We start from the raw sequence: 141,520 nt of genomic DNA, 5'->3' as shown, positions 1-141,520 counted from the left end.
ACACAGATGCCAACTCAGGCTTCCTCACTAGGGTAAACAAGAACTAGTTATTGGATGCTCCTGAATGTCAGGATGTCTCTAGGCACTAATCACGCAATCTGCACCCAGCCCTGAGGTGCAGGTCATTTGTCACCCCTGCATGAGAGGAGGGAACTAGGACAAAGAGTTACAAAAGCTTGGCCCAAGACCTAGGTTTATAATGTGCTGGAGCTGGGATTTGAACTCAGTCCCTCCATCTCCAAATCCCAAAATTAAGTACTGGAAGAAGGGTCAGGCCTGCCTACCATGTCACCCTCTGCTGTTCATTAAGGCAGCCCCAAATGACTTCAAAGACCCTCTGGGGAAATAATCAGCCAGTCCAATCCCTTCTTCCAAGCACCAAGTTCTCCAGCCCTGCCTGAGTCATCTGTCTGTGACCTCTGCTTGCACTACCTCCTGACTTCTGCACAACAGTGACTTATTCTAGGAAGTACCTCTCCATGGACACGGCCTCCCTGTTGCATGCACCCACTTCTCAAATGGCCTTGCCGGAGCCCCACAGGTTCAGTGCTTCCTGAACTACACGCATGTCCCCTGACTAGCTTGTAGCTCCAGCCCTTCAGCCTCTTTAATGACTTTAATAACTCTGTGGCCAAACGGAGCTTTCCAAAGTTCCAGTCTGGTCAGGTCACTATGCTATGCGACATCCAGGGACTCCACACTACACTCAGGATTCAGACCAGCCCTCCAGCCACACTCTGCAAAGTCCCTACACCTGGAGACCTCTGACATCGCTCACCCCACCTTGCCCGAGCTCTCACACCTCCTTATTCTTGGCTCCCTCAGATGCTGAAATCAACCACTTTCCTTCACTCCTATTAAAATGCCATGACTAGGATCTTAAATGTTTTCCAAAAGACATTTAAGAGTTTAGTCACCAGCTAGCCCATGATGCTATCAGGAAAGAACAGTTAGGAGGTAGGGCCCCATGGGGGAAATGAAAGTCACCAGACAAGCATCCTTGAAGGGGATACTGGGACTCCAGCACTTTCTTGTTTTCGGGTGAACATGCCTACTCTGCTATATACTCCTACTATGAGAGGCCAGCCACCAGAGGCCCAAAGTGACAGGGCCAAGTAACCATGGGATGAAACCTCAGAAATTCTAAGTCAAAACTACATCTTTCCTTTGTGTAAATAGATTATCTTGGGTGTTTGGGCCCAGGGATGGAAAGCTGAGTAACACTGAAAATTGCTGACCAAGCAAGCTGCCAACCAAGAAAATTGATGACCAAGAGAGGGATCACTCACCAGGGAGTCTGATGCAGTTCAGAGCCCCAGAAAGTGCCTAGACGGCTGTAAGCAAAACTAAATGGGCAACTGTAGTGAGGATTCAGAAGAGCTCAATTCTGACTGGTGTGTGGGCAATGAGGCCAGGCTCATTACATTTTGGGTAGACATGAAGATCCTACTGGAAATTGGGCCACTTGTATTATGCTCTATCAAGAACCCGTCTGTTTTGTCCATGCCCTGACACATGTGTGAGGCGGAGCAAATGTCAAGGTCACACGGCCTCTGCTGACTGCCCTCAGTCAGACTTACTCTAAGTACAGGAGCAAAGGCAGGGCAGACAGACTAAAAAATACTGGAGCTTGGCTAGAAAAGAAGCATCGAGTGTATGCCAAGGAGGACCCTTCAAAAGAAGCAATTTGGGGTGGAGAGATGGCTCTGTGGTTAAAAGCGTGTACTGAGAACCCACATCGAGTGGTTCATAGTCACCTACCGCCCCAGTTTGAGGGGGACCTGACACCTGACTTCCATAGGTGCCAGCACTCACACATACACACACCTACAATTAAAAATAATAAACCTTGGGGGCTGGAGAGATGGCTCAGAGGTTAAGAGCACTGATTGCTCTTCCAGAGGTCCTGAGTTCAATTCCCAGCAACCACATGGTGGCTCACAACCATCTATAATGAGATCCGGTTCCCTCTTCTGGCATACAAACATACATGGAAGGAATGTTGTATACATAATAAATAAATAAATCTTTAAAAAAAAATAATAAACCTTAACAAAAAAAAGCAGCAAAGGACTTTGCCAAGAAATAGTAAGAAAGATGTGTTGAGGGTATCTCCATAATACGAAGACCCCAAGTGAAGTATGGTGACTTCCATCCATAATCCCAGCACTTGGGAAGCAAAGGCAGAAGGATCACTGCAGATCTGAGTTCAACTGGTTTATTACAGAGTCCCAGGCCAGAGGATCTAGACATGTAAAGCCTCTGATTTGAGATGAGAGCACCATGTGTCTTCAGGGAAGCTTCCTAGAGAACTACTTCCAGAGGATTTCTCTGCCATGTTCAGCTCCAACATACTCACAGGCCCTTGACCACTGCAACTGTGACTCAAGCAGGCTCTGGCACAGTTCTAGTTCACAGTTATGTTGGCATTTGTCCACATGATGGTATTTGAGCAGGTATGCATGATGCCAAGTGTTATGGGGTCATGGCTTCCACCCAGATTTCAAAGGAAGGCCTGGGGTGGGGTCAGGCAGTGTGTGGCAGGATCCACGTTCCGGTGGACAACCCAGACAGGGGAGCAGGTAAACTGTGATGACAGCTAAGCTGTACTTGAGACCCCAGGAATTTAAAGATGCCAGGAGTGTAGAATGTGGATCAGTGGGGAGCCATGGCAGCAAGCACAGCCAGCCACAGTGACAGCCCAGAGCTAGGAGCTCTTGTCTGCTTTTCTGGGTTTTAGTATAACTTTAATTTGCTCTTGTCTATGACACCCTCTCCCGTCTGAAACAGGGTCAGTCACTCTGATTTGCTCAACACTGTCTACTGTACTGGAAGCATGAAACTTTCTCTTTGGATTTTTGTTTTGAGATAGTCATAGCCCGAGTTAGCTTCAAACTTGCTACGAAGTCAAGCATGACCTTCAACTCCTGCTCCTTTAGCCTCCACCTCCCAAGTGCTGGGAACAGTGTGTGTGTGCCACCATGCCTGTCTCTTTTTGTTTCTGTTAACTTCTCTGAGATAAGTCTGCATTGAGCCTTAGAGACTGGGCTTTTAAGCAATGCCGTAAGAGTCAAGATCATGGGGACTCTGGGAGATCACCTGCATGCATTGTGAGATGGACGTAAGCCTCAGAGCTAGAGACAGTTGGCCCCAAATGCCTCCGTCACCAGCCTTTGGGAGTGGTAGACCTTTAGGAAGTGGGGGGGGGGGGGAAGTTGGGTCATTACAAGCATGCCCCTGCACAATACAGGTTTCCTAGCTCCTCCCACCCCCTCTCTGCCATCAGGAGATGAGGAGACCTCTGCTGTGTTCTCCTGCCATGATGCATTAGACAGTCATTGGTTCAAACTGATAGGGCCGAGTACCCAATGACTCAAATCTGTGAAACCTTGAGCCAAAACCCCAGTCTTTCCTTCTCAGAAGTTGATTGTCTCAGCCATATTGTCTAGCTAGGATGTCACCATCTCCACAAAACTTCCCTGACCCTGCTCCAGGTCAGGCCCTTTGACCTCTCTCACAAAACTTGCTCTCTGGGCACTCGAGTGGCACCCATCTGACTATGTGAGTACTAAAATCCACTTCTGCCCCCTCACTAGGATAGGAACATGCCTGCTCCTAGCACAGTACTAGAAAGTGAATGTATGTTCCTACCAATCATTTCTAGTTCCAGTCAGCATCTTTCCTCTCTCAACACTACTTCAGGAAGCTGAGCCTCCATGTCACCAAGCTCACAAAACAACAGCATCTGTAAACTGGGTCAATGTTGGTTGGTGAAAGTCCTTTCCATCAGGGCACCCACACTCACCTGGTTCTGCAGCCCTGTCTGGGGGCGGGTCCATCACTTGGGAGGTCGGATTCTGAATCCCTGCACAGGGTGGACGCCAGGTGTACTCTGACTGCAACAAAATGGGTGCTTAAGAATTCACAACTGAGTCAGGGGTAGTGCACTCACCTTTAACCCCAGCACTGCAGAGGCAGGTGGAATTCTGAGTTCAAGGCTAGCCTGATCTACAAAGCGAGTTCCAGGACAGTGAAGGCTATAGAGAAAAACCCTGTCTCTCAGAAAACCAAAACCAAACTAAACCAAACCAAAAGACCAACACCCTCCCCTCAAACCCAGAAAGAATCCACAACCACATTCCAGAGCCAGAGCAGCAGTTACAGTCAGAACAGTCCTAAATGCACAGGAGCAAAGTACCAAATCCTAAGGGTCACATCACTCAGCTGAGAAAATGGCCAAGTGTAGCTTTTAGTTCATGCCTCTTTCCTTCTCTTGTTTTTTGAGGTAGAGTCTTACTCTGTAGCCCAGGGTGACCTATATCTCTCTATGTTGCCCAGGCTGGCCTCAAACTTGTGGGCAAGTTTCTTCCCTTAGGTGTGCTGGGATTACATGAGCCAATCTAGCTTGATCAGCCTTTTTTCTTTTTCCCCTTTTTTTTTTCGTCTTTTGGTTTTTTTGAGACAGAGTTTCTCTGTGTATTCCTGACTGTCCTGGAACTCACTATAGACCAGGCTGGCCTCGAACTCAGAGAGATCTCCCTGCCTCTGCCTCTGAGTGCTGGGATTAAAGGCGTGCGCCACCACCACCTGGCTTTGACCAACCTCTTAAGCACAGCATTGTCAGCAGTGTTTTAAATGTGCGTAAGGGGAGAAGCTACAAAAGAGGGCAGACAGGAGTCCACTGTACCTACTGAGGGGAGCTGGGCACACCTGAAGTAGGCTGCTATAGAGACTGCAGAAGGAGGGGCAGGTGACAACAACTCTAGGGGGCAAGAGAAAGATGAGGAGCCAAAATACGAGGAGGAAAGGGAAGGAGGGAAAGGAGAGAGTAGAGAGAGGGAAAGAGGCAGAGGAAGGGGGAGAAGCATGGTCAAGGTCAGACCTGACTCAACTGAAGGGGTCTGATGGTGGTCCCTCCTACTCTGCATTCCTACTGGGCCTCCTCCCTTTGACACCACTGGTGCTGAGCAGCTAGGGCTGCAGAGTCTTAATTCCAAGGAGAGAAGCCCGGGGCCAGGCCTGGACACCTGCCTATAGCCATGCTGTCTCTGAGAAACCGCCTGGACAGCAGGTTCCCACCCCCTCACTTGACCTTCCTTTCTAGATGGAATCTGCAGGAAGGAGGGACACAGACTCACCAGATGGTAGAGGCGAGAGTTGGGGAGTGGGGGTGGGTGCTCCATGGGCATGGGGGGTGGAGGGTAGCGGATCTGGGACCAGTCCTTGTAGTTATGGTGAGGCACCATGGCTGGCATGGGTGGGTAGGCATAGGGATAGGCCCCGCAGAGGTGCTCTGGGTGGGGTTCCACGTGGTAGCGCTCTCCCGAGGCCTGCAAGAAAGGCTCATATCTGCTTCTGACCCGCCACCAGCCAGCGGCACCAACCTTGTTACCCTGTAGCAGGAATCTTAGCTCTCGGGAGGTCAGGGAGGCTGGGACATAGGCAGAACTGGGGACCTGGTCACTGGTCACAGATGACTGATAATGACAGTTACTGAGGACTGTTCTGTTGGCACTGAACTGGCAGATCGCCAGCCATCTTTCCCTTGAGACCCCACTCCCTGAAGGTGGGCAGACACTGCACGCTGTCCATTCCCTCCAGCTGCTCACCTTCGCTTTCCTCTTCTGCTGTTTGAGGGCTTCTCTGGCCTTCTCCTCATCTTTGAGTGCTTTGAGCTGGAGGAGGGAGAGAGGCCAGATAGTACAGATGGCTCATAGGCAGGTGTAGGCCCAAGGCCTCACACCGAGGGCAGATGGCTGAGGTCCAGGATGCTACTCAAGCTTGGGACGTTCCAGGAAGGGCACTAATGGGCACAGCAGAAGCTGGGCTGTTGGCTGTGGGGCCCCTGCTCTTCCTGGTGGCTGACACAGGTCAGGAGGGCACTCAGTGCTTTCCTGCTAGCGTCTTTCATTCTGTCCTGTTCATTCTGCTCTCCTAGGCATCAACACTGACTTAGAGTCAGAGCCAGAGGACAAGGGACTGGCAGGTCATAGGGAGGAGTGGGAGTAGAGATGGAGTCTAGTAAGTCCCCAGGGCCCTCTAACCCCTTAAGGCCAGGGTGGTGCTCTTACCTGGACATTTGTCAGGGTGACCTGGGCCTGCAGCTTCTCCACCTGCTTCTTCAGCTCTTCCTTCTCTTCATTCATCCGTTCACGGTCACTCCGTTCCCTCTGGAAATCCTCCTCGAAGATCTTTACCTGGAGAGGACCGGTATGTGAGGGGTCAGGGCACCCTTCTGGAAGCCGCACTGCTTGGGCTCAGGGCCCATGCTTCTCACTGGGGGCACTGGAGATTGGAGTAGAGCACCGTGAGCCCCAGATCCAACTTCGCCGGAGTAATTCTGTGTTCTTCTGTCTTATACTGTGGACCTGAGACAGGACTTTATTTGAACAAAGGGATCGTTGGCTTAATATTAAGGAGTAGAAACATGATGGCCAGGCCCATAGAGACGGACAGCAGAGCTAGCATGGGGGAGGGTCGGCTGGCTCCCAGGGATGCACCAGCTCTCTGAGCCTCACCTGCTGTTTCAGTAGCTCATTCTGTGTCACTAGCTCCTGCTTCCTCAGGTGGCCCCCAGACCCTTCTGGGCTCCCATAACCTGGTGGTGGAGATGAAGAGGCCTGGATGCTGAGAGCCTCCTCCAGAGCCTGGGGTCAGGAGAGAAGAGACAGGATCAGCAGCAGGCCTCCCTGAAGTCAGATCACTCCTGGAGAGCCTCTTTCTGACAGGACAGTGACTATAACTGTCACCCCCACAACAGTGGTCCTTAACCAGCTCTGCCCATCAATGCTGTACCTGGGCCACTGTACTGAAGCCTCATTATCATCCCATTTTCCACATATGAAAGTTGAGACCCAGAGACCCACTGTGACTCGGTTGAGTGTCCTGTGTTGGTTTTTTGTCAATTTGAAACAAGCCAGAATCATCTGAGGACAGGAAACCTCAACTGTGAAAATGCCCCCATCAAACCGACCTATAGGCAAGCCTTTGAGGCATTGTCTTGATTAGTGATTGATACAGGAAGGTCCATCTCACTGTGGGTGGTGCCACCCCTGGGCTGGTTAGTCCTGGAGCATATACTAAAGCAGGCTAAGCAAGCCAGGAGGAGCAAGTCTGTAAGCGGTGTTCCTCTGTGGTCTCTGCCTCAGCTCCTGCATCCAAATTCCTGCCCTGCCCTAGCTCAATAATGGATTGGGACCTAAAATTTATAGATAAAACAAGCCCTTCCCTCCCAAGCTGCTCTGGGTCATGGTGGTTTATCAGAGCGACAGAAACCCTAAGGGAGACAGTTAAGGAGTGAGCACAAGGCTGTCCACCCAACCTGTGTGCATTTAACCCGCAGGCTAACCTGAGGACTTCAATACAAAGACCTCTGAACAGGCCTGGCTCAACTTTTCATACCCAACACCTAGAAAGAAGCCTAGCTTTTCAAGAGAAGCTGCGTTGTCTGATGGCATTTTCAGGATTCTTACTTAGCCCCAGCAACCTACCTTGTCTCAGTTATATGAGCCTGGACTGCAATTTCTACTTGAGTTTCTATTTTACCAACCAACCGTGAAGACCAGACAAAGTTGGTGTAGGGAGTGGGTGGTGGGGGAAACTGGGTATGAGGGTGCACACCTTCACTCCCAGCACCTGGAAGTCAGAGGCAGGAGATCTCTGAGTTCAAAGCCAGCCTGGTCTACAGAATGAGTTCCAGGACAGTCAGGGATGCATACAGTAGCCTTGACTAGAAAAATGAAACCAACAAAGAAGGCAAAGTGCCCTTAGTCACCCACACCCTCTCACTACTTTCTTTCTTGTCCACAGAATGCTCCTTGAACTTTAGCCTCTAGGCAGCAGGAACTCTCAGTGACAGGTCTCTTACCCTGGCTTCAAGAAGTATGTGTGTATGTATGTATTAACAGGACAATCATCAGTCGGGTGAGGAAACAGCTGTTGCTACCCTAGGACCATAAGATGGGGCCACCAAAAAGAAACCAGGGACAGTTTTGCTGAACAAGTGATGCTTATGCTTGGGTAGGCCAGCCACCGTCAGGAGATAGTGGGCTCCTGAGAGGAAGCCACCATGTACAAAGGCCATATGGGAGAGAGGAGTGGGTCACCCAGGGTGTGTGGGGGCAGGGATGACAGGAATTGTGCCTTTAACCCAATGAAAAGGGTTCGCCTCTCCTGATTTATGGGTGCCAGCAGAAGAGTGGGTGGGCCTTGCAGCTGAGCTCACAGAAGCCTTCCCCCAAGGGGACGTGTCTTAGTGCCCACCTTATTGAGCCGCTGGATCTCCTTTTCCTGGTATTCGCGATGCCGGGTGAGTGGGCTCAGCTGATCCTGCAGGTACTTGACCTTCTGGCGCAACTCCTTGGCCTCTGCTGTCAGCTGTTCCTTGTCGGTCTGCAGGAAAGAAGGGTTGGTAAACAGGGACTCTCCAGGAGGCCTGGACTGCCTGACCCATGCCCTGGCTCTCCCTCCTTCAGGAACCATCTCAGTGCTTTCTGTAGTAACCTTGGGAGAGGGTGGTGTCTTTGAGAGCCCATTTGTCCTGCTTTCAAGGAAGAGAAGCCTGGCAGAGTGAAAAAGGCCCCCAAGTCTGATGCTAGCTCCTTCACCATCTGGCAGAGACCCTGCCCCACACAGGCCCTCTTAAGTAAGCTAAGTCCTAGGGCTAATAGATCTTTAGCCAAAGCCACAGAGGGACCTCATGAGAGCTGTGAGTTCCAAAATGGAGTGTAAAATGTTGTTTGTGAAACTCTCTCAAGAGTAAAGCCCCTGTCTCCACCAGATTCACAAAGAATGAAGACAACCACAGCCCCTTAAGGACCTCGGGTTTCTAAGAATAGAAGATACTCAAAGACATAAATGGGACAGAAGGAGGCCCTCCAGAGAAGTGTACAGAATAAAAGGTCACCACAGCTGAGGGGTGGAAGCTTCCAGGCTTCTGCATCACACAGCCACAGCTGAAATGGTGTGTGTGTAGACACAGCTGGAATGGTGGCAGGGAATCAGGCCCTTTGCTCAACGAGAAACTCTGTGTGTGTGTGTGTGTGTGTGTGTGTGTGTATGTGTGTGTGTGTGTGTGTGTGTGTGTGTGTGTGTGTGTGTGTGTGTGTGTGTGTGTGTGTGTGTGTGTGTGTAGACACAGCTAGAATGGTGGCAGGGAATCAGGCCCCTTTGCTCAACGAGAAACTGTGTATGTGTGTGTGTGTAGACACAGCTGGAATGGTGGCTGGGTATAAGGCCCCTTTGCTCAATGAGACACTCTGTGTGTGTTGACTTTCTGCAGACCACACAGGGAGTTGGGGCAGAATTCAAGGCCCTCATTTCTAGTCCACTCACATCAAAGGAAGAGTTTCTTTACTTTTTACATTTTTTTATTGTCTGTATGTGTGGGTATGCCCGTGTGGAGGTCAGATGACAACTTGTGAGAGTCGGCAAGTACCTCACTCACTCACCCATCTCCCTGACCTAGATATACTGCCCTGACTGGGAATCAAACCGGCCGTAGTGGTGAAAGCACCGAATGCTATTCACCAGGCCAAGAAACGGATTATTTACTTTTCTAGGGGCTGAGTTTCATGCTTGCTAAGCAACTGTGAGCTATGGTTCCAACTCCTCAGCTCCTGACTTTTGTGATTTTTATATTCAAGACATGGCCTTACCAATTTGCTTAGGCAAGGTTTAACTCAGCCCAGGGAGGCTCTGAGCTTTGGTGATCCTCCTGCCTCAGCCTTCCGAGAAACTGGCATTGCAGGCCTGCACCAGAGTTTAAAACAGTGGTTGGGCTCAAAGTTGTGGCGGACACCTTTAATCCACACAATCTGGAGGCTGGGGCAGATGGATCTCTAAGTACAAGTACAGTCTGAGGTACATAGCGAGTTTCAGACCAGCCTAGGCTACATAGCAAGAAGCCTGTTTCAAAAATAGATAAAAATTAAAACAGTGGATGGCAGTGCAGCATAAAGAGCAGGCACGGCTAAAACAAACTGTATTGTCAGCAGACACATATTTGAAAAAAGGTCTGGGAGCTGGAGAGATGGCTTAGTGATTACAAGCACTCGCTCTTGCAGAGGACCTCAGTTCAATTCTTAGCACTCACATGGTGACTTCCAAACATCCGAAACTAATCCTTCTTCTACCCACATGAGATCAGGCACATAGGGGGTGCACATACATACAGAAAGGCAAAATAACCTTATACATAAAATAAATAAATCTAAAAAAAATGTAACTATGGTTACCTCTCAGAGGACCAGGGTCTGGGGAGGGGGAGGGGGAAGTCTTCCAGGAAAGTGTTTAGCTCGTCTGTATTGTGTCATGTGGATCAAGAGACAGACTGAGGTGGGTCAGTGCTCATTCCTTTCTGTGTGACTTTTAGTCAATATTTCACATATCGGTGGGTGAGTGGTTTCTAGTCAGAGGTGGCTCAGGGCAGCCTGGCCCGAGACACATGGGTGATGGCCTGGCTCCTGCTGAAGGCTCTAGGACAAAGTGTGTCCTCAACCAGAGTTCTCGTCTTCAAGGCCAGGCTTACCCTGGAAAGGCCCTGCCCTCCTTCAGAAGACAGGACAGAAGGTCAGATTCCGGGATCTGTTTCCCTTGTAGACATGAGTGAGGAAAAGAGACCACAGAGCCAGGACATCTGGCTGGGGTGCCATGCTGGTGCACGCAGAAGAAAGGCACAGTGTCTCTATCACCAATCCTCAAGGGAAAGAAGTCACAGACACAGGCTGCGCTCAGATAAGGCCCGGGTGCCACGTGCTGCTGGAGGGCCTCTGAAATGCAATCTGTGTTGAAAGTATCCCTTTAAAGCTAGGCAAAGCGGCCCACGTGCAGCTCCCATGAAGAGAAAGAAGTGGCACTGTCACTAACCCCCCCAAGGGTCCGGGAGTCAGGTGGCTGGCACCAGTCACACGTGGCAGAGCAGAGGCCATTTCTTCAGAATGCTGCTTCACAGCACAGCCCGAATCAGGCCCCTTCTGTCCAGCCACTGATCTCTGCCCTTTCTTTGTTGTGGAACTCAACACACTTTCAGTTATTAGCCTTTATCTGGTGGCTCAGCATCTCTTCTCCCGCCAGGGCAGAGCTGACTACTTCCTCTGAGTCCATCTGGGACAGTGCCTGGGCAGGCTGACAAGATGACCGGATAAACAAATTCCTTCTTTCTTAGGCCCTGCTCTACTCTCAACAGCACCTCATTCCACCAAGGCCTGCTTTTATCTGTTTCAGGAGACAGTATTTAATTTGATTTTGACAATCTCATGTAGCCCAGGCTGGCCTCACACTCACTATGCAGCCAAGGATGGCCCTGAACTTCTGTACTTCCTTCTGCATACTCCCATGCCTGGTTTATGTAGAAGTAAGGATTGAATTCAGGGCATCATGCCTACTAGGCAAGTGCTTTACCAACTGAGAGCCAGCTCCATCCCATGACAGGCCACTGGTATACAGCTTAGGCGGGCCTGTAACTCTTTACTCTCTTGCCTCAGCCTCCTGAGTGCTGGGATCACAGGTGTGAGCCTATCTCAGTCCCATTTTCATGTTTTCATATTATGTACTTCTTTGTATAGTTCCTTGGGATTTTAAGATTTATGGAGAGATGGCTTAGTGGTTAAGGGGACTGGCTATTATTTCAGAGGACCTGGGTTTGATTCCTAGCACCCGTACGGTGAGCTCATAATTGTCTGTAATTCCAGTTCCAAGAGATTTGATGCCCTCTTCCGGCCTCTGCAGGCACAGGGCACACATATGGTACATGGACATAAATGTAGGCAAAACACCTATACACATAAAATAAAAGTAAATAATCGTAAAAAAAATTTCAATAGATCAAAAAACCTTTGCAAAGTGCAAGCAGGAAAAACTGAAAAGCAATAGTTATCCCGACTTCTCAATTTTAGAAAGAAGACAGGCCCACCAGAGGTCTCAGAGCACCTGACTCTATCCCTGACTCACTGATCCCAGGGACTCTGGGAGGGGCCTGGAACCTCAGAGCCTGCAGGCCTGGTCACACTTGCCTCTTCTACCTCGATCTTTGACTTGGCCAGGAGGAGTTTCCGGTCAAAGTCCCGCTGCTTCTGCTCACGCTCAGTCTCCAGCTCAGTCACCTGTTTCTGCAGATCTACCAGCTTCTGGCGGAGCTCTGTGATCTGGAGGAGTGGCAGAGAGGGAGTGTGAGGGCGGGTGGGGGGAGCATGCACCAGCTGTCCCTCCACACCCCCGTTTCAGTCTGGATAAAAGCCTCTCATCCCTCCTCCTTGAGCCATCCTCGGCTCAGCTCCCAGGAACTCCATCACCTTCTGCTCATACTGCTGCTTCATGGACCGGAAGTGCTGGTCCCACTGCTTGTTCACTTCCAGCAGCTGTGGGCAAGCAGGTGCTGGGTTAAAAACACACAGGAGTGCCAGAAACCCACCCCAGGCGCCCAGAGCATAGAGGGGAGGAGGGCCTCCTCCATCCCCCACTAAGCAAAAGCTCCCTGCTGCTCCACCTTTATCCTCTTCCTCCTCCTCCTCCTCCTCCACCACCACCACCACCACCACCACCACCACCACCACCACCACCACCACCACCACCCCCCGGCTCCATTTCAGCCTTGCTAGGAAAGCCACAGGGAACACTGAGACCAGGAAACAGTTACTGTGAGGCACAAACGGGACTCTTCAGAGGGCAATTTGAAAAGGATGTGACAATCTCAGGTTTTCACTGTCTTTAACACCAATTATTCCACTCTAACAAATTTAACTAATGGAAATACTAAAACCAAGGGCTGACGTGAGACTCTAGGAGAGTGCTTGCTAAGCAAGCACAAGGCCCCGAGTTCAATCCCTGGTACAGGAAGGAAAAAAGAAGGAAAGTAAAACACTTCAGCCATGTGTGCAAACATACTGAAAGACTAATTAGCCGGACACGGTAGCCACACCTTTGACCCCAGCACTCAAGCAGAGGTAAGAGGTCTCTGTGAGTTTGAGGCTAGCCTGATCTACATAGCCAAGGCTGCATAGAAAGATGTTATCTTAAAACAAAACCAAAACTAAAATGACACTCTCCTCTGTGTGTGTGTATGTGCACACGCACCCACCCAGAGGTCACTTAGTGTAGGACACTGGTTAAATCACACATAAGCAGGTACTGCACGGCCATTGAGAAAATAAAGACATTTAATACATTCTCTCGGCTTTAAGATAATGCTAATGGTAATATAGACTCTTGATACTGGCCTGACTTACCGTGACCTGCCGGACCACTCAGTTTACTTTAGCCATCCTTCGCGCCCCCCTTTAACTTATATGTTTTTTTTTTGTTTTTTTTTTTTTTGGTTTTTCGAGACAGGGTTTCTCTGTAGCTTTGGTGCCTGTCCCGGAACTAGTTCTTGTAGACCAGGCTGGCCTCGAACTCCCAGAGATCCGCCTGCCTCTGCCTCCCGAGTGCTGGGATTAAAGGCGTGCGCCACCACCGCCCGGCTCCTTTAACTTATATGTATACATGCACGCGCTTGTATGTGGGTTTGTACACTTGAGTGTGGGTGAGACCAGAACAGGGGGTCAGACTCTCTGGAGGCAGAGTTACAGGCAGTTGTGAGCTGCCCTGTGAGGGTGCTGGGAACTGAACCGCAGGTTCTCTGCAAGAGCAGTATGCACTCCTACTGAAGAGCCATCTCTCCAGCCCCCTAAGCTCCCCAAACAAGTTCAGGCTGCACCACAAGTACAGTATCCTCAGTGATCGCTGTGGTGGATCAAGAGAGACCTTTCCCATGGACAGACAGTCCAATGGTTTCCATTATAACTCTCTAAGATGACCTGGGACCAGTGGGAATCAGAGAGCCAAGCGGAGCCTTCATCCCTCTGGTCCCAAGAGGGCAGAAGGGTGCTCACTGACCACCCTGTCCAGCCACCTACCTCCATGCGTTGCTGTTCCAGTATCTTCACCTTCTTCTCGGCTGTACCCAAGACCCCCACCTCAGGGACTTTACCTGCCATCACACCGGCCTGAGGAAACAGAGAAAACCTTCTAATAGACCACAATCTAATTCTATTCTGCAAAACAACTGGCAAGCAGAACTCAAAAGTGTCAAGGTAATGAAAACAAGGAACAGCTGAGCAATGTCACAGGCATGAAGAGACTATGGAGCTGTGACAACTGAAGGCCATGTGTGATCTGGATTCTGTTCTAGAACAAAGGAAGGACAAGGGTGAAGGATGTGTGGCATCTGAAGTGTTGGAAGGACAATGTAATTCCTGCTTTGGTAACTGAGCCATAGTTATGTAAGACTGTTGGTAAAGTGGTTCTCTGGTAACATAAGCTGGTCAGGGAAGCCAGAGGGAGTATGGGACCAGAACTCATTTCTGTATAAGTTTAAATTAGCTCAAAATAAAATATTTTGAAGTTAAACAACTAGTAAGTTTTGAGGTGACAAGCACAGACCAGGTGGAGTGCAGATGCAGCGACTGTGACCATGGCCCTCAGTGTGAGAGCAGACTACGGGGTCTGCACGAGCCCCATTGACTGGAGCCCGCCCAGTGAGGCCGATCTGCCCTGCAGTCATGCTGTCCCTACTCTCACATTCTGTTCCCTATCTATCACAGGCTGGGCAGAGTGGAAGCAGAGTTTATGGGCCTCTAGTGCCCCCTACAGGCTATGCCCTGTAAGCATACCACAACACCTGGAAAGGAAAAGGTGTATTTGGTATGGCAGTCCCTGAGAAAGGGCAGAGATGCCTGCCCCCAGGAAGCCCACTGTCTCCTGGAGGGTGCTGGGCTCCCTTACCTTTGCAGACAGAGGCACTCCTGTTTCCAAATCTACTGTTAAAAGCAACAGCTAAAGGCTAGGTGATGTGGCATATATCTTTAATCCCAGCAGAGGCAAGAGGAGCTCTGTGAGCTGGTGGCCAGGCTAGTCTACACGGTGAGTTCCAGACCAACCATGGCTACATAGTGTGATCATACTTTAAAAAATGAAAATGGGGGCAGAGTGCTAGTAAGAGATGGGGGTGGAGAGGCTTTGCTGTTTAGCTGGCCAAACCCATGTTTGCTTGAGAGATGATGGAAGAATCTTTATTACATGATGGCACATGACCTTTCCAAGACTCCTGCCAGAGATGAGGCATCCTTTCAGGCAGAAGCGCCTGAATGAGCTTATGGCTTTGCAAGTCCTGGGGAAAGTACATCTCTATCCAGTGACGAGCAGTGAGTGACCGAGATAATTACTACCTTACACAGTATAAAGTTAGCATTAGGGCATATGCTGCAAGAGGGGGAGATGTTCTGTTAGAGAATGGGTGAGAGGAGATTGGGGGACTGGTGAAAGTGGAGCAAGGGACACTTGGGACTTTGCTGTGTGGCAAGACTGGGTCTGGAGGTGGGAGGTCAGTGCTGTGGCATCCTCAGACCATAACGATACTACCAGCATCTTCCTTTCCATGCACAGGCTCAAAGGTACAATCTCACAAGCTTAACAAGAACCCCATAGGACCCTGCTCAGTCTGACATCTCAGTTCTCCTTGGAATGTCTGATATGCTACATTGACTTTTGGGAGGAGAGAGACAGGGAGACAGACAGAAAGAGAGAGACAGACAGACAGACACACACAAACCTTGACAAAATGCATTAAGGTGCTAGTACCCAGAATGAGCAAAATACTGAACCCCAACTCCCATGAGCAGCAGTTGGATAATCCGAGCTAGCAAGCAAGAGAAGCAGCCAGTGGAAGGGTCACAGAGCCACATGACGGCCAATAATTCTGAGCATGTGTCTTAGGGAATGGGACATTCCACAGGGAATGAAAGCAGAACAAAAGGCCAAAAAGTGGTCATACCACAGAAGCGGATGTTGAGCTAGGAAACATGGTTTATCAACTAGAACCTTCTGCCGCTGGAACTGTGTGTAGGAAGAGGAGAGCTCACTCTGACTGAGGAGGTAAGCAGATCCTGGGTCTGAGAAGCCTGGGATACAAGAACTTCCTGACACGTACCTGCTGCTGTCCGGCTATGCCCTTCTTGCCAGCACCTTCTGTCTTTGGGGAGCTGGGCTGCATACAGAGGCCCTCTTTGCAGCTGCTGTCCATCAACAGCTTCTTAAGCTCCATGTTTTCCTCCCTGGATAAGAGAGAAGTGGAGACGTCACAATGTCAGCTCTGGGTTAGGGGGCCTTCACAGCCAAGGACCTACTGTCACAGGCACTGCAGTGTTCTGGGAAGTGTGCTGAGACAAAAAGGGCACCCGTGAGCCCCCTGAGAGCGTGCAGTTTCCCTGCATGGACACACTCCCTCATCTTCTACTTAACTACAGGGATACCATGGCGTCAAATGGCTTTTCCCCAGGTTATTCAACAAGGACTTGAATTCCTGCCTTCTTACCCATAAGCCCTTGGGAGAAGGCTTTTGCCTTCTCACTCACTCATCTGTCCTTCACCCTGGGCATCCTAGTCCTTGACATTATCCACGTCCTCCATGAGTAATGGAGTATGGCTCTAAAGCCCCAACCACCAGGCCATCCAAATGTAAACCAAGGCTCAATGATGCAAAATGGCCCTGTGGCCACAGTGGCCAAGAGGAAACACAGAGTAGCAAGTACTGGTTCTAATACAGAGTCACTCGTCCAGCAGATAACCCAGCACCGTTACCCAGAACCACAGAGAGCAGGAACTGCTGCTAGTGAACGGTTAAGTCCTTGTAGTGAGACCCTTAGGAAGCCCGCCTCTCTCCAGGCCTGCTTCGCCTCACACAATGTGGGCTAGTCTGTACGATCTAAGGGCAAAGGCCCTTTGAGATCCAGCATTCACAAATTCCTGTTTCCCCAGGCCTCCTACATTGTGGTCACAGCAATCCTTGGTGATGGGCAGACCCTATGGTTCACCTAAGACATACCAACTCAGTCTTGTCAAAGCCAGAGAGGCTGGACACCCATGCTTTCCCACAGGCCTGAGTGCAGTGAGGGACTTCCAAAGATTCCAGAAAAATGGGAGCAGGGAATAATGACCACCAGGGGGCAGGACAGTCCTGAGCCAGATCCTACACTAATCTAAGCAGTTTTCCCCAGGGGAGGACAGCTCTCAAAGCTGTTTACATCCCCTCCCAAGGTAAACAAAACACAAGGGAAAAATCCCAGACCGCCAAGGAGAAGGGCCAAGAGATCTGCTGTCAGAACAGAGCTCTAAGAAGTGGCCTCGTTCCAGGAACCAGTGAGTCACATTATCTATTCCTCCTGCTCTATTCCTCCTGTTCCAGTCTCAAGGTGGCCTGCACTTACCGCAGTCTCTCAGCAGCCTGATCCCGCTGTTCCAAGCCCTTGTCCAGCTTGGCCTTTAGGGCCTCATTCTCCTGGCGCAGCTGCTCACACAAGGTCTGTAGGACAGATTGGTAGACAGGTGGGGGTTAAGAGGGTGCATATCCTGAGGCAGGCTGACACAAGGATCTGGAGCTGCAGCCAGCCCAGGCAGGACCAGATACTATATCCCTTTGATTGGCAGGATAGCTGGGAGCCAGGCCACTAGGCTTCTCTTCCATTGGAGCCAGCAGTGAGGATGCACTGGGGTCCTGGTCCTCACAGTGAAATTCCCTCTCTTCCCTGCATAGATCTCCCTGTCTAGACTGCTCGTCCTTGGCAACACTCCCTGGCTCACTTCTCTGGTCTTTTTCGAACTAGGGTGGACATCTTATATCCACTAGAGCAATGGTATGGAAAGAATGAATTCCTACTACAGAATACAAGAGAAGTTGTGCCATGTCACCCGTGTCACCAGGGAGACTTCAGAACTGCTGGCCCCCTTTCTGACCAGCATAAGACAGTCCTGGATGGATGGAAGGGCAGCCTTGCACTGCAGGTGTTGGACACTGTGGGCTGAAGGTTGAGAAAACAGAAAGCTTGTTATTGGTTTCTTCAGTGCCTAACGGAGGGCCCTGTGCCATATTTGATCTCAAAAAATATGTATGACTTTTTCTTTTTTAGGCAAGGCCTCATCCTGTAATACGGCCGGGCCTGAAACTCACTACATCTTGGCACTGAACTCCCAGCAATCTTCTTGCCTCGGCCTCCTAAGTGCTGAGATTACAGGTGCAAGCCTGCAATGTTCGTTGAGTGAGCCAAGAAACAAATCAGAGAGAGAATGAGGAGGAACTGGATTCAGCTTCCTCCACCCAGAGGCCGAGAAACAGGGAGTTGCTATGTCCCTGGGTGGGGACTCCAGGGAACAGAATGTACTGCTCCTGTCTCTGAGGGAAGGCCACAATGACACCTCATTTGTTACATTGCCATTCCAGGACAGAGGGCTGTTTTTGGGGCCTCTAGGTAAATGCCCTGGGTACAAAGTCACCACCCTCCATCAGAGAGTCTACGAGCACACCTGTGAGCTTGTCCATTATTTGTTTTAAAGATTGATTTGCTTTTTAAAAAAATTATGTATATAGGTATTTTGCCTGCATGTATGCTGTGCACCATATGTGCACAGTGCCCACAGAGGCCAGAAGAGGGCGTCAGATCCCCTGGAACTAGAGCTAGAGATGTGAGATGGATGCAGCGTGGGTGCTGGTTACCAAACCAGGTCCTCTGCAAGAGCAGCCATTGCTCTAAACTGCTAAGTATCTCTCCAACTTTGTTTTTTGGTTTTTGTTTTTGAGACAGGATCTAGCTAAGTAGCCCAGAATGACCTTGAACTTGAGATTCTCCTGCCTCGGCCCCTAGAGCTGGCATTACGGGTGTGAGCTTCCACACCTGGCTTGCTCATTCTTTCACCAACTGTGGATGAAGTGCCAGGCACCAGGGTACCATGGTGAGTATGCTGCCTTTGTGAAGACAACACTCAGCTGTGAGTACAGACTAAGCAAATCAACTATCTAAAAAGATAGAACTGTTGGTACTGTTAGAGCCAAGAAGGGAATAAGCAGGAGACCAATGTAAGAGGCTGGTGGGTATCAGGGGCCAGCACACATCCCCCATCTGAGTGCCAAAAGTTGATGCTCAGAATGATCTCAGCCCCGTACTGTGTTAGGTTTTCTTTCACAGAGCTCAGCTTGGAAACCCCAAAGCCTCGGTGGCCTCTCAAAGAGGTTTCCTCGCCCAGCCTAGACCCCAGGCCCTCCACCACACATTTCCATTGCTTCTCCAGTCTCCAATAAGAGGATATCCCTTGTCATATAGCCAGCCGAGACCTCAGCTGCTCAAATACAGAGGGTAGATCCCCTCCTTTCATCGATGCCAACTGGCACAGAAGGTGGTGGGTCTACCCAGGAGAGGGGAGCCTTCAGGTGAGGGCTCTGCCCACAGGAAGGGGTGCTCAATCCCTGAGCAGGGCCTCCAGCAGCCTTATTTTTACCATCTTTGCAATGGTCACCAATTAATTGTTAAGTGGACCACAGTTACCTGAAAAGCCCTCCAAGTTAAGATGGCCTGTCCAGTGTGGGTGAGCGGACAGTGACCTCTCCTAGTACTGGGTTCTAGACTGCACAAGGGCCTCCTCTGATGTAATTGTCCCAGGAGGGGACACTGCTTAGCTCTTTCCTGGTAGGACAGAGATTAGGGACTTGTCCAAGACCATTCAGTAATGAAGAACCAAGGGCAACATAACTCCAGAGCCTGACCTGGCCGAGCAAAGCAATCTGACCACCCCTCACACACAACACACACAGGAAGCCTTTTGAGAGCGATTTGAGAAAGAAGGTGAGGAGGGAGGGTGGGCTAAGGGTATGAGTTTTAAAATATGACAGATTAAAGCTGGGTGGGGTGGCTGACATCTGGAATTCCCACACTTAAGTGGCTGAGGTAGGAGGATGCTGTGAGTCTGAGACCAGCATGAGTTAGAGTGAGTTCCAGGCCAGCCTGGGCTAAGAGTGAGACTGCCAAAAAAAAAAAAAAAAAAAAAAACAACCAAAAGGCAAGAAAACAAAATAGAATATAAGAATTGAGGTTTTGAGGTTCTAAGATCACTCCATCATTTACCAGCTGGGTGACCTTGGGGTTTAAAAAAAAAACAAACATTTTTTGAGTGCTGTTTGCCTATCTGGGAAGGGGTTCTATGAACGGCTCTCACTGCAGGGGACAGAACATACAGAGAGTTTCAGTGACAGTAAAGCAAGCCACAGTGTGAGTTCAGGTGGCAGAGGCAAGCAGATCTCTCAATTTAAGGCCAGACTGGTCTATACAGTAAATTCTAGGCCAGCTGGGGATATACAGTAAGACCCTGTCTCAAAACAACAACAAAAAAACCCAAGAAACAAGAACAAACCAGGCCATACCCAGCTGGCCAGGCCACACCCCTCAGGGCTCCCATTGTGAATCTGCAAGGCCCACCTCCTATTTCCTCATTTCCTTCTTTTTTCACACACTTTCCCACAACTTCCTTACTGCAGTCACCAGTGTGAATAAGGGGCCCAAGGAGGCCTAGAATCCAGCCCTCCAATGTCCCCATAGTTAATCTCCTACCCCCAAAGGGTGGGGGAGGGGCGCTGGCCTGCCTCACCTGCAGGATGGCCGTGCGCTGCTCATTCTTATGCACCTTGGAGGCCAATCTGTTGAACTCAAGGGCCATGCGGCCCAGGTGGGTGAAGAGCTGGCTGTGGTCAGGTTCCTCAGCACACACGCTCAGGGTGGTCTCCAGGCGCTGCAGGTGGAGCATGAGGTTGCTGTCTTCTGGGGGTGGGGGCCCCAGCTCCTGTGGGAGCAAGGGGATGATCTTTACCAGGCCAATTCTCCCACTGCTTCCCCATTCCTCATGACTCAGTTTCCCCTGTGGCCTCTGCTTAGCCCAGGGAAATTTTCCAGTTGCACAGGTTCCTTATCTGGAGCTGACTCACAGGGCAGGACCTAGAACTTCCAGGCCACTTACTGGCCTAACAGCACCAGAGCCATCTTCCTCCTACGCTTTGAGTCTTACTGAGTGAGTGCCTGAGGGTAGTCGGTTTACCCTCCCCCAGGCTGGGCATTGTCTCAGCAGTGTGTGGATATCACTTCCCTCCTTCATTGCACAGAGGGAGTCCCTCGCTGTACACACCCCATTTCCATGTGGTGGTGGTGGGGGGTGAGGGTCTCCCTGGGAGTGGATGAAATACCATCTGACCCTAAGAATCACAGCTACAATATGCCAAAGAACCCCAACATAGTGCAGTATTTTAGGAGAGAGCAGCCCAGGCAGAACAGTTGAGTACGGCTCTCTCCACTCTCTCGAGAACATTCCTACTGAAGTCACTACTCTGATTATGCCCAATCAGGCATAACCATTTCCTTCCCGCTGTATCAGTCCTGGCCTCCCAACCTTCTCCTGCCCAAGCCCCTGTGCCAGACCCCAGGGTTTTATAGGCCTCATTTCTATATATCCTGATCATCTACCCCAAATGCTCTCACACTTCTGCTCCTCCAGACCCCCTCCCCACAAATACTTCAGAGACTCACACAACAGACCTCCTGCAACACTTCAGGGAATCAGAGAGCAGAGCCACAGGGACCTCGGGGTTCAGGCTGGGACAGTGAAAAACAGTGACAGAGAACTTGTTCACAACTACCCAGTCAGTCTGTGGCAGGGCCAGCCCTACAAACGGGGTTTTCCGACTGTAATGCAGGGCTCTGTGACTTGCTACTGAGCTCTGTGGCAACTGGATTGGATGCTCAGCCCACTCCTTGTCACCTTGTCTGCACCATGTTCTAAGAAAGGTGGTACCACTCTCTAATTCTTCATCCCTTCCCCACCACGTCTTCCCACAAAGGACCAAGGCTGTTCTCTGAAGGCTCAAAGTGCTCTTAAATTTCTCCAACTAGCCCACAAGCTACCAGCAGGAGCTGGTGTATTTCTGACGTGGCACAGGCAAGACAGACTGACTTACACAGGGACTTTTACCTCAAGAGATAAGTTACTGGCCCGTGGTCACATGGTGAAACCTTTCTGAACAAGGGAATCTTGCCTCCTCAGTGTGTCTGAGTCCTCAGGGACTGAACAGGACAAGAGACATAAGGTCCCAGGAGATGAAACACGGAGGTCCTGCCTCACATTCAGCACTGGCTGACAGAATGATTCTTTCAGCATTAAAGGCTAAATGCCCATCTCTGTTTGTGGGTGAGCAGAAGCACACCAGTCATTCAAGCCCTCAGGACTCGAGGTGGTAGAGACCGCAGCAGCAGTGAAGGTGAGGTCATGGAGCACTGGCAGAGCAGCGATTTAAGACTACAGTCTACAGTGGGCATGTCTGTCAGCACAAGGACTTAGGGATGAGGCAAGAGGCTGGCACTGAGTTTTGGGCTACAGAGGGAGACCTCTCTCTCACACACAAACAAAACAGAATAAAGCAAACATTATATAAGAAGGAAGGGAGGGATGAGGAGGAGGAAGGAATGTAAGGTCTCTGACAAATCTTCCAGATCCGTCACAATAGCTCTCCAAGAAGTCTGGCATTTTAATAAAGAACAGAAGGACTGCACGGTTGGGACCAAGGTGGTAAGCACTGCACGGCAGGACTGGGGATATGAGCAGCCCCTGTGAAGCTGGAGGAGTGTGTGCACCCCACACATGGACAGAAAGTTTAACCTCCAACCCACCAGCTCCTGGGAGGAGTCAAGGACCTGCACAAAAGGGTAAATTACTCCCACCACCACCACAAGCACCAGTCAGACCCTTTCCACACCCCCAGGCTTCGAGCGTACAGACCCAAATGGCTGAGTCATCATAACTGATAGAAAGGTGATTGGCCCAGAGGCCAGCAGGGCTGGCAAATGGCCCAGGCTTTCACAACAGTGGGGTATGTGTGCCCCAAGTCGGGGAAGTTACCAGCAGGGGATTTGCATATGAGAACGAGAAGCATCCCATGCTCTAGCCCCTCTGTGTCCCCCATGTAACTCCAGGGGACCCAAGGGATCTGAGTGGCCCCAGCGCCTGTCATGCAGGGGGCAGATGACAGAAAGGAAAGCGGAGGACGTGCTCAGGGGGCTTGCCTGTGCTCACCATCATGTTCCTAGGAGGGCTGCCAGTTTGGGGTGGAGAATTCTGCTCCTCAGTGGGGACCACTTCAAAGTCAGAAGAGGTGCCCTGTGCAAAAAGGGAGTTAGGGGCCTCCCAAAAGAAATAACCTACCCCCAATGAAGAACAGTGAGGGGACAGAAGGGCAAACATTTAGAGTTCCCAGAGACGACCAGTCACACACCATTCACATGAAATCACCCAGGACTCCACACAACCGTCATCACCCACCTTGTGATCTGAGGTCATATTCTATCCCTCCCCTCCATGGCCATTACTTTATCTGTGAAAGGGGTGTGGGGAGAGCTGACCTTGAACCACTATTACTTATTTATTTGCTCACTGGTGTGAGCTTGTGTAGGCAGAGGGGGAGGGTGTGTGTGTACACGAGTGTGTGTGTGTGTGTGTGTGTGTGCGCACGTGCTGATGCCACAGCACATGTGTGGAGGTCAGAGAACAAGTTTGGGGAGTTGCTTCTTTCTTCCCTGTGGGTTCTGAAGATAGAACCGAGGTTTCTGAGCTCAGACTTGATAGGCAACCACTGCACTGGCTCAAGGATTCTACATTTTAAAATGTTTCATGAGCTTATTCTTCAGAGCCACTCATGGAGCGGCCGGGAGGCTCACATTCTCTTTGGACAGATGAGAAGACCAAGTGCGTGGAGTCAGCTAACACACATGGCGTGACTCTGCACAAGATGGCAGATTCTGCCAAAGCAACCAATCCATCTCCTAGGCTAAGTGTCTCTAGCTCACTCCTGGGTGACAGCAGCCAATACAGCCAAGGTCCAACACTGCCCGTGTGAACCCAGCCCCAGAGGTCTCCAGGAGAGAACCGACCTGAGAACCCCCAGGATGGGTCGACAATGCAGAAAGCGTCTCAGGATGCACCCCAAACCGAGGTGGCGGCTAGCCAAATCTTTTATTTTTTCATACCGCTATCCTATGGTTGCGGTCATACCGCAGACTTCACTGGTTGTTCAATCACAATAGGCCGATAGTCCATCCGAACCTGCATTTGGTTCCCTTAAACCTGACCACGGGCTGCGGAGATAGCTCAGTGGGTAGAGCCTTTGCTACACCAGCAGAAGACCTATGCTTGGATTCCCCAGAACCCACGTAAAAAACATGTCTGGGCATCCGTATACTGTAACCTCAGCACTGGATTGGACAGAGACAGGAGGATCACTGGAGCTTGGTGGCCAGCCGGCTATCTGAAAATGTTCACTGAAGAGACTTACGGGGGTAAGGAAGAGAGTAGTAAAACAGGTCACCTGATGTGATGTCCTCCTCCTCTGTCCTCACTGCACACACTGGCATACACTCCCCTCCTGCATACAGTACTTACGTACACACACACACACACACACACACACACACACACACACACCAAAACCCCCACAAAACAAAATAAAAACCCCCAAACCCTCTTGACCGGCAGAGATTATCCAGCTTCTCCTGTCCTGAGATGGTGTAAGACAGATGGGAGAAGCCAGCCCAGGTGGTCACTAGTCACAGCCACCATGACCCCATGTGGTCTCAGCCCTGCTAGAGAAGACCTCCCCAGACATGACCTTGGAAAAGGCTCTTTTCTCTTCACCATCTGAAGGCTCCTCAAGGAACTGCCCTAGGACAACAAGCTAAACTTCTCCACTGAGCCTGCAGGCCATGGTTCCCGAGCCTCTTGGCAGTGTGTGTGTCCCATTGGTGAGCACATTACATAGATCAGTAAATGAGAGAACTTCCTCGTCAGATCAGGGCCTTATGGTCATATTAACTTTAACTTTCATTTCAAAATGGTAAGCTGCCCCCTCCCAGCGCTCTGGACTAACGTGAGGTGGGAAGAGCTTCAGGCAGCCAGTCACAACTCCAAACGTAACTTACATTTGATGGAGTCTTAGAGGCTGGTGCTGACTTCTCCATGGAGTTTTCGGTGGTGTTGGTGGTGGTGGCAGTAGCATGTACCTGGACCTGTGCATCCTGTCCTGGAAAATCAAGACTATGACTAAAGAAATCCAGACGAACATAATAAATAAATAAATAAATAAATAAATAAATAAAAAAGGGGCTGGAGAGATGGCTCAGTGGTTAAGAGCATTGCCTGCTCTTCCAAAGGTCCTGAGTTCAATTCCCAGCAACCACATGGTGGCTCACAACCATCTGTAATGAGGTCTGGTGTCCTCTTCTGGCCTGCAGACATACACACAGACAGAACATTGTATACATAATAAATAAATAAATATAAAAAAAAAAAAAAAAGAAATCCAGATGGGAAGAAAACTGAACCCAGCCCACAGTAATGGAAGATCTCTCACTGAGTTCTCTCTTGATCTGGAGAAAAGGGAGGCTGTCCCTTTTAGACAAGAAGTCCGGTGAAATGACGGGCCTGAGTAATGTGGACAGAGTCTGAGCAAAGGCCCTCTTCCCAGCCTTCTTAGGAAAACTCCAAGGTGCCCATGGTTTCCTGTTACCCTAGATGTACCTCAGGGATATGGACAGAATTTTCAGTTAACCAAGTGTTTTCTTTTGGGTTTTGAGAGAGACTCATATAACTTAGGCTTGACTTCAAACTTGGTTTCGTATAACTCAGGCTGGCCCCCAACACAGTATGCAGCTGAGGAGGACCACCAAACCCAGACTCCAGGATTACAGGTGTGCCAGCTGAAGATGGAGCAAATGCAGGGCTTTGCACAGGCTAGGTGAACGCTCTACCCATTGAACTACAGCCCCCCTCTGTGGTGTTCTCATGGCAGCCCTGTATTACTCCTGTTTTAAAGAAAGGAAGTCAGTGCCTCTGTTAGCAACTGTAAAACCTGGACTCAAATGCAATTCAACTTCCTTACTATTGGGGGCCCCTGCTGCAGAAGCCTTGTGAACATCTCCCCATTGCACTGGGAATGGACCTGGCACCAATCAGACACTGAGAATTAACAACTGACTGGGCCAGTGAGGACTAGAATACCCCTCTGACAACAGTGCCACAGGCTCTGGCACCTCCAGGTTAACATGCTGGGCCTCAGGCTTCCTTATTATGAAACAGAAGTCATGAGGGGGTGCAGAGAATGTCTAGCTCCTATGCCTGGGGGCTGGGCCTGCGCACAGCAGCTATGGACTCAATAATCAATGCTGATATCAATCCTGATAAAGCCCTAGGGCCGTTTCTTTGGTGCCAGGGACCACTGTGATGGATCACAAACAACAGGCATTAGGAGTGTTGAGCCACTAGGGTCATCTGAGGTCCCTTATAGGGCTGACCTTCTATGGGTGCTGTGGCCAAAAGATGTGCACGGGAAGATGGTATGTATGAGGAGGGGTAGGCCTTCTGGGGTTCAGGGCCTCGTCAGTCTAGGTTCCGAGAAGGCAGGGGTTCTGAATTTTTTTGGTACCTGTGAGCTCAGTCAGGGGATCAAAAGAGCCCAAGGAAGGCGCAGGTGGCGGTGGCGGCAGTTCACTGTCCTTGACCAGCTCCTCCGCCTTCTGTCGGAGCCTGGACGCTTCCATCTGTGACTCTTCCAGAAGTCCCCCTAGAGTAACAAGGTGGAGAAGCATACAGATTTACCCAGCCCAGTGCATGGTTCTCCCCATTCCCATGCTAGACCTGGCCATGGACTGACTTCATTACCACTATGGCTATATGAGCTATAAGTCCACACTTATGCTGCCTCCCTCCCCAAAACAGGCCATCATAAGAATAGTCTGGCTGTGGGGCCTAAAGAAACCTCCTACCTCTGGCCTCCTCTTCCTGTCTACCTCTCTCTCCACATCTGCCCACCCCCAGGCAGAAAGTGAGAGGTTCTTGAGGGACTGCCTACGTTCTAGGCCTCAGTCTCCCTTCTGCAGGTGGAGAAAGGAAAACCCTCCCTACCCCCAACCACCGCTATCCCAAGTGGTTTCTGCCAAGCAGGGAAAAAGCACTTGGAAAGCCAGGGTGCTAGGTCCTCCACACCAAGCTTGAACACAAAGAAAGTGACTTCCAGACACAGTGCGAGGAGAGTGAGAGGAAGTGAGTGATGGCCCTGCTCCAAGGAGAAGCATGCTGTGCAGTGGTCAGGAGTGGGCAAGGATGGAGGGATGGGCTGGACAGTGGGGGTAGCTTGAGCAGAAGCTGGAGGAATAGAGCCAAGGGCCCTGCTGCACTGAGCTCTGGGCCAGCTCTGCTCCTGGCCAGGCATCCAAGCCCAGGGTTCTGGGGGTGCCCTGGCACACTGGCTCTCCTCATCTCTCATACTTTACTTCTCCAACAGGTCGGGACCGTTCTGGCTCCAGGTCCACAAACTGAGCCTTGTGCTCTTCTCCTCATGCATGCTTCCCTCTTGGTCTCTCAAGGACACCCTTTGGGGTGGGAAAAGTCAGGGCTGGGAATGCTATCACCAGGCTACAGAGTGCACAAAGATGCCAGGGGCTAACACTGGGTCACAGGGACAGCAACGTGATGGGCAGAGGCACCTGCCAGCCTTTGTGAGGGGGCTAGCATTGCAGGCTGCGGGGAAGAGGGACAACAGGGGGAGGGCACGGTCTGCTTTACCTAACGTCTTTATCCCTTGTATTTGTCCCTTCAGCCGGGTATTCTCCAACACTAGGCGTTCAAAAGCTGCTGATGCCTCTCCCAGAGGTGTGCTGCCCCCTGGGTCGTAGATCCGGTAGGGTCCTCTCCCTTCCATGAGGGTAAGTCAACCCCTGCTGTGACGGCCACCTGGCTGTAGGGACAATGGCAGACATCAGAGGGCTGGCCAGGCCCTTAGGTCATCTTTTCTGGGGATGATGTTCTAGTCTGCCACAGCTCCAAAAAGGAGTCCCCATGATCCAGAACAGAACACTCAAGTCAGCAGTCCCTTCTGAGTATAACTGGAGCAGCATCCGCTCCTTTCAGCAGGTGCTCCACACTGTGGCTCATTTGCAATGGTAGTAAAATTAAGTGTTGGGTGAGATAGAGAATCTGGCAAGGAGTCAGGAGAGGCCTGAGTGTCTGTCCGCTTGGCCCCTCCCAATATCTACCACATACCAGCAAAATATACAGCACTCAAGTAAATGGCTTGGTCACAAACTCACTATGGGGATGGGAGAGCCCCTCTTCCTCTCCTAGAGGGGAAACGTAAGTCCTAAACAATGATCTCTAAGTTAAGGAAAAGACCCTGGCTAGGTTCTAACACACTGTTAACTTTCTTCTTGGTCTTCAGTCCTGACTACTCTGTCCCATTCAGTTCCAAGCAGAAGAATTACCCACTGGGTAGCACACTTCCTGCTGTAAGCTGTTGTATATCTGCTTTATTTCATTTAAAACCACTCTGTAATTACTGTAGACTCCTGTGGCTTAGCAAAGCAACCTTCATTCATTCATGCTCACATTCATTCAAACGACTTCTGGGGTTCAGGCGCCAGGTAGTAGTCTGGGTGTTGGGTACTGGGCAATAATTCCAAAAGACTTCCATGGGGAATGGGAAACTCAGGATTTAGGGGTACTGAACCACTCTTTTGACCTCCACAGTGTTCACTAAAGACAAGCATGCAGCAGGGTTAGTGACAGTGACTTCATCATCCTTTGCTAGCTGAATGTTTGTCTCTGATGTATTCTGCCAGGGGCCCAGCAATCCTCATTTTATAAAGCGACAACGGAGACCACTGAGCCTAACTCTTCAGGCAGAGAGCAAGGCCAGTGTGTGGGCATCAGATTCAGAGCTTTGCCTGGAAGGGCCATAGTTCCTACTCCGTCTAGGTACACAAGGTGGGGAGTCATAGCTCCCTTAACACAGGCCACCAAATAGTCTCTAGCTCAGTGGTTCTCAACCTTCCTAATGCTATGACCCTTTAATACAGTTCCTCATGCGTTAGTGAGCCCCAACCATAAAATTATTTGTGTTGCTACTTCGTAACTGTAATTTTGCTACTGTTATGAATCATAATGTAAATATCTGTGTCTTCAGATGGTCTTAGGCGACCCCCGTGAAAGGGTCATTCAACCCCACCCCTCCAGGGTCATGACCCACAGAGAACCCTGCTCTAGCTATTTCCTTCAGTAAAGAACCATCAGCCGTCTTATGCTGGGGATGGAGCAGGGCCTTATACACCAGACTCCACAAACACAGCCACACCTACAGCCCCATAAGCATCAGCCCCGTTTACCAGGTGTAGCTGTAGAACAACTGGGCCAGAAGGAAAAAAGGAAGCTGGACAAGCACCCCACCCCCACCCCAAGGTTGACAAACACCAGCTGAACACCCACTGCAGAGGTACCCACTCCCTGCTGGGCCCTGTGAGGCAAAGGACAGCTGCCCACATACCCGCACTGCTAGCTAGGAGGGACTTTTTTTAACCTAAAAGGTCAGCACACACTGCGGAATGGCAAACACTGATGTGCTCTTGAGCAAAAGGAGACGATGTGGGTGAAGCACTAGGTAGAAGCTGGGCACTCAGACCACCAGCCCTCATGAGGGTCCTCCTTTGCTCGCCCATGCTTGTCACCACGTGACTGTGCCCGGCTGGAGCCAGCACCTGTCCACTAGCCTAACACCTTTCTGGGCAGAAACAGGCTTAACGTATCTCTGTATTCCTGTCACAGCACAGGAAGCGGCGGTGGGGGGAGGGGGGTAGGAACAGAGTTCACAAAAAATGGGGAAATTGAGGCTGGGGCCACCCTGAATGGCAAGTAGCTCCAGGTGGCCTGGGTTCCCAGTCTCATTTCCCAGGGTTCACAGTAGACTCGGAGTCACTGTTATGGGGCAGTCTGGTCACTTTCTTCTCTGTGTGGCTTTCTCAGTACATAAAGCTCCACACAGGCAGGAGCTTTATCTGAAGAGCCCAAGGCCAGGGCTTCAGAAAGCAGCGAATGCACAGGTCCAACACATACCACCTATTCCAAGGCCTAGAGCCTGAAGTTCGGAATTTACCCCACCTCCCATGGGCCCATGTTTAAAACAGCCAGCCAACCCAGCCACCATCACTGGGCACGGTGGCGAGGTGCCAGCCCAACACTTCTAGAATCAAAACTGGAATCACTGCCACTGTCTCCCAGAGATGCCCAGACAAGGCCAGGTAGCAGGCTAGTATGTAGGAGCTGACAAGTGAGGGGTTCGTAGGAAACACGACCATAGTGGACAGGGAATGACCCCACCATGGCCTTTGGGGAAGACAGAGCTGGAGCAGGGGTCAGGCTCCCTGCAAGGTAGCAGACTGAGGAGAAACCCCAGAAAGGAGTGGCCTGAGAGATGCCAGGAGAAAAGTTGTGAGGGTTGAATGGCTTCCAGCCAAGCTCTGGCCCAGTGGCTAGGGCACAGCATGGCCACTGATGGTGTACAAGGATCAAGGGACTTCCAAGGACTCTCCACGAGGGCTCTTCCAATACAACAAAGCCAGTCTCACCCCCAGGCAGAAGACACTCATAGGGAACTAACTGTCAGAGACTAAGAAGCTGATCAAGAGAGGAGGTATGGTCCCCAGAGACCAGAGCAGGGGACAAACAGGAAGATCAGAGCCTGCCTTCATGAGATTCTGCCTCCGGGTCCATTCAGGGCCTGGTGCAAGGGGGCCAAGGCCACACAAAGGCCAATTTCCTTGTGGGTCTGGCTGCAGACTATTAACCAGGGCCCAGGATGAGGCTGTACTGACATAAAAATGCCACTATTAAGCAAGGGACCTTCCTGCAGCAGGGACACCAACATCTTGCCCAAATCAGAGACAGACACTGATAAAGAGGCAGCCAACTCAGACCTTCTTGGGTAAGCCCTGGGCTGGTGAGTGGCTCCCCATGACACCCCCTGAAATAGATCTGGGGCTTCATGACAGAACTAGAGAGGCCTGGTTTTAGGACAGAAAAGAGCATGGTAGTGAAGCGAAGCTGTAACATGGGACGCTCTGTGGCTGAGGAGCAGCTAAGGGTGTACATGGGGCAGTAGAGTGGGCTCCCATTCCTGACCCACTTCTGGAAGAGATGGTTGGGAGGAGAGAGTCCCACTAAATTCACATTCAGCTCCTGACTGGCTCAGAGTGCCTGGCCACTGCCATGTTCTCACGACTGAGGAAGTGGGAGTAGGCACCAGGAAGGATGGGGTACTGAACCACAGGGAAGGGCTCCATGACCCCCCAAAGTCATGCTAATTTGCATAGCCACTGACATTTATAACATTCCAAGTCTCAGGCATTCTTCTTTCACTTGTCTGTCCCAACAGTCCTGGGAAGAAGACAAGATCTTGAGAGACAAGATCACCAAGCTCAGCTTGGGGACTTAAGTCCCACTCATGTCTCTGGTTTCTGACTGTATTGGGGACAGCTATGCCCTACAGCCTTGGAGGCAGTGAAGGGAATGGCTCCAGCACATCAAATCATAGTGGCAAAGGTCTATGTCCTCAGCAGAGGCATAGCTGTGAGATATGCCAGCAGATGTAGCCAGAACACAGGGACAAGGGAAACTCAGAAAAACAACAACAAACCCTGCCTGTCCCCTCCTGTTGTTCTATGACCTTGGCCTCCTAACCCCTTATGCAAGGGGGGGACGTGCACGAGACAGACAGAAGCTACCTGACTAGAAAGCTGAGTGCTGTTCTAATGGCCAAAGGATGAGAGGGACCCAAGCCTGCAGAGCAATAGCAGGGCAGAGAGCAGAGGAGATGGAATACTGGATGCATAGATGTACAGCTGTAGAAGCAGGAAGAAGGTTCCACCCAGGACCAGGGAATGTGAGAGAAACAGGCCATGCACTAGCATGGTCTTATATTATCACACTGCACTCTGGGGCCTCACCTGTCCCGGGCCCTGCTCTGTCCACCCTGCAGCTGTGGAATGTTGGGTCAGTCACTTATCCACTCTGGCCCCAACTGCTCTTCCATAAAACAGGATTATGAAAATCTACCAGGCTAAGGTGAAGACATTTGATAGCGTGTCTGTACATAGTGGTAGCGGTTCTCACTTCTGACTTTATTTCCCAACCATGATTTAGTCAACAAGAAAACATGTTTCAGAATGAAATAACCAATATAACGAGTAGGTGGTTCCCAGCTCAGTATGTAGCACACTGTAGGTATTCAGCAAAGGGGATCCCACCACTATGCCCAGCTGACCTAAGAACTGTCCCGACACTCCATCCTTGGTTGCTTTTTATTTTTGTTTGTGTGTGTGCGCGCTTGTGTGTACAGGCATGTATGAGTCGTGGTGTGAGTGTGGGTACTATTGTGCGTGCATGCACCAAAGGGTCAACCTTCTGTGTCATTCCTCAGGAGCTGTCTACTTTTCATTTTTGAGGCAGGGTCTCACACGGGGACCTGTAGGTTCAATGACTAGGCTAGGCTGGGCAGCGAAGGAATCCCCGGGGATCTGCCTGTTTCCTCCTCTGCAGCACTGGAAATACAGGTAAGAGCCGCCAAGCCCATTTTTTGTTATTGTTGTTTTGTTTTGTTTGTTTTCAAGACAGGGATTCAAGTGTAGTTTTGGAGCTTGTCTAGAACTCACTCTATAGACTAGGCTGGTCTCGAACTCACAGAGATCCACCTGCCTCTGCCTCTTGTGTGCTGGGATTAAAGGCGTGGGCCACCATTGCGGGCTCTAGGAATTAAACTCAGTCCTTTTTATGTTTGTGAAGCAAGCACTTTACTTCCCCAAGCCCTGCTACTTGTTTATGTACTGTGGTGCTGAGGATGGAACCCACATGCTAAGCAAGCACTCTGTCACTCAACTACATCCTCGGTTGTTCTTACTATGAGCCTTACTATGTAGCTAGCCTCAAACTCACAGACCTCCCTGTGCCTTCTGAGTCTTGGGATACAGCCATGTGCCACCATACCTAGTGCTCTCTCTCTCTTTCTTTCATGCCAGCCTTAAACTCCCCATGTAGCCAAGGACAACACTGGATTCCTGATTCTCCTGCCTCCACTTCTCTAGTACTGGATCACAGGCATGTGCCAAAATGCTTGGCTGAACTGGATATTCCCTAAGGTTCATCCTAATTCTAACAGTTCAGGATTTACTACTTCCACAGCCCACCCCTTTCTGACCTCAACAGGACTATCATCTGTCCCCAGCTCTAGCCTCTACAGCCTGAGGGATTCTAGACTCACCAGTGAGTGAGCTCATTCAGGGACATACACTTACACACACACACACACACACACACACACACACACACACACACACACACGCGCGCGCGCAGAGGAGGAGCAAAGGCCTCGGTACAGCTACGACAAGACACGCAGGGCTCCAGCCAAACCTGGGGACTGTGCCCCTCTAGCACAGCACACATTCCTCCCTGGGCTCTCTTCCCTCTCCTGTGCTGAATCACTACAGGAGTCCCTACTGTCCTCTTGATACTTGGTTCACAGCACTTGCCTGGAATGTCAGCTGGGTTTAAAATGACACACACAAGGAGTGCTCAGAAGGGTGAGGTAAGGAAATGAAGTGGCTGGTTCAGCACCACCACGTGCCAGGTGCTGGCTGAACCATTACACACCACCTCATCCAGAGTAAACACGCTTACCCCTGCTTTCCAGCAAGGAGATCAAGCCACCTGCCTAGACAGCAAGCAGGAGCAGACTCAGAGGGGTTAAGCTATCTGCCTGAGGATACACAGCTTGTTGTGTGTCAACAAACAATCTAGCTTCCAGTGCCCAGGGAGGAAAAGGCAGAATCCCAAAAGGAAGAACCCAGGCTCTAGCTTCCATCTCTGTCTACCCTGACCTGGAGTCACCTGGGCTCAGCATCTCAGGCTGGAAGGCAGCAGAGGAGATGGGGTTCTGCAAGATTGAATTTGGCACTTGGCACAATGGTGCCTGCACAACCGCTCCCAATTCTACTTCTGATGGCTTTTACATCCTGGGTACCAATGGAAGAAGAAGTCATTTCTCTCAAGTCAGTCTAAAGGTCTGGAACCTCAGGGCATTGTCCCATCACCTGCCAATCCAGTATCCTGCAGCAGGCCCTGGAACTGGACACAACGCTTAGGTATTGCCTCACAATCAGACACACAGGGACTTTTGCTTCCACAAAAGTACAGACAGAGCCCTGGCAGTTACGTTTTTTACAGTTGAGACATATACATTAAAAAAGTATCTGCTATAGTCGGACAGTGAACGTCCCCCAAAGCCCCACATGTTATTAAGTCTGATCCTAGGGTGCCTCACTCCCTTTTCTGTTTCATGACTGAGGTGAGTGACCTTGCTGTCCATCCCTCCCCATGTACTCCCACTGTGCTATGCTGCCTTACTGCAAGCCCAAGGCAATCACAACTGTCCAGAAGCAGTGCCCAAACCACCCAAACTGTGCGGTAAAACAGGCCTGTCCTTAAAGGACAGCTGTGTCCTTTACCAATGCTGTCACCAGCCTGTGTGTCACAGGCCGAGCTGAGAATCAAGCCCTGCTGTAGAGAAGCAAGCTGGGGACCACTTCCCTTGTCCTGTGTGCTGGAACTAACCCACCCAGTGAACCTCTATCACAGCTTCTAGAGATTTCTGCATCGGACCACACAGGAGCCGGATGGAAAGTGGACTGTTGTTTGCTTCATAACAGCAAAAATATCCTGAATGGCCATCGAAAGGGCATTGGCTTAATAAACCAAGGTGTAGCTGATGTGTGGAATGCTACATAGGAAATAAATCCATGGGGTTCACTGCTTTGTGAAGATACAGAAAAATGCCCATAAAATAAAAAGTCAAGTGCCGATTATGTGTGAACAAGATTTCCAGGGCACATACCCTAAGTGTGCACTCAAAAAAGAAGGAAAAGAAAAAAAAGGTTGCAAGGATACATGCCAAGCACTGCTGACTGGCTGACAACCAAAGAAAAGGCCCCGACGGAGGGCTGCTGTCTTCTGAAGCCTTTCCTTAATTCCTTGTAGGGGAAATCTAGACTCGTATGCAATTGGTGGGGAGGGGAGAAGACAATTTTTACCATAGGCAGGGGTTGTCCATCTTTCCTTTCTCAGCTCTTTGAGACAGGGTCTATATAGCCCAGCCTAGCCTCTTTATTTGTTATAGCCAACGATGACCTTGAGCCCCGATCCTTCAGCCTCCACCTCTAAACTGCAGGTACCCACAGAGGTCAAAAGGGGGAAAAGAAAATCCTGACTGCAGGTATGTACCCAAGGCCAGGAACAAGGGCAAGAAAGGGCAGCACAATCCCTGCTCTGCTCTCAGAGAGCCAAGTCCAGAGGGCAGGGCCTAACCCAAGGCCAGATCTCAAGGATGAAAGTGGAGCCTAAATCACAGCATCGCATCACAGGCCTGGTCTGAGCTTCTGTTACCAATAAGCCAAGTCAGCAGCCCCGCTCCCAGGCCCACTGCCCTTCATACCCTCCCCTCAGCTAGGGCCCAGAATTGACAAGGGGTGCCACTGAGCCAGGAGGCCTCAACCATCAGCTGAGAGGCCAACCTTAGGACAAGAGGGATGGCATCTGGAGTAGCCTGTCTCTCGGCGCCCAAATACCACAGCTGACTTATGCAACCCTGTAACTCCCCTTTCAGAGGAAGATGCCAGTTTTTGTGAACTCTCCTTATACCAAATATGGTGGGAAGAGAATTTAGACTCCGGCCTCTCTCTGCTGCCTCCCCAGGGCCTGTTGTTCTGTTTTCCCTATGGGAAATGCTGTGTGAACCAAGTGGGAAGCACAGAGCTGTCTGCAAACCTCAATGTGAAACCCAAACAGGAGTCACTGTGGCTATGAAAGGGCCAGAGAAAGGAAAGCTAAATCAGATGCTCATCTCAAAGGGCAGCAAAGGGCCCACGAAAGGAAGAAAACGGATCAATACACTGTGGCTGTGGCGAAGCCTCGAGGAATATAGCACAGCAGTGAAAATGAATGGTGCGCTGGTAGGGTACAAACTTGGACGACTTTTTCATATGCAGATTGTGTTGGAATGGGACTGTGAGAAGGCTCAGAACACATCTGACAACATACAAAGCAAGGTTACACACTGGTCAGGGATGCATGCACACATTCATATATAAGTTGAAAGAAACACGAAAGAGAACTGGGGAGAGGGCTCAGACATTCAAGTGCATACCACACGAGCATGAGAACCTCTGGTTCATTCCAGAACACACATTTGGGGAGGAGGGCGCCAGTGACATGGCCAAGAGGTTAAAGGTGCTTACTCCCTAAACTGGAAACCTGACTTTGATCTCATCACATGACAGAGGAGAGAACCAAGCCCTTTATAAGTTGTCCTCTGGCCTTCACACAGACATAATAAATGTCATCATACATTTACACAGTCAGAAGGCAAACATGATGGGCATGATGGCTCACACTAGCAATCCCAGCATGAGTGCAAGGCCAGCCTGGGGGCATTGCCTGTAATCTCAAGTTGAGGAGCTGGACACAGATAAATCCCTAGAACAGTCTAGCCTAATGGGTAAGTCCTAGGCCAGGGGGAGAGAGCCTGTCTCAGAAAAACACAGCGCCCAGTGGTGAGCCAAGGTTAGCCAAGTGAAGATCAGGGTTGGGGAACCTAGAACAGCACAGTTAGTTATGGAAGGAGTGGAGACCAAACTGAGGGCCCTGACTTAGGGGCTCCTCCACACTACAAAGGCCAACTCTGGCTTCAGTGACTCCTCATCTCCACCCCCCAAGGCTGAGGCCTTGGTCTGTCCGCCCTTGTGCTCTGCAGGGAAAATGTTCGTTCGTGACTCCAGGCTCAGGGAACAGCCTGGGGACAAGGCCAGTGAGGAAAGGCAGCCCTGCAGGGACAACAATCAGAAAGGAGCCAGCGAGGCCTCAGCAGTTGCTCTTTCCAGTCACTGGGGTGACCGTCCAGTGCAGGTCACAGGAAGAACACAGAGAACTAATTTCCTGCAGCAGCCTGGTGGCTGCCAAGTTCTGCTGTGGCTGGAAACATGACACCTCTCCTGAGGGTCAAGGTGGACAGGGTCCAGCAGAGGGGCATGCAGTGGACATCAGCAGGAGACACAAAAAGACCTGGCCCAGCTGGAGCCAACGAGGACCGTCCAGTGAATGGACAATGAGGGTCCAATGGCTTGGTTGTCACCATTTGGACCATTCATTTCATTTGGATTTTTGAGACAGGGTCTGGCCTTGAACTTGAAACATTAGCAAAGAATGCCCTTGAACTTCTGGCTCTCTTACCACTACTTCTGAATGGTGGAATTACAGGTGTTCACTAACACACCTGGTTTATGCAGTACAGAGAACGGAGCCAAAGAATTCACTCATGGTAGGTAAGCACCCCACTAACTGAGCCACATCCTAGGCCCAACATTTGGGACAGAGCAAAGGACAAGTCATTCAGAAAGCACAGAACACAGGCCAGTAGACGGCTAGAGGTGGGTTATTCAGAAGCCTGGGAAGTGAGGTCACTTGCCACCTGTGACTGAGATTCTAACAGCCTCAACAATAACCTCAGCCAGTATGCAGAGAGATCTGCAGGGTGATACTGCCATCCCTTGGAGCTGGGTGAGGAAGCAAGGGGGTGCAGCATCCTTGACTACACCAGGAGCCATCACAGTGGGGTAACATGGACACTCCCATGCCTGAAATCTTTGGGGGTCTTGCCCAGCCCAGCAGACAACTCTCCACTAAACACAACCTCACTCCATGTCTGTCACATCCATTCAAACCTTAAAAGGTCCAGGCCCTACTCTGTATGTCACCATCTTTCCATGACCTACCCTTAACATCACCTCCCTCTGAAGGTGCCCCTGAATGACTTCAGATCCTAGGTATATTCATGATGGCTAGCCTTATTCACTGTCCACTGGTCCATGATGCTGTCAGGAAGAGCTCTGAACCAGAAAGGCGAAGCCAGGCCTTCACACACAGGTGCGGCCTAAACAGCCCCCAGTTGAAACCTCAGAGGAACATCAGAAAACAGAGCCTCCAGTAATCCACCCCAGAACTCACTCAGCAGACCAGGCTGGCCTTGAACTCAGAGATTTGCCTTCCGTGGCCTCCTGAGCATGGGAGCAAAAGCCTGCACCATCATACCACACACCACTCACAAACACGCTTATTTTAGATCATGATAAATGAATGAAAAAAAGTAGTAATATGACAGAAAGTGAAAGGGGGGCTATTTTGCATAGGAAGAACAGGGAAGGCCCCTCTGAGAAGGTGACATTTGAGCTGAGACTAAACAGATAAGGAAAAACCAGCCATGGGAAGGGCTGGGAACTGTGTTCTGGGCACTGGGATGGCAGGGGTTGAGGACTCAACATGAGAACAAGCTGAGTGCACACACAGCTTGGAAAAAGCAGGTAGCCTGGCCTACCAAATCGCAGTGGGCACAGAAGCGAGCCAGTAACCGGTGGAGGGAGGCAGACAAACAACCTCTCAAAGCACCATCATACTCAAACCAGGTCGGTCTGACCCAGCCAGGACATCCGGGCCAGAGACACAGCAGCATGGGGGTGAAGGAATGAGTCAGACCCATGGCTTCCTGGGGCCCCAAGAGAGCTGCTATGGGCATCCAGGGACAGGCACCCACCCCTAGCTATACTGTACCCACACTCACAGCATGCCCACGTGGAGGGGACAACACAATCATATATAAGCATGCAGAACACTCCCACCTGCCGCTCTCAGAGGGACAAGATTAAATGTGTCCACCAAGGGCTGGCCCTAAATATTTTCCAAGGACACAGCAATGGCAACAGTCTAAGCCACTGGAAAAAGAACAGGGCCCCTGGAGATAGGGTGTAGTTCAGCTGATAGAGTGCTTGTCTAGCAGGGATGAAACCCTGGGTTCAACTCCAGTACCACATAAACCAGGATTAGTGCACGCCTCTAATCCCAGCCCTCAAAGGGATGCAGAAGGATCAGAAGCTCAAGATTATTCTCTGCTACAAGTGAATTCAAGGCCAGCCTGGGCTAGAAAGACCCTGTTACAAAATAAAACAACAGAGTTTAGAACTGGCGAGATGGCTCAGTGAGAAAAGGTGTGTGCCGCCCAGCCCAATATCCTGAGTTAAAGTCCCAAAACCCACATGGGAGAAGGAAACAGCCAACTCCTCAAAGTTGTTCTCGGACCCCCACATGGGCATGGGCACCTTGGCATGCACTTACCCCCATCTAAGCACAAACAAATGTGAAATTAAAAACCAACAACAGAAGGCCTTGCTGAAAACTGATGGCTACTAAACCTGAAAACTACTGTCAGGTTGGTCAGAAAGAATAAACGAGAGCCAGGCATGGTGGAACACCCCTGTAATCCCAGCGGATGGAGGACCAGGTCAGCTTTAGCTACAGAGCTCAAGGTCAGCCTGGACTACAAGACTGTCTCCCAAAAAGGGTGAAAAAAGATGAAGAAGTTTTAAAAATTCATCTCACCAGCGTAAGGTTACTAGAATTATCATTATGGGTTAGTTTCACAGGCCATTTGCTAGGGACAAAGGGACACTGAGCCTGCTTGGTTAGTGTGAGCATTCCACTCTCTGAACAAAATGTTCTCCGTCAAGGACAGAAAAAACCATTCTGAGAGTCCCCTGACTGTCCACTCATGAGTCTGAATTCCCCTCTACCACACCCCTCATTGTTGGTCGCATGAGTAAGAGCTGATCAAATCCCACTTTGACTGACTGTGAAATCAAAATGATGCATCAGGAATCCACACGTTTCCCACACTGTCATTCAGCAAGGGGGTGGGGACCGCTACTGCTGAGACCTTTGCTTCATCCATGAAAGTCCCTCCCTCCCTTTTACCAAAACAGTTCCTCACAGACAGCCCCAAATTCCCACCCACTGCCGGGCACAAGATGAATACATGCACAGCAAACCACTTCCATGCACATGATCTCACACAGAGGCGCAGGAACTTCCCACGGGCCAAACACAACCCAAAGCATAAAAGCCATCTCTCCTAAATCATTCCCAGAAACTCACTGGATCTACCCAGCACCTGTGTACACAAATGCTTCCCGGGCTGTGCAAAATGAGCTCAATAAGGATGGAACAGAGGGCTTTGCAGCCAAACATTCATATCCCGACTTTGCAGCGCACTAGTTATGTGATTACAATCTGCAAGTTGCCTGTGTTCCTCGCTGATGAGGTGAAGATATAAAGTAACATTCATGGAGAAGGGGTGGCCACGGAGCCTAAGCACATGAGTTCAATCCCGGGTGGGAACCCACGAGGTTTGGAAAGAGAGAAATGAGTCAGGCAAGTTGTCTGTCCACAACCTTACATGCAAACAATAAATAAATGTATTTTTAAAAGAAGTAATAGTCACCGGGTGGTCGTGGTGCACGCCTTTAATCCCAGCACTCGGGAGGCAGAGGCAGGTGGATTTCTGTGAATTCAAGGCCTGCCTGGTCTACAAAGCAAGTTCCAGGACAGGCTCCAAAGCTACAAGAGAAACCCTGTCTTGAAAAAAAAAAAAAAACCATTGAGTTAAAATGAATGTAACAGTTGGATGAGTTTCACACTAAAAATTTAGATCAACACTTGGTTGCACGCCTTTTATCCTCGCACTCCGGAAAAAAAGCAGGAGGGTCTCTGTAAGTTCGAGGCCAGCCTGTTCTATGTAGCGAATTCCAGACCAGGCAGTACTATACAGTGAGACCTTGTCTCAAAACAAACAAGAAAAGACTATCTGGAAATCGACCAATAAGCGTAGCTATGATGCTGATTTTCGTCATTACGACGTCTACACACCGCAACCCAAACTTTGCTCGCTGGGGTCCGCGGGCCGGTCCCAGGCGCGCTCCGCAGGCGGTACGCATGCGCGCCCGGCCGGCAGTGCGGGCCGGGAGTCTCCAAAGCCTGACGAGACGCCAACACCTCACGACGCCGGGACTCCCGCCACTAGCCCTCGCTCCCGGCGCAGGCCCCGGTCTCCTCCCGCCTGCCCATCCCCCCCCCCCCAGCGGCCCCGCTCACCCTACGACGAGAACTTCGGGGCACCGAGCCAGACTCTACAGCCTTAGGCTCCGGTCGGTACCAGGAAATGCTGGGGCCACGCCACGCCCCTGGGAAAGTCCCCGGAGACCGACGCGCCGTCCATCCAATAGCGCCGCGCGCTGGGGGCGCTGGGGGTGGGGCCTGCGATGTAAACAGCCGCAGCGGTTTGGCTGGATGGAGCAATTCGCGGCTCAAACCTAGGGAGCCTCAGGACACTGTGCCGACCACCCAGGTCCAACTCGGTCCATACCTCCTGTGTCCCGGGAGGGCACTAAGCACCGGATGCCAAGTACCTGGTCTGTTCTAGTTCCCAGATGCAGGACCTGCTTTCTCGGCACTTCGGAGGCTGAGGCAGGAGGATCCTGAGTTTGAGGCCAGCCTGGGATATACGAGATCACATTTCACCCCACCACCAGCAGAAATATATATATAATTCTGGCCCAAAAGTAAGGCAATTTAGAAAGACACCCGACGTTGACCTCTGGGCTCCATAGACATGAACATAGCGGAAAGCCTTGACTTTGTAATAAAAGTTTTTAAAACAAGGAGGACAGTAGGGTTTTCAGGAGGAAGATTGAAACATTCTCTGTCACTGGAATTGTTGAAAACGTTGACACGTCTTCATCTTCTGGACTGGGGATGAGGATCTAGGGGGCTATTTCATACATGCCCTCATTTTACATAAAGAGAGATCTATCAATGGGGACTGTGAGCAGGCACCTACTTAAGCATATGTCTTCTCCAAGGACCCTCCTTTTAGGTTTTCTGTCACCTATGTCCCAGTTACCTCACAGGAGCTGGCAGGTTTGCAAAACGACATTCTAGGTCACATTTCTTATGGAAAGAAGCATGCATGTGTCTTGATTCTAAAGGGAGAGAGGTCAGATTTCCCCAAGAGAGGATGCACAATCACCCTCAAGAGAGGCTGCAGGGGCAACTGGGTCCTTTGTCCTATGTATCAATTCTCCAAAGGTCTGTGTCTCTCTGCCTCTTTTCCCTGTGCTTCTCAATTTGCCTCTTCCTGGAATGTTCACTCCCTAAATCTTGTCCCAGCTCTTCACTCCTACCTACTACCCAGTACTGAGATTTCCTTTAAAATGAAGTCTCCAATAATTTCCAGTCTGATTGCATACTGCTTCCACTGTTTTAGTAAGATATTTGACCTCAGAAAGTTGAGTGGTTTCATTCCCACAAATGTCCATGATTCCTATGTAGCCTTTAAAGATTTGAGATTTGGCATTTGAGGCCAGCCTGGTCTAAGTACTAAGTTCAAAGCCAGCCACAGCTTCACAGTAAGACCAGGTCTCAAAACAAACAAAAAACCCTACCACCAATAAAACCACCTAGGGGCCAGTGAAATGGGTCAGAGTTAGGTAAAAGTGCTTGCTGACCAGCTTGAGGACCTGAGTTCAATACCTGGAACCCACAAGGTGGAAGGAGACTGACTCCTGCAAGTGGAGGAATCTCTAGAGTGGGTGGGTGGGGGTCTCACCGTGTGGTCCCAAACTGGTCTAGACCTCTCCATCCTCCTGCCTGACCTTTAAGTGAAGAGATAGCTTTGCATGGCCACACCCAAAACTTTCTTTTCTGTTCTGCTCAACCACTGAAGGTCATCTTCTTATCCTTGTCCGTCTGAGGTTTCACTCCGGAGCTGAGCGCTGCATCACCAGAGCTGCCTTGAACCTCAGCCTTGCTCAAGGCCACACCCATTGACACAATCAAAACCAGAACCTAGGGCCTTAGTTCCACAGAGCTGTGTTGTCTCCACAGTGTCAGAATGGCTCTCTCTCTCTCTCTCTCTCTCTCTCTCTCTCTCTCTCTCTCTCTCTCTGGCCTCAAACTTGCAAGGTAGATTGATCCCTTGAACTGATCTCCCGCCCCCACCTCCCCTCTCCTGGGTTGCAGACTTGCACCATCACTGCCCAGTTTATGTAGCACAGGAGACAGAACACAGGGCTTCCATGCAGGACAAGCTCTCTACTGAGCTTCACCCCCACACCTTTTTCTCGTTCTTACAGAAGCACAGGCCCCAACCCCAACCCAGGGTGTACCTCCCACTCAGGTGTTTGTGAGAATGAGTGTGGTAGAGACAGGCTCGGCACACACTAGCGTCGGAGAAATGATGATGTCCAGATGTGGGTTACACGCATTGATAGATTTCACTGTTAAACCCACCAATATAATCTTTGGTTCCATCCCCCTAGACTTGGGATACGGAGCTGGCGAGAGGTAGATGCCCCTAGCCTGGCATCCTCTGCCACCCCCTTAGCCTGGAAGGGAGTTTCCAAGTTGGGAGGTGAGTGACTCAGGCAGGTGGCAACCTCTTACTATTCTAGAGTGTCAACAAGCACCTCAAAAAGCCCCACCTGGGAGGAGAACCACACTGCCTGTGTTTTGTTTTGCTTTGTGCTGAAGAAGACGACGTCCCGTCCTTTCTGCCACTCCCTCCTCTACCAGGGAGGCTCCAAAGTAGCCAAGTGCATACTTCTAAAAACATACCTAGAAAAGACTATGCACAATCAAGTGACAGAAGCAGGAAGTGGGGGCTGTGACATAAAAGGGTTAGAAGATAACATGAAGGGGCTGGGGAAATGGCTAGGGAGCAAGAAGCCTGGCTGCCCAAGCATACGGACCTGATATGAACATACAGCACTCAGTTCAAAAGTCAGGTATGGCTGTGTGTATGTCTAAAACCCCATTGCTGTCGGGCTAGGAGGTGGAGACAGGAGGATTGCTGCAGCTTAGCTGACTACTGGCCTTGCTCCAGGTTCAGTAAGAGACTTTGCCTCAACGGAACAAGGAACAACATGATAAAGCAGGGTACATGATGTTCTCTTTTGGTTTTTATGTATGTGTGTACCCTCCCCCTCCACACACGTATACAACACACACACACACACACACACACACACAGAGAGAGAGAGAGAGAGAGAGAGAGAGAGAGAGAGAGAGAGAGAGAGAGAAGATGGAGTACATGCTAGTTCTACACTTTTACACAATTCATCTCCCATCCAGTCTGTGACAATCAGGTGGACGGATGCTCACTGGAGTTCATACAGAGCTTCATGCCAGGCTCTTAAGCATCATGTCACAATATCTCACCAGCTAGCAGGACACAGAACTCAGAATGCCAGCCTCAAAAGGATCTGTAGAAATGACCAAACCCCCAACCCTACTCAAGTGATGATATTTGCAATGAAATACGAACAAGAGGACAGAGACATGACCACCCTTTGTGGGTGGAGCTGCATTGAGGCCAGAGCAAGGCTAGTACTTGCAGCAGGTGTGACCCTGAGTTTAGATGAATGCTGTCGCAAGCACCTGGGCTCCCCCATGGGAGCACCTGCTTTCCTCCTACATGCTCCAACTGATGGGAGACACAGCTGCTTGCCTGTGTGTTTGTGTATGTGTGTGAGCCTCAGTATGAGTGTGTATGCATATTTGTGTGTGTGCGTATGTGTACTGAGCATAGGTATGTGGATGTCAGAGGTCAGCCTGGGTGTCGTTACTCAGTAACCCTCCACTAGGTCTCTTACTGGGACCTGGGACCTAAGCTTACTGGCCAACAAGCCCTAGGGATTCACTTATCTCTCTCCTCCGGTGCTGGGACTATAAGTGGTATCACTCTATTCATCTTTTTCTACATAGGCTCTGGAGATTTAACTCAAACCCTCAACTGACCAAGCTATCTTATTACCCCTTCTTTGCTTTTTTGAGACAGGGGTATCACGTAGCCCAGGTTGGCCTCAAAATCATTGCGTAGGGGCTGGAGAGATGGCTCAGAGGTTAAGAGCATTGCCTGCTCTTCCAAAGGTCCTGAGTTCAATTCCCAGCAACCACATGGTGGCTCACAACCATCTGTGATGAGGTCTGGTGCCCTCTTCTGGCCTTCACGCGTACACACAGACAGAATATTGTATACATAATAAATCAATAAATATTAAAAAAAAATCATTGCGTAGTGAGGAAGACATTTTATTTCTGGTTCTCATGACCCCAGCCAGGTCCTGGGTGCTGGGATGCCTCACCACATCTGATGTCTACTCTCCTGAGACCTCAGCAGAGCTGGTTGTCTCGCCTCCCGAACTAAGCTTCATTCCCAAGCTGGAAACAGACTCAAACCAAGATAAACCTGATTCTATTAGAATGAGAACTGGGAGCCTCGGCTGTGAGAGGGTGGGACTGAAGGACCTGGGTAGGAGTGGGAGTGGTTAAGCAGTCCTGGATCCCTTCCTGGATCCTTAGCCCGAGGCGAGCTTGGAATACAAAACCCTTCAGTGGATTCTAGGTACTTTCTGCTCTTGGGTGTGTGCTTATCAAAAAGAGAGATTTGGGTGATAGTTAATTGAGATAAGGAATGTCAAACACATGACATTGACTAAAATGGTACTTGAGGGTGCTGGTGGTGATTGCTGAGAAGTGGTGCGGGTATGCAAGAGAGCGCTAGAGTCAGTCCCTGGTGCCTCAGAGAATCAAATGTGATGGCACACATCTGTAATCCTGAACATCTGTAATCCTGAACATCTGTAATCCTGAACATCTGTAATCCTGAACATCTGTAATCCTGAACATCTGTAATCCTGAACATCTGTAATCCTGAACATCTGTAATCCTGAACCTACAGGGTGGAGGCAAGAGGACCAGAAGCTCAAGTTCCTCCTCAGCTCCATAGGAAAGTTTGGGCTAGCTTGGGATACATGAGACTCAGCTGGAAAGAAAGGAAGGGAGGAAGAAAAGAAGGAAGGAAGGAAAAAAGGAAGAAAGGAAGAAAAATAAGAAGAAAGATGGGGGGGCTGTAGAGATGGCTCAGTGATTCAGAGCCCTCTTCTAGAGGACCCGGGTTCAATAGCACCCACATGGCATCTTGCAACTGTCTGTAACTCTAGTCCAGGGGCTCTGACGCCAGTACACATAAAAAAAAAACTTTTAAAAGTGTCTTGTATTTTAAAAAATAACAAAAAGAAAGGAAGGAAGGAAAGATGGCATGCCAGCTGGAAGTAGTACTGAATGCTCCAATCTCCAGCTCTATGGAGACAGAGGTAGGAGGACCAAAAATCCAAGGCCAGCCTGGGCTATCTGAGACTCTGACTCAAAACAGCAACAACAACAAGCTTCCCCCCCCCCCCCGCCAATCACACACAACCAAAAACTGTCCCTAAATGAACTATATCTGTAGTCCCAGCTCCCCTCAGCCTAAGGCATTTTTAAACTCTATCTGCCTTCATAGGGTATGAAGGCCGCAATATTTTTGTGTTCATTTAGCATCTTTTACATATATTTACCTATTGCAAGTGTGCGCGTGCATGCATATGTGTGTGTGTGTGTGTGTGTGTGTGTGTGTGTGTACTGTTGCATGCACACATTCCACAGCACATGTATGGAGGTCAGAGGACAGTTTGTAGTTCTTTCTCTCCTACTAGATGAGTCCCAGGGACTAAACTCAGGTTGTCAAACTCAACAGCAAGCGCTCTACCCACTGAACTATCTTTCCAGTCCTCATTCATCATCGCAAGGCGAATAAAACCATTTACATTCACAGCTTGCCCTGTTCCCAAGATACAGGCCATATAGTAATTAAGGTGCCAGCCTTGCCACTCACATCTGCACCCTCGTTTCCTAAGCAAGCCTATGCAGGCAGTGTCAGTTTGTGGCACACACAGAGAAATGGCCCTAGTGACACGAAGCATGATAGTTATAGTTTGGGACAGCAGGGAGTACGAATCTTCCTTTCCTGAAGGGGATCCCAGGCCCACAGCTGGGGATCTCTTTGCCTGGATCTCACTGAGAACTCTGAGGTGCTGGCCTCTGGCCATGACTGCTGAGTTTTTCTCCAGCCTCTTTCCCTTCTCTTTCTCCTTCCCAGCTCTTTCCCCCTCTGTCCCTAACCTGCCTGTTATTCTCTGGTTTCTAGGGCACCACTAGAAGAGAAGAAAGGACAGTGACACCCGGGAAATTCCCAGCTCGTCACACTGGCCCTGCCAGGCCCCTCCCACAGTCTCTAGGAGTCCTGGGTCTGCTTCTCTCTGCCTGGCCCTCCTAACTCCAGGTCTGAGTATCAAGCTGGCTTAAGGCTGGGATCCCAACTTGCTCCTGGTCATCTTCCTGGAAGTGGAAATAGTTCAGCCCCGAGGGGAGGCAGACCCACAGGACCAGAATATTTCCCAATCCTGGGAAGCCCTACCAGGCTCTGAGAGCGGTTCTCTCTCAACCTACCCCCACCTTCTCATGTCTTCTAGGACCTCTCCACATTCCTCCCTCATTCTGCAGCCCAGAGGTCACTGTCAAATGTCTGACACAGCCCCTGACCCTTTCCCTCCTTAGCCAGGGACTTCCCTGGGCTGGGCCTCTGACCAGTTTTGGAAAAACTGGACTGTTTGTAATCAAAGAAGTCAGTCACCACCATCTGCCAGCCCTTGGCCCACTCCCAGGGCCTCAAGTTCTCGGTGAAAGGTTCACCCTCAGAAGGAGCCAGTGGGCCTGAGAGCAAAGATGTCTGGAGACAAGAGCGGGGTCCCTCTACTCCAGTGTCAAGAAAGGGCTCAATCACTGTTGTGTCCCCCAGGGAGTATTATGCCCTCTTTGTTAGTCTTCCAAATGGCCCAGCTCACCCCACACCCCCAAAATTCACATTCACACAAAGACACCCAGACCGTCCACAAATCCTCCATGGACCAACACGGACCTGCTCCTGTGAGTCTGACACAGATGCAAACGCACCCTTTCACACACAGAAAACATACATGAGAGAAAGAGCTCCCCCTTTGCCCCCAGAGAGAAATAAAACAGAAATAAGTCTCTCTTTTCTGCCCTTTGGAAAAGTTAGAGACATTTGAAGAGAAAATTGGTTACGGTAGAACAAGCATAAGGGACCAGAGATCGAGGTCAGAGGGCAAAGGAGGCTGAGAAAAGAGAAGAGGCCAGGAATTCAAGGCCCTAGGTGGGCCCACCAAAGTAGGCTGGGGAGCAAAGGACCCCAGCTGGCAGAGAAGGGGAGGCCAGGCAGCTATTGACACACAGCTGGGAAGGTCTGATGTCCTCTGCATCACCATGTGGTGAGGCCTGTCACCTCTGCTGTCACACCTACCCCGAGCCCAGGTCACTCACCTGAGGAATCACGAGGCAATGTCACAGTGTGTGCGGCCATGCGTCCCTGTGTCCCTGTGAAGGCTGTTGGGCTTTCTGAGCTTCTGCAGGAAGGAGGGCTGGGCGGAGCTGACTCTGAGGCAGGAGGGGAATTCCCCCTTGATGGAGAAGCCAGCCACCAGGCAGTCCTACAAGGCCCAGCTGAGGCCCCATCCCGCCCTCTGGCAGAGCAGAGGGCCCTTTGCCAGTCTCCACCTGTCGCTCCCCAGGCTGCCTATCACTTGCTGTAGATTCCAGGAAGGGGAGGGGGCTCTGGAGAAGAGCTGAGAGCCTAGTGGTTCCTGAGCTAGGCCGGGAATAAGGCAAGGGCAGGTATGAGGGCAGAGGCCACCTGGCCTGCCCTCCTGGGTTCTCCTGGACGTCTATATTTCCTCCTTCGTCTAAAGGGAGATTCCAGTGCTCACGGCCTTGAGGAAATCTCCAGACATGCTGCTAACATCCTCCTGCCTTGTTCCTGCCTCATCTGTTCCCATGTAGGACTTTCTGTGAGTCTTTCCCAGAAAAGGAAAGCAGTCTCCTTCCTTCCTGAACTCTGGGTCTCCTTTGGATGTCAAGTCACACCTGATGACCCATGGGCCCATTCTGAACTTGGCCAGCTGTAGTCTGGGCAAGCCACCCCCTCCTGAACCTTGTGTGCTGGCTTTGGGCTCTATCATCAGCTTCACTGGATTTTGAAGTCCCTAGGAGAGACACCTCTGGGTGTACCTCTGAGGCCTTTTCCAGAGAGGTTTCCCTGAAGAGGGAAGACCCACCCTGAATGTGGACAGCTGTCCCGGGGGCTGGGGTTCCAGACTAAATAAAAAAACGGAAACAGGAAGAAGTTGGGCAAGCACCATTTTCCACTTTCTTTGCTTCCCGATCCACTGGACGTGAGCAAGCAGCCAAATGCCCCCTGCCACCAGCCCAGGGTCACTCCCACGATGCCAGGCCTTCCTTACCATGGTGGACTGTGTCTCCTCAAACTGGGAGCCAAAGTGACCCCTCTCAAGATGCTACTTGTCGGTATTTTGTCATAGCAATGAGTAATGTGGGTAACACTCACATATTACCTGTCCAGTCCCAGCTTATCCACCCTCACACACATTGGGGGGAGATGAGTCCTGCTCTGTCTGATTTCTGCTGCTCTACAGAAGCCAAAACATGCTTTGCGATCATCCCTTGTAAGTCACTGGCTACAGACATAGAGTCTCTACCATTCAGTGCCTGCAGCAAAGATGTTGGGAGGGAATTGGTGAGAGAGACTTTTTTCTCTTTCTTTCTTCTTTTGAGACAGGGTTTCTCTGTGTAACAGTACTGGCTGTCCTGGAATTCACTTTGTAGACCATGCTAGCTTCAACCTCACAGAGATCCTCCTGCCTCTGTCTCCCGAGTGCTGGAATTAAAGGCATACACACACCATCACCACCTAGCTAGAAAGAACTTTCGTTGTTATTGTTTAGTTTTTTGTTTTTTGAGACAGGGTTTCTCTGTGTAGCTTTGGAGCCTGCCCTGGGAACTCACTCTGTAGACCAGGCTGGCCTCAAACTTAGAGATCCACCTGCCTCTGCCTCCTGAGTGCTGGGATGAAAGGTGTGCACCACCACCACCCAGATAGAGAGGCTTTCTTGATCATTCCTAGTTCTGGTATGACAGCATCTAAGGACAAAGAAATAGACAAATCTAATCAGACCTCTCTCCCCTGAAGATCATAGATAGAGAAATCCAATCAGATCTCTGTCCCCCGAAGCTCAAGCTTGTAGATACCAGAGCTATCCTGTCCAACTGAGTGACCATTATCCACATGTGGTGGATAAATTGTTGTTAATGGAGGTTACTCGTTCTTTCTCGGGCTACCTAGGCCTAAAATAACTACATATAAAGGAGCTGCAGTACCCCTGCTTGCCACAAGCAAACAGAGCCCATCCCCCCAAAAATGCCAGCTACCAAGAAGCTGCACTAAACTCTGTTTTGTGTGTGTGTGTTGTTTTTAGAACTACTTTTTAAGCTCTCTCAGGTTTTATGTGGGTGTAGTTGCCCCACTTTGGGTGCCAATTTGTTGATAGGGGCTGCTCATTTACTCCTGGCCACCAGACCTGAGATGACTACACAGAAATTGTTTTAATTAAAACACTGCTTGGCCAATCACTTAAGCGTATTGCTAGTTAGCTCTTATATCTTAACTCATTTTTATTCTTTAATGGTTTACCATCAAAGTTCCTGGGTGTCTGACTCCTTTGCCAGCTATATGGTTTTTTATTGACTCTGCTTTTTTTCCTCCTCTATCTGTTTAAAATTGCTACCTTTCTCTATTCTGCTAAACCACTAGCTGAAACAGCTTTATTCGTTAACCAATAAAAGCAACACATATATGGAAGAACTTCCCACCAAATTGTAATTTAATTAAACTTAAATAAAAGCAGTAATTTAGGAGCTGAGGCGATAGTTCAGTTGGTAATGTGCTCACCGCCCAAGCACGATGACTTGTATTTAAGCCCCAGGACCTGAGTGGAAAAGCCTGGCGTGGTGCACATTCAATCCCAGTGCTGTAAAGGCAGAGGAGGCAGGAGGATTACTGGGACTTGCTGATTGGCAGTCTAACTAAATTAGTAAACTTAAGGCCGGCGGGAGAACCTGGCTCAAAAAGCAAGATGAATGGCTGTTGGGAACTGCTGACTACCAGACCCTGAATTTCTTGTAAACAACTTGTTTTCCTCTGTTCTGAGCAGCCTGCAGCTGCTCTGAGTACGAGACCCTGATGGCAGGGGAGTGGGTTCTGATGAGTCTGCAGCTGAAAGATCCCAAGGGCTGGGGGGGCATGCCAGAGCCCTATATAAGAGCTGCCCTGAGCACAATAAAGTGGGCATTCTTGTGTCAAGGATGACCTGTGTCCCTGTGTCTCTGTCTGTCTGTGTGTGTGTGTGTTTCTAAGTCTCCAGCTTAGCTCCCTGTTTGTGTACCGTCCTGTAGTGCAGGTGCTACAGATGACATCTGAGGAGCAATACCTGAGGTTAACTGCTGGGCTCCATATATATGTGTACACACATGCATATGGCCTACACACACACACACACACACACACACACACACACACACACACACACACGGTAACTCAGTTCCTCGGTAGCATTAGGCACGTTACAGGATAGTAGTTGCTTCTACATAGGACTTGAGGTTACAGGTGTGCACTACCGTGCCCTGCTCTACTTGTGGCTTTTGAGCCCTTGAAGAGTGGCCAATGCCATGAGGAAGGGGATGTGGTGTAGAAAAGAGTACTAGACTAGGACTCAACAAACCCCCAACTTAATTCACTCAGAAATCATTTCTCCTCTCTGGCCTTGGTAGTTCTTGGGTACCACATGAGATTGGAGGTCTGTCCATCACCCCTGTCATCCTTGAGGGTGCTGATGGATAGCCCTGCTCTAGATGGGCATATGATCAGATGGTTACAGTGAAAGGTGAGAAAGACATGTTTTGGCAAGAAAAAAAATGCAGGGAGCTGTAGGTACCAGAACAAATGTCTAGATGGGATTGGGGGCCTGGCAAGTCATCCCACAGGAAGTGACTTCTCTAAGCTGAGAGCTGAAAGTAGCCAAGCAAGAGAACAAGGAAGGGTGTTTGCCACAAAGGGAATCAAATGTGCACAGAGAAGTATCTGTGCAGAGTACTGGCAATTGCTCACCCCAAATGTGGCATGGAGTTCGAAGAAGGGTGAACTGGAGTTCACACAAAACCCATGTGGAAGGCTGGACCCAGAAAAGGAGATCTGGGACAGAGTTTGCAGAATTCACTCCTCAACTGCTCCTGTGCCCTTGAGGCTGGGGCTGCACAGGGAACGATGGAGAAACCTCTTGGATCATTGTATCACTCATCCCCTTGCATCAGGAAGTGAAGGCCAGACAGGGGAAGTGACTTCTCCCTGAGTAAGTTGGGGCCTTCCTGACTCCTAATCCAGGGCTCTACCCCACACCATGCTCTCTTCCTCATGGTACTGGCCACTTGTCAAGAGCTCTGAAGTCACTTGCCAAGAGCAGGATGGTGCACATCTTTAATCTCAGCGCCAGGGAGGCTGAGGCAGGAGAAAGTTTGAGCCTGGCTACATAGTAAGATCCTGTCTCAAAAAAATAATCACGGGGCTGGAGAGAAGGCTCAGCAGTTAAGAGTGCCCACTGCTCTTGTAGAATACCAGAATTCAGTTCTCAGTATCCATATTGGGGACAACTCTCATAATTGCCTGTAATTCCAGTCCCAGGGAGATTCAACAGACACATTCACATTTGTCCTCCCAAAGACACATTCAAACATATGTGTGTGTAAGTATGTACACACATATGCATGCACACACACACACACACACACTTAAAAATAAAGTAAAAATCTTAAAAAAAATCAAACAGCAACAAGAAATCTCATGTAAAAGCAGCTACCATATTGGGCTGTACAGATATTTTTAACATCGTGAGAAGTGCTGCTGGACCAGAGGCAAAGAGCACTGTACAAGTTCCTGAGCAAAGACCTTTCCATCAACTGGGAGTAAAAACATGTCGCTTGGTCCAGATGTTCTCGTAATTCTCTATAAACATGGCCACAATAATTGCAGAACCCCTGTAAGTTCACAGAACCCGGCTTGCACCAGCCCTTCAAGTGACCGGGGTCCTACAAAGGACAGGGAAGTTCAAGGAGCTGGGTCAGCATGGGCCTTTGGCATGGTCTATGCATGTTGACACGCTGGTCAGCTTCCCCAGCCTCTACCCACACCTCTTCCCTCTTTCCAGTCTGAAAGTCTCCATCTCTCTCGGGCTATGGCATGGCACCTTTAAATTCTTTTTAAAATGAATTATCTCATGTGCTTCTGTAAGAAATAATTCATTATAGTCCATTTCTAGTAAGAGGTGCTTTGAAAGTTCAATAACGAATCACAAATCACTAAATAGCATTAGGCCCCCGTCTTCCCTAGCTGGCCGCCGTGCCTGCGTATCTAGGCACTCTCAGTTCACTCTAGGTTTGAAAAGTTCCAGGAAGTCTGCTACGAGACTCAGCCCACATAGCAGAAAGGGAGAGACTCTGGAAATCCAGGCTCTACATGAGGTTTTGTGTCCTGAACCAATAGGATGGGCATTCAGAGAGGGAGCAATACTAGACACAGGGAAGACTGTCTTCTTGAACATCTCACTGTTTTGCACCGTATTGTCTTGCCAGTTCCTGGCTTTGGACTTTTCAAGTTAAAAAACGAAAAGCCTAAGCCGGGCGGTGGTGGCACATGCCTTTAATCCCAGCACTCGGGAGGCAGAGGCAGGCGGATCTCTGTGGGTTAGAGGCCAGCCTGGTCTACAGAGCTAGTTCCAGGACAGGAACCAAAAAGCTACGGAGAAACCCTGTCTCGAAAAATCCAAAAACAAAAACAAAAACAACAACAAAAAAAACAAACCGAAAAGCCTAAATGGTCCCACTTTCACTACTCTGAGGACTTGTACTATGAAGATCCTTGTTTCTCAAGCACCTAGTAAGTATCTTAGGAGACCAGTGTCAATGTTTTACACACGAGGAAACACAGGCTTGGAGAGGGTTAAGAGGGACAGCTGGGGTTCCGGCTCCATTGTAGTTAGTATCCGTGGGTTTTGCAGCTGTGGATTCAACCAAATGAGAATGGAAAATACGCCGGGGAAAAAATTTGCCTCTCTGCTGCGCACGGGTAGAGCTTGTGCGTCATCACTCCCACCAGGGTACCGTGTGGCAGCCGTTTATATAACATCGGCATTGTATTAGGTATAATGAGTCACCCAGGGCTGGTTTGGCATCCAAGAGGATGTGTGTACAAACACTGTGTTTTCCTGGATTTTAATAGCTGAGCAGGTAACCCCATCCTCCGTGGACACCAAGGACTGGCTATACTGTCTCCTATCCTCCCATGGAGATATGACATGCTAGAACTCAAAAGACAGATGAAGGCCTGGAGAAATGCTCCCCAGGCAAGAGCTTTTTGCTGCTCTTACAAATGCCTGACATTCAGTCCCCAGGATACGAATTGTATCTCACAATCACCTGTAACTCCAGCTCCTAGGGATTCAACAACGCCTTCTCCTGGCTCCCTGGGCACCTGCACTCACATAGACACACATGTACGCACATAATTAAAAACAAAACTATTCAGGTATGCCTTTAATCTCTTCACTCACAAGGCAGATAGGTGGATCTCCGTGAGTTTAAGGCCAACCTAATCTACATAGTGAGTTCCAGGACAGCCGGGTCTACATAGTGAGGCCCTGCCTCAAAATACATACATACATATATACATACATACACAAACAAGCAAACAGGTTATATTTAATAAATCCAGGATGTTCCAGTTTGAAAATGAAAGATACTCTCACAGGTTCATGTGTTGACTGTTTGGTACCCGGTGGCACTATTTTAGATGGTTCTGGAAGTCTGAGGAGGTAGAGCCTAGTTGGAAAAAGCAGGTCACTTTTGGGTGTGACTTTGAAGGTCAAACCTGGTCACAACCCATCCCACCCGCTTCCTCTCGTGACCGTCTTCAGGTCTGCTGGTCTGCTATGAAGTAAACAGTCTCCTCTGCACTCTCTTTCCTCCATGATGTTCTGCCTCATCACAGGCCCAGAGTCAACAGAGCCAAGGACTATGAATAAAAAAAAAAATCTCTGAAATCACCTTCAAAACTAAATTCTTCCTCCCTTAAGTTGTTCATGACAGGTCTGAGGGAGAAAAATGAGTAACACAGAAAAATTCCAAGGAAGTAGATTTGTTGCTATTAAGTTTAAGTGTGGTTCTTAAGCCTTGGAACTGATTTGCAGGAAGAATTCGGGAAAGCTGAGAATGCAAATGAGAGAAAGCTCGGTAGCTACTAGCAGAACTTAATGGGCCATCCTAGAGAAGCTCAGGGAGCCGGAATGCTGATGGGAATGCAGAGCAAAGACCAGGCTCACGAGGTGTCAGATCGAAATGAGGTCACTGTTGTGAACTAGATTAGAAGCCATGCATGGTACATCTGAAAAAGAACTTGTCTATGTTTTATCTATGCAAGTCCTGAGACTTTGAGTGAGCCTGAGCGTGATGAGGGTTAATTCATTCATGTGGTGGACTTGAGCATTTCAGGCTGGGGCACAATTACTGCTAGCTGCTTTTAGCCAAGTTTATGGTGACAGTTCAGGCAGAAAGACTTTTAAAACTTGTAGTTTAGTGAGAAAAGCCTACCTAAAGTTGGGACTAAGGAAGCTGTTGTCTCTGAAGAGATCAACACCATTTAAAAGAGTTAGATACTCTGTACTGGGAGACTAGGAAAGAAGCCATGAGGATATCGCAGCTGTGGGCCAGACTCTTCTCATCCCAGACAAGGGTTATTAATGAGTACACACATTGAAAGATTTCTTTTTCCTTCAGAAGAGAGCAAGTACCACCTTGCACCTGGCTAACACAGGGCAACGTGGGAAATGCCTGCTCTTGGTTATTGTATATTGGAAGCGTGTAATATTCTCTTTGATTTGCTAGGGACTCACAGTTAAGGGTCTGCCTTGAGTCTTGCAGATAATGCTCAGATTACTAATATTCAGGGACATTTGGAGACAGATTGAATGCAGTTTGTATTAAGAGTTGACATAGGTTTTGAGGGCCAGGTATGGAACCGATTCTGTTGAAAGTTTCTAGAAGACACAGCCACTCCTGCTGTTAGGGCTGAGCCTGGATTAGGGCAGGTTTCTGGGCCCTTGCAGAAACCCACAGCTTCAGACCCTGCAAGGTAGAATCCTAGAAGCAGAATTTTAAATATGATCCCAGGGGTCACCTGGGGCTTAGAAGAGTTTGAGAGGCCCAACTCTCAGAGATGAGTTTACAAAGCTCAAAGAGAGAATTGTCTCGGCACGGGTTGTTAACTTGACACAAACTAGAGACTTGGAAGATTTCCTAGGGGAGGAGAACTTCAGCTGAGGATTTGTCTCCTTTGGACTGGTCTGTGGGCGTGGCTGTGGGCTATTTTCTTTACTGTGGGTAGCACCACCCTTGGGCAGGTTGCTGCCCTGACTTCCCTTAAGGGCAGACTGTGATCCATCGGAGTATGCAAGACCAGACAAACCCTTTCCTTTCTGAGTTGCTTCTGGTTCGTGCTTTATCCTAACAACAAAGAACCAAACCAGGCCAAGCAGCCCTAAAGAAAGAGTGTGCTTATGCTTGGTGGAGTTGGTCAAGCACCAAATCCTCAACTCTGAAAAGGTCCTGTAGCAGCTGGCACTATTACCTCCCACCACCCCAACTTGAGACAGGGTCTCACTGTGCAGCTCTGGCTGTCTTGGAATTCACTATATACATTAGGCTGGTCTCAAACTCACAGAGATCCACCTGCCTCTGCCTCTCTTGTGCCGGCATTAAAGGTGTGCACCACCATGCCCAGCTGTCATTCTTATCTGACATGGGAGCACAGTATCTAGAAGTAATAGAATCATATACCGTCTGATATTCACCAGTCCAGGGCCCACCTGGGGTGAGTGTGTCTGCCTCTTGGTGGGGAGGGGAGTGCCATCCATCTCCAAGTCCCACCTATATTTAACGGTGATGGGGAACAAACTGCCCGACATGGGACTTGATACCTTGATGGGTTGGCTCTCATTTACATAGAGCACAGGTCTGTCTCCCAAGATAAGATCTTAAGTAGCCTAGGCTGGCCCAAAACTCACTGTGTAGTGAGAGATGATCTTGACCTTGTGATCCTCGTGCCTCTGCATCCCAAGTGCTGCTATTACAGGCATGCACCACCATGCCCAGTTTTATTTTTTTCCCACACTCAGATTTATGCAGTGCTGGGAATGGGACCCAGGGCCTCCAAGCACTCTATCAACTGAGCTACATCTCTGTCCTGAATGAAAAGCTGTTGAGGATGAGGTGACCCAATTCAATAGGTGCCTTAAAGACAGGAAGATGGTGACAGGTGTGTCTTGAGGAGGAAGACTGGCTAGGGACATAGGAACCATTTGAATGCACAGGATATTCCTCCCTAGGCTATGGGCACACACTGAGCAACTCAGTAGCACTGGAGAGCTGCAAGCAAAAATCTCCAGACTCTGAACAGATGGACAGATATCCAAAAGCAAGTAGAGTCTACCTGCACCTGTGTACCTGCTACGTGCCAGACCTACAGCTCTGTCTGACTCACCCTGTGACTGAACCAGTCTCTGTCTCTCCCCCTTCCTCCACTAGGAGAGGCGGCTTTCCTGGTCCTTTTAAAAATCTAGAGGTGGTTGTGTACAGAACACAACACAGAACACAGTGGGGGTGAGTTCATGAAGGAGTTGATTGGCCAGGGGGCTCTCAGCTTCAGCGTTCTTCCAGAATATGGAGATTTGTGGATTTGGCTAGAGTTTAAATCAGCAACTCTCTTTCATTCATTGCCTTCTCTGTGTCTCTCTGTCTCTCTACCTCTCTGTCTCTTTCTCTGAGATAGAGACTCGTGTATCCCAGACTGGCTTGGAATTCTTGTACAGCCAAAGATGACCGTCTATTCCTGATCCTCCTGTCTCCACCTCTCAAGTGCTGGGATTACAGTTGTGTATTACCTGGTTTATGTAGTGCTGGGGACCAAACCAAAGGCTTCATGAGTGCAGAGCAAGTCCCCTATTAACTGCACTGTATCCCCAGCTCTGGAAGCTGCTCTTTTAATCGTTGTTTCTGATGAAGGAGTCCTAGGACCTCAGGGTTGAAGCACCCCAATCTTCATCTTAGCCCACTTTTTGGACCAGGGAGGTGCTTTCTCAGAGCCAGGTCACAGACTGACAGCATCGGATAGTGGGATCTGAGAGAAAAGAGTTCAGTTGCTCTGGAGGAAACTTCACTCCTCCCTTCTGGGCCACACAGCATCACACACGAGGGATAGAAAAGGAAAAACTAAAACTCAAAGTCACTTCAGGGAAATGGGTATGTGTAATCCTGTCAGGACCTGGAAACTGGGATTCAGGGATGAGTTTTGCAAAATGGTGCTTTCCGAGGAAACAGATACGAAGGGTGTGTTGAAAGATGTTTTATTAAAGGAGAGGATCCAAGGACGGATGTTGCAAGGCTGCTGTCAAAGGAAGTGGCTTCTTAGCCCTCAGGTCTGGAACAAAGATTCAAAATGAGCCGGTTGGTGGTGGCACACTCCTTTCATTAGAGCACCCAGAAGGCAGAAGCAGGTGAATCTGAGTTCCAGGCCAGCCTGGTCTATAGAGTGAGTTCCAGGTCAGGCAGGACTACACAGAGAAACCCTGTCTCGAAAAACAAAAGGAAAGCTTCAAAATGATCCTTACCAATGTTCTCACTGGGCAGAAGGGGAAACTGAGGCTCATGAAGGGGAAGGTGAGGACCCAGGGTGAGGCAGGGAGCTGTTAAGTTAACCTGGGGCCCCTCCATCCTTACTGTCCCATCATTTGCTCCTCAAATGTGTAGTACCTTGATATTTTTGCTCTAGGCTCTTGGGGGCATGTTCCAAGGTCAAAGACTGAGACTCACTCTGTGTGCCTGGGACCCACACCTGCCAGATGACAAGGGCTGCAGCCTGCGGGTGGCTGGGGTACATCAGAGAGGAAGGAGCAGTGTGATGATGTGGCTTAGCCTCAGCAAGGAAGCCTGGTCACTGGGGAAATTCCCCAGTGAAGTCGCATGTCTATGTAAATAACTAGCTCCCATTAGCCTGGATTTCAGGATGGGTGAGAGAGAGAGAGAGAAGAGGAGAGGGTCTGAGAAGAACGGAGGGGGCATGGGGCCTTGCTCTACCTAGGGGTCCAGCAGCCTTGTTGGCTTCTTGATGGCTTCATTTCACTGTCCTTGTAGCATCTTCCTGAGTCAAAGACTGGGAGCCTTTGGCTTAATGAGACAGCCCTTGCCTAAGAGAAAGTGTATCCTAGCTCCAGGGAGTCCGGGTCTGGGGAAGGCGTGATGACATGCTCACAGTGATACATCTGCCGTGGCTGCTGACAAAGGTGACAGAGAAGAAGCTCGAGTCTGAGAAGTCTTAGCAGTTTCATTTTGGGTTTTCATCTCACTCACTGGGGAATTTTGTTTTGGGAATGGCCCAAAGGCACGAGGCAGGTAGTGACCTTGACTCACCTTGGGCAAATCCCAGCTTGTTGCATTTTCTAGGCCCCAGAGTGGTTGCCAAAGACTGGTATTGTGAACCCTCCTGGAACACTCCTGGCAAGGTGTCTAGAAAGGGGGCATCTCCCTGGCCTCTGTATACCCCTCTCTCATTGGGCCTTATACCTCTTTGGGAAGGGGAAACCTACCCAGGACTCTACTCCTTTCTTAGGCTTGAGACCACACACACCCTGGCTCACCAGGGACTGGCCTGGTAGGACAGAGAGCAGTCCCTGGCTGTTGGGCACTACTTGGGGCCTCTGTGTCTCTTCTGCAGAACTTGCACAAGACCAGGAAGGTGTCCAGACCAGGCTGTCTGTCCACAGTACAGATGGCAGCAAGGAGAGGGTAAATGAACGCCAGTGTGTGCATGAAAAGCACCTTTGGGAAGCTGGGCCAGGTGTTTCCCATGTGGCCATGGCTGATGTACTTCTGGTGAGCTTGTGGGTCTAATCAAGTCGGTTTTATGTGGTTAACAGTGTGCTTCTGAGCGTTCCGGCAGGTTGTGTCTTCTCGTGGCTAGCAGCGTGTGTCTGACTCTGGCCCTCTTTGGTCTGTCCCTGGGGGCATGGCTGGCAGTGATCTGGCTTTCTGTATGACCTGTGGGGAATGGGAGTGGGTATATATGTACATATATGGGGAGTGTCCCTTTCCTTCCTCTATGCTTTATTGGGCTCTCCCAGGTCAAAGTCCAGGGCTCTTTCACTGGGTGCCAGGGAGGGGTTTTTGGCTGGCAGTATTGCAGACAGATGGTGGTAGCTGAGAGGAAGGGGGTGGGACCATCCACGGGAGGAAATGCATATGCTGGAAGCTTCTGAAAACAGCTGGGCCTGGGGGAGGGGCCCACTCCCAGATGGCGGGGATTTGTCCTCACACAGGCTGTGTGGCTTCTATACAGCTCTAGCCTCACATTCTGCCTTCAAAAGCCCCTCCTAGAAGTGCCCCAACCCTCTACCTCTAGGTTCCAGGTAATGACACCTGGCTTCCTATCTGTCTCCATCTCCTCCTGAATTCATAACAGAATGGGGGGGTGTCCTCTCTTCTTGTCACCCCTCCCTCTTATTTTTCTTCTCCTTCCACCTCAACCTCCCTCTTTGAGACAGGATTAACAGCCTCAATCACTTTTCACCTTACAGGGGCTCTTGCTGAGTCTGGAACTCACTGATTCAGCTACATTATCCAGCTAGCAAGTCCCAGGGATACCCCTGTCTTCACTCCTAAACTTCACATTTCCACACCAAGCCTCCTTCCTTCTTCCTCCTTCCCTCCCTCCCTCCCTCCCTCCCTCCCTCCCTCCCTCCCTCCCTGCCTCCCTCCCTCCCTCCCTTTTTTTTCCTTTCTCCCTCTTCCCCTCTTTCTTTCTTTTTTTCTTTTTTTTTTTTTTAAGCGTGAGTACTGGGGATGGGTATGCACACAGGTCCTCACGCTAGTGTGGCAAGTGCTTCACCAACTGAAGCATCTTCCCAGTCTTGACTTTGAACCCCGTTCTGCTTCCAACTTCCTGAAGACTGAAGCCAGGACTTTTTTTGTATTCCAAGCCAACACTACCATCTGAGCTACACCCTCAGTCTCTAATAATCCTTTTTGTTCCCTTAGGCCTCCGAGGGTGGGGGCACAGTGTAGAATCTCAGTGAACATGGCGGGGGGGGGGGGGGCGTCGAGATTCTCTTTGGGCGTGTCAATTATTAACAATGAAGAACCGATGTCGTGGAGTTGGTCTTCTGGTATGGACAGTACTCTCAGATGTACACGCATTGGTTTAGCTTCACAACTCTGAGGTAGACACCCCCTTGCTGCCCCCCCTCTCAGGGAAGGAATAAGGCATAGGAAGGCCAATGGGTTCCCTACTGCTAGTTGTTGACTGGAACTCCGACCCATGCCTGTGGCCCAAGATGGAAGCTGTGGTATAGTTAGAATTTCCCTCTAGCCTCCCTCCAAGTGTGAAATGAGGAAGTTTTCTCTGCCAGTCCTGCTGTGACATTGTCTACAGGCAAGTCATCCACCAATAGGAACCTCGCCTTGGTTGCCTGCAAAGGAAACAATGGCTACTGGGCGAAGCTTCTCTGGTGGGGGTTATGGAGGCTCAGCAGCTCGGCTCTGGCTTCCTCTGAGCTGGGGAGAGACAGCGTCAGGAGTTTCACAGCAGCCAACTGCTGTCCGTGTGAGCAGGTACAGGACCCGCTCCAGTCAGGGCCAGCCCCCTCCCAAGCCCCACTTCCTTCAGGTGTGGTCCCCAAAGACCGAGGCTTCTGAGAAGGACTTTCCTGAAGAGAAAATGCACGGTCTAAGGAAAGTGACTAGGGAACCAGAGATGTGTAGGCATATAGCTTAGGTGGCAGAGGGCTTGCCTGGCGGGCACAAAGCCCTGGGTTCCAGCCCCAGCGTGACATAAACTATGTATAGTGGTACCCACCTGCACTTTCCGCACTTGGGAGGCAGAGGCAGGAAGGTTGGAAGTTCAAGGTCATTCTTAGTCACCTAGGCAGTTTGAGGCTAGCCCGTGGTACAGGAGAACCTGTTTTAAGAACAAATGGGCTGGAGAGATGGCACTTGTGACTCTGGCAGAGGACCTGGATTTGGTTCACAGCTTCTGCATGGTAACTACAGCTCCAGGGGCTCTAGTGTCCTCTTCTGGTGTCTGAGGGGACAAGCATGTATGTATGATTCACATACATACATGGAAGTACTCCCCCAACTCAACACGTAAAATAAAAACAAACAGCAAAAAAGAACAACGAGGACCCGGAGGGAAGGAGACTCCAGCCTTGAAGCTCCTCTCAGAGGGTGACTTAGATGCTAGAAGGCATGGGGTGTTTATTAGAACCCCAGACCGTGGAGGTTCAAACTCCATTCAAACTGCTGTGATGGACAAGCGCTTCCTCTCCGTAGTCACCGAGGGAGGTGAGAATTTCTGAGGCACCATCTGCACCTAGAACCTCAAAGCATCCTCCCCATCTCCTACTCTGAGACAGTGGTGGTTTGAATTGCTGTGGCTTCCCTTTTAATTTAACCCCCATCACTTTTGTGCCTTGAGCCTGGGCCAGGAGAGCAATCTCCAATGCTGTTGTAGAGAGACTCACACAGAAGAGGCACTCACTGAAGCCCTGTAAGGATTGGAACCATCACCGTTCATAGCTCTAGCTCCCAGCGTTCATAGCTCTAGCTCCCAGCACTCAGCATGGTACACAGCAGGTATTAGGAAGTTTAAGCTCATGAATGAATGAATAATTATTAATGAACAAGCTGTTTAAGATTTCAGAATGGCTGACTTCTATGTAAGTACAGCTTGTCGGAGTTGGTGATCTATGCCTGTAATCCAGCATTCTGGGGCAGAGGCAGGAGGATTGCCATCTCCATGCAAGTTTGAGGCCAGCCTGGGCTACATCAGGAGTCCCAGCTTCAAGAAAAAAAGAAAGGGGGGAGGGAGGGGAGGAGGAAGGGAGTAAGGAAGGAAGAAAGAAAAAGAAAGGAAAGAAAGAGAAAGACAGAAAGAAAGAAAGAAAGGAAGGAAGGAAGGAAGGTATGCTTTTCACGCACAAGGATACCTCACCACCCCCATGCACACAACTCTTACAGACTTTCCTGGAATCCAGGAAAACCCTGACATTTCAGGCCCTCTGGAACTGGATGCAAACTTCCATTTCTGTCACAACCACTTCATCCTATAAACACTGAAATCCTCTCTCTTATGAGCAATCCTTGAAAGGCGACACTCTCCGCTGGAGACAGAGGAGGATGAACGCAGAGGCACAGAAACATGCCTTCCTCGACGTAAGCACTGGCTGGGCTCAGCAGTTTTCATTCCTAGTTCCCACAGCATTTTTTGTGATTGCCTTGTGGGGGTCTCCTCTCTCCTAGCCCTCACGTTCCTTCGCTTTTTTCCCTAGCTCATCTCTCTTTGAAATACTTAACATATGGATGCACATATACGCAATTAAAAAATTTTAATTGGTCAGAGGAGTATTCCAGGGCCCTGTTCTCTCCCCTAGGGCAGGGTCTCTTAGGGAACCTGGGGCCCAGTCATCATTCTTTCCTCACGTTCTCTTTCCTCCCACCTGGGGTTACAGGAATTCACAGCCAGAAACTGCTTTGTAAAACATTATTTTTATTTCTTGTGTAGGAGGGTTTTGCCTGTGTGCGTTTGCGTACCACTTCATGCTTGGGGTCTGAAGACAGAAGAGGGCATTGGCTCTGCTGGAACTGAAATTCCAGCTGGTTGTGAGCAGCTGCCAGTGTTCCTAACCACTGAGCCATCTCTCCCAGCCCCCATACATAGCTTTTTTTTTTTTTACCATATGTTGGAGATTTGGATTTAGGTTTTCACAAACACACACACACACACACACACACACACACACACACACACCATTACCTGCTGAACCATCCCTCCAGCCCCATTTTTATTTTAAGATGGGGGTCTTGATATGTAACCTAGACTCACCTCCTGCCTCTGCTTCCTAAGTTCTGAGATCAGAGCTGGCCATAGTAAGCAGCTTTACACATGTCTATTAGGGTGTCATTCTTCCTCGGCTTGGGTGTCTCTATGATCCAAGGCTGCCCCACTTCTTGAGGTCCAAGTTCAGAGACATCATGGAATCAGCTCTTAGCTACCGCCACTGAGCCTGGCTCAAGGCAGAGGGTGACAACCGCTGCCTTCAAGCCATGTAGGTGCTCGGTGAAGTGCTTCGGGGACTGTCTCACTGGCTTCCCACAAAGGCTGAGAAGAGCTGGGGGCCCATGTGACAGGCAAGCAAACGGAGGTTCAAAGAGGCTACAGTTCATAACATTGATAAAAAGTCTGACTCCAAAAACCATTAGCCATTTTGCTAATTGTTAAATTTGGCAAATACCTCAAAACACTCTTAGCTGACCCTCCAGGGCACCTGGACTCCTGCCTGTTGGAAGAAGGGAAGAGATCTGACAAGTAAGTGGGTTTTTGTTGTTGTTGTTTCAGACTCCTGTATCCAACCCTTCACTATACACATGGGAAAACTGAGGCCCAGTGAGGTCAATGGATAATGGCTGCAAGGTCACCCAGTAAGGGAATGACAAAGGAGCAGACTCAGAATCTCCCAACTGTCCATGTGGACAGCTTCTACCATCAACACCCTGAGTGCAATAACCTCCATGGGCCAGCCAAATAGACAGCTTCCCATCACAGTCCCTGAAAACTCTCAGATCCAAGTGCAGAACAGAAGGTGGCTCGGGGAAGATGGACAGAGAAGCTGCTGCTGAGCCCCGTGGCTTATCTCTGCCCGCCTGCAGCTCTAGAAGATCTACTAATGGCATGTGTCCTTGAGGATGTCAGAGAGGAAGTACGGCTTGGTTGTGAGGGGAGGGCATTCGGGATGGGGACCAGAAGCCCAGGGAGGCTGGGACTTGCCAGGTTTACAGCAGGCTCCCACACTGTATCTTCCCAAGAAGCAGGAGGAGGTGAAGGTCCATGGTCCTCCAGTCTCCATCTTCCGGCACTGGGGTTATAAATACACAGTGCGCCTGGTGTTTTTTTTTTTTGTTGTTGTTTATATATACTTGTTTTCACATAGGGTCTTTCTGCAGATCCCTGGCTGGCCTGACCTTGTTGTGTAGACCAGGCTGGCCTTGAACCCACAGAGCTCCACCTGCCTCTGCCTCCTTAGTGCTGGCTTTAAAGGCGCACACCACTGTGCTTTGCGGGTACCCAGCTTTTTTATATGGGTTCTGGAGAGTGAATTCAGGTCCTCACGCTTGCACAGAACTTGCTTACGTGAATGATTTCCTTCGCCTTGTTTCTTCCCTTTGTAAAACAAAGAATAAGATTCAAGCTGCAGGCTCAGCCCAGAAGGTCGGGGTTAGAAGGGAAGCCAAGATATTTTGGTCTCTCATTTTGTAAATAACAAAACCGAGGCCAGAGAAGGGAAGGGATGGGCCCAAGGTCTGAAGCCCAGGGTGTCATAGACACAAAGTGAAACCTGGGCATGGAAGTTGACTCAGTGCTTTAGCAGTGGGGGAAGACTAATCTATCTCCTTTATCCCAGAATGCTTGCCCGGCACCAGCCACCATAGCCCCCCTCCCCCAAAGTATACACATCACTCATTTTATAGACAGAGGCTTGGTATGTTTTGAGATGTGACAAAGCTTGAATCAGGGCAGGGATTATGTCAAGGGACAGAAGCTAGGGAGGGCTGAGGAGGAGGTAGAGGGGAACAGGGGTGAGCGTGATATAGGGCTGTGATTCTCCAGCCACGAGCAGGAGGGATAACAGAAGGGACCGCCAGGGACCCTCCATGGCTAGAGAGAGCCCCAGCTGAATGGTAGTCCAGCTCCACCCCTCACCCCTCCTTCCTTAGTCTCTGCAGCTGGAACGATGGCTTGGTCAGGTCACGGTGGCTGGTGCTGCTACTTGGCAGAGGGGCCGCTAAGACAGGTAGCTCTAGTCCTCCCCACCACAGAGAGCAAGTAAAGCCTTCAGGAAGTCTCCAGAGGTGTCACCCTGGCAGGGCAGAGAAAGCAGATTTGTAAGAAAATACCCCAGCCTCCTAGTAGCCATCAGCCTAGAATCTGTCACCAACACAGTTGCTGTGCCAAGGCCAGAGAGACCTCTCCAGACACAGGCCCGGTACCCTAGGAACTGGCCATTTAGAATCTGACCCTGAAGAGCTACAGAGCATCGGCACTTCCTCTCCTTTGGAGAGCAGATTGGATCCCATCTGCCATCCCAGGTCTCCTGTCCATTCAGCCCTGCAGCTTCCCACTGAAGAGCCCGAGGCCTCCATCTTGTCACTCACAAAGTCAGGCAAATTCCTCAGCTCTTGATGCCTACTGTTATATGTCCATTATCTGAGAGCGAGCCACACTGCACCAAGGCTCAGGCCAGCAACACGCTGGTAAGCACCGCTTACTCTGATACACCACAGAGGTCTGTCTGTAGTCAGGAAGTCAGTCTCTCCCCACTGGCACCGATCCTCATTGAGAAGGGGCTCCTCTTATTTATAAAGCTTTTGTTTTTGGAGACAAGGGCTCACGTAGCACAGGTTGGTGTCAAAATCACTACAGAGTCAAGAATGATCTTGATCTATCACTACTTTGAGATTACAGGATGCTTGGCTATATTCTGAGCTGGGAAACAGCTCATTGGTAGTGTGCGTGCTTAGGATGCATGAAGCCCTAGCCTCAATTCAGAGCACGACATCAAATAAACAAATAAGAGCCTTCAAAGAGAGCCTAGGGATGTGGCTCAGTTAGACCTCTTGTTTGCCAAGCATGAAGTCCTGGATTTGATTCCTAGTCCTATAGGAACCAGGTATGGTGGCACACCCCTGTAAGCCCAGCCAATAGGGGGTGGAGGCAAGAGGAAGGCAGGTTCAACATCAGCTTGGGCTACAGAGAGACCTTAAGGCCAGCCTGGGCAACAGTGTCCCTGTCTCAAAATAAGAATTTTTTTTTCCTTTCTTGTTTTTGGCTTTCTGAGAAAGGGTTTCTCTATGTTGCTCTGGCTATCCTGGAAGTCACTCTTTTTTATTTTATTTTTTTTGATTTTTCGAGACAGGGTTTCTCCGTAGCTTTTGGTTCCTGTCCTGGAACTAGCTCTTGTAGACCAGGCTGGCCTCGAACTCACAGAGATCCGCCTGCCTCTGCCTCCCGAGTGCTGGGATTAAAGGTGTGCGCCACCACCTCCCGGCTGGAAGTCACTCTTGTAGATCAGAGTGAGTTGAGGCTAGCCTCAGACTCAGGGATCTGCCTTCCCTTGCATCCTGAGTGCTGGGATTAAGGCACGTACCACCATGCCTGGCTTAATGAGAGATTTCTTTCTTTCTTTCTTTTTTTTTTTTTTTTGGTTTTTCAAGACAGGGTTTCTCTGTGGTTTTGGAGCCTGTCCTAGAACTAGCTCTTGTAGACCAGGCTGGTCTCGAACTCACAGAGATCCGCCTGCCTCTGCCTCCCAAATGCTGGGATTAAAGGTGTGCGCCACCACCGCCCGGCAATGAGAGATTTCTTAAGCTCAGTGGTTCAGTGTTTTTTGAGACAGTGTTTCTCTGTGGCTTTGGAGCCTATCCTGGAACTCCCTCTGTACACCAGGCTGGCCTTGAACTCACAGAGATCCTCCTGCCTGTGCTTCCTAAGTGCTGGGATTAAAGGCGAAAGGCGTGCGCCACCATAGCCCGGCTGAGTTATATTCTTTAAAAAAGGTCAATTTTGTGGTATATAAGCTAAACTTTAGTATGGTTGGCAACACAGTTAGCGTTGGTAACCTGTTACCACCTGACCAGCCTGTAAACTATACTTTAATAAAACTACAAGAAGCAAAAACCCAGGGGCTGGACAGATGGTTCAGTAGTTAAAAACACTTGCTGCTCTTGCACAGGACCCACGTTTGGTTCCCAGCACCCATGGCAACTCACAACTCTCTTGCAATTCCAGTGGCAGGGAACCTGTCACCTTCTTCTGAATTTTATGGGCACCAGGCATGCCTCAGACATGTCTGTAGGCATGTAGGCAATCACGCACACATAAAATAAAAGAAATATTTTCATAGTGAAAACATGAGGCAGGTCTCCATTTAGCAGTTCCCTGGATCACACGGTAATCCAAGAACCCACTGAGCAGCCCTTCTCTTACCTCAATGGTCTGGTGTAGAGACTTGTCATATTTCTCAATGAATTCCCTCCGAATGTTTAGCAGATCTATCTCACTCCGGGAGACCATCACCCTGGTGAGGGTCTTCTCATCCGTGCCAGCACCCTGAGGGAGCCAAGAAGGAGAGATACACGGGGCATGAGGGAGAGGGAAAGCTAGGTCAACAGATGTCTGCCTGCCTGTTGCTTCTGCCCTCCCAAACTAGGGGGGGTTATTCCATCACTATCTTCCACAGACAACTTAAACTCCCTTGGCCAGACAGAGGTGCGGAGGGTCTGTGTGGGCTGAGCGGGCCCTGCTAAAGCCCACATTCTGCTGGAGCCTCAGGGCGTAACCTTGGGAACAGAGTCTTTGTGTCGTTGTGGTTCGGAGGCTGTATCCTTCCCCAAATTCATGCACTGCAGGCCTAGTCGCCAGTGCAGTGTTCAGAGCTAGAGATTTGGGGAAGTGGGTCTTAAGGTTTCCGACTTCCTCGACAGGTCAGTGCATTGATGCACACACAATCTGATGGTGTTGCTGGGAAGTGGCGAGGGTGAAGTAAGTCCTGGGGTGTCAGAGGATATTCTTTGTCCCTAGTACCTTCCTGCTCCAGGCTACCAGGAAGTGAGAAGCTCTGCTCTGCCATGTCCTCCTCCCTGACACCACATTCTACATCACCACAGGCTCAAAAGCAATGGACTAGAAAACTATGGATTGAAGCCTCGGAAACTGTGAGCCCAAATCCTTTTTTTTTCCTATCCTTTAATTTGATTTTCCTCCCAAATATTGTAGCATGGAGATGGAAAATTAATTACCATACCATTGTAATGGATTAAAATGATGTCATGTTGGATTAGGGCCCTAAACTCTCTGGGTGGCATCTAAGGGACACAGGCATACACATGAAGATGAAATCAGAGGCTGGAGTGATGCAGCCAAACCCAAGACACACAAGGGGTTTCTGGCAGCCCCCAGGAGGCAGGGGAAGAATGGGAAGGGTAAGATAGGAAAGAACTGGGCTGGAGAGATGGCTCAGAGGTTAAGAGCACTGACTGTTCTTACAGAGGTCCTGAGTTCAATTCCCAGCAACCACATGGTGGCTCACAGCCATCTATAATGAGATCTGGTGCCCTCTTCTGGCATGCAAGCATACAGGGAAGGAATGTTGTATACATAATAAATAAATAAATCTTTAAAAAAAAAAAGATAGGAAAGAACTGACCTTGCCGTTACCTTGATTTTAGAACTATCAGAGACTGCATTCATTCAGTTTGTGAAAATGTGTTACAGAAGTCTTAGAAACTGGCACAGGACCTGGAATATCCTCTCCTTCCAGCTCTGCCATTCATCAGGTATACAGATATGGGGCCAACTTTAACTGCCCTGTACTGCTCTTTGTTCTTCTAGGAAATAAGGGGGTTACCATGGGCCCATAGAACTCCTATGGTGTCAACTGTGGTTAGAGGTGGACACAAGGCTCCAGCCTTGGCATGTAGTGAGTTCTCAAGCATTTGGGATGAATCATTCTTTGATCTAGGGATCTATCTTGTATACAACAGGGTATATTAACATCCCTGGTCACTCCCACCAGATGCCAACAGCAAAACTCTTTTAAAATTTGGCAACCAGAAATTTGTCTGGATATCACAAATATCCCTGGGGGAGGGGCACAAAAATCACCCTTGACTAAGAAAGGCTATCTTTGGACCAAAGGTAGATGTTGATAAACAGCAAAGCAGGGAAACAGCAGCCTGAAGTCCTCATCTGGGGGATGGCGCACATCTGTGCCTGTAGGTTTGGGAAAGACAGTGCTCATAAACAGGTCAGATGCCATACCTTCATGGACTTGTACAGTTTGTCAGCAAAGAAGAGAGGCTTGTTCTTGACACTCTGAACTGTAGGGGAAGAGAGGAGAGAAGCAGGGAGTCTGGTCAGAGGCTGTGTGTTGCTCAGACCCTGGGCAGGGCTTGCCTCTGTCTACTGCAACCAACCTTCTGGGTCTGCAGATCATTGCTAACCTCCCACGCTCGAAGGTGTTTTACATCCCCTCCACAAGGCTTCTCCCTTTTTTTGTCCCTATGTTCATCTCTCACTCTGTCATGTGTTGCATGTTTCCTACAGTGAAGATGCTTGAAGCTGACTGAGGTTAGCAGAATATGTAAATGGAATTTAAGCTCTCAAGGATACTGAATGCAGGGCCACCAATTTTAAGTACATTAAAAACACGTGAAAAGATGGTTAAAAACTGAATTTCCGGGTCTGGAGAGAGAGCTTAGTGGATAAGGGCACTTTTTACTCTTCCAAAGGACTCAAGTTTTGTTCCTGTTATGTCCTTTGGGTCACTTACAACTGCCTATTAACTTCAGTCCCAGGAGCTATGACAACTTCTGGATTTCACAAGTTATCACACTATGTGGTACACACACACACACACACACACACACACACACACACACACACACATCACAAAAAATTACCTAAAACAAAACCAAAACCAAAACCCCCAAACACATGAGTTCTGGACTCCACTCTAGATCCTAGAGACATTCTGAGCGGGGGTGGGGTGTGTGTCTGGGGTTAACAACTTCCATGCCACTTGAGAACTGGGTAGAAAGACCAGTTTTCATATCCTGTCACAGAGCGCAGAAACTGAGGCAGGTCCTGTGTTCTGCCCGGGGACACACAACAATCAAGGGACAGTTCTTACTTAGCTCCCCAGCTTCCAGTCACTGTGCTGTCCTGCCTGTCTGGTGTCACTCTCGGTGATAAAGAGCCATTGTAAGCAACACCTCCATTTATCTAATCTAGAATACTTCTCCTCCACATTTCAGAATTCCTGAAATTCAAGATGCATTTTGTAGTTGACGGAATCTGAAAGCCTTCTATCGCCACCTGCTGGTACAATAAGGAATACATGGGAAGCAATATCATGCTTAGCTTTGTATGCACACATGGTCACACAGCAAGAAATGAGATCCGAAAGCGAAAGAGACCTTTTCCAAGTCAAGATCTTTGGGCTGTGAGCTGGCTCAGCAGGCTAATGTACTTGAAGCCAAGCCTAAGGACCTGAGTTCAATCCCCAGGACCCACATAGTAGAGAGAACCAAATCCCTAAAGTTTTCCTCTGACCTCCACATGCATGCTATGGTATGCACATACCTGTATACATGTATTTATGTGTACACACACAAAATAAATAATAACATGTACCAAAAAACTAAAAATCCCAGAGAAAGGAGGTAGCTCAGTGGCAGAATGTGGTATGAGAGAACACATTTAACATGTGCCCAGTGCATACATGCACTGTGGACCCTGAGAATGAATGCATTTACAAGCTATGCATTTATATCCTGTGAATCTCATGGACGTATATATGGTGTCTTGTGAGTGGTATCTCTCTCTCTCTCTCTCTCTCTCTCTCTCTCTCTCTCTCTCTATATATATATATATATATATATATATATATACACATTGATATAAATATATACACCACACACCACACACACACACACACACACACACACAAACACACACACTTCAATCCTGCAGAGCACTACCCTTCTCTGCTCTCCTGGTCCTTTCCATGGAAAGCCCCTTTTCTCACCCTGTCCCCAAAGCCTTGAAGATGTCCTCAGGCTGCCCCCCACAATCATACCTTGGCAGGGAGGAGATCTGAGACAGTGTTGAGTCCCAGGTAACATCAGCACAGGATGATGCTAAAGCTACATTCCTCTTGGGAACCTGCCTACCTTCCCAGGAATGCCCCAGCCCCTTCCCCTGGTGCCTGCCAATTACCGATGGCCACAAATGCGTCCTTGACATCCCCAGACATCTCCTTCTTGATGACGTGCTCTATGTCATAGTTGGTCATCTTGATGAACTCCTGGAAGACTGGCCAAGAGGAAAGAGGGGGAGGTGAACGCCAGCTGGGGGAGTCACCTGACCTATCTCATACATTGTTCATTGGGTAAGACTGGGGTGACAGGTAGGTTCTGGTCTCAGGGCTGTCCTAAAGCTTGGAGCCAACTAGGCTATATCAGCGCCTCCAGGTCTGGCCAATAGTCCCAGGTCTTGGGAGTTAGTTCTGTTATCCCAGCCTGATGTGTAAAAGGAACTATGCCCGGACCACCCCAGGTGGCCTTCCTCTCTGGGTTCCCTCTTATTCCTTGACAGGATGGGATGGCGCTTACTATATAATAATCAAAATGACAGGAGGCTCTGTGTGCCCTGCATAGGCTGACTACTTTATGTTTCTTGTAGGTTTGGTATCCTAGCAACCGTGGGAGGTACAACTAAAACCCCAATTCTTAGATAAGGGGATTAAGGCACAGAGACCCAGTCATCTGCTCAGCCACATAGCTAGTAAGTGGGGGACTGGAGTCAAGGCAACCGGTCATCAAGCCACAAGTAAATGAGTACTGAAAGATACTGAGCAGATACGTGCGAGACAGCAAAAGTCTCCGTGACAGGGGACTTCGGGATTGCCACTGCACACAGCTGTGGTTCTGTTCTGTGCCACCCTCACCCGTCTGCTTTGTCCCTGGCATCACCAATGGACCACGACAGCACACCTCAGCATCCTTAATACTGCACGTTTCTGAGGTGAAACTGGCTGGTCTTTCCTTATCCTAGGTATTCTACCTGCTTTGGTAAGGCGGGGAAGGGAGTTGGCTGAGGACAGGCTAGGGCTCTGGAGTCCCCTACCATTCTACCACTGGAGTGAGAAGAAAGAATTAGGCACTGAGCTGCTCTGCTCTTCACAGAGGGCTGGGAGGTTCAGGTCAGATTTGGGGCTCCCACTACCACACTGGAAGGGGTGGGGTTCCTGCAGGCTCACCTCTGCGGAGGTGGGGATAGCTACGGGTGCACAGGACTGTCATGAAGCGAGTCTCCAAGGATGTTTTGTCTCCGCTGGGAGTGTCTGCTATTTCCTGCAGAGCCCAGTTAGGGCAAGGATTGAGGGGGAGACATGAGAAGCCATGGTTAGTACCGACTGTCTCTGCTGAGGCTCAGAGCAGGAGGGGGCGGGGGAGGAGATTGAGGTTGGTCCCCTCTCTCCTCAACTCAAGCATAATGGTCATCCCATCCCTCTTTGAAGTCCTCAGGACCCAAAATGGGGCTGGAGGTGGGTACAGGGACTTGGTCCTCCTACCCAGTCACCAGACAATCCCTCTGTGGAGCATGGACACGTGTGTGAGCAAGCAAAACATGTCCTAGCCAGTTTCCCCCAGTTGGGGTCAAGGGCAAACAAATTTGTATTCTACCACAGAAGTTTCCACAAAGATGCCCTAGCCAGCTATGACCCTATTTGCATTCTCTTTTAAAAACTCACTTTTAAAATGAAGATGAGCCAGTTTACAGGCGGCAATCATTGCTGGTGATTATACAGCACAGAGCGGGCCTGAGAGGCATGGATGAATGGCCAAAGCTTGGGGAACACTAGCTTTGCAACAACTCCCATTTTTTTGAGACAGGGTCTCGTGTAGCCCAGGCTGGCCTCAAACTCTCTAGGAAGCTGAGGATGGCCTTGAACTCCTGATCCTCCTACTTCCACTTGCCAAGTGCTGGGATTATGATCATGCACCATCACACCTGGCCCTTTTTAAACTACCAGGGTCCTTAAAAGGCCCAGAAGGGGAGAGAGAGAAGCCATGAGGGAGGGTCCCAGACATTGCCCAGTCCTGCCCCACTCAGCCCAGCACCAGCACAGCAGGGCTGACTCAGAAGCTGGCACATCCCCGTGAAGAACAGAACACTCACCAAGATCTCAGCAGCAACCTGAGAGTGGGGAGGAGAGAGAGGAGGGAGAGAGGGGAGGCAAGAGTCAGAGGCCGGGGTGACTGGCCAGAGGACCCTGGAGCCCCAAGGCCTAGCTCAGAGTGGCAGAGGTCCCGAGAGACCCCAGGGTCACAGTGAAGGACTGGGAGGGATATCGCCTTCCTCTATCCTCTGGGCTAGAACTCAGAGCAGAAGACAGGCCTGGGAATTTGTTTGTTTGGTTTTGGTTTTTGTGTGTGTGTGTTGTGTTTGGTTTTTCTGTGTAACCCTGGCTGTCCTGGAACTCACTCAGTAGACCAGGCTGTGCTCAGACTCACAGATCTGCCTGCCCCGTCTCCCAGGTGCTGGGATTAAAGGTGTGCGCCGCCACCACCACCCATTGAGAATAGTTAAAGTGTAGCTCCCCAGAAGGAGAATGACACCCTTTATACCCAGTACCCGAGAATAGCCTGCAGGCCCCAGCTTGTCTGACATCTAGAGGAAGGAAAGCCCACGTCACTAGCCTACAGAGCCACTGGGCAGGGGACTGGACAGGCACAGATTCTGGGAAGTGAATCAGTGTCTGGCTCTGTCACCTTAGCTCCCCAGGTCACAGACAGAAAGGCAGGACAGCTGAGGTCTGGGAGTCACGGGCACGCAGCATAGGTGGGCACTACGAGCATTCTCTTTAAGAACAGCTTGTGGAGCAGACATTGTGGCCAGGACTTTTGTGAGCCAAGATGCTCTAACCCAGAATGTCTGGGAATAAATCCAGCTAGTCTCCATGCGCCTCAACTGTCACCTTAGTCCTTTCCCCAGCATCCTGCCAACCATCGTATTCTCCTGCACAGACCAAGATTCTAGTCTTTATTTAGTTTTGAGACAAGGTTTCAACTATGTAGCCCTGACTGGCCAGGAACCCACTACGTAGGCCAGGCTGGACCGGAACTCACAGAGATTTGCCTGTCTCTGCTTCTGAGTGCTGGGATTACAGGTGTGCACCACCACACCTGGCTTCTTTCCTTCTCTTTGAAGACAATGTCTCACTCTATAGCAGCCCAGGTAGGCCTTAAATGAATCCTGCTTCCGCCTTCTGAGTTATGGGATTACAGAAGATGCCACCATGTTCAAGGTCTCACGGAGCTTTAAAAAAGACTAAGGGGGTTGGAAAGAAAGTTCTGTGGATAAGAGCAGGTACTGCTCTATCAGAGGACTTGAGTTTGGTGTTCAGCACCCACGCCAGGTGGCTTACAAATGCCCATAACCTCAGCTCCAGGGGAGAAGCTGCCCTCTTCTGGCCTCTGCAGGCACTGCACTTATGTACTCAAGGAAACACATATACACATTAAAAAGAAAAAATTATGACTGAGATAGTGGAGAAGCTCTAAGACCCTGGGTTTGAACCACAGCATCGTGAAAACAAGACTTCTCTATATGATTTGCATAAGTCCATATGTATTGTATATACTGGTGCTTCTTTTATCTAGATGAAAACGATACTCATAGTCACCAGGAGGTAACTACATGGACGATGTGGCTCTCAAGTGTCTACCGCATGAGGCCAGAGTCAGGCAGCTCCTTTACCCACCCTGGAATTTTACGATCATATTCCCCATTGCAGAAATACTTAATTTCATTTTGCTTTAAATGTCAAACAATGATGACCCTCGTTTAAGGCTTATGGGCTACTCGGGGCTTTCAATACTTTCAATCACCTCGTTGAGTCATGGGGGGCATTGTGCGGAGTGAAGTAAGCCAGCTACGAGCACACAAGTCCCTAAGGTGATGTTTGCAGAGGGGTCAAATCCAGAGACAGAAGGTAGGCTGTTCTGGGGTAGAGGGAGAGGAAACGAGGAACCACTAGCTCATGGGCTCAGAGTTTCAGTTTTGTTAAAAGAAGAGCAGTTGGGGGTGGGGTAGCAGCGATGGCTGTGCAGTGTGAGTGCATTGGATGCCACGGAAGAATGACTAACTGAGCCAGGGAGGACTCAGTCAAAGCACTTGCCAGGAGCACCTGCTGAGTTTGATTCCCGGAGCTCACAGGGGTGTGTGTGTGTGTGTGTGTGTGTGTGTGTGTGTGTGTGTGCATATCTGTAGTCCCAACACTCCAGTGAGAGCTGGAGAAAGCTTGCAAGGCCAGTAGCAGTGGAACAGGAGAGACCCTGCCTTTGTAAAGTGGGAGGAGAGAACTGCCTTTGTAAAGTGGGAGGAGAGAACTGCCTTTGAACGCCGCTATAGGCCACTTCCCTCCCGCTTCTTTCTTTCAATAGTGCTTTTGATAGAGTCCTGAAACTCACTATGCAAAACAGGTTGGGCTTGAACTTGCAGGGAGCCTCTGCTGGACTTACAGGAGAGGTTTATTCTGCCCATCTTATTTTAACTGCTATAAGCAGGAAACTATTTATATATACAAAAAGAAAGCCCGATTTGAATAACTATATTAAGTGATGACTATGGGGGGGGTAGGTTTTTTCCTTTAGCTCTATTTTCTAAAGTTTTATGAAAGAGATAAAACTTTGCTAGTTGTTAGAAACTGAGCTGACGCTGTATCAGGATCTGCGCCTTATTCACGGAGAAGCTGCTGAGCCTCTGTCAATGCAGGGCTCTGGTTCAAAGGATCCCTCCACTGCCTCTACCTTGGTTCTCTCTCTCTCCTTCTCTTGCAAAGCAGTTGCTGGGCCAGGACCACCACTGCCCCACCAGGACCCAAGGCAGACCAGGTACCAGGCAGCCGCATTCCCTAGAGAACGGATGTTGGTGAAATCTAAGATCAAAAGCCCCCCCCCCCCCCCCGCTACACCATGAGGATGCTCACAAATACTAAATAAATACCTGCTGGGTGTGTGTGTGTGTGTGTGTGAAATGTGGGCTCAGTAAACGATGGTGGGGTTACCCATGGTTAGCGCCTATGAATGTACTTGTATATAATTGAAAACATCTTTTGACTGGGATCCTGGAGCTTCTGACACTGTAATTCCAGAACAGGACTGGGCAACTAGGCCATGGTTTCTTGAGCAAGGAGCTGTATGGGAGATTATGGTGCTGGGTCCTAGAGGGTATTGTATAAGCCAGATTGGAGTTGGGTGGACCTGAGTGTCAATCAAACTGAAGCCACTCAGAAATTGTGGGCCTGTTATGGCTTCTTTTCTCCGCAGGAAAAACAAGATGGTACACAGAGGAGCATTAATGCCTGCTCAACACAGGGCGCCCCTTCTAAACTCTGTAACAAGGGCTTGGGGGTTGTTGGGGTTTTGTGTTGTTCTTTTGGAGACAGGGCCTCCTGGAGCTGAGGCTAGGCTCCTGCTCTTCCAGCCTCAGTTCCTCCCACTGCTGGGGTGTGCCTAATTTTGCAATTTCAGTTTTGTCAGGCTACCCTAGGGATTGCTGAGTTGACACTGGTGTCTCAGCTCCTGTTTGCTGGTGAAGCTGGGGCTCAGCTGGGACTCTGGGTTGGTCAATGCTCTTTCTAGGGACCAACTGCAATCCCTGGATGCTAGTGTTACCATTGGTGGCATCTGTGCCCATCTCCAGCATGGGGCAGCTCTTGCAGCAGGTGGGGATGGGGCAGTCAGAACAGACAGAGACCTGACTCAGGTCCACGGGGAGAACAGTGAGGACCTCAGTGGGGGCTCAAGAAAATGACTTGGGGCTGCCCAGCCTCTAAGTGCAGCTTTAGAGAAGCCTAAGAAGCAGAGAGGCCAGGAGCTCTGGTGACCCCTCCCCTGCCACTATTTGGTGGTATCTAGGCCATCACTGGACACAGGGTACCTGGGATACATCATCAGTGAGGGACAGCGGCACCAGCCTTTAGGAGTTTGCTAAACTTTGCCAAGTCACCCCTTTGATTTTTGCCTCATTTTTCAGACAGGAAATCCAGACATTTGGTTCTCAGGCCTTTTTCCCAGCAAGATTCCAAACCCATTCTCTCTGGGTCAGCTCTCCTTGCGCCAGATTTGCTGTGTGATTTGAGAAACCAGTCATCCTCTTGGACTTCCATTTCCCACTGCAGGCTTAGAGGTTTGACCCGGGTGATCTATGATTGCCATATAGTGCTGAAGGTCCCAGAGTCCACATGGGAAAGGCCAGGGAGGCAAGCTCCACCCTCCCACCCTCCAGCAAGCAAGCTCCACCCTCCCACCCTATGCTATAAATCCTCTTTGTAGAGTAGACCTAAACATGTCAGTCAAACCAGCCATGTCCCAGCCAGGAGCTTGCCCCACCTGAGAGTCATTCCTGGCAGGGACCCGCCAGCTGTCCAGTAGAGATGGGCGGGAATCTCACCTGAGCATCTTCCCGGGCTTGGTCTCGGTTTTCTCCTCCTTCCTCGCGATTTCCCTGTCACAGGACCATCGAGAAGTCAGGCCTAAACATCCCCCACAGGCACCCTACAGTCACCCATAGGTCTTGCTCAGTCACCTCTCTGAACCCCTTTTCATCTTTTACAACATGAAACAATTCCAGGGTAGGCCACGTGGCCCCCGGGTTACAGGACAGAGCCACCCATGTGGTTCTGGTCTATATGAAAGAGACCAAAAAAGTCACAACACCAGCCATCAAAAATGGATTCTCACAGGGCGGTGGTGGAGCACGGCTTTAATCCCATCACTTGGGAGGCAGAGGCAGGTGCATCTCTGTGATTTTGAGGCCAGCCAGGGTTACACAGAGAAATCCTGTCACAAAACAAAACAAAACAAAACCAACAACAGAAAAGGGGAACAATAGAGATTTTGAGGTGGAACCCCAGGAGGAGGCAAGGGGGTGGGGGGTGGGGGCATTCTCTCTTCTAGTCCATGGATGAATGAGCCTCAGAGCCATAACTCCACTCACCGTGGCCAGAGAAATGAGGATCCTCCTGAAGTGGCCAGATGTGTCTGAGCTCAGGGCATCCTCCAGGGACTTGTGATAATCTGAGATGGGAAGAAAGGTGTGAGCAGCTGCCAGCCAGGAGGCCTGGAGAGTGAGAGTCACACCTGAGCTAGGGCTGTGTCAGCAGGAGAGGTGGGACTGAACAGAGTCAGACCTTGAGGGCATCCAGCTATCTTCCTGCTGATGGGAGGGCAGCTGGTACTGAGACCTGCCCCTCCACACACCTGCATCAGCTCCCAAACGCTCCCATTATCTTCTCTCCCATTCGCTGGCCATTCATTTGGCTGTATTGTTAGGAAGTGATCCCAGGACCTTGTGCATGCTAGGCAGGGCTCTAGAGCTATAACCCCCCCCACACACACACACCCTCGACACCTTCCAGTGGAACCTCCCCACCTTCCCTCACTCTTTACCATCCCTCTTACACAGCACTCACTGAACCCCAAATTTTATCTGGGACCTTAGCGCCTCTCCTCCCCCACTTAAAACGACTGTGGTCTCAAAGCTCTGCAAGAGGAAAGTTGTTCCTAGAACAGAAGTCATAGTGTTTCAGAATGAAAATATAGGGCCACTTGACTAAAGCTTAACACTTTCAAGACAATGTAGTGTCGTGGGAACTCCTTCAATTGCAATAGTATCACAGTGTGGCGTAGGGTATAACAAGGCAGGGGAGACCGTTCTGAGGGTGGGTCTTTGTGTAACTACTCAGGCCCCATTCCCATGAAGCTGCCCTCCCTCTCATTAGCAGGCTAAATGCTCTCTCTGCTCCCCAAATTCTATCTAAATTGTCTTCTACAACCAGGACTCTCTTGGGGCAGCTGACTTTCCCAAATGGGGAGCTAGGTACACTAAGAGGTTTGTTGAAGTCCCATAGAAGGGCTGCGGAGACAGCACAGTCAGTAAAGGGCGTGTCACATGAGCATGAGGACCCGAGCTGGAGCCTCAGACCCACGTTCCCAAAACCAAACAAAACAGGCATCCTCCAGCCAGGGATGGGAAGAATGGAAGCTGGGCTTCCTTAGCCATCAGCCTTGCCAAACTGGCCAGCCCTAGGCCAGTAAAAGACCCTGTCTCAAAAAGCAAGGTCAACAGGAAAGGGTGCTTGCTGCCAAGCCTGATGACCAATCAAGCCTGAGTTCAATTCTTGGAACCCACACAGTAGGAGAGAATGGACTTCAGAGTTGACCTTTGACCTGCGCATGCACACACAACTTATAAAAAATAAAATAAGGTGGATGGTACCTGAAGACACGCCTGAGACCGAAACCTGGTCTCCATCAATACACGTATCCCTGCATGCACACACACACAGAGTCACGGAGGTGGTAAGTCAGAGCTGTGCGCTAATACTGTCAGCTGGGGACTCCCTGTTTCCCAGCAGCACTGGGCCCCATCCTCTCACACTTACCCTCCTTGTAGGCCTCGTTGATGGCCCGGATTTCAGCATTGGTCCGAGTAGCCAGGATTTCAATAAGAGTCTTTTCATCTGTGCCAGCTCCCTGGAAATTCCACGCAAAGGACATGTCCATTGCGGTGCTGACCCTGAGTACCAGTACCCACCCCATCCCATCCTCTAGTGTGTGCACTGTACCTCCATAGCTTTCTTCAGCTGCTTAGCATCATAATGGGCTGGGGGCATCATGAGACCCAGGATCAGCCTTGCCAGGTCTCCCGAGATCTCAGACTTCAGGTCAGCCATTAAATCCTGCAAGGACAAAGCCAAGGTCACACCAGTCTCCGATCCACATAGAAATCGCCCCCATCTTTGATTGTGCCCCCACTAAGCCATCCCATACACACATCGCTCGCTGATCACAAGGAACTAGGGAAACAGAGTGACCGGAGACTAGAACATTCCGAGACCAGGTGGAGGTCTCATTACCATGAACCCCCCTGGAGTCTAATTACACAGAGCTGGCACTGACAGGCTGAATTTCACTAGGGAGGTGTAAAGATCTGAGGCCCAGACTAGGGAGGAAGGACCCTTACCCGGCCAAAGTGAGATTTGAAGGTCTGTCGGATCTGCTGCCGCTGGGCATTGCTACGGTGTGTGATGATGTCGATGATGGTGGCTTCATCAGTTCCTGGATCACCAAAGCCCACATGCCTCAGAGGAGGCTCTGTGGCTCAGCTTTCCCAACATCCCCCCAATGAGAGTTCCCACCAGTCTCTGTCAGGGTAAAGGCCTGGGTTGGTGGCCATGTGCTCCTGGCCCTTCTGGGATCCCTGCCCCAGGCTCCTTGCTTTCTCCTGTCATGCCACTGGATGAGATAAAACGACATCCAGGAAGGTGGGAGGCACTGGCTGATGAGCCTCTGGTTGGCAGGTGGGGTGACAGTGATGCGTTGGGTGTCAGAGCCTCTGAGTTCTAATCTTGGCTCTGGCAATGGCTGCCGACCTTGGGGAGGTCCTTTTCTCTTTCTGGGACTCAGTTTCCACACCTCTAACATGAACAGGACCAAGAGATCCTCCTAACCCTGTGATCTCGGCAGTTAGTGACTGTGTTTGACGGTGGATCCCAGGACCCTCTACGTACAGCAGGTTGGCTGAAGGCATTGCGGCACTACCTCCTGCCTGTCAGGTGAGTGCCACCAACCTCAGGTCTGACACAGGGATCTAATTTTCAGAGCATTTGCCCCCACAGTCTCACAGTCATAGAGACGCTACGTAGGCATTACTCTTCCTGAGAAGAATTCACTGAGACCCAGGAGGTGCAGGACCCCTTGGGAGTAGCTGCTGGGTATATGGAAGGAGGTAAGACACTAGAAACCAACCCCCCCATTCCCTTTCCCAGCAAGGGCTTTCCAGGCCCAGCTGGGTGCAGGCAGCTGACCATCCACTTGTACAGTGGCTTTCTTCCCCCACTGTCAGCAAACGCAGCCTGGAGGAGCCAACAGTTGTGGTACTTTGAGTTCTCAGGTCAATGGACTTCATTTTACACACTGGGAAAGTGAGACCCAGAGCTGTTTAAGGACTTATCCAGAGTCACACCGAGTCAACACCTAAAGTTTCATGGCCAATACTTTCTTCCACACCAGGCTCCTGCTCAGAAACTGGAGGAGAGACACTTAGGTGTCCACAAAATACTCGGGTCAAATTCATTCCAAAGCCTCTCCTATCCTTCCCTCCTACCTGAGGTGGAGGAAGCTCCTACACACCCCTCCTCATCCTGCAGAGCCTAGCTAGGCTTCATCCCTAGGCTTCATCCCTCCCTTTGCCTAGCCCCTTGCTGCCAAACCTTCCAGGCTGCTGCCTATGGGCCTTCTCTGGTCCTCGTCATCCTTACCAATTCCCTTCATGGCTTTCCGCAGGGCCTTGGCATCAGCATCAGGGTTGAAGTCATTGGCTGCAAACACAGTTCCCCTCAGCTGTAAGAAGGAGAATGAGGCTCAGCAGGTGTCTGGAGGCCCCTGGGGAGTCAGATCTAGAGAGGGGCATGCAGAGTGGCAGGGGCTTTCCAGGCTGAGTCCCAAGCCAAGCAGCTTGGGGAAGAAGGCACAGCAGACAAAGCCCACTAAGGGCTGAGAGAGCAGAGAGTCTCAGGCCCGGAAACAGGTGAGTGCTGGACAGGAAAGGGGGTAGCTCCTGCAATCGGACTTGGCTCAGTCTCAGCTCCAGAGACTGACCATTCCACTGGGGCCCCTCAGCATCCCACCCACCCTGCCCCGGTGCCCTGATGCTGATGTAGACATGGCTCCTCCGTAAGGAGGCCAAAGAACTCAGAAGCAGAATAGTTTCCAAAATTTAGTCATTACCCAATGACGTTCATGCTGCTTCCTGTATTTGCTATTTCTTAATTTCTTTTTTTTTAAATTTTGCTTCAGTGGTTTTTGGGTTTTACTGTTGTTTTATTTTGTATAGAGACAGGGTTTCACTATGTAGTAGCTCTGCCTGGTCTGGAACTCCCTAAAGAGACCAGCATGGTCTCAAACTCAGAGATCTGCTTGCCTCTGACTCCCTGGATGTTGGTAATAAAGTGGGCATCATCACACCTGATCTTTGCTTAAACAGTTTTATTTAGAATAATTTGAGGAAGGGGTGCTTAACATACTAAGCAACATCTCAGCCCCGACAGATCTATCTTGAAGTACACTTAGTTAGATCAGGCTGGTCTTGAACTTATAGAGATCTGTCTCTGCCTTCTGAGCCCCAGGTTTAAAGGCATGAACCACCATGCTTAAACTTTTATAAATACTTTTTTATATCCTTTGTGCTAACAAGTGCCTGCCACATAACGGACATTTAAAAAAACACTTAACACATTAATAAATCGGTGAAAAGATATTCTTCCATGATGGCAATTAAGCTGAAAGCCTCCTGCTTGCTAGGCAAACACTCTACTACTGAGCTATATCCCCAGCTTTGAGATAAAAATAACTTTATACTTTATGTACTATCGCAATCTAGAAAGAATGTATCCTATGTCATTAACAGGTGATCACCCACAACAAAAAAATGTAGTGCCTGGCCCCACTCAGGTTAAAGGTCACCAAATTTAAGACAGTATTGCTTGCCAAGACCACAGAACTTTAGTCCAGCTCCCTTGGCTCTCTATGTAAAAGGGCAGCCGGCTTGTACAACACAGTTGCAGCATCAGGTCTTGCCAAAAGCACTGAACTTAAGGCCTCTGTGTCTAAGGGCAGCCACCTCGGACAGCACCAAGCTGATTTTTACTTATCAGAAAGGCTGGTGGAACTGAAAAGGGGCAGCTCTTTGTGAGGGTGGTTGTTACTTAATGCCGTGGGAAGCATATATATAACCTGACGTCTCCTGCAGTGCTAGTGTTTGCCTTCAAATTTAAGGAAGAGTAGAGCATCAGACTTCAAGAGCCTTTGGACCACCAGGACCGCCACGTGTAACCCCCTTTCTTGAAAGGTTCAGGCATAGAGGCCATGAGGAGGGTGAGGACCCAACAGTGTCTAGACTGGTTTTCCAGGAGCCTCTGTGAAGCCTTTCATCCTGTCCTTTGCCTCCGCCCGTATGAGGGTGCTCAGGAGTACACCCCTGAATCCTAGGGGTACCCTCTGCTCTACCGAGGGCAGCTCAGTATGCGAAGCCCAGCTGCCAGGCCCAGGATGCAGAGGCCCCCACGGAACCAGCCCAGTCTCACTGGAGGAAGCCCTGTTAGTAAAGAGCAGGCAGAACAAACACTTCCCAAGACTGTTAGAACCAAGGCAGGAATCTGGAAGCTTCAGGTGGAAGACGTCTCAGCGCAGGTTGGCCACCAGGGGGCAGCTGGGGGTCAACCAGCTCAGCGGGAAAGGCGCAAGCAGAAGTGTGGAAGGCAGTGATCAAAGAGGTCAAGCAGGGAATGGGGAGGGTCTGACCTCGACTCGGGACACTGCACTAAGTTCCCACATCTGATAGGCCACCTGTGCTGCCTCCGGGAAGAACTGGCCAGCCGCACTGGAATGGAGGGGGTTCGGGGAGAGGATGGGAGGGAATGTCATCATGGGCAACACCCCACATGTCCAGCACACTCTTATGCCCAATACTCACATACAATCAACACACACACACACACACACACACACACACACACACCCCTAACACAACACAGACCTATCTGGCTTTACTTCTCCAGCCTGAGTTCATCAGAAAACCCTCTAGTCCAGAGATTCTTCTGTCCTCCCTTGAGCTCCTATGCAGTGGGGCTTTCCCCAGCAGCCTTGTTGGTCCCAGGCCCAAGCAGGACAGTCCCTCAATCTCTTCCTTCTTCCTTATAGCACGGGTGCCTCCTGTCTCAAATCCGCTCTCAAATAAGCCAAGGGCGGGGTATGGTTGAATCATTCCCATATCTCTTTTTTCAAGGCACCTGGACATGTGAGGGGCCAGTGTGTGTGGCATGGGATTTGTGGCCTCTGTGGCCCAAGCATAGTCAATGGGAAGCTCTCATATCCCTTCTTTAACTTGCCATTGAACCCTGGAGAAGGAAGTCACAGCACCCACAATTTCCTGTGTATAAATAGGTCATGTCCTGACATAGTCACCTAGTTTAATAGTCCAGGAAGGGCTCCTGTAGCCCGTCTGCTGCCTCATCTCTTTCCCCAGCTCTCCACAGAAAGCATTGGTGGTCACAGGAAGAAGCCAAGTCAATCCTCATCACCAGGCCTTCTTAGAGGTGATTCCTCAGACCTTCTTCTCCAGCTCTTTTGAGTCAAGGTCTCACTATGCAGTTCTGTTTGGCCAGGGATTTGCTATGTAGACCAGGCTGGACTCACAGAGATCTGCCTGCCTCTGGTGTGTGCCACCATGCCCAGCTTATGTCTTCTGAGTTCTAATTCCTGGTCCAGACAGCAGACTGACTTCTAAGTTCACACAACAGAGAGTTCTACATATAGTAGACTACACCTGTTCAGCACACACACACACACACACACACACACACACACACACACACACACACACACACACCATGACAGCAGAGACTGGAATGCCAAAGGCCACTTTCCCCTCGTCTGGCATTCCAGCCTCAGAAGAGACCCAGAGTCATGTAATCTCCCATCTACTGGGGACTGTCACCAGAAGAGTCAGGCCACCCTTCCACCCTGAGGCCCTGAACCCCCTTACTCATCGTCTCCTCCACACAGCTTCAACAGAGCCTTCTTGTATTCACCCGAGGTATCATTCTGGGGAGAGAAGAGGAAAGATGACCTCAGACACAGCCCCGGCTCTTCTGGCACAAGTGGGGGTGGACAGAGCACTCACTCACACCAGCCCTGCCTCTCCTCCTGCCTGCAGTGGCTGAGGCCACCAAACAGTACAGTGTGGGTCACTATCCAGCGATCAGCGCCCTGGGAAAGACGGGAAGGAACAAGTCTCTAGAGTAGGTCGTCTGTCACATTTCCTGAGGCATAAATACTTCCAGGAATAGCCATCCGCTGCCATGCTGATGTCATTAAAACATGGAATTCCCAGATGCTTGCTATTCTCCGTGACCCTGGCATTCCCCTGTCCCAGGTGCAGCACATCCAGGGGAAACACTCCATAGAAGGGCAGTTCCAGGAACAAACCCATGGGAAACCGCTCAAAGTCAAACAACTATTTGATCAAGCCACATGACGATATAGTTGTCTTATTCCTTGAGACTTTGGAATGGGCCTCAAAATGTTTATAGTTATAAGAAGTTCCCAGGAAAAGACCCTGTGCAACAGCATCGTAGCTTATTCTAGATTTTTCCAAACTTATTTCCCCATGGAATGTCCAGGGCATGATACCCATAAAAATCCTCTCCGGATACCATTTATGAGTACAAATTGGATCATTTCCCCTGTGGGCTTATAAAAACTACTATGTCTGATGATCTCTTGGCAAGGCCTCATGGGACGGCCACCCCTGAGATAGCACTAATTACCCAGCAGACTCCAGCGTTTCCTAATTAATGCTCACTTGGATGCTTCCATGAATTCTGCACAGACTGTGGACACCCACTGCTCTTGGGACAGCACCCTGGCCCTTAAAGACTATTTGCAAGCCCCGCAGCATCAGTCACGCCTTGCTTTTTTAAAAAAAATATTTATTTATTTATTATGTATACAGTATTGTGTCTGTGTGTATGCCTGCAGGCCAGAAGAGGGCACCAGACCCCATTACAGATGGTTGTGAGCCACCATGTGATTGCTGGGAATTGAACTCAGGACCTTTGGAAGAGCAGACAATGCTCTTAACCTCTGAGTCATTTCTCCAGCCCTCATGCCTTACTTTTTAAAGTTTTCTTTACTTTTACTTCAAAGTATGAGTGTTTGCCTGCAAGTATGCACGTGCACCATATGAGTGTAGTGCCTGAGGAAGCCGGAAGTGGGCATTAGATCCCTTAGAACTAAAATTATAGATAGCTGTGAGCCCTCATGTGGGTGCTGGGAACTGAACCTGGCTGCAGGAACAGCCAGTGCTCTTGATAGCTGAGCCATTGCTCCAGCCTCCATGCTTTCTCTGCTCCCCTGCCCACCTCGTCCCCAGTCCTGCTCACCTTGATCATGCTGTACAGAGACTTCTCATACTTGGTTCGGAAGATCTCACGAATGTCAAGCATGTCCAGCTCGCTCCTGGAGACCATGATGCGGATCAGGGTGTTGTCCCGAGTCCCCAGGCCCTGGAGGACAGAGGGCAGGAGGGACAGCATTCATGGCCAATGTCTGACCATCTGCTCTGCACTTTTGGAGTAGCCAAGAAGGGCTGGGACAGCCCACGCTTGGGGATCTCCCAGAGCAAACATTCATTTGCTCTACTGTGCCGTGGAAATGTCATAGGTGTCTGTGTTATAGGAGAAAAAGTCTGGGAAATGCTGTCCTTTGGAACACGCCTAGAGGGACAGCATTATGGATGTGGAGAGATAACTGACAGATGCTGAAGTGTTTTCTAAAGTGGTCTGATATACATACATAGGAATCTTCTGATCTGTTACTTATTTTTAGGGTTTAAAACTTTTTAAAGATTTATTTTCATTCATGTATCTGCTTGTATGTATGCCATATGTGTGCAGGTGACTGCAGAGGACAGAAAGGCTGTGAGATCCCTTGGGTTAGTGTTACAGGCAGTTGTGAGCTGTTTGATACAGGTTCTGGGAACCTAACTCAGGTCCTCTGGGAAAGCAGTAAGTGCTCCTAGCCACTGTGCCATTTCTCCAACTCAGAAAACCTTTCAAAATTACATTTATTTATTTGTGTGGGTACACACCTGGCTTGGAATGTGTATGGAAGTCAGAGGCAAGCTTTGGCAATCTGTTCTTGCCTCCCGTCATGATGGTCCAAGGACTGAACTAAATTGTTGGGCTTGGCAGCAAGCACCTTTACCTGTCAGCCTGGTTTTGTGCCTTTGTGACAAGGTTCAGGAAGACCTTGAACTACAGATCCTCCTGTCCCACCAAGCCAAGCTGTGGGAACGCAAGGACACACTACTTAGCTCTGCTTTCTTTCTTTATTTATCCACCCATTTATTTATTTACTTATTAATTAATTCATGAATTAATTGGACTTTTGGACAGGGTTTCTCTGTGTATCCTTGGCTGTCCTGGAACTAGCTCTGTAGACCAGGTTGGCCTCAAACTCACGGAGATCTGCCTGCCTCTGCCTCTTGAGCGCTGGGCCCACATCCTGTGGTCCTCCTGAAAGCTAGCTGAACACAAACCTGAGCGAGTCAGCAAGCAGATCCCCTATGATTTCTACCTCAGTTCTGTCCTAACTTCCTGACTTTCCTTAGTGATGGACAGTGTCTTAGAAGTATAAGCCAATAAATCCTTTCATCCCCTAAGTTGCTTTTGAACAGAATTTATTTATTTATTTAGGTCTTTTTTGTTATTTTGCCCCATATCCCTTACTCCAATCCTGGTCACAATACTCTTACAGCAACAAAAATCAAGGCTCTTTCTGGCCACTGGACACCAAGGATTTGGTAAAATCCCCGCAGTCTTGAGGGCGTGGGCAGAGGCTACCCTCCCCCAATCTCATTCTTACTATCCCGACTACTTACCTTCATGGCCTTGAACAGCCTTTCAGCAAAGTATTCTGGGGTACTGCGGATGCACTTCACTGGAGAAGGGGAGGGAAAAGGGAGAGGAGGAAAAGGTAGTTATCCCCATGCCTCAGAAAAGGGAAGGCACCCATAGGGCTCGCTCACTAGGTCCCTCCCTTTTCCCTTCCCCTCCATTTCCAGACCTGGGTGTGCTGGGAAGTGCTTTACAGCTGAGATCTAGCCCACACCCTTTCGTTTTTACTTTGAAATAGTTATTTGCTAAATTGCCTGGGCAAATTTACTCTTGTAGCCCAGGCAGGCCTTAAACTTGCAGTCTTCTCTAGTAAGTCCGGTCATCCCTCTGCCTTCATTTAACAGATGAGAAAACCAGGGCCCTTCTAGGCAAGGTGACTTGCCCCAGCTGAGCGGGATACTAGGGAGAGGTCCTGGGTTTGAATCTGGACTCATCAGCTTCTGGCTTCCCTTACAATCAAGGTAACCCTGATCTATTACAAGCAATTCCTTGACAAGGGACTCAGTCTCCATGCACTCAGGTTCGTCACCTGCTAAGTGGCAATATGGCGGTGGTGGCCTCTGCCCTCTAAAGACTCAATACCGTGTGGTGCCTGGCACGCAGACCCTCCAAGGTCTTTGATGGCTATTATCTCAACCTAAAGTGAGTGTTTTCTACCCTCATCACACAGGACATCGCTGTCTATGGCTGAGTTCCACCCCATCTCCAGCCTTAGCCATGTTGCTCAACCAAGCCTCTACCACCTGCTTTTCTCTACTCTAACTCCACCCCATGGGAATCCCTTTCATTCCAATCCCCTTACTTCTGGGATGACATCCCCGACTCCATTGCGGCCTCCAGTACATACCCACAGCCAACATCAGCTTCTCAAAGTCTCCAGACAGCTCCCCTCGGATACTGGCTTCGATGGGCTTCCCCGTGGTCTTCAGATACTCATCAAACACTGAGGGAGGCAGACAGACAGACAGACATGCCATGCCATCTAACAGGGCTGCCACAGCAGTAACAAAAGACCACAGACTTTTGAAGGGGATGGAGAAATAGCCAAGAATCAAACATTAGCAGGAGGCTGGGGCTGGCACTTCGGTATGGTGGCTGGGAGGTGACAGAGTTGTGTCGTGTCTGCTATACAGGTCTCTATCTTGAGACAGGGTTACTAGTACTGTCCTGGTAATAACTCAGGTAGGGAACCTCACAACCCACAACAGGGCTAGTATTTGGTTTGGAGATCAAGTGGCTCTTGTGTACCATCAGTAGAAAAGGAAAAGAGGAAGGGGTTCTCAGGGCCACCCGAGGAGGTGCTGCAGTTTTTGGGAACTCACCCAATCGGAGGTGCTGTTTGCTACGGTTTCCCAAGATATAGATGAACTGGGCCTCGTCTGTTCCCCATTTCAGCTCCCCCGCCTCGTATAGGTCCTGAGAAGGAAGAAGAGAGGGAGACATAACAGAAAGAAAAAGCCCAGGAAGACAGGACAGGCGCAGAATAACTGCCTGATCCTGGACAGGGCAGCTACTGGTGACCTCTTGACCTTTCTTCCCATCTTCCTGTCTATGGAAGCTCCCACTCCACCTTCACTGATGAATCAGACATCACCCCTGCTTCTTCCAAAACTACCCCTGTGGTCTGTCAGATGGCTCTTTCCTTCTCTCCCTTTCCAAAGCTCCCATAATTTCCTCTTTCTGCGTGTTTGTTTGGGTGTGTCAGAGGGTCAACCCTGGGTTTTGATTCTTAGAAATGGTCCACCTTGTTTGTTTGTTTTTTGAGGCAGTGTCTTCAACTTTTTACATAGGTGCTGGGGTTCAAATACAAGTTAATATTTTACTTCAACACACTCTCTGACTTCATTCATACATGATACCTCTAAAATAAACCTGCATCTGTTTTTCTGATGAAATCCTATAAAAAACAAGCTGTGATTCAGGGATTCCTGGTGCTTGATATAAAAGACTTCACCCTTACCCGACCCCAAAGCCCCTGACCGCTCCCCTTCCATAAGGCTCCTTACTGGGATGTAGAGACCTCCATCAACATGGCTTACCTGGACATCCTGCTGGACCAAGTCCTCGCTCACAACATCATCATTTTCCCGGGTTCCCTGGATGGAGAGACAAAGCAGTGTGTATTCCTAATGTATGGAGCCAGGGGTTGGCCCAGGAGAACGACTGAACAGGAGAAAAGCCCAGTGTTCATTTTGTAGAGAATTGTAGGGAGCCTCTCCCTGACCAAACAGGAGTCCTGGGAATGACTGAGGTCCTTCTGATACCTCCATCCCAGGGCGGCAGACAAAAGTCCTGTACTTTGTAGACACAGCTTTAGATGGCAAGGCCACAGGTCCTGGCATTCTCTAGGCCACTTCATGACAATGCCCAAGGGGTAAAGGATGATACAGGCTCTCACTATATATAGTCTTGGCTGACCCAGAACTTACTACGTAGACCAGGTTGCCTAGAACATACACTGAACCTTCTGTCTCTACCTCTCAAGTGCTGGAATTCTAGGCCTACAATCATGTCCCGCCTAGAGCTACACATTCATGTGCTAATACCAGGGTCTCCCACCCCCCTTACCCAAGAATTTACCCATGAGGATATGTGACTTGCATCCTAAGGTCTGAATGCTCAAGCTGTGAAATACCAGTTTTCCTGATTCTTTTATCGCACTGCCCAGGTCCTGGGCCCCACCCAATAGAGTAGCTTAGCAACGGGAAGGTACTTGACGGGAACTGGGCTAGCCATGCTGGGCTTTACTCCCAGCAATGCCAGGGTCTGAAGCTGGCCTCTTCCTCTGGTGCTGTGTGTTTTAGGGTTTCACAGCCCTCAACTCTCTCGGGGACTGTGGCAGAGTCAGCAAGCCTACAATCAGTGCCACGTGACTTACTTTTGAGATGTGAAGGCAACATCCCTGACTCCAGGATGTGGGGCAGGAATCTCCTCTCCAGAACACGTGGCTTTGAAAAGGGGGCAAAGGTCACACTTGCCCAATCCTGATAACTACCTGGCTGGTTAACGTGGAGTATAGGCTGCTATGGTAAGGGGGGGGTGGTGGACTGGGGAAAACGCTATATAACGGGGAAGGGACTGAAACGCTATATAATGGGGAAGGGACTGACAAGAAGGAACAGAGGCGGTCTGATTCGTGTGCAAAGCTTCAGACAGTTTGCACCTTGGGGCTGCATTTCAGTCACCACAATGCTTGTCCCCTGGGTGTCTGTGGTCACAGACTCTCATAGGGCCAAGCAGCGAGAAGACAGAGCAGGGTAGGCTCTCCAGCCACTGCATATATGCATAGTTTCTACGAATCAAAAGAATACAGAAATCTGGCTTTGGGGTAGGATCTTTCCATTTCTGGGTATTATTAATAAACATAAAGCTGCTCTTTAAGATTGTAATTATGTATATATGATTTCGACTGTGTAAGTGGGTGTGCGCACATGAGTGCAGGCATGTGCAGAGATCAGAAAAGGGTATCCTGTCAGATCCCCTGGAGCTGGAGTTCCATGCAGTGAGACGCCCCTTGTGGGGGCTGGGAACTAAACCCAGGACCTCTGGAACAACAGCTAGTGCTCTTAACCACTGAGCCATCTCTCCGGCCCCCATTGTTTTGTGTTTTGAGGTCACACGTAGCTCTCCTTGAGTTCATCTTCTTGTCTCCACCCACCCAACGCCAGCATTATAGGCACACACAATCATGCCTGGCTGTTTTCATGTAAAAAAATGAAAAAAAGGCAACCCAACATGGCAGGCTGGATTTGGTCATGGCGGCATAATTTATAGCCTCCTTAGAGGCCCTCGGGTGAGCTGGAGGATTAGAGCTTGGCAGAGGGGAGGCAGTGCAGGCAGGTCTCTCCCTTTGCGGGTACTTGAGGAGGGAAAGGAGGATGTGAATGAGGCATTTGTCTCCATAGGGCACAGCCTGTGTAACACAGGGCATTGGGACAAGGGTAGACCAGCAGACAAAGCCTAGGCTTCAGAGTGGCCTCTCAGGCTCCAAAGGATGAAAGAAATGGGGATGGGCAGTGATGGAGGCACGGCTAGAGGAGGCCCTTACACCCTGTAGTCCTCCTAGGCCGCTTGTTTGAGAATCAGTGAAAGGAGCCTGTGACTCCCATGGGGCGAGCTGTAGGGAGGGGCACATGTCTGCACATAGACTCACCTGAAGCAGCACTACCAGCATCTTCTGGAAGTGGCCGGAAGTGTCTCCAATGATGTCAGATTCCAGATCTCGCTCATAGGCTGTGGAAGGAACACAAGGTTCAAGTCTCATCCCAAAACCTCCAGGATCCAGAACTGAGGTCTTTTGTCCCCCCTGCCCCCATATGATTAGCTATTGTTATACACCCCAATCCAGTCTGCATGGCTACTATGGCCAAGTGCCTCTTCCCAGCCACTAGTACTAGGATACTAGGAAGTGGATTCTTCCTCCTTCCGTCCCCTTGTACCATCCTACTGCATAATCATCCTCACCTGGGCAGAGGGGTCTTCTACCCACAGCAACAAAACAACTGTCATAGAGTTCATATCTGATTGCAACACGGCTGACTTGCTGCTGGACTCTGAGCAAAACATCAGTGCTCTGTTGGCTACAAAGTCCTCTCCAGCCTCATCTGGGCCACCTAACTTACTGTTGCACAGGGCTCTACACACCATTGTTCCTTCCGCCAGAAGGACCATCTGTCACCCCATTCTCCATACAACAAGTTCCTCACTTCCTCCTGAGACAGGTTTTCTGACATAGGTCCTCTCTTGGGAATGTCTGGTTCCTGTTCATTTCCCTCATAAAATCTGACCACCGTGTCATTGTTATTTTTCTCTGAGACTCACTGTTATTTCACAAGGCTACAAGTTCCAGACAGAAGCCGGGCGATGGTGGCGCACGCCTTTAATCCCAGCACTCGGGAGGCAGAGGCAGGCAGATCTCTGTGAGTTCGAGACCAGCCTGGTCTACAGAGCTATTTCCAGGACAGGCTCCAAAGCCACAGAGAAACCCTGCCTCGAAAAACAAAAAAAAAAAAAAAAAAAAAAAAGTTCCAGATATAGAGACTACACTGCTTCTATCTATCACCATCTCCTGAGAACCTGTACACTGTCCAGCACAGAACAGGTACTTACCGCATGGACAGACAGAAAGACAGTGGATAGATATAGAGATATATATGGATGGGAAGATGGATATGGATGAGTAAATGGGTAGATGGATGGGTGGATAGATGAGTATATGGACAGGAAGTTAGATGGGTGTTGGATGGATAGATAAATGGTATATAGATGGGTGGGTAGTTGATGAATGGAAGGTGGTAAATGGATGGCCAGACAGACGGATGGGTCAGTGGGCAGGTGGACAGTGGGTAGACAGACGTTGGATGAATAGATGAATGGTAATGGATGGGTTGATAGATGATGGATGGTGGGTAGACAGTGAATGGGTGGGGAATGAGGGAATGGATGGATGGATGGGTTGATGGATGACAGATGAGTGGGTGGATGGATGAGGGGTGGATGGACATATGAGAGAATAGATGGACAGATGCTGGCTGGCTGGGCAGTGTGATGAAGGATGGGTGAGTGGGTGGATAACTGATGGTCAGGGGGACGGGGATGGGTAGTCTGTGTCCCCACCCTTGCAGTCTGAGTGTCATTCCCATCCATCTCACCATCTTTGTATGCGGCCACTAGCTGGTGCATCTGCTCATTGGTCCGGGAAGCCAAAATCTCAATGAGGCACTTCTCATCTGTGCCGACGCCCTGCCGGAGAGAAGGAACATGTGGGGTAGAGCAGAATGGGAAGCCTTAGTCACAAGGGACCCTGCAGCAGCCTGTGCTGTGACACCTCCTGCAGCCAGGGTGTCTTTGGTGCAGTTTCAAGGCATCATTTGGGAGATGCCAAACTAAGACTCAAGGCATGGGTTCTAGTCCCACCTATACAGCAGCTGTGATGATTTCTCATTAAGAAATGCAATCTTGGGATTAAGGCTGTGGCTCACTTGGTATAGTTCTTACCTGCCATGCAATAAGACCCTGTGTTTGACCCAGAGCTGCATAAAGCCAGGCATGGTAGGCATAAAGATCTAGTCCTAGTACTTGGGAGATAGAGGCAGAAAGAAGGTTTAGGAGTTTAAGGCCAGTCTGGGCTACATGATACCCTGACTCAATAAACAAATAAAAATTCAAAAACCAGCACAATCCTGCATTCTTTTCTCCCTAGAATCATGACTGAAAGCAAGATGGTCCATTGGCAACTTTACTGGCAACAGTGAAGTTTACTGCAGAGATTACACCTTTGCTGGCATTCCTGCACAAGCCTCAGAGCCTCCAAGTGTACTGCCAGAGTTCCGCCCATAGAGTACACGGTGTTCATTAAGTTGGACTGAATGATCTTTGAATGAATTCTCCAAGTTACCCACCCAATGGAGCACTTTGTACATAAAATGAACATTTATAAAACCTTCAACAACAATGACTTCATCTTTCTGGCCACAATTTTCTCATCTATACAACAAGGAAGCTCTTCATTACACTGCCAAATTTTAAGGCTGACCTGGAAGGCAATACATTCCCACATGGCCAACCGTACCCATTCACGAACTGAATCTATGTGTGGGAACTCAATGACGGCAGAGATCATAGACTTTATACACTGCAAAATGCCAGGTACAACCAAGGGCTGTTGTGTGTATTTTTTAGGGTGCTAGGGATGAAACCCAGAGCTTCCAAATAGGCATTCTATCTCTGAGTCACACACCTTAAACTGGGGGCTTTGTGTGTGTTTACACACATACACAAGTATATGCATACAGAGGTCAGAGGTCAGCTTCAGATGTCTTCTTTATCTCTCTCCACTTTAGCTTTCCAAACAGGGTCTCTTACTAAACCTAGAACTTGCTGTTCTGTCTAGATGGACTAACCAATCGGCCCTGGTGATCACCTGTTCCCACTCCCTACAACACGGGGGTTACAGAGGCTTTTATAGAGGATTTGAAGTCAGGTCTTCACGTTTGCCATAGCAAGCACTTACCCACTGGGCCATCTTTCCAGTGCCCCACTCCCCACACTTTTTAGGTCTTTTCTGTAACCTAGGCTACAGTCTCGAACTTACCATCTTCTTGCCTTCACTTCCCACTGCTGTGATTGCCAGCAGGCACTACCACACCTAACCAAGGGCTTTTTGCCCTCTTCCTAGAGGTCAGGTTAAGTCTTGCTCATAGCTGAACACACAGCCCCCAGCCTGGAATGTCCTCTGCACTCCTATCCACCAGAGCCTCTGCAGGCTTTTGGGTTCAACTTGGTCCTCTTAGACCCAGTGACTTCAATAATTAGTTTTTACTGTGCCCTCAGCTTCAAGTGTGTTGGACAGCATTTGTCTCCATATCTCCACTTTCTCAGGACTATGACTCCTGGCATGGGGATCCGAACAAAGGCCTCATTTTACAGGGTCTACTTTTCCCTAACCTCTGTCCACATCTATCAGATTGGCGAAGACTAGGAAACCCATCTGCGACAGGCTGGCTCTCAGAGCAGGTCACATATGCTGGGTGGGCAGGGACTGACCACAAGCTTGTGGCAAAGCCCAGAACTTACTGCCCACATCTGCAGTGCACACTTCGACCCACGCTTCTTACCGAGATGGCGTCTTTGATTTCTTTGGCATCACAATAGGCAAGCGGCCTCATGAGGTTCACGATCAGCCGCTCAAACTTCCCTGTCAACTCATACTTCAAGTCTGCGATGAGGTCCTGGGGTTGGAGGAGCACCGCGGTAGAGATGAGTAAGAAGTGAATGCTTTCTCTGCCTGGCCCAAGGCTGAGTCAGCTTGCTGGATCCAGCTCTTGGGAAGAGACACTACCAGTCTTAAAGAAGATTCAAGAGCATCCAAACTGCCTAGGCTCCCCCAAAGCCAGTATGTGCAGTAGGATCAAAAACCCATTGCCATTGTTCTTGAGTTCTCAGTAGTCCTCATTGTCTACTATGTTCAGCAAGTCCGATTTTATCCCATGCTTTTTCAGACCCAGGCCAGCTGGCCTTGGTGGGTTCCCAATAGAATTAGACCTGGATGGAGGTGGGTGGTCCTTGGACTTCCCACAGGTCAGGGAACCCTGATTGCTCTTCGGGCTGATGAGGGAGGGGGAGGGAAATGGGAGGCGGTGGCGGGGAGGAGGCAGAAATCTTTAATAAATAAATAAATAAATAAATAAAAAATTGTGCCCAAATTCCCCCCCCCCAAAAAAAAGATTCAAGAGACTTCAGGCCACTGCCCCAAGCCATGCAGCTGGCAGTAGGCCACGCAGGTTCTAGCTCTCAGCACTGCCCTCCCCCACCACTGTGAGATCCACTATCTGTGTCTCCTCGGATCCAGGTGTGTAAGAGAGTGGCTATGGCACAACTCTGGTACTCAGATGACACGTGACACCGAAGGACAAGAAAGAGCAGAGGAAGAAGAGCCAGCGCACAAGCAGAGCCGGAGAAGAATTACCTTGCCATAGAGGGACTTGTAACTCTGGCAGATCTCCTGCCTCTGCTTGTTGCTGCGGGAGGTGATCAGCTCCAGTATGGACTCCTTGTCACTGCCTAGAAAGAAGAGTTGAGGGCACCTGTTGTTAGTGACGAAGCAAGACAGAGCCTTCAGGTTCAGAGGCCCATGTTAATTCACTTTCAAAATGTCCTTCCGATTGTTTCAACTAAAGCTTCGTGGTGCGTGTGGAGCATGCTCAGAGGCGTTTATGGTACTCTAAAGTGAGCATGCCGCTCACTCAGGAATGGGACCGTGGCTGTGTGAATCTGTACGGGCCTGCATTAAAATGTCCATGCTTGACTTGTTCAGTGAGAGTGCTGGCTGGGAAATGGCTGTGGGCCTTCTCCCCTGCCGCAGGTAATGAATCGTCCACCACACAAGTCTCCACTCTGTTTATCTCGACTTGCTCAACAAGGTGCACGTCTACTATAGTCAGTTAAGCTGTCACCCCGCCCAGCCTGCCTCCAGGAAGCCCTCCAGGCTGTTCCTTTATCAGGCAGAGGCCTTGCAGCTTCTACAGGTTACAGAAGAAACTTTCTGCTTTCAACAAGGAAATGGAAACAGTGGTTCTCAATCTGTGGGTCGCAACCCCTCACAGGCAGCTATCCTGAATATAAGATATTTATATTACCATTCATAACAGTTGCCGGGTGGTGGTGGTGCACACCTTTAATCCCAGCACTCGGGAGGCAGAGGCAAGCAGATCTCTGTGAGTTCGAGGCCAGCCTGGTCTACAAGAGCTAGTTCTAGGATAGTTACAGAAAAGCCCCTGTCTCAAAAAGTCAAAAACCAAACAAACAAAAAGCCCAACTCATAAGAGTAGCAAAATTACAGTTATGAAGCAGCAACGAAACGACTGAATATATTAAAGTGTCGCACCAGGAAGTTGAAAACCACTGGTCTAAAGGGACCTCTAAGTTCCCACAGAGAGGGGTCATTGCATTCATAACACCTGAGCTCAAAGGGTCGCTGATCGAGCTCTCTGTGGCACAAATACAAAAACTGAGGCACAGAGACAGGTAAGGATTTCCACAAGGCCTCACAATGTACTTGACTTAGAAAGACCCAGATGTCCTAACAGCATGTGTTCTGCCAACTGCAGACAAGCAAAGGTGGGAATAAGCACAAATTCAGGTCAGTGGACACCCTGAAGAAAGGCAGGGGAGTCGCCAGGAGGGTACCAACTCACCAAGGTTCTCAGTTATACTAACCAGGTCTGTTCCATAAGCTCAGGTCTATGGGTAAGGCTTCAGTATTTTTTCAAACCTCTCTTTAGTGGTTTGACATAAATATATACATGATCAAGCTCTCTGCAGCACAAATACAGAAAAAAGTATATACATATATGTGTGTGTGTGTATACTTTTTGGTTTGACATATTTTATTGAGAATTTATAAAATATGAAAGGGACAAAATATTAATTAAATAAGCTAGTCACACAGCTACAAAGCAGAGCACTTCTCTAGCGTGCGTGAGATTCTGGGTCCAACCCCTAGCAACAGGAACAAAACAAAACAAAACAAAACCACATTCCAGGCTCCTCCCCCACCAACAGTTACAGTATAGCCATTTCTAGGGGCTGGGACATTCTCTCAAGGATGGAGGAGGGAGGCTTTTAAGGCATAGATGCTCATGAAATTTACAGGGCTCAGAAGTTCTGGGATCTTAGTGGATTCAGAAAGCACAGACTGCTACATGTACCATGGGGCTCTTCCCCAGGATCATAAAAACAGTAACAATGGCAGAGAGAGGGAAGCCTCGCTGATGGAGCTGCCTGCAAGCTGGGCAGGGGGCACTAAGGTTGCAGCTTTCCAGGAAAGTGGGCTTGTCAGTCACGCATAGGGGTCACCTATGCTCCTGTAAGTAACCCGAATAAACTCACTGATTCATCAAACTAGATGAATTTGGAACGGTGTTTTTGGTTTGTTGGGGTGCCCTAACTGGATAGACTGCGGTCTGTTCATGTTTCTCTAGGAAAAGCCACAGAATACTAACAGATGGCTCGAGGGTAGGCCACATGCAGAGTGGACTGGCCACCTTCCATGCACCCTCCTCCCCATGGGACCCACTCTTGGGTGGCCGACACCCACCGAAGCCTTTCATGGCTGTATACAAAGCCTCAGCATCCTGATTTGGATCAAAGTCTGGGAAGTCATGGATGGAGCCTCGGTACATCGTGCCCTGTGGAGAGAAAAGCAGAGGGTGAGTCCCGACCTCGGACCTGCACCCAGGTCAGACCCTAGCTCTGGTTCAGGCTGAGCTCCATTCCCAGAGGTCACCTGAGGTCACCTGGGAAGGGAGTGGCTGCTCAAAAGACAGTGCCATCCTCCAAGGGAGGGCGGCTTGGCCACGGGTGACGGCTCATCGCCCTTCATCACCTGGCACCAGCAGGAGAGGTTAAAAGGCCTGGCTGAGTGGCAGGGCTGGAAATGATCCCTGTGAGTGACAAGAGTCCTGTGTGTGTGTGTGTGTGTGTGTGTGTGTGTGTGTGTGTGTGTGTAGCTGGAGGGCAGCCATAGGTGTTGGTTTCTCTAGTGTCATCTTTGATGTTTTTGTTTGTTTGTTTTGAAGTAGGGTCCTACCTTATTTATTTATTTTTGTTAAGAATGGCTAAAAGTTCATTATTACTGTGTTTAGAGGATGGGTATGTGTCGGCCACTATGCACATGTGAAGGACAGCTTGGTGGAGTCGGTTCTCTCTTTCCGCCTTAGGTGGATGCTCTCTCTTTCTGCCTTTTGGATGGCAGGCTTGTGTAGCAAGCCTCTTTACCCACTGAGACATCTTGCCAGGCCATACATCTTGTTTGGGGTTCTTTGTTTTTCAAGACAAGGCTCTTTCTACAGAGCCCCAGCTGTCCTGGAGCTTACTATGAAGACTAAGTTTATCTCCAACTCCCAGAGATCCACCTGCCTCTGCTAGGATTGAAGGCATGAACTACCATGCCTGGCTTACCTTATTTTTTGAGAGAGGGTCTCTCAGGGGCCTGGGGCTCACCTATCATAGGTGGCTTGGCCACTGGGCCCCAGGGATCCACTTGTTTCTGTCTCCCCGACACTGCTATTACAAGGACATACCACCATGCTGCTTTTTGTTGTTGTTGTTTTTGCAGAGGGGGTGGGGTCTGGGTTCTCAGGCTTGAATGCAGGTCCTCATGTTTTACCTAGCAAGTACTTTGAGGAGGTCTGAGCCACCTTCCCAGTACTCCTAACCATTTTTCACGGCATTTTACAGTTTACAAAGCCTCTTATCTCCATGAACACAATTATATTAGCCACGGTGGCCGTGTTTAAGGTGGCATCTACAAACAAACCCCAAGAAGGAGTCCCACAGACCGCGGCCCTCTTCCCTATTCCCCTCAGCTGCACAAACCTAACAGCTGCCAAGTACTCAGGGGACCCAGAGCTACTCTCAGATTCAATGCCAAGATGAGCACAGGTCCTGGGGGCCCAGTAAACTGAGCTGTGAACTGGCATCTAAGGATAAGCTGGCAGGGTCCTTGCAGGCCAGAAGAGGAAGGCGGAGAGCCAACGGACCTCAGACATCAGATCAAAGCTGAATGCACAATGGGCTGCTTTGCGGAGGAGTCAGATGTGGGTCAGCTTTACAGTACGGAGAAGCATGGGGTCTGGGAGTACACACGGCCTATCGCTGGGCAGGCACACAGACCACAGTCTGTGCCAGGCCCTGGGCCAAGGGCTGAAGATTCAGGAAAACCAAAGATCGAATTTTGCTGAGCCCCTCGCCCAGTCACAGAGATGAACCATAAATGGTTATGTAAACACCTAAAGAGAGAGAGGCACGGTACAGAGGAAACAGCTAAGCCCAACACCAGCTCCAGAAAGAGATTATAAAAGGTTCTGTAGATGGAGGAGCAGAGGGAGGCTGAGGAGCCCACAGATGTGAGTGAGACAAGGACAGGCAAAGCCGGAGTCCTCCCATGGTCCTGTGTCCCCTGGTGGCTCCTCCCACAGAGTCCAGCCAGACGTCTGTCTGCCCTCTGCCATCGGTCACCGAAGCTGACTCTTCAGAGGTATGTGTGTATGGGGGCAGGGCGCCTATTTAAAGTGCTCCAAGGGACACACCTTCTTCCCGCCATTCCCTATTCGGGAATCCCCTGCAATCTGATCTCAGGCCTGGGCAAAGCAAGAGACAAGGCAAAGGATGGCACATGCTGGCCCCACCTCCTGCCTAGATTCCCTCGGCCCTCTTCAGCCCTTCTGAGGCCTGCCTGCTACATTTGCATTTGCACAGTGCCACCCTGGATAGCCTGATCCAGGGACCTGAGGTCCAGTGTCAGGCCTGGTCTGTGCATGGCTCAGAGACTGACCAGAAGAGACCCTCAAGTCCCTGCTGTCAGAAAAAAAAAAAAGACAGTGTCTAGCTGGAATTTTACCTTCTAACTATCTCGTGTTTCTCTGTCTATCCTGGTCTAGCAATGTCAAAAAATAATTACCATTAGCTTCTAGGGTGGAGAAAAAGGGAGCAGATGGAACCAGAATGTCTGCTTTGCAAAGGGCCTTAAAGACTTTTAGTCTAACCTTCCTTCCTCTTGATCCTTTTGGGAGTTTTGTTTGTTTGTTTGACATAGGTCTCATGTAGCCAAGGCTGGTCTTGAACTCACAACATAGCCAAGGCTCACCTTGAACTATTGATGCACCTGCCTCTGCCACCTGAGTGCTGGGATTACAGGTAAGTGACACCACATCTGGCCCTTAGACTCTTGACTCCACAAGGACAGGAGCTGTCATGAATAGGACATGACCACATAGGACAGAGTGGATCCCCGCAGCCAGCACAGGCTTAACAATGGAGACCAGAGAGGGCTTGCTAAATGTAACTGAGTTGAAAGAAAAACTGAAGATGTTCTCCTCTGAGGTGAAGAATGCTGAAGAGGGAGGCAGGTAGGGGGAGGGCAGTTTGACTTCTTAGCATGGATTCCTAGCACCACTGCTCAGCATTGGAGGCGTTGGGACCAGTAACAGAGCGTCCAGCTTTGAAATAGCTTTCTGGGAGTCAGGTCCTCTGGGGTCTCTTTGGGGCAGCCAGCTGCTGCCATGACCCATGACGTTTTTCTTTCCACCTGCCTGAGTCCACATGTCCTTCATCTCTCTAGCTCCAACCTCCTTGCCACCAATTCTCAGGCTCACTTGGAGAAAAAAGGTAACGGATCTTAAAATTTCAAAGACCCAAAATAGAGAGGACAAGTGACATGTGACCAGCCAGCATGTCAGAGGTCTGACTGAGAAGGTCAAGATGGCTGTTTCTAGCAAACCAAGCTTTCTCCCTTCCTGCCAGATGCCAGAATGGTGTGGCCAATCATAAGGGAAGGCGTGACCATCATATAGCTTAGGGTTTCTTCCTCAGCTAATGATACCCACTTATCTCTTCTTGAAGACCAAACATGGAACGATTGTCCTGCACTGTCTGACTCCCCTGCTGGGATGGCAGCCTTGGAGACCTGTTTCCTCTCCGTGTCAGGGTGACCCACATTCAAGCTATAAACAGGCATCAGTGCCTCACCACGCCTAGACCCCAAAGGCTTCTCACACGGAGATTCTTGTTTCCAGGGAAACTAGAGCCACCTACTCATCCATCTGTTATTCAGCTGCCTATCTACTTACCAATGCACACATTGCCAATTTATGCTCAATCTATCCTCCCATCCATTTATCTGTTTGTCTGTTCATGCGCCTATCAATTTGTCTATCTGCCATTCCATCTACCTACGAAGCTATCCATCCATCCATCCATCCATCCATCCATCCATCCATCCATCTCTCACTAACAAATCTACTAGGTGCTTAGCCCAGGGACCTGTAAGAACTCAGTTGGGTAGGGAACTACATGGTAAGTGCACCCACAATCCAATCAGCTAAGTATGTCACAGGGGCTGAAGAAGAAACCTTGTGAAGGCTGGGACTACATCTATCTTCCTTACTGATGTATTTCCAGCCCCAGCGTAGGACCTAGGATATCTAGGCACACCTGGTATTTGCTTCCAAAGTAGATGTGAATTAATAAGAATACATGCTGAGCAGATTAGAGCTGACTTCCTGGAGATGATGTCTGAGTCCCTGTGAGTTCTACAGGATGAGTAATGGTGGTCCTCTATCCTCGGGAGAGAGGCTGTGGAAATTACCACACAGAGGAGATATGGCAGAGGGCTGGGAGACAGTGAGAACATTGCAGAAAGGAACCCCAGGATACAGTGCTTAGGAGCCGATGCCCAGAGTCTTTCAACTCATGTGGGGTACAATGAGAATGAAGAAGAAGATGGGGTTGCAATGTTATCGAGAGCTTGCAGTCCTGTTGGCTACCCTAGGCATGCCCCCTAAGTCAGGGCCTGGTTCTTGCACCTGGCATTGCTGTCTCTGTCCATTAAACAGAGATGCTCCTCATGATGCTGTTTCCAGGATTTTGCATTTTTCCCCCCAGGAAGTTTAACCATGTAACTAGCCCATCTTCTGTGTAGGTTAAAAGCTGTCAAACAGCAGCAGTTTCAAACTGATGCCTTTCTCAAGGCCAATAGTAGAGATGCTTAGGTTCTTTTCGATCTCTGAGATAAAATACCTTGAACAAAAGCAACTTAAGGGAGAGGGGGCTTATTTTGGCTCATGGTTCAAGAGCACAGTATATCATGGTGGAGAAGTTGGGGTGGCAGCTGGTTATATTCCTTCTATTGTCAAGAGGCAGAGAACAATAAAGGCTCATGCCTACCTTACTTTCTCCTCTTCATACAGTCTAGGATCCCAGCCTAGGGAATGGTGTTACCCATAGTGGATAAGTCTTCCTATCTCAATTAACCTAATTAAGGTAATCCTCCAGAGCTGGGCATGGTGGCATACCCCCTTAATCCCAGGCCTCAGGAGGCAGAGGCAGGCAGACTGGTCTAAACAGTGAGTTCCAGGCCAGCCAGAGCTATATAAAGTGTGTGTAGGGGTGGACGGAGAAGAGAATCCTTCCATAGGCATGCCAAGAAGACCATTTCCTAGGTGCATCTAGATCTTATTAAACTGACACCTGAGATTAATCATTACAAGGCTCATGTTAGAGGCAACAAGTGCCAAGACAAATTCTGAGATGGTTCTCGAAAGCTCACAGTCAGATGCCCAAGGTCAATGACCATAAGACTAGAAATTGCCTACAGGGGCTGTGAAGTACAATTAATAAAAACTTGGAGAGAGAAATTGGGGTTCAACCTGAAGGTCAGAAAAGCAAAATAGCTAGCCACTGGCTCTTACCTTGTCCTCAGTCTGAAAATGGTGATTCTGCCTCCAGGAATCTCAGAACGAGACTGAGACTAAGAGCTGTCTCCTCCTGTCTTATAATCCTCTTTAGTTCTGGGATTAAAGGCACGCACCGCCTGGTTTCTATGGCAATTAGTGTGGCTACTAGGATTAAACATGTGTGTTACCGCTGCCTGGTCTGTAAGGTTGACCAATGAGGCTGTTTTACTCTCTGATCTTCAGGCAAGCTTTATTTATTAAAATAAAAATGAAGTGTCACTACAGGGCTTGGAGGAGACAAGAGGCACCTGCCAGGCTGTGGGGCAGAAGACAGAGCACCAGGTATGCTGCCCTCCCTGTTGTGGTTACTTCGTCTCTGCCCTTCTCCCTCTGTGGATGGTGTGGCTGGGTTCTTGTGCTGTTTGGGCTGAAGATAAAACAATCAAGGTGACACCAGGGAAGGGTGGCTAATGGCCCACATAGGCTTGGCCAAAGTGTTCCCAGAGAGAAACTAAGTGGGGATCTAGTTCAGTCCCCCATGCGGCTCTGCACAAGGATAGAGAAGTCTTTTCATTGCCTGCCCGCTAGCTCCACAATCTAAGATATCACACAGTCATGGGCACTGCAAGCAAAATGGGACCTAGCTCTAGCTGCTAACATAAAGCTACATAAACATTCCCTCAAACCGTCTAGGCCTAGCTCCCACAGGCCATGGCTCACCCCATTATGGAAGTTTATATTCCTAAATGCCACCTGTGCAGCTGCCCCAGCCACCTGTAACCAGCCTGTCCCACCCCATGCAGATAGGATTCTGGAAGCAGATACCCAGGACGGAGGGAGTTGGGGAGAAAGCTTTCCACCCTGAAATATTTAGCAGACCCTGCTGCCAGGTGGTGAGCAGCCTGGGCCCTGGGGCTCCAGCCTGTGAGGCCCCACCCCAGCTACTGCAGGTGTCCTGGGCCTCCTAGAACGCAGATACACATTACCTAGACGGATGATTGCCTATATGGGAACTCTAGCAGACCGCAACCATAGCCAGCTCTGGTACCCACCTCATCCTGCAGCTGCTGGGATCCCAGGACACCCACCCCTCTCTCCCTATCTGCAAAGTATTTTTGTATTTGTTATTGCATTTCAATACCAAATCTCACTACTAAACAGGCCACAGAGCCAAGTCTCCTGGGGCCTTCCTTCCAAGTTCAGTTCTTTAGAAGGTGACAGGAAGGACCCATCATCATAATGGAAGGAGCTAAGGTGACTGGACCCAAGGAGTGTGAACAATGTGCTGTGTGTTTGCGAGGGTGTGTGTGTGGGGGGGGGGGAGGCACACTGCAGACGGTGCTAAGAGCAAGCAATAGACAAACTTCCTTCTTCACACTGCCCTGTCTTCAGCAACCTTCTCCCTCTTGAGGTTGCTGCCTGCCAGGCACTCAGAATTACCCTTTACCCTGACTACACTGTATTCTTTCTCAGTTCTGGCCTTCTGATCCAGCCAGCCTGCCCCAGACCCCTCTTGTTTTCCAAAGCCTCTGAACCCCAAGTCTTGGCCCGAACTATCTTCCAGCTTGACTTGTCGTTTGAGTCATTCAGAACCCTGCAAGGCAAGTGCCAGCTCCTGCCCGTGCACACACACACAGGAAGAAGGAAGCAGCAGCAGCTCCCGTCCTGAAGCTTTCTGCACAACAAGGAATATTCTTCCAATCGGCCTGATCATAGAGGCTATGGGACAAAGCATGCTGCTCCTCAGGGGCGTGGGGGGAAGCTGTGCAAGAGCTATTTAGAGTCTGTCTTGCATCATATAAACACGACTCTCTGCAAGCTGTGGCTATCCTCGGTGCACTGCGTGTCATGTCACAAGGGGGGATGATGTGAAATTAGCTCTCCGTTCGGCCAGTGGGTAAGAGGCCTGCTCTGTGACGGGAAGTTCTAGAGATGGAGTAAGCAACAAAAGGGGATCTGCTGGGGGTCCCTCAGCTCATTCTCCCCTTCCAGCACCAGGTTTGCACTGTAAGGGTAGCCAAGTGGGACCCCTTCTCATGTAAACCTTGACTGACACAGAGGAAGCCCTTATGCCTCACTTAGTCACATAGGAGAGAATGCTTCATTTGGTCTCAAATTCTATCATCCAATAAAGTGGCCAGATAGCATGAAAGACCGAGGTCATGATCTTCCCAGTCAGGAAAACATAACCCCAATGGGTATAACACGAAACACACCTCTTTGGGGCATAAGCACCCCTCATTGCGATCTAGTGCCCATCTCCCTTCCTGGGGCCCCCATAGTTCTGGTGGGGTCACTTCAACTCCCCACTCTAAAAACATGTTACCCAGGCCCGGCCAATGCGGATAAAACGCAGAACCACTGAAAATAAGTTGCACTATTGTATCCGGGTCTCTGAAGACCAGATAATGGAAGCCTGGAGGTGCACGATGCCCACGGCAGGCAAGAAAGAACCTCTCAGGAATGAAGCAATCTAGAAAGAGCTGCCCACCAAAGCCGAATCCTCACTCTGCCATCTAAGAGTTGGATCCAACCAGTCCCGAAGCCCTGCACTTCCCAGTACTTGAGTCAATTCGCATCCTTTTGTACCTGGGATATTGTGCATCATCTCTGGCGACTTGCATAGGAAGAGCTGTGAATTTACAGCCACTTCTAGTCCTTGAGGGCTGAAAGTACCAGGGCTTACCTGAAGGTACCAGGAGTTAGCTGAGGGCCCCAAGGGTTAACTGAAGATACCTACCTAGCTTAGCTGAGGGTACCTGGGACTCCGGCCTACTGATGCTAGGGTTCCCAGACAGAAGGGTAGGACGTTGAGGAGGAGAGACCCTTACCTGTGCTGTTTTGGCCATGGTCTCAGGTTCTGTAGCAGAAACCACTGTGGAAAGACAATACAATTTGAGAGACCACTCCAGGACTCTGTAACTCTCTGTTTTGTTTTTGTCCCCACCCCCTCATTTCCCCTCTTGTTCTCATACCCAGAGACCTGGTGGAACCAGGAACTTTGTTTTTCAGGGGACGGTGGCTGGATTAGATACTGTGCAACCAGCCTTAGCAGGGTGGGAAAGAAACCTGGAGGAGAAGGGAGGCTGGGTATGACCACTGACCTAGCACTGACCCAGGCCCTGCTGTGTGCCTGGTATCTCCCCTAATCCTTTTAGCAATCCTTACAGGCAGCAGGTGCTCTTTGTAAGAGACAGGAAACCAGGGCCGGGTACCACATTTGGTCCAAAGTCAAACCATTTAGACACTCCGGAATCCAGAGCCCCTGTGTGCTACATGCAATTTGTGCACCCTCGTTCCAAGCCACTGAGAATGACTTCCCAGCCAGGCCTTCTCACATACAAATGGGAAGAAGCAGGAGTCCTCTCTGAGGACATCATCTCAGCTTGGGTATGTCTCATTTGCCCATCATCTACCCCAGCCAGCAATGCCCCGAACCCCGAGAACACAGCAGGACATAAGACTGGACAGTTCCATTTTCACAGTCCCAGTGATAAATGCACCCACATGGATTACAAGAAGCACCTGGTGACAAAAGGCGATGGGCTGTAACCCTGGGCGGCCAGCCAGAGGTCTCATACAGATGCCTGGGTAAGAAGCAACACAGAGGTCAATGTGACTGAGGTGGCAGCAGACAGAAGGATGGTGAGAGGATGACCTGAGGTCACTGTGAGGACTTGGCTCTACTCTGGTTGATCATGGCCATCGCCACTGTGGGAAACTTGAACAAACAGGGTGAAACATCTTACTGAAACCAGGGAAGGACTATGGGTTGGAGGTGTCAGGGACAAGAGCTACAACGAAGTTGGGACACAGGTGTATAAATAAACAAATTTATAAATAAATGAAAAGGGGAAGCGAAGTGGGCACAGGGCTGAACTGAGCTCACGAGCACTCAACAGAAGGGCAGGAGATGCAAGTTAAGCAATCAGGAACCATGGAGGGCCACTGACCGCCACTAGGAGCGGCAGGCGTACGCGGACCGCCTTAAAACAGCTCCAAACTGCTTTGTAAGAGCAAAAAATAACTTACTTGCAAGGAATGAAGTAGAAAGGAGGGTGGAACCATAGAGACCTGCAACTCAGCACTCTCCAGCCCTACACATCCCCTAACTTAGGAGACGGCTCCCTTGACACTTATAAGGTCTGTGACTGGGGCTTAGCGCCCATTTCTGAGTTCAAGGTTATGCTAAGCACAAACTGCTGGGGGATGGGACCTGAATCACTTCCAGCATAGAGCAGACACGTCAGGGGTGGTGGTTTATTGTACTGGTGGGGCCTTAGGTACAGGGACTTTATCAGTTTGCCCCCATGTTGCCTCTGCTGGAGTCCAGCAGTCAGCAAGGAGCAGTGACCTGGTAATGCTGGCGTTGGGGGGCACAGACAGAGATCTGCTTGTGATTGAAGCTCAGCTACAGGAAACCCTGCTGTTGCTCGGGCAACCGGGGGGCCCCTTGCTATAAAAGGGCAGCTCTCACCAGGAAATGGAAACCTCACATGAGAAGGGGTGACTTCCAGGACTGGGCCCAGAACCAGCTCTGGGGTTTCCTCAAGCCTGGAGACCCAAGGGGCAGCTGGTGAAGGAACCAGCCCCCAAACTGCTAGAGACCCGGGGAGTGAAACAGGCCCAGGAAGTGAGCTGACGTGAGGGTGAGAGGGCTGGGACCTGTCACTTGAAGGCGGAGGCACTTTCTTTTGGCGTGGTTGCTGGAAACTTCAGCAGCTGGCTGGCGCCCAGGCCCATCTGGATGACAGCCCCTTTCCACAGAGAGCCAACTCCAAGGAGAGGCCACCATGCCTTTGGGGGAAACTCCAAGGGCAGTTTCTGTGGGCCCGTTGGGGGCCTGCTTCCTGCGTGTGTGGAAAGTGAGTTTCCTTGATAATTTAACATTTAGATTGCAGTCCAGAGGATCAATCCGGTCCATTCCAACAGGTAAGCTAAAGGCTGAAGCACCGTGGTGGCTGTCTGAGCACTGGGGGCCCCTCCCATGACAGCCTACACCACACGCTTCAGACTGGCTAAGCAGCCATTGGCCCAGGATCCTAGCTGAGGCCTGAACCATCTGACCTCCAAGCCTTTTCCAAGATGGCCAGGACTCAGCTAGCAGACAGCTGGAGACAGGCCCACGGTATGTGATTCCTGCTGAGTTCCCTTTCTGGGACTTAATGAAATGAGTTCAACGCACAGCTCTCCTCTTTGGGAAACCCCATAGTCAATACGAACGACTTCTCTAGATTTCAGTGAGCCCTTTCCACGACAGAATACCGGGAAGGTTCTCCCCAGATCCCAGGACTCCTCAGCCCTCCCTCAATCTGTAAGTTTTACCAACTTACCTGAAAAAGATGCTCAAGACTGGTTAAAACTGGCTTCTCTCTCCTCAGAGCCCTAAGTCTCTTTCATCTGACCACCCAAGCAACTGGACCGTTCCTGAAAACCCCTCCCTCTGGACAGTGACCTGCATGGCTTCTTCCTGGGTGGCTATCTCCATTGCCCTGCCTGGTAGCTGGTGACCACTGTGGTCTTTGGTGGGGGCAGGGGCAGGGTCCTATTGCCCAACCTAGAGAATGGACAGGGGTCACTGTGTCTCCTGAGCTCTGACTTACGTAATAAGTTGTTTAAACTGAATCTCAGTTTGCGCATCTGCAAAGACATTGGAATTCCAATGTGAACTGTGACACAGCAGATGAAAAATGCTTAGTCTGGCACACAGAAAAAAAAAAGCAATAAATGATCATTTTTATTGGGCTAAGTTTTAACATGGCAAGTAACGAAGACTTTGAAGTCAAGATCCCCAAGTTCAAATCCTGACACTGCAAACACCTTGATCAGGACTTTGAACCACTTGAGTTGCTTCTCTCTCTGCCTCAGTTTAGAAATTTTCCTACTTAGAAATGGGAACTCTCTAAGGTTTTCTTTGCAAGATAGTGTGCAAAAACCACCCTTTCTGAGGGAGACCAAAAGAGCCCTCCTGAAAGTAATTGAAACGCTTTTTTACAATTTATTTATGTGTATGACTGTTTTGCCTGCACGTATGAAAGTGTACCCCATGTGTATCTGGTGCTTACAGAGGTCAGAAGAGGGCGTAGGAACCCTGAGACTGGAGTTAGAGATGGTTGTGAGCCACCCTGTGGATGCTGTGTTCCTCTGTGAGAGCCACAAGTGCTCTTGACCACCGAGCCACTTCTCCAGGCCTGCACAAGTAACTTCTTAAATATTTCTTTTTATTTATGCTTAGGTGTGTATGTCTGTCTGGGTGAACGTGTGCCACACATGAGTGTATGAAGATCAGAAGAGGGGGTCAGATTCCAAGGGCCTGGAGCCATAACAGCTATGAGCCAAAGGACCTCGGTGCTGGGAACCAAACTTGGGTCCTCTGGAAGAGTCGCAAATGCTCTGAACCACTGAGCCATCTCTCTAGCCTCAGACTGTTTCTTTATAGCGTAGTTTTGCTTTTTTTTTTCTCGAGAAGAAGTCTCTTGTATGCCAGCCTAGTCTTGAACTCACTATGTGTCCTCAGATGATACATAAGGTGACCCTCAAGCTTCCATCTCCCAAGTGCTAGGATTGCATGCGCACATCACTGCACCCAGTTTATACAGTGCCGGAGACTGAACCCAGGGCTGGCTTCCAGGGTGCTAACAAGCACTCTACCAACTGAGCCACACCCACAGTCAACCGAATGTATTTCCGTGCCATATGTCAAGTTGGCCATTCAGAGGAACTGCAGACCTTTGCAAATAGAACATGGGCTTTTTTGCAGGAAGCTGTTCACTTTTGCCCAGTCAGTAGACAGTGAGTGCAGGCATTGTTCTGCACAGGAGAGATCTTATCTATAGGAGGACAGTGGAAGTCTGATTGGCCCAGATGAAAATGACCACAGGCGACCCTGACCTGAGAAACTTCATATGCATTATAGGCCTGGGCCACTTCTTAGCCCCTCGAAGCCCAAGCTCATCCCTTTGTTTACCTGACTGCAGGGCTCCATCATCCTGGGAGCCCCATGTTTTGATTTTGTTGTTTTGAGAAAGAACCTTATTATATAGCCCAGGCTGGTCTGGAAAAGGTTACCCCCCTCCCTCAGCCTTTTGTGTCCTGGAATTACAGATGTGCACCCCCAGGCAGCGTCCCTTGCCTCTTTTGGAGTGCCTGGCAATAGCACTTATGCATATTAATGCAATACAGAGGTCATCATTATGGTTTCCCCCTCCTGTATAATTTCAGTTCATTTCAAAGATGAAAATAAAACTGGCAGGTAGAGCCAGGAGTGACGGCACACATGTGTATCCCAGAACTGGCAGAGACAGAGACAGGTGGATCTCTGTAAGTTCAAGGCCAGTCTGGTCTAAAAAGTTAGTTCCAAAGTAGCCAGGGTTTCAGAGTGCGATTCTGCCTCAAAACAAAACTTGGTCAGTAAGATAGTTTCACAGGTAAAAACAGACTCCACAAGGCTGTCCTCTGGCCTCCACACGCCTCTCTCTCTCTCTCTCTCTCTCTCTCTCTCTCTCTCTCTCTCTCTCTCTCTCTCTCCACGCACATCACAGGGCACCAATAATAAATTATCTTTTTAAATGATCAAAACTTTGGATCAGCCCTACTTCAAACTGTATGTGTGAAGAGGAGGGCTTGAAGGGTTGTAAGCAGTCTCCCTCCTACAGCGCCTTCCAAAGCCAGGTCTTTAGGCCCAGCATTCAAAGGTCTTGGCTATCCTTCATGGCTTCTGTTCCCTCCTCTCCTTACGCCAGGAATGGCCACCACTATCATTTTTCTATCCAATCTTCTAGTACCTAAACCAGTGTTCTAGCTTTATTAATACAACCTAAAGATTTTTCCCCAAATGACCAAAGGCCAACCTTAGAGATTAACTTAACGTTTCAGGGCCATAGCAGCCACCAAAAGTTGAGAACCAACTGACTGGTCTCAGCTGTTATCTTAACTGGGGAGCCAGGGAGATTTCCTCTCCTTGGAATCCCCACGGGCTCCACACCACCCTCCCTTGACTGGCTTGTGGTCAACCATTGAGGATTTGCCATTCCTGTGTAGCTGGAGGTCACTGACCCTGAATGCACCATGGGGAAGAAAAAAAATTCTCTTCAAAGAAAACTTTTCTGGGTTATCTGATTCCAGTTTTTTTGTCTTCAGGCTCTTTACAGCTCAGCGAGTTGTAGGTGACTAATATTCATACACAGCATTCTAATAACTTGCACATACCACTGTCTCTCCCTTCCCCCTTGGGTGGAAAAACCAGTTTTGCCTCTAAGTGGATAGTCTTTTCAATATGACGGTGGCTGTCGGTTCCGTTTTGAGCTGGTTACTAATAACTGCTTGGACTAGTCCATTGATTGTAGGTAGAATAAAACCTCGAGCGAAAGATCATTTTTATTTTATTGCATGTGACTCACGGTTTGGCCCTTTCTGGGGGACACGACAGCACAGCTATTGTGCCTGCTGTGAGCCTCTGGTCAGGGAGGGTGGTTCCTAAAGGTTCTTGCACTGAGAGGCTAAGAAACCAATCTTTCCAGGATGCTTTTCCTCAAAAGCACTGACCCCTCATTCCGCTCACAAGGAAACCAAAATCCAAGGTATCTTCTGGCATCTCTTCATCTGGAGTCTGTCTGTCTGTCTCTCTCCTTTACTTTGGCTGGAGGTACAGAACTAAGTACCATCCTGAACCTCTCCTCTGGAGTCACCTTAGATTCCCAAAGAATAACACTGTACCGAACAGATCACTCTGTAAAAGAGGACAGTCATTCCGTGAGGGCAAACTCTACCCTGGGGCAGAAGTGTTTGGTCAGTAGGAACCAGGATGAGCTCCTAAAGCAATGGTATTGATAAGGACAGAGATAATGGCGTCTATGAACCATCTAGAAGAACCAGAATGGAGACACTGAACTCTAAACCAGGACTACTTGACTGTGCACAGCTCCTGCCCCAATTCTTCCTCTCTTCAGACCTAAGACTCATGTCAGCATCCTAAAAATGGGCTTGTGTTGCAGCCTCCCTCAGCTTGTTCTTCCTTCCAACTTGGTCACATTGAATAAACTTCCTTTATTCATATATATTTACTATGACTGGTCTCTAACTGGTTTATTGGGACCAGGTGGCTGAGCCTTGCCAGCTAGGGCTACAGAAGTCCAGGTTTACATGATAAAAACTCCAGTTATAGCCACGAGAGGTTTCTTTAGGGACACCATTGAGAAGTCACAGGGGAAGAAAAAAAATGAAACCATTGAACCAAATTGCTTTGCTCCCCATGCTGTGACCAGAGGGGAAATGACCTGAGAAGTTGAGTAACTTGTCCAAGTCCATAGAGAAAATTACTGATTAACTGGGGACTCATGAGAAAACAAAACAAAGCAACAAACCTACTAGCAACTTAGGGTCACTGGTGGGAGCTGGGGCTAGGACAGAAACTGGGACAGCCAAGGCTCCTGTGCCCACGCACTGGCTGCCTATGAAGTCTCCTCATCAATAACTACAGAGGAAAAGAAATGAACACTGGCCGGGCGGTGGTGGCGCACACTTTTAATCCCAGCACGCGGGAGGCAGAGGCAGGTAGATCTCTGTGGGTTTGAGATCAGCCTGGTCTATAAGAGCTAGTTCCAGGACAGGCTCCAAAGCCAGAGAGAAACCCTGTCTCGAGAAACAAACAAACAAACAAACAAACAACAACAACAAAAAGAAACAAGCACTGGTTAGATAGACTTTTTTTGAGGGGCACATATGTGCGATGGAACAGCTTGTGAGAGTTGGTTTCCTTTCTTCTACCATGTGGGTCCTGGGGTTTGAGCTCAGGTCATCAGGCTTAGTGGCAAGAGCCTTTACCTACTAAGCCATTTCACTGTTCACGTCCTTACCCTTCAGTCCACTCTTAAAATAACACAGAAAAAGCCCATGTTGTAGGTTGGGCTGTAGCTCAGCTGGCAGAGTACCTGTCCAGCATGCAGAAGGCCCTGGGTTTGATCCCTAGCACTGAATAAATCAGACATGATAGCACACACAAGCAACCCTAGCACGTGGGAGGTGGAGGCTGGAGGATTAGAAATTCACCCTCAGTTATAAAGCATGTTCAAGGCCAGCCTGGGCTACTGTTCTGCTGGGACTTCCAGCTCGCTCCTTTGAAAGCCTCCATTTCTCTCTCTCCAAACCCCGCTCTCTTGGTGAATCTCCAAGACCGCCAAAAGCCCAGTTCTGCATTCTTGGAGGCAGGGGTGTCGGGCCAATCCCTGCCTAAGGTGTTATAATTGGGTGCAAACCCAGCTTGTGGGCATCACCACCCACACCCATCCCCTCATCCTCCCCACAGGGTATTTAAGCTCCCTCCCTTAGATTGGCCATGTGATTTTTCCTGCCCCTTCTCCCGCCTCCATCTCTGGGGGCTGGAGGAATCATCCAGGAGTTACTTTGCTCAGAATAAACCTAGTCTTTGACTTTTTAATTCGGCTTGATCTGGCTTACTGTGCCGGCGGAGAAACCTATTATCGGGGTACAGAAAACCTATTAGCTTCATAAGACCCTGTCTCAAAAACAACCATTTATTTTAATAACAGAGTCTGAGAACTTTCTGTGTGCCAGAAAGGTTTGGTGCCTCCTGGGGTAAGTCTATTGTACTTTGAAGGCTTTGGTTTTTAAAACTCCTCTCAGGCTGGGTATGCAGTTTGGTGTAGATTATTCAACCAGCCTGTGTAAGTCCTTGGGTTCTATTCCTACCCTCCAAGAAAAGGTAAATCTAGAAAATGATTTCTCTTTTTCTTATGGGCTTCCCCCAGCCAGAAAGAGCAGCTTCCAATCCCAGCTGACACAGTAGGATAGAGCATCCCTCTCTTGCCCTTCCCCCCAATCCAGACACTCAGGTTTCTTCGAGAGCAGTGTCTTCCAACTCCTGACCAACAGTCATTGATCCCCAGTTGGGCAGGGCCCCAGGCATTCGTCGTTGTCTGACTGCCCCAGGATCAGAAACTGCCTGATGTGGGTTTGAATCCTGGGTAAGGTCACTCCGTGAATGATAAAGTCTCACAGATGTCAGGAATCCTGAAGTCAAAGCTCCAAGGTGCTGTTTAGAAGCTGTGTGGCGGGAAGGACCCGAGTTCAAATCCCCAGAACCCAAGTCTACCATCCTACTGCAGGATAGGAGGCAGAGAGAAGAGAACCCTCGATAGTTCTGTTTGGCTAGTGGCAAACAAAAAGAGAGACCTTGTCGCATATGGAAAATGGGGGTAAAAACAGAAGCCAGATGACTCAGAATGTGAGAAGCCTTTTGACCTGAGTTCCATCCATGACCCACAACATGGGAGGAGATAATCAACTTCCGGAAAGATGGCCTGACTTCCACATGCATACCCTGGCACATATGTACATATTCAAATAAATGCATGTAAATAAAATATTTAAAACCTAACTCTCATAAAGATTATGGGTAAGGTGTAAAGAATAAAGACATTTGAGACTTTTTGTTTGTTTGTTTGTTTCAAGACAGGTCTCTCTCTCTCTCTCTCTCTCTCTCTCTCTCTCTCTCTCTCTCTCTCTGTAGCAGACTAGGCTGGCCTTAAACTCAGAAATCCAACTGCCTCTGCTGGAATTAAAACAAAGCCATTGGCTACCACACCTGGCAAGAATGAAGACAAGATGAGTGTGCACACAAGGACCTTGCACAGAAAGTTCATGCACAGAAAGTGTTGTGTAAGGGCTTACAACTATGCTTCACCTTTTTTTTTTTTTTTTTGAGATGGGGCCTCCTGTACCCAACTTACTAGGTAGCTCAGAGTGATCTTGAACTTTGACCTTCCAGATCCTGCATCTTTCACCTTCCAAGTGTTGGGATTGCAGATACACACAGTTTATGCCACCCTGGGGGAAGGAACCAAGGCATCCCCTAGGTAGGGGACCACATTTCTAGCCACTTCTTTACATTTGAGGACTAGTGTATCTCTATCTCTGTAATGGTCTGATACCAGCATCCAACAAAGCCAGGGTTCCCTGAGTCTGCTCAGCTGGAAGGGTTCCATCAGTGACAATGACTTTAAGGAGCATGTGGACAACAGAAAGAGGAACCTGAGGCTCAGGTAGCCTCCTGAGTACCACAACCGGCTGAGGTTACCATGGCAGCACTGGCTTCTCTACACAGAACACCCTACAGTTTGCGAGGCACTTGCATATCTGCAGGCTCAATACCACCTTCAGGTCCTCCTTTTACTGTTGGTGGAACCCAGAAGCTGACACAGCTCTCTGCAGGGCCAGCCTCAGTGGGGGCTTCTCAGTCCGCCAGCAGAGGGCATTCCGAATGCAAATGGATGCAGAATGTAAACAGAAGAGGCTTGATTCCAAGCCAAGAAGCAGCAAACCAGGATACAACCCTCACCTCCCCCCCACCCAGGAATCTGTGGAGACCACATCCTCAGCTCTGACCCCACCCAGGAAGTCTCTTGAAGAAGTTGACTAGGGATGCCCTGGGGCCACCACTGAGCCTGAATGGTACTTTAAAGAGCCAACACATCTTACCAGCTGGGGACTTGGGTACAGGTCTCCTCCTCCAGGGAGGAAGGAATCAAGGTGGGGAGGTGCCCAGCTGGTGTGTGGAGGGGCAGAGATGGGGCGGGGCTGGGGCTGGTGTCCAGGACTCCTCTGGGAGCTGCAGTGCAGATGTCTGTATGGTCTCTGGCAGCTCTCCAGTGCTGCAGTCCCCCACTCCCAGCCCAACCCCCAACCCCAGCATCTCCATTCTCAGGGCAAGTCCATGTTCTGTCCATCAACAGCTGCATTCCCCTGCCCAGACACAGCAAACTGGTTCAGTATCCCAGCAGAGGGAGGCTCATGAACAAAAGGACAGGAAGTAAAGGGACATGGTGAGCGACAGTCACAGCTGCAAGGGGATGAAGACCTTCCCTCCATGCCCAGCCACACCCAACTCCCAAATCTGAGAGCAGTTGAATTGGGCGGTGGTGGTGGGGAAGCACCGGAAGTAGCAGCCACCTCAGCAGACTGCTATGGGCCACAAGGGTCCAGAGAGAAAAGAGACCCATCCAAGGGCCCCAGGCAAGCTGCAGCCCATGGACATGAGGGAGAGTTGCCCAGGGTCTTCCGCAAAGCTCCGGGCCGAAATGGTTGCAGATGGGGCAAGAAAGGCTTCCAAGTCAAGCTCTCTTGTCTGGGGGTGGGGACAGCAGCTCAAGATGTGATCTGGGCAGGAGAGGGGGAGGAAAGGAGAGCAGATTCTCGGGGGACACCCGGAGCTCTAATAAACCCAGGAACCATATGCCCAAATTTGGAAGTGTCTGGGAAGACCCACCAGAGTTTAGATAAAAGGACAGGGAGGGAAGGAGGAAGCAGAGGCCAGATTCACTCTCCTAAAGGAGCTTTTCACCGCCCACACCTGTACTGGCAGCCAGAGCAACCCACTTTCACAGTGACTGTTTACCCAGAAAGGGGAGAGGGAGGCTCAGAGAGGGAAAGAGCCCGGCTCAAGGTCACACTATAAATTGGTGGCGGGGTCAGGATTCGAGGTCATTAGAACGCATCTAAGGCCCTGGAGCTTTGGGAAGGTGCGGGGTTGGCTTAGGAGAAGCAGAAGAAAGAGTGGGGCCTCTGCATCCGGCTAAGCGCCTCTGTGGCTCCCCGACAGGTGAGCAGCTGCGCAATGTGGGCCAGACCATCAGAACCCTCGGGATGGACAGCTGGTCCTTCCTAGGTGGGCATCATGGAGTCTCTGGGATGGCGCGCAGGAGAGGATTCCTCAAACTCTCAAAGTTGGGCAACTCACAGTCTTCCCAGAGGGTCCCTAGATCTGCGTCTCCAGTCTTCCCAAGTTTTTCCACCCGTGAAATTAAAACGATCAGGCGTCCCCAGCCTTGGACCACACCCTCGGCGGGGCCGGGGTTTCACCATCTCCCCTCCCCCGCAGGGGCAGGGGCGCTGTCACCCCACGCCTGCATCTCAGGTTCCCTCCAGGGACACACCCAACCGCGACACTCCGGGGTGGCCGTACCCCAGCAGGGACCCAGCAAGCAAGATGCCAGTCCCCGGTCCCTGCAGCCATGGACTCTGTGCCCTGCAGCGACTCTGCACACTCACCGTGCGGGGGAGGCCTTAGGTCAGGGCGGACAGACGACGCAGCTCGAAGCCCGTTAGCCTAGCAGCAGCCGCAGCGCAGACTGGGCTCACCGTGGCAGGGGACACGTGGCATGTAGGGACCAATCGGGTTCGCTCGCTGTTCGCCCCGCCCTGCCCCGCCCCACCCCGGGTGCTTCACTTTTGGAGTCTGGGTGTCACCAGCTGCAGGGAAAGGGCGTGCGGGGGAGGGTGCTCTCCCGGGGTACCTGCCACCTCCTACCTGGGTCGGTTCAGTCTCAGACCTGATGCCTCCAGACGGAAGGAGACTCGGAAAATCAGAATTAAAGTCAAGCTAAAGTCCTGTTCCATACACTTTGCTCCACATTCTTGCTACTTACTGAAGGTTTGTTGAGAAACTGAAAATTGAGGTTTGTCAGCAACCAAGATGAGACCTTCCCGGACTGATCAGATTTCATGCCTTTCTGCTCTATCGGGTCACAGGCATAGTCACTTACTTTGCAGGGCAGAAAAGCCAGGAGGAGACAGTGCTTCGCCCAGGGTCATACAGTTTGCAGATTGTGGAGCTGGGAATCCAACCCTGGGCAGGTGGCTCCCTTGGTCTTGGGGAGTGCGCTCTGGTCAAAGAGGGTCAGCCAAGGAGACCACGTTGCCACCCAGGTCTGTGTGGAAAAGCGGCCATCTCTGGAGTCCCTAGGAAACAGGTGGCCCGGCTTTAACAAGAGATGGCTCCCTGCTTGGTGGCCACAGAGCAGACAGCAAACTGTCCATGGGTTCTTCTCTGAGCTTCTTTACTGCTCATCCTCAGGGGCCAGTGAGCTGGCTCAACAGACAAAGGTGCTTGCTGCCAAACTTGAGTTTGATCCCTGAGACCCACGTGAGGCACATGCTTCACGGCTCTGATTAAAAGGATAAAATGTAATTTTTAAAGTTCTTTTTTAAAAAAACCCTCGGAATCTGTCACTAGTTCAGAGACTTACAAGCCTCTTCTTGAAAGGTCTGACTGGAAACCGTGTCCTCTGGCTTTCTATTTCACCCAGTGAGCATTGGTTGGGTGCTTGCTGCAGCTAGAACCAATAGAACAGGTGGGTGCCGCAGCCCTGCCCCACCCTTGGGGACCTTCCAGTAGACAGGAGGTTTTGATGGGTTTTCCAGGAAGCCTGGGGCCTAAGGTAGAGGAAACACAAGAGGTGAAGCAGGTTGGGCAGTCTAACCTTCGGAATGGGAATGACAGAACTTTGGATAAGAGCAAGCTCAAGTGAGAAACCAGCGGAGCCTGTGTCCCCACTGTGAGGCTGAAGCAGGAGAAGCCAGAGAGGATCAGGGGTTCAAGGTTATTGTTGGCTTCACATCAATTTCAAGGCCAGCCTTGGCTACCTGAGACTCTGTCTCAAAAATATGCAAAACTGGGCTGGGGGTTGTGACTCAGTCTGCAGAGTGTTTGACAGGCATGGATTCCTGATCGGATGGCCGGCACCACATAAGACTGGATTTAGTGATGCACACTTGTGATCCCAGTGCTCAAAAGATTAGAAGTTCAAGGCTATCCTCAACCACTTAGCAGGTAAAGAACAGCCTGGACTATTTGAGACTCTCAGACAACTAAATAAATTAAATGTAAAGAAGAAAATGGGAGAAGTGGTGGGGGAAGAAGATAGAAGAGGGCTGGCCCTGCCAAGATGGAGGTCAGTGGTCTCCTTGCACACAGTCAGAGCTGCTGACTTTTACTGAGCATTTTCCTTGAGTCACACGGTTATGAATTTGTGTGTACAGGTGTGTACATGCACTCACCTTGGAGCACAAGTGCCGCAGCATCTATGTAGCGGTCAGAGGACAACTTGCAGGACTTGGTTCTCTCGGGTTCATGCAGGTCCTAAGAAGAGAACTCAGGTTGTCAAGTTTGGGGACAAGTTTCTTTACCTGCCAAATCATCTTGCCATCCCTATACACCTTTTAATTATAATGTCATATCTAGTCCTAAAATCCATTGATTGGATATTTGTATTTATTTTTTCAGCACCTACTATGTGCCGAGCCCTAATTTCAGAAGCTTTATCGCAAAAATAAGATCTCTGTTCTCATAGTCTGCATCCTGCATCCCAGCCCAGGGGAGATGGATACAGCATAGTAATGACAACATGTGAGCGGGGACAAAAACTGTGGACAGGGGACATGTGCTAGGTGACAGATGTGAGCACTTAGTAGGGTGTTTATCAAAGGCTAAATCTGAGAGATTTGAGGAGGACGCAGAGGAGGTAAAGTCAGTATAGGACTGAGCGGACACATGTAGGAAACAGTGGTGGGAATGGGGCTATAGTGCCTGGAGACCAGAAGGGGTCCAGGGTGTGGAGGCAGCAAGAGGCAGAGACGGAGGAGGGATCAACTCCTGCAGGGCCTGGAGTCCTTAGGAGGCTGCTGCAGGATGTTGGGTAAGGGAGGGGCAAGGGTTGAGTGCACAGCTGTGTAAATGCTGCGTCTAACTCCACGCCACCATTTCTTGACTTCGAAAAGCCAGTACCTTCTCAGCAGTCAGTCCCCACCTCTCCTGAACCCGTCCGAGGATGAGACGGGATCAATTTGCTTTTCCTCCTCAGTCCTACCTTGTCTTTTTTTTCCTCCCCCTCTCCCTTCACTTCCTCTCTCCTCTCCCATTTTTGGTCTTTTGAGACAAGGTCTTATGTGTTTGAGGCTGGTGTAGTTGAGAATGACCTTGAACTTGTCACCCCCAACTTCTCCCTCCCAAGTACTCCTATTTACAGTTGTGAACTCCCACCCTCACGGATTGGATTCCTGTCTCTATGGATTCTTTTATCCACTTTTACCCTTTGGGGTCCAATCTCATTTGGCATGTCTTACTTCATCTCCCTTGTAGCACGTGTCAGTAGTTCCTTTTAATGGCTGATCATATTCTGTGTGGAAGTCTGCTGAATTTTGCATTCGGTTCACTGGCTGGTGGGAGTTAACTCATCTCAACTCTCTGGCTATTGTGATTGAGCCACTATTACAACTGGGGACACTTACTTGAATGCCAGTGTGCGGATTCCCTCATGTGTTTACCTGGAAGTGAAACCAGGATGGCTGTGTGATAATATGGCTCTCCTCTCCTTGCGGCACTGGGCAATAAAGGCAGGACCTTATGTGTGCCAGGCAACTCTCTCTCTCCCACTGAACTTCATTCGTCCATGTCGAGCTTGCTGAGGAACCACAGGTCTGATTTTCACAGTGACTGCACCATCTTTACCATAGCAACACACAGTGTTCAGATTTCTCCAGATCTTTGCCAACGTGTGTGTGTGCGCACACACACACTCTTTGCTAGGGATAGAACCATGGGCCTGGTATGCTAGCCAATTACTGTAGTTACAACTCCAGCCCAAGATTTGATTTATCTAGGTGTTTTTTGTTGTTTGACAGGGTCTCCTGTAGCCCAGGCTGGCCTTCGGTTGGCAATGTAGTTGAGGATGACTAGAACCCCAGATCTGCCTCCACTCCTGGGTGTTGGGATTACTGGTCCTCATCTGCACCGTCAAACTTCCTTTGTGTGGACCAGGGATCTACCCCAGGTCTTTGCACATACTAGGCAAGCACTCTACCAGCCCAGTCCAGATTTTCCCGTCTCTGATCATCACCATCAGTATATATACAGGCTCTTAGGTCTTCACGGTGGGGCAAGGCAACACAATCTACACCTGTAGTTCCAGCATTCAGGAAGTAGAAGTAGGATAGTCAGGAGTTCAAGGTCATCCTCAGCTATGTAGTGAGTTCGAGGCCCACCAGGGGTACGGAAACCTTAGAGGGAGTGGTCAATTGATGACCACTAGAAGACTAGAAGAGGCAGGGAGGGGTAATGACCCAAGAGATTTTGTAGAGAATGGTATAGAGTGTGCATGTTTACAAGGTCTCCCTGCTCAGCCTGGGCTGCCACTGTATTGGCCTCCCAGACTCTGGGATTATAGGTGTGCGTCGCCACACCCCGGCAGTACTGATTATATTCTATTATAACTGACAGATTTGATTTTGTCTTTTGAGACAAAGTTTCCCGTATCTGAGGATGGCTTCAAACTCTCTGTAGCTAAGAATAACCCTAAATGCCTGATGCTCCTGCCCCCACCTCCCCAGTGCTGGATTATAGCACTTGCAGGCCGTCGGCTTCATTTACTTTTCCTAACTTGCTGTACATGTAATCAAAATAATCACTTTTACCTGAAGTCAGCTGAAGAGGCTGAGGCAGGATTAAGAGCCGGTTCCTTTGGCTGCACAGCTGGGGCTTTAATTCAGAGGCGGAAGCAAACAGCAAGACTGATGGCTAATTAACGGTTACCATTCCTTGGCGGAGGTCATTGTCTTTGCTTCTTGGAGTCAGTCCGGAGAAAACAATCTGAGATATGAGGAAAGCTTTGAGTGCAACACTGTGCTTTTTTAAGTGTGAAGAGGAAACCCCCTCAGCCATGGGACTGTAAGTAAGCAGGTGTCCCGGCCTCCTCGCAGCCTGATGGAAACAAACCCTGGAAGGAAGCAAGCATCCAGATGACATCACGCTTTTGGAATGCTCCAAGGCCCCTTTCTCCACGGTCTGGCCCGTCCAAAGGGGTCTGTATGGGAGAGGGTGAGATGCCATGACTCAGACCAGAACAATGCACCAGGACTGGGGATTTTCTTTAACTCTCTTCTCTGGGCTTTAGTTTACTGTTTATAGGAGTATCTTTGGGCACGGTCTGGAGAAGCTGAAAGTGGATAGATACTGCCACCTGCTGGCTAGCTGCTGGATGATGGCCAGGCAATGTGGTGCCTTCTTGCAGGCTCCCAGGAATCCTGTCTGAAATGCTCTCTCCTCAAGACCTCTCTCAGAGGCTGCATAAGAGTTAAGAACTTTAAAAAACAAAAAAAGGGGCATGAAAGCCTAGATGCCCTTCAATGGAAGAATGGATGAAGAAAGTATGGAATATATACATATTAGAGTACGACTCAGCAATAAAAAACAAGGATTGCTTGAATTTTGCATGCAAATGGATGGAAATAGAAAACACTATCCTGAGTGAGGTAAGCCAGACCCAAAAAGAGGAACATGGGATGTACTCACTCATATTTGGTTTCTAGCCATAAACAAAGGACATTGAGCCTATAATTAGTGATCCTAGAGAAGCTAAATAAGGAGAACCCAAAGAAAAACATATAGGCATCCTCCTGAATATTAACCTTCATCAGGCGATGAAAGGAGACAGAGATTGGAGCACCGGACAGAAATCTCAAGGTCCAAATCAGGAGCAGAAGGAGAGAGAGCACGAGCAAGGAACTCAGGACCGCAAGGGGTGCACCCACACACTGAGACAATGGGGATGTTCTACTGGGAACTCACCAAGGCCAGCTAGCCTGGGTCTGGAAAAGCCTGGGATAAAACCGGACTCTCTGAACATAGCGGACAATGAGGACTACTGAGAACTCAAGAACAATGGCAATGGGTTTTTGATCCTACTGCACGTACTGGCTTTGTGGGAGCCTAGGCAGTTTGGATGCTCACCTTACTAGACCTGGATGGAGGTGGGTGGTCCTTGGACTTCCCATAGGGCAGGGAACCCTGATTGCTCTTTGGGCTGACGAGGGATGGGGCCTTGATTGGGGGAGGGGGAGGGAAATGGGAGGCAGTGGCGGGGAAGAGACAGAAATCTTTAATAAATAAATAACTAATTTAAAAAAGGGGGGGCATGAAACTGGAGGTGGGAAGGTGGGGAGATGGGGGTGGATCTGGAGCAGTGGGGGTCAATATGATTAACATGCATTATATGAAATTCTCAAAGAATTAATAAAATATAATAATGATGATTGATTCTCTTTATAGTTCCTGACCTTTTGGCATGAAGATTATTTCCTGCTATGGAATTCCACAATATGAAGACACCCACTTTGGGACAGGAGGTCACTCTAGGGCTGGGATGTGGCTCAGTTGATAGAGGGCTCGCCTAGCACACATGCAGCCCTGGGTTCTGTTCTCAGCACTGAAGGAACTGAGCTGGGCATGACGACTCATGCTGCAATCTCAGGACTTGGGCCTCCTATGAAAGAGGCCTGTAGAGGGGCTGGAGAGATGGCTCAGTGGTTAAGAGCATTGCCTGCTCTTCCAAAGGTCCTGAGTTCAATTCCCGGCAACCACATGGTGGCTCACAACCACCTATAATGAGATCTGGTGCCCTCTTCTGGTGTACGGGCATACACACATATAGAATATTGTATACATAATAAATAAATATTTAAAAAAAAAAGAAAGAGGCCTGTTCTAAAACTGCTCTGCTCGGGTGTCAGGAAGCAGATGTGAGTGTGCGGGCCCAGAGTATAGCAGCGCTATGGACTTTGTAAACCTTCCTGGGCTACACTGTTAAAATACATTTTTCTAGGTGCGATGACACACACTGTGATACCAGTACTCCAGGGGTGGAGGCAGAAGGGGCAGAAGTTTAAGACCAGCCTGGAAAGCCACCATTTCAACTGGAGGTTCTTCAGGACAGTCGGGGGCTGTCACCTCCTATGACAATATCTTCTGGAACAATCCTGAACAACTTGAGGGTTCTCCTAAGGAAGAGCCATTGCTGACATTTGTACCTGGTGAGCTGTGGAGATGGCTCTTTTTGTGCAGATTTGATTACCTGAGCCTCCATCCTGGAATTCCATAGTGGAATGAGAGAATGGACTCCCTAAGTTGTTCTCCATCCTTCACATACTTGCTGTGGTATGTGTGAAATGAAATTAAAGTTTATGCCCTGGCAGTGCTGAAGCAAGCATGCATGGGTAGCCTGTATATGGCGGATCTGTTGAATTGTCCATATTGGGTTTCATGGTTTAAACTGATGTGTGAAATGCCCCCAAATAATAATAAATGCATACTAGATTTACGGTAAGCAGCTACCGCTTTGTGAACATCTCTCTCTTAAAGGGAGTTGATGGGATTTCGGGGTCCAGCTCTCTGAATTCCACCCCCACCCTCCCCTCCCAAACAGGGGTCCTCTCTGTAGCAGACCTGGTTGCTGGCTATCCTGGAAAGGGCTTTCTTTGTAGACCAGGCTGGTCTTGAACTCATGGAGCTCCACCTGTCTCTGCCTTCTGAGTGCTGGAATTAAAGGCGTGCGCCACCACTCCTGGCTCCCAGGTTTATTCTTATTTTATGTGTATCTATGCTTTGCCTGAAAGAGTTTCTGTTTACTATTCGCGTGCAGTGTTCATGGAGGCCAGAAGAGGGCATTGGATAGTCCGGAACTGGAACTACTTACCAGCTGCCCTATGAGTTCTGGGACTATTTATCTGGGTCCTCCGGTCGACCAGCCAGTGCTCTTAATTACCGAGTCATCTCTCCAGCCCTGGAAAGGGTTGGGTTTGTTTGTTTTCTAGGCAGGGTGTCATCTATGCTGCCTAGGCCGATCTTAACTCTCCATCTCCTTCCGCGAACCCCGGCGCTGAGACATCAGTAACACATCACCATGTCGTCTGAGTGCCGTCAGGTTCCCGCACTCTTGAAATCCGGCTGAGGTCTGCAGGTCGGCTGCACCCTTCCTTGTGAATTTCTTTCTCTGTTATTTTTCTTGAGACAGAATCTTATTCTTGCCACATAGCTCAGGCTAGCCTGGTACTCAACATGATTTTCTTGCTTCAGCCTCCCGAAATGGTGAGATTGCAAGCACGGGGCCACCATGTCTGGGCTGGCGATTTTCTTTTTGGTTCTACAGTTTCCTTCCCTTCGCATCGCCTTCAGTCCTGTGCTCTTGCTCTGGCGTTATCCAGTTCTTACACTTAGTTCCCCAGGAACCACGATCAGGAGCCACATTCAGGAGCTCGGCAGTGGCAGCTCCAGTCCCACTCAGGGTGAAGTCACTTGCCAGCTCAGCCACAGGGAGTTGATTTCTTCAGTCTCTTTCCCCTTGGCAAGCCTTCTGAGGACACTTCTTCCAGATGCCACGCATGCCCTGCTTGGTGGCATGATTGGAGCCTAAGCAAGGCTCTGGATGCAATCGCTGGTTTTGGAACCTCTCCAGAGATGTGGCAATGTTCCTGCTCCTCGATTGCAGCAACAGCCTAGCAGAGGTCCTCTAAAAATGAGTGGCCTTCAGAGCTGCAATCGATGCCCCATCCATGGGTTGACTCGAAATGGTGGCAGTAAAGAGAGAAATGCCAGGATGATCAGGGACTAGGGATACAGCTCAGTTTGTAGAGGGCTCCTCTATCTTGCATGAAACCCTGGGCTCAATCCCCAGCACTGCCATAAACAGGGTGTGATTCTACCCACCTCTAATCCCAGCACTTGGGAGGTGGAGGCAGGAGGATCAAGAGTTCAAGGCTATCTCTAGCAAAGATGAAAAGATAAGGCCAGTCTTGGGCTGCAGGAAGTTTTGCATCAAAATATAAACCACAAAACCATCCATATAGGGAGGATGTGTTGGAGAGTTGTTAATAAAAAGGACATCTGGAAACATCTGTATGTCATTCAATGCTATAGAAATGCAGAAATGGAAACCCTGTCTCGAAAAACAAAAAAAAAAAAAAAAAAAAGAAAAAAGAGAAATGCAGAAATGTATCTTGGAAGAGGAGCTGGATGAAGCCAGAGTCTTATTGCCCCTGTAGTAGGCTGGCGATGTGTTGTGTTGGCTGATAGCCGTAAAGGCTCTGGCTTCTCCCTGCACCAGAGCACAAAAGACTTGGACCAGTGGTTTGCAGCACTGTTCCCAAGACTTCTGCTAGAGCAGAGATGTAGCTCTGTTGGTTTAATGCTTGGCTAACATACAAGAGGTCCTGGGTTTGATCCCCAGCATAAATCAGACATGGTGACACAGGCTCCTATTGCTATCACTGGAGAGGTGGAGGCAGGAGGTCATCCTCAGCTATGCAGTAAGTTTGAATTATAGTGTATGTGAGACCCTGTCAAAAGTAAGGGGATGTTGGCAGGGTAGTAGCCTTTGAAATAATAAGCAAATCAATAGAAAAACTCTGGGTTTCTGGTTCTACCATAGTCTAGCCAAGTGTGGTGTTCTGAATGGAATGACCTCTCCCATAGGCTCATAGGCTTAAATGTTTGCTCCCCAGTTAGTGGAATTGTTCAGAAAGGATTAAGAGTTGTGGCCTCATTGGAGGAGGTATATCACTAGGGATGGGCTTTGGGGTTTCAAAAGCCCATGCCAGTCCCAGTCTCTGTCTGTCTGTCCGTCTGCCTGTCTGTCTGTATGTCTTTTTCTCTCTCTGTCTCTTCCTGTTGCATGTGGATCAGTATGTAAAGCTCTTAGCTACTGCCCACCATGATAACATGGGCTAACTTTCTAGAACTGTAAACAAGCTCCCAGTTAAATGCTTTCTTTCATAAGAGTTACCTTGGTCATGGTGTCTTGTCACAGTCATAGTACAGTAACTAATCACACATAGGGCATTTGTTGACTCTTTTCTGAGGGATTCAGCAGCACCAGCATCTAGCACCAACCAGCTCTTGGCAACGAGACTAAACATAAGCACTGAACTCCTAATCCTCCCCCTCCCAGTGCTGGGATTGCAGGCGGCCCCCAGCACACAGCTGCATGTTGCTGTTCTTGTTCACTGAATGAGTAGAGTCTGGTTTCTTCATAACGGGAGGTGGGTGAGAGTTCGGCTGGGCTTTTTGACTTTACATCTTTGTCTACGTAGTGGGAGCATGGGATAAGTTCTGTCTTAGGTTCCTCTTGTTTTCCTGTGTTAAGGCTGGAGTTTTAAACATTATAAAGGTTTCAGTTTACTCCTTTAAGAATCTCCTAAGATTCTATGACTCTGAGATCCCCTCTTTGGGATTCCAAGATACCACAGTACCCTCGAAGGTCTAGTGAAGGATTACATCTCCCTAAAATGTCCTGTGCATGGGGTAAAAGTTCTTCTAGGCTGGGAGACAGCCTGGTGGATAACGTGCCTGCCTTACAAGCATGAGAACTTCAGCTTAGTCCTCAGAACCCACAATAAAATCCAGATGTGATCCCAGTGCGGAGGAGGCAGAGATGGGAGGATCCCTAGGACTGGATGGCCAGCCAGGCTAGCCTAACCGTGAGCTTCAGACCAACAAGAGACCCTGTCTCAATGGCACTGGATGCCATTCCTGAGGATGACATTCAAGGTTGTTCTCTGGCCCGTGCGCGCGCGCGAGCGCACACACACACACACACAAATATACATGAGCACACAAAGTACATTACAAAAAGTAAAAGTGCTCCTAAGCCTGTGTGCAGCATTCCTGACTAGCTACTATCATTAATGTCTGCTTTCTTCATGATCTGTAGTGGCTGCACTATGGGATGGGATGGTACGTGAGCCGGGAACTAAGCCGGAGACTCAAAAACACACGCACACAGACAGACAGAGACAAGGGGACACGGGTCATCCTTGATACAAGAGTGCCAAGTTCAAGCTTATATAGGGATCCTTAACTGATAGCCACACCCCAGCTCTCGGGATCTTTCAGCTGCAGGCTTTAACAGAACAGGTGTTTTGCTCAGTTCACTCCGGCAGGCAAAGGGTCTGAGGCAAGCAAAGAAAGTCAAGGGGCAGGGGTCTGCAGCCCCCAACCATGATCCGTTCATTGTTATTGGTTTTATCTGCTTTAGGGACAAAGTTTCTCTCTGTAGCCCTGGCTTGCCTGTAAATATCTACATAGACCAGGCTGGCCTCTAACGTATGGAAATCTACCTGCCTTTCTTCCTGATGCTGGGAATAAAGGTGTGTGCTGCCACACCCACCATGATTTCATTCTTGGCACACACTCAGCAAACACATGACAGATGAAAGATAACTGATGATCAATTTCTAGAACTTGGACTTTCCAAGATGGTTTATTTCCAAGGCTCTCTATTCCAGACACATATTCCCCACCCCTTGACTTACCCCAGAGACCAGGAAGGGAGTGACTTTTCCAGTTTCATAATGTAGCCTGGACCACTGTGTCCAGTCCTTTTGTCCTCATCTACCCTTGGTCCCTTTGGGGATCCTGGGATTAGAAAAGAAGGTGAAGCTGTGTCCCTCATCCATCCATCCATCCATCCATCCATCCATCCATCCATCCATCCCTGCACTCATCCCCCCATAAATCTATCTAGCCATTCTCTAATTCTATCAATTCATCTACATATCCACCTATCTATCCATTGATCCATCCATGGATCAACTTACCATCTATCCACTCATCCATCTAACACCCAGTCCAGCCATTCGCCCGCCATCCATCCATCCATCCATCCATCCATCCATCCATCCATCCACCCACCCATCCATCCACTCACTCATCTACCTGTCCAACTACCCACCCACGTATCCATCCATCCATTCACCAATATGTATTTAAGGTCGCAGAGTGCCAGGTGCCTTTCTTGCCTTTCTAAGGCTCTGGGTATCAAGCATGGGTAATCCAGGCCAGGCCCAGCCTGGAGGGTCACATGCTCACCCCGGAAGGACCAGAGGCAAATGGTCCTGGAGTAATCACATAGGTTCTTCTACAGTTGTACACCGTGAAGAGTTCAGTGAGATAGAGAGGAACAAGTGCCCTAAAAACCTTCAAGGCTCCACAGGCACACTTGAGCACATAAGGGCCCACTCCCCAGGGCCTTGAGCAGATCCTGCGTGCTGGATATCTGGGAGACGTGGGCACTATCTGTGAGAGGCTCATCCCCTGGAAACTCTCAGCTAGAGCGTGTGATCTGAACAAATCTTAGGACCTCCTTTGAGGTGTGGGATCAGCATCTCCTTTCAACCCTGTGGGATCAGCCACTGAAGAACCTGGGGAGGCTAAAACCTTCCTTAAACAGGGAACCTGGGGCTGGCCTAGGCAAGGTCAGCCAGCAGGGGGCAGAGCAAGCAGTGAGCTCAGTTTGCTAAGGCTGCTCTTTACCAGGCTGGTTGCCGTGTTTCTGCAGAAGGAACTCTGTCTCCCCAGATAGAACCCCAGAGGGATTCTCCAGGGACAGGCCATCCTTACGTGCAGAGAAACAAAAATCTAAATCTAAAAACAAAGAGCCCAAACCAAACCCATCAAAATATGCAAAGTGTAAAAGCTGAAGAAAAACGAACTCTTTGAACTATGTCATATGTCCTTCCTTTTGTGTGAGATGAAGCTTCACGTAGCCCAGGCTGGCTTTAAACTCCTTACGTAATCTAGGATGACCTTGAACTTCTGATCCTCCTGCTTCCACCTCCTAAATGCTTGAGATTATAGTTTTGTGCTATCTCACTGGGTTTATGTGATGCTGGAATTAAACCCGGGGATTTGTGTATGCCAGGTAAGTCCTACATCCCGATCTTAGTACTTAAGGTTTTTCTTTTTTCTTTTAATTTTTTTTCAGTGGTCTTTCAAGACAGGGTTTCTCTGTGTAGCTCTGGCTGTCCTGGAACTCACTCTGTAGACCAGGCTGGCCTTGAACTCACAGAGACTTGACTGTCTGCCTCCTGAGTGCTGAGATTAAAGGTGTGCGCCAGTGCGCCACCATGCCCAGCTTAAAGATTTTTGCACTTTTTTTTTTCTGTGTGGCTTGCTCTTTGAGAAGGTTCTTTCTATGTCATTTAAGAAAAAAGCTTTGAGGGACATCAACTTTGAGAGCAAAGGTCAGTGTCAACATGCTCTTTCTGTATGAGGAAGACAGCCACTGTCTTAGGTTGGATGAGCCAAGCTTCTGCTGCAGTGCAAATGCAACCACAGACAGCACATGTGGCCATGTTCCAAGACGTCGTTTATGGACACCCCATCACCTGTTTCAGATCACTTGTCTTCAAACACTGTTTTTCCTTCATTTAAAAACATTACTTTGGGGTGGTCATGACTTTAATTATGTCTGAGGCCAGCCTGGTCTACAGAATGAGTTTCTAGACTAGCCAAGGCTACATAGTGAAACTCTGTTTCAAAAAAAGAAAGAGGGCCCAGAGGTGGTGGCGCATGCCTTTAATCCCAGCACTCGGGAGGCAGAGGCAGGTGGATCTCTGGGAGTTTGAGGCCAGCCTGGTCTACAGAATGAGTTACTAGACTAGCCAAGGCTACATAGTGAAACTTTGTTTCAAAAAAAGAAAGAGAGCCGGGCGATGGTGGCGCACGCCTTTAATCCCAGCACTTGGGAGGCAGAGGCAGGCGGATCTCTGTGAGTTCGAGACCAGCCTGGTCTACAGAGCTAGTTCCAGGACAGGCTCCAAAGCCGCAGAGAAACCCTGTCTCGAAAAACCAAAAAAAAAAAAGAAAAGAAAGAGAAAAGGAGAGAAAGAAAGAAAGAAAGAAAGAAAGAAGGAAGGAAGGAAGGAAGGAAGAAAGAAAGAAAGAAGAAAAAAGAAAGAAGGAAGGAAGGAAAAGTCAGGAGGATTGAAGAGATGGCTCTGCCGTTCACAGCACTTCCAGCTGTATCCTAAGGACTGAAATTTTCTCCCAGCAGCCATGTTGACAGACTCAGGAGACTTCAGGAGATCCAGTGCCCTCTTCTGACCTCTAGGGGCACCTGCAAGTACACCTGTTCAAGAGCATGAACATGTGCGCACTCAGGCGCATGCACACATTTTAAAGTTAGTCAGGTGTAGTAACACACACCTGTCATGCCTGCCCTTGGGAGACTAAGGCAGGAGCATCAGAGGTGGAAGGCTGCTCTGGGCTACACAGTTGAGCTTGAGGCCAGCTAGGACTGAATGAGATCCTGTCTCAACAAAACAAACAACAAAGTTAAAGTCTTTCTTCCCTCAAAAAAATATGCAGAGGGGCTGGAGAGATGGCTCAGCAGTTAAGTGCACACTAGGGGCTCTTCCATAGGACCCAAGTTTGATTCCCAACATCCACATGTTGGCTCTCAACCATCAAGGGTACCAGAGCTCCCCCCCCCCCAAATTTATGCAGAGGCAGTAATGGTCAGCATAAGTCTCACCTCCTCCCACAGCCACATTCACTTATTTTTGTCCTAACCCCTCCCCATGACCTTTCTGTAACCCCAATGCTCCCTCCCAGTTCCTCCTTTTGGACCTACATCCCTGTTTCTTTTCTGAGCAGGGCTCTGAATGGCTCCATTCTCCTTGGCAGGGGGCTCTGGAAAGGGACTTGACTTGCTGTCCTGGAGAAGTCAGGACTGGAGATATTGGTTGGCCTTTTCTACAGGGCCTCTTCCCTTCCATGCCGCCATGGCTCCATGGCTGTTTCTCTGCTCATCCCCTGCTGTTCCCAGCAATAGTCTCCACAGGCATGCATAAATCTGTACCAACATACACACACACACACACACACACACACACACACACAGAGGGAGAGAGAGAGAGAGAGAGAGAGAGAGAGAGAGAGAGAGAGAGAGAGAGAAAGTTGTTCTTTTCTAAAGAGACTTGGGAGATGGCTCAGCAATTAAGAGCACCTGTTGCTTTTCTGAAGGCCCTGAGTTCAGTTCCCAGCACCCATGTCAAGTGACTCACATTTCTGGCTCCAGCTCCAGGGGATCTGGCCCCCAGTTGTGGCCCGTTATGATTAGTTGTGATTATCTTATGTATTGGGACCTTAGTGGGCGAGGGCCAAGGGCGAGAGATAGATATGCCGTGCAGACAGAGCTTGGGTGTAGAGTTTATTAAGAGAAGGGTAAAGGGAAGGGGGGGGGGGGAGAGAGAGAGAGAGAGAGAGAGGGAGACAGAGACAGAGACAGAGACAGAGGGAGGGAGGGAGGCAGGCAGGCAGGCAAAGACCTGCTTGCAGCTGAAGACAGCAGAAGTAGGTGGGACTTGCATCTTAAAGGGACCTTTGCACCTGTGTACAGTCAGGGAACTGCTTGTCACCCGCAGAGGGCTGATGCACTGTGCCAGGTTCCCAAGGGGCAGGGCCAAGTTGTGCCTGGATGCTAACAGCCCCTGCAGGCACCTGCACACAGAGGCATGAGCACAGACACAGAAAACAAGCATCTTTTAAAAAGTGCATAAGACCCTTACTGCAGCCCACCAGAGGTGACCCTTCTGACAAATTCAGTATAAGAAAATGATCTGTTCAAAGACGGCTACACAAGGTATTTCAATTAGAATTATAGGGTGGCTTAGGATATGAAACTGTCTAAATATGCCACACCAGTGCTTCTCAACCCTCCTAATGCTGAGATGCAGGATATCTGATATATGACCCCAAGGCCCACAGGTTGAGAACCACTGCCCTACACTGAAGAAACTATGAGACACACTTTCCAAGAACATAGCATGTAAGAGGATTAGCATGTCCTGACAAACATAGTTTGAATATGACATGTCCCCCATAGGTTCACATGATTGGAACACATGGTCCCCAGGTGGTGGCCCTGTTTGGGACTGTTTTAGAACCCAGGTCACGTCCTTGCTGGAGGAAGTATGTTGCTGAGGATGGGCCTTCAGGCTTAATAGCCTTGCTCTCCTTCCTGACTGATGACATCACGTGACAGGCAGACCTCATGCTCCTGCCACTATGATGATGAACACTATCACCCTGGGATCCTGGGTCGCAATCAGCCCTTCCTCCCTTCGGTTGCTTTTGTCAGCGAATTTCACCACCGCAGTGGACAACGCAGAATGAAATACATCCTTACTGAGAAGAACGTGAAAACAAAGTTTTATTTTTAACAAAAAGATTTAATTTTCACATTAAGACCTCAGCTACACATGCTTAAAAACATTCACAATGCTGAGCACGGCAGCAAATTCAGCTCTTCATCCTGCTGGGTGTGGCGGCGTATGCCCCGTGTGTTCCCAGCGCGCAGGAGGCTGAGGCGTGGCGGTTTTGAGTTCAAAGTTAGGCTATGTGGCGAGACCCCATCTCAACAAAAACAATACTGTATTCCTTTTCCTTGGATGGTGTCTTTCACAGTTTTTCTCCGAGTGAGAATTACTGGTGTGGTTAGAAGAACTTGGATGGGTCCGTGAGTTGTCTGGGAAGGGGGACTGTCCCCTTTGTCAGATGGTCAAAGTGGCGCCAGCTGCCATGGGAGAAGTCTTGGATGCCCTCATAAGTACCGGATGGGGGCTGTAACTGTGCTTGCATGTTCTCTGGGCCAACTAAGGGAAGGCACTTCTTGGGTGATGCTGGTGGCCCAACCTCCGCCACCAGTGCTGTTACCTATACACATCTCCTCCTGCCCACCTAGTCCGCCCTGGGAGAAGAATGGAGTCTTGCCCTCTTCTCCACAGACCTTGGAGGGAGTGGTGAGTCTGGGAGCCACGGTGGGTCCAGGGCCTGTGTCTATATGATGAGGACAGAGGCCTCTGAGGTGCAGCAGAGGGCAGGGTAAGATGAGGCCTCAAGGACTCAGACGGTTCAGTGGCTCCTCCGTCGGCTACAACAGTGGCCATTTTGCGACTCCTTCTCCAGGTCCTGAAGTAGATCTTTCTGGAACTGCCTGTGGTACCGACAGAGCAGGGAGCGTGAACCAACCATTCCCTCAGGGATCATTCCTGAGGCACGCATGTGGGGAGGGGGTGCGACACCAACTCTCCCAAGGTATCCCCCCCCACATCACTCCCCTCCTTACTGCCTGTATGTGAGGGGTGTTCTAGTTGTTGATCATGTGCCAAATCCCCACAGGTGGAGCTCTGGGTGGCCCCAGGCCAAGCCTCACACCTCACTGGGTCACCTTAGGTGACCTGGAGTTTGTGTTCCAGTTTCCTCATAAGCAAACGGGGATAACAGGACCTAGCTCTTAGGATCCAGAGCAGGATCCCACCAGAGACTAGGTCACGCAACTGCCCATGTCATGGGACATCAGCGCTCACTTACAAAGCTTCAGGACCGATTCATTCCACGCATGCCTGCTCAGGTGGACTGTTTCCTGTTTCCTCTTTCTCTTGTTGAGAAACTGGACTTCCTGACTCCCAAGGAAAGAGGAGTCATGTTCCCAAGACAGGACCTGGGCCCACTTGTCCATCCAGTCCCCAGGCTCTTCCGGGTCCCGCCCAGCTGGAAGTTCTGGCAGAAGGTTGGGAGTGGGAGAAAGGGGATGGTGGCTACCTTGACACGGTCAGCCTGTTCCCAGCTTGGAACTGAAGGTCCTCAACCTCCTGCCGCAGGGTGGTGTTTTTCAGGGCTAATATTAGATTTTTTTCTTTCTGAAACAAACCGAGAAGGAGCGTGGAAAGCTGTTTCACTCACTCGGCACAGTGGGTGCCCTCGCCTCTCCCCCGACACTGCTTCTTTCTAGCTTGCTTCTTCCTAGCTAGCCCTTCACTTTATGGAGCAAGCCGCTAACTGGAAACAAGGCCCGAGTTAAGGGGAAACTGTTGACTCGACCTTTGCTATTGGAGAGTGTGAAAAACAAAACCAGTGCTGGTAAGGCTGGCTCAGCCAGGCCTGGGGAGATGCTCAGTGGTTAAGAGCACTGGCTGCTCATGCCAAGGACGCAGGTTTGATTCCCAGTGCCACCTCAAGACTTCTTATAACTGTCTGTAACTCTTGCAGGGAATTCAATACCCTCTCCGGGCCCCTGTGGGTACTGCATACATGTGGTGCACATGTATGCATGTAGGCAAAACACTCACACACATAAATCTTAAACAAACAAAAAAAGGTTGAAAAATGGCTCAGGGTGTAAAAGGCATTTTCTGCCATGCTGGACAAACTGCGTTCAATCCCAGCAACCCGCATGGTGAAAGGAGAGAACTTACTCTTGCAAACTGTCATCTGCCCTCTTCCGCATGCATGCCATGCACGCGCCCACCCATATGTACACAAAATCAATCAATCTAATAAAATCCCAAAGAAACCAATTCTGCATTGTTGCAGGGTTCTGAGGCCCTGGATCTTTGAAAGATCTCAGTTCCCCAGCTCTACCGTTGCTGAGGCTAGCCTCCTCTGCCTGCCTGACCTATGGGCCTCACCTCCTTCCTCAGCCCCTGCCTGCAGTGTGACAGCTGCCACCCCTTCTGAGGAGCAGGGGCTGCTGGGGCCCCAGTGCTGCCCTAGTTACGGCAACCCGAGGGCCCAAGAAAAGACAGGAGTCAGGTGACAAGGAGCCGCTGCCTGACCCAGGCCAGACAAGCTGTCAGGAGTGGGTTGGGGGGTGAGGGGCGGGGTGTGGGATAAGCCGAGAACTGGAAATGTCCAGAAAGTGGCAGCCTGCTGCCTGCCCAGCACTGACCAGCATCTCTAGCAGAAGGAGCTGCTTCTCCAGCTCATGGATTCGCTCATTCTTCATCTCAATAACATGGTGCAAACTCTCGAGCTCTTGCTCCCAGAATGGGCCGGGGCTCCCATAGTCCTTGAGAAGAACACAGAGAGACTCCATCAATCAGCAGGTAGTGAGGGTCGTGGGTCTCCCCTGCTCCCCTCCCTATCCTGCCAGCGGCTCACTGCACTGGTCTGGCGTGATCTCCCTTTCACAGCCGAGGCTGCATTTCTCTCATCCTCCCAGAGGCCTTTTTGGAGGCCTGAGTCTGCTGGGCACACAGCTGTGGTTCAGTAGGCTGACGCACTATCTTGCGTCAGGTTTGCTGGTTGCCCCAAATTCCCTCTGAACCCATAGAGCTGTGTGCTCCACCATCTGTCTGCCTCTCTTGGTGTGAATTGAGGCCCCTCTTGCTGCTGGGCTCCTGGGAGGGGTGTGGTTCAGGATTGGGGCTTGTCCTCTATGTTTGTCTGCCCATGACCTCCCCACAGCACCAAGGATAAAGGCCGGCCAGGGTTCTGCACCCACCTGGATGTGGTTCTTATAGAGCTGGCTAAGTATGGACCCTTCCACCTTGTTCATCTGGGCTTGGATGGCCTCCTGTGATGAGGCCAGCATTGCACAGGAGTTCTGGAGGAGGGAGCAGGAAGCAAAGAGCTTGACTTGTCAAGGTGATTCTCTTTACATCAGTTAAAAGGGAAGGACTGGGGCCCTTCAGTGTGCTTCTGGCCTGTATCATACACCGCCCAGCAGAGCAGGTTGAACCCACAGCTACTGGGATTTGAAACATCCCAGCCCCACCTCTCACTGTATAGCCTTTCATGGCTCTTGGGATGATTAATTGATAACTTGACAGGATCTAGAATCATCCAAGGGATGGATGCCTGTGAGAATGTTTCTAGATCGGGTTCACTGAGGTCTGGGTGGCACCATGCCATAGGCTGGGGTCCTGGACTGATAAAAAGAACAGAGCGAGCTGAGCATCATGGCTCATCGCTTCTCTGCTTCCTGACCGTGGGTGCAACGTGACCGGCTGCCACACCTTCCCACCATGATGAAATGACTCAAACCACGACCCAATGTGAACTCTTCCTTCCCTAAGTTGTTTCTTGTCACATATTTGACCACAGTAGTGAGAAGAGTTACTACTGTCCCTACACTCTTGGGATGACGTCATGGTTATCTCAGACCAAAGTCAACCTACATTCAAAGCTCAGCCATGCTGTGCTCTATGTGGTTCTCATCCTCCACTTCTGTCTGTGCAGGGGCTCAGCATCACACTGTACCCCCAGTCTCAGGGAACGTTCTCTGTACTTTTCCCCTGACAGAGATCTTCTCAGCCATTCCCTTTGTGACAGAGGCCAACCTCTTCCTATACTCCTAGGCTCGCTCCCTCCCTATGGCCCTTGCTCACCCCTGGCCTTCCTACAACTCTGGAATTCTGGACTTCCTTAGACACCTTCTTTTCTTCCCTTCCTCTATGCTTTTGAGAAGGTAGCTTGATGCTGCTGAGGGCTTCCCTTTACTGAAGGATCCTAAGCATCTTCCGGGCTTAGACCCCATCCCTCTGAGAAGTCTTTCTGAACATCTGCTTTCAGGACACTGCCATTCCTGAATGAACCCTCATGATGCCATCCCCAAGATCCTTTTGACAGTCTTTCATTTCTGCTGCTATGTGATAAAACATCCCAACACAGCCGGGCGGCAGTGGTGCATACCTTTAATCCCAGCACTTGGGAGGCAGAGGCAGGCAGATCTCTGTGAGTTCAAGGCCAGCCTGGTCTACAAGAGCTAGTTCCAGGACAAGCACCAAAGCTACAGAGAAACCTTGTTTCGAAAAACAAACAAACAAAAAAAAAAGACACACGTATAGGCAAAAACTAACACATAAAATAATAATGAAATAAATTACTGTCCAAATCCCACAAAACAGGTGATGCCATACAAAAGGAGGGCAACCCTGATAGCATGCCAAGTCCCCTCAACCAACCATCTGGTCAGGATAAATAAAAAACAAGCACCCTAGTCCCCCTTAACCTACTGGCATCATTTTGGCCGCTTTGAAGCTCCATGTGGCTCCCCCTTGCCATTGTCCCACTAACCCAACCCAAATGACCAGGTCCTTCTCACCTGCAATGAGGCTTTAGCCTCTTGGACGGAGACACTAGAAGAGTCTTTCTCCCGTGCACTTGACGTCTGCAGGGCTGTGAAGACAGGAGATCCCTATAAACTCAAAAACTTTCTACAAAACCTCTGCCAAGCTCCTTAAGGTCTACAAGGTGCTGACGATCACCCCTGGGCCCACTGGACCCAGGAGCTGTGCAATGGTCTTCATCTGTCTCTTTCAGGAGCTTCATCTTCTCTCAGGAACCGTGCTGGTTGTATTATCAACTAAATACAACCTAGAGTCACTTAAGAAGAGAGAACCTTGCCAGATGGTGGTGGTGCTCGCCTTTAATCCCAGCTCTTGGGAGGTAGAAGCAGGTGGATCTTTGTGTTCGAGGCCAACCTGGTCTACAGAGTGAGTTCCAGGACAGTCAGGGCTACACAGAGAAACCCTGTCTTGAAAAACTAAAAAGGAAAAGAAAAGAAAAAGAAAATGGAACCTCAATTGAGGAACTGCTTAGGTCAGATTGACCTGTGATATATCCTGTGGACCATTGCCCTGACTACTAATTGATATGGGAGGCTCAGCCCACTGTGGTCTGACAGGAGGCCTGGGCTATTGTAAGAGGCTGAGCATGGTCAGATGAGAGCCAGGAAGCAGGCTGGCAATCAGTATTCTCCCGTGGGTCCTGTCTTCAGATTTTGGTCTGATTTTCCTCAGTGATGGAGTGTGACCTGGAAGTGTAAGTCAAATAAACCCTTTCCTGGGGGCTGGAGAGATGGCTCAGTGGTTAAGAGCATTGCCTGCTCTTCCAAAGGTCCTGAGTTCAATTCCCAGCAACCACATGGTGGCTTACAACCATCTGGAATGAGGTCTGGTGCTCTCTTCTGGCCTGCAGACATACACACAGACAGAATATTGTATACATAATAAATAAATAAATAAATATTTAAAAAAAAATAAACCCTTTCCTCTCCAAACTGCTCCTGGTCAGTCTGCATCACAGCCACAGAAAGGAAGCAGGACCAGAGTCAGAGACCTTCGAGGGGCTTCACAAATCCCTGGGGAACAGAAAGGTCTTATCCTGGGGGAGCAGTGGGCACTCAGGTGTCCCTGAGGCTCAGCCACAAGGACCCTGCAGTAGGGATGCTGCAGGAGGACCTGCGGTGCCCTGGATCCTGCAGCAGGCCTGATGATGTCCTGCTGCAGCAGGCCAGGGGAAAGAAAGGCATGCAGCTGAAGCTGTGCCGTAAAGTCACAAAAAGAACAGGGCATCTGTGGCAGGAATCCCTGTAGTCCTCCTGCCTCCCCTTCTTCAAGACTGAGAGATGGTGAGACATGATGACACGTGATTAAAGTTTATTGCTTCAGCTGTGAAGTGGGGCCAAGAAGTTCTATCAGGTTGTCTCTATGGGCAGGGTCCAGGGGAAAGAGCCCTGCCAGGTCTTCCCAGATGGGCAGTGCAGGGCGCTGGAGATCCATCCACCCCACTATGAGTCTGGTGAGAGATACCACTCTGCCTTCCCAGAAACTCTCTTGAGAAAATCCCCAGGACCGTCTAATTGATCACTCAGAAACGGCCAATGACCAGGCAGAAAAATGCCACAGGGGTGACTGGGAAGGAAGTTAACTACAGCCAAAGCACCAGAGTCACAGAAAAGAGAGCCTACAGCTAGATACAGGTAATTCTCACCTGTAGTAGTTGGAAGGCTGAGACAGGGGATTCAGGGGATTACCAGGAGTTCAAAGCCAGCCTAGGTTATACAGTGAGACCTTCTCTCTCTCTCTCTCTCTCTCTCTCTCTCTCTCTCTCTCTCTCTCTCTCTCTCTCTCTCTCACACACACACACACACACACACACAGACAGACAGACACACACAAACACAACCAAACCAGGTGTTTAAACACACACCTTTAATCCCAGCGCTTGGGAGGCTGAGGCAGGTGGTTCTCAGTGAGTTCCAGGCCAGCCTGCTCTACATGGTAAGTTTCAGGACAGCTAGGGTTACACAGTGAGACCCTGTGTAGCCCAAACACTGACAACCACTGATGTAGTATTGTCATACCACCACTATCAGAAAAAATTCCAAATAAATCTTTGTTTGCTTGAGTTAGGGTCTCACTATGATGATCTGAGTTTGATCCCCAAGACCCATGTAGCAGGAGGAGAGAACGGACTCCTGCGGTTTGTCTTCTGACCCCCCACATGTTGTGGTATGTGTGCACACACCCACACACGTATACACACACATATACACAAATACCATATAAATAAATGCAATATACTTTATAAAAAAAATAAAAAGAAAAATAGAATTCTGACTACTGGGAGGATCCCCTTTAGGCAATCCCCCTGGGCCCCATAGTGGGTCACTTTGTATCTGCATGTTTATTTTACTAAGTATTATTAAGCCAGTGCCCACAGGGCGAGCTTTTCCCACGTAGCCATGTAGGCAGAGAAGGTAGATTTTAGACAGAAATCGGCAGGAGGGACAGAGGCTGAGCAGCGGTTTAGGCTGGGGGGGGGGGGCGTGCTTCAAGGGGTTCCAGTTCTACTGCCAAACATTCTGTGCCAATGTCAATGTTTCAAAAGTTTGAAATTTGTTCAGACCTCTGTCCTAGTTACTATGTTACTGGGAGTGGAAGAAAACTGGAATGCCAGAGGAGAAGCAAATCTTCATGAAAAGGATCACTTTTAAGAACCAAATCTAGATGCCTAGACTCTCAAGAAGCAAGCAAACCCTTGGGTGTTGTGGTCTAGACTTGCTTCATTTTTTATGAGACAGGGCCTCACCTTGTAGCCCAGGCTGGCCTCCAATTCCATCATCCTCCTGCTTCAGCTTTCTGAATGTTGGATTATAGTATGAGCCAAGAAATTCAGCCTGAACCAGCCTTCCTTTTTGTAGCTGGACTTGGTAACATGCTTGATACAGTATTAAATGAGAAGAACAAGGGCTGGAGAGGGGCTCAGGGTCAGGAGTGCATGCTGCTCTCACAGAGGACCAGAGTTCAGTGCCCAGCACCCACTTAACACAGCTCATAATCACCTGTAACTCCAGCTGCAGGGAATCTGATGCCTCTTCCAGGATCTGAGGGTATTACACACAGAAGACTATATATATACACAGACAACTGTTTTTTTTTTAAAAAAAGAAAAACAACCAGAAAACAAGTATTTAATAAAAAGCAAAAATGAAAGCAAAACTCTGAGTTTCATTCCAAATCTCTCTCTCTCTCTAAAGAATAGGATATAGAGCCGGGCGGTGGTGGCGCACGCCTTTAATCCCAGCACTCGGGAGGCAGAGGCAGGCGGATCTCTGTGAGTTCGAGACCAGCCTGGTCTACAAGAGCTAGTTCCAGGACAGGCTCCAAAATCACAAAGAAACCCTGTCTCGAAAAACCAAAAAAAAAAAAAAAAAAAAAAAAAGAATAGGATATAGAATTTTCCTATGAATTCCATATGTTCATAAGAGCTTATGAAAGTAGTAATTCCGAAGCCAGGTGTGATGGCACACTCCTTTAACCTTAGCACTTGGCAGGTAGTTACAGGCAGATTTCTGTGAATTCAAGGCCAGCCTGGTCTACATACTGAGTTTTAGGACAGGCAGAGCTACATAGTGAGACCCCATCTCAAAAAGAACAAAACAGAACAACAACAACAACAAAAACCAACCAACCAAACAAAACAAAACAATTAAAAAGTAATTCTGGATAAGGGTCAGGAGCCTGTAGGTTCATTTTCAAAGTCAATTTCAATGTTGTTAAAACTTACACAACTTTTCCAAAGTAGATATCACAAATTCCAACAGTACACAAAACAATATCAAC

The 141,520-nt window shown here is 49.6% G+C and overlaps 3 protein-coding genes and 1 long non-coding RNA gene across 16 annotated transcripts in view; all 4 read right to left on the bottom strand.

Moving 5' to 3' along the window:
- The window catches only part of Tnip1 (TNFAIP3 interacting protein 1), a 48,796-nt gene extending 795 nt beyond the window's left edge, over positions 1–48,001 (bottom strand). For 2 of the 11 annotated variants that reach the window (XM_075992570.1, XM_075992568.1), the window contains exons 1-17: positions 47,863–48,001; positions 27,454–27,625; positions 26,315–26,452; positions 24,813–24,913; positions 22,915–22,998; positions 20,446–20,637; positions 17,241–17,335; positions 15,965–16,088; positions 13,893–13,982; positions 12,291–12,356; positions 12,012–12,143; positions 8,263–8,391; positions 6,519–6,647; positions 6,072–6,197; positions 5,610–5,675; positions 5,139–5,330; positions 3,806–3,896 (exon numbers count right to left, since the gene is read on the bottom strand). In XM_075992570.1, the coding sequence (XP_075848685.1) occupies positions 3,806–3,896; positions 5,139–5,330; positions 5,610–5,675; positions 6,072–6,197; positions 6,519–6,647; positions 8,263–8,391; positions 12,012–12,143; positions 12,291–12,356; positions 13,893–13,982; positions 15,965–16,088; positions 17,241–17,335; positions 20,446–20,637; positions 22,915–22,998; positions 24,813–24,913; positions 26,315–26,452; positions 27,454–27,589 (1,891 nt within the window). In that variant the 5' untranslated portion in view covers positions 27,590–27,625; positions 47,863–48,001. Of the gene's footprint in view, positions 1–3,805; positions 3,914–5,138; positions 5,331–5,609; positions 5,676–6,071; positions 6,198–6,518; positions 6,648–8,262; positions 8,392–12,011; positions 12,144–12,290; positions 12,357–13,892; positions 13,983–15,964; positions 16,089–17,240; positions 17,336–20,445; positions 20,638–22,914; positions 22,999–24,812; positions 24,914–26,314; positions 26,453–27,453; positions 27,626–40,737; positions 40,827–47,862 lie in introns of those variants that run through there. The other 9 variants (XM_075992567.1, XM_075992569.1, XM_075992572.1 and 6 more) reach the window with 6 other exon arrangements.
- A 16,488-nt stretch (positions 48,002–64,489) lies between these two features.
- On the bottom strand, positions 64,490–117,604 carry Anxa6 (annexin A6). Of its 2 annotated transcripts, XM_075992564.1 has the most exons (26): positions 117,491–117,604; positions 106,258–106,301; positions 98,290–98,380; positions 96,160–96,254; positions 95,309–95,422; positions 93,344–93,434; positions 91,846–91,925; positions 89,732–89,788; positions 89,015–89,108; positions 88,540–88,635; positions 87,677–87,735; positions 86,178–86,300; positions 84,779–84,837; positions 83,536–83,614; positions 81,495–81,576; positions 80,198–80,292; positions 79,800–79,913; positions 79,617–79,707; positions 78,170–78,249; positions 77,624–77,677; positions 73,346–73,363; positions 72,423–72,516; positions 71,381–71,476; positions 69,422–69,480; positions 67,589–67,711; positions 64,490–65,462 (listed from the first exon to the last, which is right to left on the bottom strand). In XM_075992564.1, exons 2-26 carry the CDS (start codon positions 106,273–106,275, stop codon positions 65,403–65,405), a joined length of 2,022 nt encoding a protein of 673 aa, XP_075848679.1. In that variant the 5' UTR covers positions 106,276–106,301; positions 117,491–117,604; the 3' UTR covers positions 64,490–65,402. The 2 variants fall into 2 exon arrangements, with proteins under 2 accessions (XP_075848679.1, XP_075848680.1); XM_075992565.1 differs by lacking the exon at positions 73,346–73,363.
- A 727-nt stretch (positions 117,605–118,331) lies between these two features.
- LOC142859859 (uncharacterized) lies at positions 118,332–121,912 on the bottom strand. The gene is made up of 3 exons (XR_012912265.1): positions 121,691–121,912; positions 119,279–119,360; positions 118,332–118,386 (listed from the first exon to the last, which is right to left on the bottom strand). It is a non-coding gene; the product is annotated as an uncharacterized LOC142859859 (long non-coding RNA).
- An 11,111-nt stretch (positions 121,913–133,023) lies between these two features.
- Ccdc69 (coiled-coil domain containing 69) overlaps positions 133,024–141,520 on the bottom strand; it is a 26,119-nt gene continuing 17,622 nt past the window's right edge. The window contains exons 3-8 of one of the 2 annotated variants that reach the window (XM_075992563.1): positions 137,716–137,789; positions 136,114–136,215; positions 135,559–135,678; positions 134,433–134,530; positions 134,202–134,289; positions 133,024–133,824 (exon numbers count right to left, since the gene is read on the bottom strand). In XM_075992563.1, coding sequence (XP_075848678.1) covers positions 134,238–134,289; positions 134,433–134,530; positions 135,559–135,678; positions 136,114–136,215; positions 137,716–137,789 — 446 coding nt within the window. In that variant the 3' untranslated portion in view covers positions 133,024–133,824; positions 134,202–134,237. The remainder of the gene's footprint in view (positions 133,825–134,201; positions 134,290–134,432; positions 134,531–135,558; positions 135,679–136,113; positions 136,216–137,715; positions 137,790–141,520) is intronic. The other variant, XM_075992562.1, reaches the window with a different exon arrangement.

Source organism: Microtus pennsylvanicus, chromosome 11 (assembly GCF_037038515.1).
Source record: "Microtus pennsylvanicus isolate mMicPen1 chromosome 11, mMicPen1.hap1, whole genome shotgun sequence".
Taxonomy (NCBI): Eukaryota; Metazoa; Chordata; class Mammalia; order Rodentia; family Cricetidae; genus Microtus; species Microtus pennsylvanicus.
This window is presented reverse-complemented; position numbering and strand designations above follow the sequence as displayed.

What these genes read in the sequence shown, in the direction of transcription:
- Anxa6 (XM_075992564.1), bottom strand. An exon ending in TCCTCATTTCTCTGGCCACG is followed by an intron (nt 77,678 to 78,169) that starts GTGAGTGGAGTT and finishes GTCCTGTGACAG; the next exon opens with GGAAATCGCGAGGAAGGAGG. An exon ending in AACTGTACAAGTCCATGAAG is followed by an intron (nt 67,712 to 69,421) that starts GTATGGCATCTG and finishes TGGCTCCCTCAG; the next exon opens with GGTGCTGGCACGGATGAGAA.